This window comes from Oncorhynchus gorbuscha, linkage group LG15 (assembly GCF_021184085.1).
Source record: "Oncorhynchus gorbuscha isolate QuinsamMale2020 ecotype Even-year linkage group LG15, OgorEven_v1.0, whole genome shotgun sequence".
In the NCBI taxonomy this organism is placed as follows: domain Eukaryota; kingdom Metazoa; phylum Chordata; class Actinopteri; order Salmoniformes; family Salmonidae; genus Oncorhynchus; species Oncorhynchus gorbuscha.
This window is the reverse complement of record NC_060187.1, coordinates 28,865,017-28,988,462: the sequence shown is the minus strand read 5'-3', so window position 1 is coordinate 28,988,462 and position 123,446 is coordinate 28,865,017. Positions and strand designations below refer to the sequence as shown.

Below are 123,446 nucleotides of genomic sequence, written 5' to 3'. Positions count from 1 at the left end.
GCGTCATGGAACCGCCCTTTTCTATTAAAACGTATAAAATCCACTCCTGATGAAATTCACACGAGACCACGCAAACCCCGGTGTAAGCTAAAAGTCTGATATTCAATTATTGCGCGCCAACAAGCGTCTGCGTTGCCAAGGGCTAAAATAGAAGTCAGTTCTATTTCTGACGCAGTGTGTGCTGCAAGTCATACCTCGCCCATCTCCTCATTGGTTCTGCCCACATGTGTGACTAAAAGACGAATGAGGTCAGTGGCGGTAATGCACCTAATTTATGAAAGTTGCCAATCGCATTATAAAGTCAAGAGAAGGAAAAGCCTGGAAGGATGAGATGACTAGAAATTATTTGGTTGACCGTTGCCTGATTTTCCTTCACTCTGTGGTCCAACTCATCCCAAACCATTGCAATTGAGTTGAGGTCAGGTGATTGTGTAGGCCAGGTCATCTGATGCAGCACTCCATGACTCTCCTTCTTAGTCAAATAGCCTTTACACAGCCTGGAGGTGTGTTGGGTCATTGTCCTGTTTAAAAAGTAATGATAGTCCCACTAAGCCCAAACCAGATGGGAAGGCGTATCGCTGCAGAATGCTGTGGTAGCCATGCTGGTTAAGTGTGCCTTGAATTCTAAATAAATCACTGACTGTTTCACCAGCAAAGCACCCACACACCACCTCATCCTCCATGCTTCACGGTGGGAACCACACATGCGGAGATCATCTGTTCACCTACTTTGTGTCTCACAAAGACACAGCGGTTAAAACCCAAAATCTCAAATTTGGACTCATCAGACCAAAGGACAGATTTCCACCGGTCTAATGTTCATTGCTCGTGTTTCTTGGCCCAAGCAAGTCTCTTCTTATTATTGGTGTCCTTTAGTAGAAGTTTCTTTGCAGCAATTCTTCCATGAAGGCCTGATTCACAGAGTCAAACAAAGTTTTATTTGTCAAAAGCACCGAAAACAACAGGTACAGTGGAATGCTTACTTACAAGCCCTTAACCAATAATGCAGTTAAGAAAATACCTAAAAAAGTAAGAGATAAAAGTAACAAATAATTAAAGAGCAGCAGTAAAATAACAATAGCGAGGCAATATACAGGGGGTACCGGTGTCGAGGTAATTGAGGTAATATGTACATGTAGGTAGAGTTATTAAAGTGACTATTGTCAACCCCCCCCCTCTGATTAGTAGATGGAAATGAGGTAAAAACTGATTTAAGTTTCCCTGCATTAATGTCCCCGGCCACTAGGAGCGCCACCTCTGGATGAGCGTTTTCCTGTTTGCTTATGGCGGTATTCAGCTCATTGAGTGCGATCTTAGTGCCAGCATCGGTCTGTGATGGTATGGAAGACAGCTACAAAAAATACAGATGAAAACTCTCAAGGTAGATAGTGTGGTCTACAGCTTGTCATGAGATACTCTACCTCAGGCGAGAAAAATCTTGAGACTTCCTTAGATATCGTGTACTAGCTGTTGTTTACAAATATACATAGGCCACCACCCCGTGTCTTACCAGAGGCTGATGTTCTATCCTGCCGATAGTGTGTATAACCCACCAGCTGTATGTTATTAATGTTGTTGTTCAGCCATGACTCTGTGAAACATAAGATATTACAGTTTGTAATGTTCTGTTGGTAGGATATACATGCTTTTAGTTCGTCCCATTTATTTTCCAGCGATTGAACGTTGGCTAACAGTACGGATGGCAAAGGCAGATTAGCCTCTCGTCGCCTGATCCTCACAAGGCACCCCGATCTCGTTTCACAAAATCTATGTTTCTTTCACCTGTGAATGACAGGGATGAGGGCCTGTTCGGGTGTTTGGAGTATATCCTTCCAGTCCAACTCCTTAAAGAAAAATCTTTGTCCAATTCGTGGTGAGTAATCGCTGTTCTGATGTCCAGAAGCTCTGATGTCTAGAAGCTGCTACTGTCATAAGAGACGATAGCAGCAACATTATGTACAAAATAAGTTACAAACAATAAGAAAAATCTAACAAAATAGCACGGTTGGTTAAGAGCCCATAAAACAGCAGCCTTCCTCTCCGGGACCATCATCAATATTCAGTCTCCTCTGAACAGTTGATGTTGAGATGTGTCTGTTACTTGAACTCTGAAGCATTTATTTGGGCTGCAATTTCTGAGGATGGTAACTCTAATGATCTTATACTCTGCAACAGAGGGAACTCTGGGTCTTCCTTTCATGAGAGCCTGTTTAATCATAGCCCTTGATGGTTTTTGCAACTGCACTTGAATAAACTTTAAAAAAGTTCTTGAAATTTTCCTGATTGACTGACCATCTTAAAGTAATGATGGACGGTCATTTCTCTTTGCTTATTTGAGCTGTTCTTCCCATTATACGGACTTAGTCTTTTACCAAAAAGGGCTATCTTCTGTATACCACCCCTACCTTGTCACAACACAACTGATTGGCTCAAACGCATTGAAGTAAAGAAATTCCACAAATGAACTTTTAACAAGGCACAGCAGTTAATTGAAATGCATTCCTGGTGACTACCTCATGAAGCTGGTTGAGAGGACGCAAAGAGTGTGCAAAGCTGTCATCAAGGCAAAGGGTGGCTACTTAGAATAATTTCAAATATAAAATCTATTTTGATTTGTTTAACACTTTTTTGGTTACTACAAGATATCATGTGTTATTTCATAGTTTGAAATGTCTTCACTATTATTCTACAATGAAGGAAATATTAAAAATAAAGAAAAACCCTGGAATGGGTAGGTGTGTCCAAACCTTTGACTGGTACTGTATATTAGAGCAAGCATGCAGAGATGTTCAGTGTGGTGTGTGTGTGTGTGATATTCTTACCTCAGTTATCCCTCTGAAGAGTTGTACCGGTTCCTCTTTCCCTGGACAGAAGGCAAAGGTACACAAAGCCCAGGCCGACTTGTCCTCAAACCCAGCCAGCATCTTAAACTGACCTGGGCCGATGCCCAAAGGCATCTTAAGGCTAAGTTCATCATTAGAACCATAGGATCCTATATAATAAAATAAAAAACATCTTAAGGCTGTTCATCATGAGAACCAGATGATCCTATATAATTTTTAAAAAGCATCTTATGGCTAAGTTCATCATTAGAACCAAACCGTGTCCTTGACAGTTCACACACGCTTACATAATAATTGGTAACTTTACATTTACTGTAAGTAACTGTATTCATTTATACATAACATAGGCTTTGTAGCTTATATGAGTCATTGCTTACCTTCTGGCTTCAGTTTATTCAGGAACCATTGATAAGGTGTACTCACAGTCAATCTTCTTGGACACTAGTTTGTAGGGAAACTTGTCCCCCAGGATCTGAATCCCCTGTTGGTCAGAGAACAGAGCATTATTTTAAATAGCATGGACTTTTAGTCAGACTGCAAAACTTCTGTAACTCAGTTAATGTTATCTTTGTACAACACATATCTCCATCTATTTATTGTCTTTATTTAACTAGGCAAGTCAGTTAAGAACAATTTTTTTTTTTGACAATGACGGCCTATCAAAAGGCCTCTTGCTGGGACGGGGGCTGGGATTTTTAAAATGTAGAAATATAGGACAAAACACACATTACGACAAGAGCCAACACTACATAAAGACAGAACTAAGACAACATAGCAAGGCAGCAACACAACATAGCAAGGCAGCAACACAACATAGTAGAAACACAAAACCTTGTACAAACATTATTAGGCACAAACAACAGCACAAAGGGCAAGAAAGTAGAGACAACAATACATCACGCAAAGCTGTCACAACGGGTGGGTATAATTTGTGGAACGTTCCAACAGGAATCTGTTCCAAAAACTTCGTTAATAACAAGGATGTCAACAAACAACGCATACAAAGTAGCATGATCAACTCACCACGTAGCTTATTCTTAATGTTTGTCCATAGGCTACCAGAGTGAGGACATACATTTTTCGGAATAAACCTGGTGAGTGGAAAAACGTAACAAAATTGCCCACTCCCTACCAGTCCAGTTTGAGTGTTTGTTGCAGCAGAACGGGTGTTGTATGTGGAGGATCAGGGCTGCAGTAGATATCTCAGATAGGGGGGAGTGAGGCCTAAAATGGTTGTATAAATAAGAATCGATCAGTGGGTCTTGCGAGAGGTATACAGAGATGACCAGTTTACAGAGGAGTATAGAATGCAGTGATGTGTCCTATAAGGAGCATTGGTGGCAAATCTGATGGCCGAATGGTAAAGAACATATAGCCGGTCGAAAGCACCAATACCTGCCAATCTATAAATAATGTCTCCGTAATCTAGGTGAACCGTAATCTATTTTATCGGCTAATAACAGCTATCAAACCATTTGATCTGTGCAAGTGTAATCTAAAACCACCACCACATTCCCCGTCAGTCATTTCCATGCATTCACATGGGTTGGCTGCCAAAGTAAAGCCTCTAATAAACAGCACACGCTGCAACGTTTAATGTTCACAATAGAGCTTTTCTACATGGAATGTCGGTTCTTGTGAACCATTCTGCTACCTCTTCTAGTTTATTTGCGTTGCCAGTCACGAAGACCACAGATCTCCCGGTTGGGACAGCCATGTTGATACCTCTTGTTGTCCGGAAGATAATCACCAACGGACCAGAACTCGCCGGGTCGCAAAGGCATCCGATTCCACATCAGACAATGACAGGCTTCTGTCAAGAATCTCAGCTAATCAGCATTAGACTAGGAACTCCGCCTATTCAGAGCTATCCAATCGAAATGTAGTTGTGTACAGCTCGGAATAATGTCCGGGTGAACATACCATGTGGGAAAGATAGGGGCTGAAAATCCAAGCATTTCTAGCTTGATAATACGTTTTTCGACCAATTGACAATCTACCAATTGCTACCGTTACACATGTATAATGTCCTGCATGTTCCTGAATCTTAGCTAGCTTGTTCAAAGCTAATCGAAAGTATTCTAACGTTAGTTTGTTTACAAGTAGCAAGCTAGCTACTGATATAGACCTAGCAAGTGTTAAAGATGAGTCTTCTACCTCGCACTGCCGAGGAGTTCAGTTCTGCAGAGTACTGGGAACGCTTCTTCAAGAAGAGAGGAGAGAAGGCGTTTGAGTGGTATGGAGACTACAACAAACTCTGTGGCGTGCTGCACAAATACATCAAACCGCGGGATAAGGTGAGCAGATACCCTGACATGTAGGAAAATGCCCCCTAAAAATGTTCCGACTCCACAGTCAATTTGTCTTCTGCTGAATTTCTTTCTACTGAAGAGCCATGTACGTCTTGTATTATATGACGCACGGAAGAAATCCTATCCAAATGACAGGGTCCCTTAACAGACTCTTTTATCCAACGCGACTTACAGTCATGCGTATCTTGTCTCGTCTGTCCCAGGTCTTGGTGGTGGGCTGTGGTAACTCTGAGCTGAGTGAGCAGCTGTATGACGTTGGCTACAGACATCTGACCAACATTGACATTAGTGAGACGGTGGTGAATAACATGAACCAGAAGAATGCCAAGCAGCGCCCAGACCTGACCTTCCAGAAGGTGGATGCCACCCAGACGCCCTATGAGGACGGAAGCTACCAGGCTGTACTGGACAAGGGGACACTGGACGCCATGGCCTCCCAGGAGGGGGCTCTAGCTGGGAGGATGCTGGCTGAGGTGTGCTGGTGTGGAGTATCTTGACAGGGATTATAAAATAGTTTAACAAAGCCAGAAGCCCTGCACATAGTAGCACTCCAGGAGTGTTGGCCACCTCTGGTATACATACCAGTTAGTAAAATGTGTTTTAAAGTTTATTCACATGCAATAAACCCTTTATGCCTTGTGTTTGTGTAGGTGGGCCGTGTCCTGGGTATAGGAGGCCGCTACGTCTGTGTGACCCTGGCCCAGGAGAGTGTCATCAAGCTGGCTGTGGATCACTTCATCCAGGTAAAATGCTTAGGTTAGATGCATTGATAGTGATAGATGGTTGCCTTACCTACTTTAATTCAATTCACTCAGGATAAGAGCATTCTCAAAATGATTGAAATGTAGGTGGGCTGGGCTGTGAGACTCCATTGTCTGGGTGACCCAGAGAGCCAGGACGTCTCTTCCTTCGCTCTGCCTGTCTTCGTATTGGTTTGCACAAAGTTCCGCCAGCCAATGCCCATGCCCATCCTGGAGATGTGCCAAGGGGAGGATGGTGACCCCGTGAGGCTTCCCGTGGTGATAGACCTGCTGTCTGTGGTGAGAGAGCGCCAGGCGTACGCCATGCTGAGACAGAGGCTCCGTACAGGTACAGACTCGACCTCTACCCCCTCGTTGACCCTCTGCCACGCCCCCACTGGGCGACCCCGCTACACCCTCACCGTACAGGACTGCCCCCCTGGTGCCAAGGTTCCTCGTGCAAACCACTTTGCCATCTTCATAGGTGAGGGACAGGATTTGTCATCTATCGGCACACCTGGGTGGAAAAACATGGTTATGTTTATCTTTCCTTTCTGTTCTTGGCTGCTTTCTAAACCTTGCTCTTCCTGTCTCAACCCTGACAGTGCCTCAGGGCAGAGAGACTGATTGGCTGTACGGCTTGGCCGAGGGGCGGGGCCAACTAGCGGCTAGCGCTAACTTCAGACGTCTGGTTGTCGTGGCCATGCACAGAGAACAGGAGTATACTGACATGCAGGCTGTCCAATCGGAGCTCTCCCCCATGGTGATGGAACTCGCCCCCCCTGGGATGCCAGCCAATCAGAAAGTAAGGAAGTTGTGATTATTCTATTTTGGGTTGTAGTTTAAAAAACATGTTTCCTAATTTCTCTATGATCTGGCCCCCTTCACCCATTTTTCCTGTCTCCCTCTCCCCATCCCTGTCCCTCCCCCTGTAGGTTCCGTTCCTGTCGGTGGGAGGTGAGCTGGGTTGGAGGGCGGTGGTGAGTCATGGTACCAGTGATCTGAGTGGTCAGTACTCTGTAGAGGATGTGAGAGGAGAGGATGGTCAGCTCTACCGTAGACTGGTCTTCCTGGGTAACGACGGACTGGTCCAGTCAGAGAGCCGCCTCACTAATCCAGCAGCAGGTGAGGACAAACACACACAGTTTTTATTACTTGGTGAGTTCAGTAGCTAACAGTCTCTTTAACTTTAGCAGCAACCTCGTCTCAGAAGAATAAGAAGAGCAGAAGGAAAGCCAAGCCCTCTGCCCCTCCCCCCATGACAACCCCATCCCAGACACCAGGTGGTGCCCTGGAGGTGGACAAAGGCTATCTATGCTGTACCCACCACAGGGTCATGGTGGCTGGCCTCGCCATGCTAGGAGTGGGCACCGACCACAACAAAGGTAGGTGTATTTGCCAGCATTGTCTGCAAGTCAGTCGCCCCGTGCCCACATACCTGCCAAATAGCAGTCTGTGTTTGACAGTTTTTCTCAAATCCACTATTTTTGCCTACAGGAAGTTTGGTCACTTGACACGACAGATCTGATGAATCAGCCAAATGTCTCCTGTCTGTCATGTCTCCTATAACTTCTCTGTAGATGTGTCAGTGCTCCTGGTGGGACTGGGTGGAGGAGGGCTGCCCCAGTTCCTGCGGGACTTTGTACCTGGAGCCAGGGTGGAGGTGGTGGAGCTGGATCCAGCAGTACTGGAGGTGGCTCAGGGATGGTTCGGCTTCACACCTGATGACAGGCTCACTGTCACACTGGGAGATGGACTGGAACACATTAACAACATTGAGAGAGAAGGTGAGAGTTCTGGGAGGGAGGGGGACGAGAGAGGGAGATGAGGAAGAGATACCGGATACACATTTAAGGTGGGAGGGGGAAAGTAAAAGGTTGCTTCAAGAGCACATTTGTAACCTCGAGCATGCACATGATTAACACTATTCTCTTACCTGTCTAGGTGGTCATCAGTATGATGTCATCATGTTTGACGTGGACAGTAAGGACCCCAGTTTGGGGATGAGCTGTCCTCCTCCTGCCTTCGTAGAAACAGCCTTCCTGGAGAGAGTTGGCAATCTGCTGACATCTCGAGGTACAGTAATATTTAAAAATAACTTTCAAGGAGCTAGCCTGCTTTATTTTCCAAATCTAAAATGTTACATTTTTCAAAGCCTGTAGACCTAGGTCTTATCGAGGTGTGTCTTATATCTCACCATATTACACCCTCCCTCCTCTGTCCGTCTCTGTCACCCCTCCCCACCAGGTGTGTTCATGTTGAACCTGGTGTGTCGTGACTCTGCATTGAAGAAGAGTGTGTTGGGTCGTGTGCGGGGTGTGTTCCCGCGTGTGCTCTCCCGGGGCATCGAGGGGGAGGTCAATGAGGTGCTGCTGTGCTCCAGGGGAACGGGGGAGACAGGAGTCCCGCCCAGCCTGCTGAAGGCAGGGAAGACTCTACAGGTAGCACTGGGCATGAACAGCAGTAGAGCAGCAACCTGCATCCCTCAGATAGACATCACTGAGCTGCTAGAGGACCTGAATGTGGCATGAGGGAGAGGGGGATGAGGAGAAGAGGACAATGTGAAAAAGTATCATTTTAATTCTCAAAATGCTACATGCAATGTAGGAAATAAAAATGTTCAGATGTATACTGAACAAAAATATAAATGCTACATGTGATCATTTCAGAGTTGCAGTTCATATTAGAAAATCATTTGATTTAAATAAAATAATTAGGCCCTAACCTATGGATTTCACGACTGGGAATACAGATATGAATCTGTAGAGCGTGGATCAGGAAACCAGTCAGTATCTGGTGTGACCACCATTTGCCTCATGCAGTGTGACACATCTCATTCACATAGAGTTTATCAGGCTGTTGATTGTGGCCAATGGACTGTTGTCCCACTCTTCAATGGATTTGCAAAGTTTCTGGATATTGGCGGGAACTGGAACACGCTGTCGTACACATCGATCCAGATCATCCCAAACATGCTCATTGGGTGACATATCTGGTGAGCATGCAAGCTATGGAAGAAGTGGGACATTTTCATCTTCCAGGAAATGTGTACAGATCCTTACACCATCGGGTCTTGCATTATCGTGCTGACAGTGGATGAGTGGCACGACAATGGGCCTCAGGATCTCGTTGCGGTTTCTCTGTGCATTCAAGTTGCCATCGATAAAATGCAATTGTGTTCGTTGTCTGTAGCTTATGCCTGCCCTTACCATAACCCTACCGCTACCATGGGGCACTCTGTTCACAACGTTGACATCACCAAACCGCTCACCCACACAATGCCATGTCTGCCATCTGCCCAGTACAGTTGGAACTGGGATTCATCTATGAAGAGCACACTTCTCCTCCAACGTGCCGGTGGACATCCAAGGTGAGCATTTGCTCACAGAAGTCTGTTACGATGCTGAACTGCAGTCAGGTCAAGACCCTGGTGAGGATGACGAGTAAACAGATGAACTTCTCAGATATGGTTTCTAACAGTTTGTGCAGAAATTATGTGGTTATGCAAACCCACGATCCCGCAGGCGAAGAAGCCGGTTGTAGAGGTCCTGGTCTGGTGTGGTTACATGTGGTCTGCAGGTGTGAGGCCGGTTGGAAGTACTGCCAAATTCTCTAAAATGATGTTAGAGGTGGCTTATAGTAGAGAAATTAACATTAAATTCTCTGGCAACGTCTCTGGTGGACATTCCTGCAGTCAACATGCCAATTGCACGCTCCCATAACTTGAGACATATGTGGCATTGTATTGTGTGACAACTGCACATTTTAGAGTGGCCATTTTTTGTCTCCAGCACAAGGTGCACCTGTGTAATGATCATGCTGTTTAATCAGTTTTTTTGATATAACACACCTGTCAGGTGGATGGATTATCTTGGCAAAGGAAAAATACTCACTAACAGGGATGAAAACAAATTTGTGCACAATTTTAGATAAATATTTTTTGTGCTATGGAAAAATCCCCTGGTCTTTTATTTCAGCTCATGAAACATGGGACCAACACATAACATGTTGGGTTTATATTTTTGTTCTGTGTACTTGGTCCCAACAGAATAAATAAACGTTTTATTCTCAAACTTTTCTCTGGTGTTTATTGATGATGAACCCTGGAGTGATTTTCTTATGCTTATAGTTAGTTTCAAGATATTTTAGAATATAATTTTTTTTCTGGCAGATTTTCATCTGAAATCTTTTGCATAAAGATCCCCTTACCCACAGCTGATTTGATACAGCACTGCCTCTCACTCACACATACTCTCTCGCTGCCAAAGAATGTAGCCGTGTTATTTACAGTAGATGAATCGTGTGGCATGGTTACAGTCTCCAGACTACATGATCAAGTGAGACAGTTACTGCGAGGTGGGTGTGATTTAAATAGCCCTGGGCTGGAGGCGGGGAATATTACCTGTCTGTCAAGCAAAATCAATATTTTAACTGGCCACCTGTTCTGTTAACAGCCATGAATGGGCGTGCAGACTTTCTGGCAACTCCTGCACAGATTTGTACGCATGCGCAGAGAGAGACCCGTTAACTGTCAAATTGATCAAATTGTCATCGAGTTGTTTCACTTGCTTAACCGTGTCGAATCAGATTCAAAGTCCACCGGAGGAAATGTTACCTATACGATTCTCTCTTTGACTTTTTGGGATCGTCTTTTCCAACAGGAAGTAAATGTTAAACACAGGGTGTAACTTGCGTTTGGGTTAGGCTTGCTCGCACAGGGTGTCCGGACCACTGCGGTGCCAAGTTGGATTTGACAGTACCATTGCTAACGTTAACAGCAAGACAAGAGAGAGAACGGCTTTTTAGACCGACTACCAGGTATCCAGATAACCGCTAGATAAAAAAACTAGAAATAATGTATACATATGCAAACTTACTATTTGTTTTAGTGGCATGCCGATTCAATAAATATCAACCAGGGCCAGCACTCACTTGAAGTTGTTGTTGTTAGCCCTGCGATAGCTACAATAGCTTGCTCACTGGTTGTTGTCAGCTCAGCTATCAAAATATCCCAAATAACATTATTTTTGAATGCTTAAATTTATTCGTGTAAATTTGGCAAATTTGCTTGTCCACAATTATGTCATTCTTCCCAGGTTAACCGAACCAGAAAGTTCGGTCCGGATGGTGTTGTCTGTACAAATTCAGGTGGTTGACAGTCGGACGGGCACTGTCGCCATGGGCAACCGGGGGATGGAGGAGCTGATCCCCTTGGTGAATAGGCTCCAGGATGCCTTCAGCACCATTGGCCAGAGCTGCAACCTAGACCTGCCGCAGATAGCGGTCGTTGGCGGTCAGAGCGCAGGCAAGAGCTCTGTCCTGGAGAACTTTGTGGGCAGGTATGGTAGTCAGACCTAGCTAGTGATCATCAACAATAAGACATCAGCTAATGCACCAGAACCATTCATGTGCAGGAAACCATTCATGATGTTATTCAATGATGGGTTATTCAGATGCTGGCTGTTTTGAGTTTGGTAGAGATTCATGGTTCCCAACAGTTGACCTCTCCAAATGAATGCACACTGCAGACAGACACCCTCTCATATTCAGTGAGCGCTAGCATGGGTTGTTTACTAAACCCTCTGCCAAGGGTAGTTGTGTTTGAAGCAGCTGATCCTTCTCCAGTGTTACAAATTAGTTAAGTTATGTGACAATAGGCATGATGTGTAAACAAGTGTTTTCAGATCATAGCAGATGGAGAGAGGAGACAATAAGAGGTTCTCCTTTTCTTTCTCAGTATGGTTGGCATGAAGTGGGGGCTCAGAGGAGGAAGGGGAGGATCATCCTGCTCAGTGAATTTCATAAAAATAAAAACTTTTTTTAAGTTATCCTTTTTAGATTAAACTATACTAAATATTTTCACATCACAAAATAACTGATTAAAACACTGTTTTGCAATGAAGGTCTGCAGTAGCAGCAACAGCAGTCTCCATCAGTGTAACTGCTAACCTGCTTGTTGTCAGAGCATTTGAGGGCAGTTGGAAATCCCGCTCATTTCTCATGGAGCAGTGATTGTGCACCGCTCCGGTGCTCCATGTCCTTTCCAACGCTCCACTGAAAACCGCTCTGCTCTCAGAGGAAAAAAAACTGGCACTCCAAATTCGCTCCATTCATAAAAATCCCAATTTAACCAACAGCCATCTATTGTTGTGACTACCTGGACCTACCATTTGGTTTTGAAGTATTGAAACCAAAGCATATGGATTTGAATGAAAAGTATTTGAATAAACATGAAAAGGTGAATGTAAGAAGTACACATTTCAAATAGACTACATGTCATATTAAACAGCATATAAACACTCTGAATAGGTCAGGAGCCGGACAGGGAGCCTAAGAAGGAACGAAAATGAATTATTTTGTCTATATTATTTCTATTATTTCAAGGCTATAGCTTATAAAGAAATACATTGTGAAGCATTTGCAAGTGCGACACAATAGACTGGTAGGGACATAAAGCACTCAGCATTCAAATAATACTTACTTGTATTAAATCATTATAGTCTATAAATTGCGCATATAGGCTGTGACTTACTTAGAATTAAATACAAATTAAACGAAAGTGCCTTTTTAATTCATTTTTAGAAACACCAGTTTGGCCAGTCTGTGGATTCAGGCTCGTGCGATGGTGCCTGGAGAGCAGGCCAGCAGCTGAGAATATTCTCTCTACACTTGCAGAGCCACTGGGGATCCTAAACACCCTTTAGGCCACTCTTGCAGAGCCACTGGGGATCCTAAACACCCTTTAAGCCACTCTTGCAGAGCCACTGGGGATCCTAAACACCCTTTAGGCCACTCTTGCAGAGCCACTGGGGATCCTAAACACCCTTTAGGCCACTCTTGCAGAGCCACTGGGGATCCTAAACACCCTTTAGGCCACTCTTGCAGAGCCACTGGGGATCCTAAACACCCTTTAGGCCACTCTTGCAGAGCCACTGGGGATCCTAAACACCCTTTAGGCCACTCTTGCAGAGCCACTGGGGATCCTAAACACCCTTTAAGCCACTCTTGCAGAGCCACTGGGGATCCTAAACACCCTTTAGGCCACTCTCGCCAGGCTGGGCAGAGATGCAGAGTTTTTAAAATATATTTTTTATATAGGCAGGCCTAAAGGTTTCTAGGCAAAATAACCCAATCAAAACGTAAAGCTCCTTGAACGTAGGAATATGCCAGGCCTATTGGGCCAAAATCAACTATGGCCTATTGTATAGATAATAGAACAAAATTAACATTTGTTTAAGAGATCTGATTTAAAATAAAATACTTTGCTACAATGACACACTTTGTTATCTACCCAACTCTTTCCTTACTTTTAGCATGTGCACGTAGTAAGTACACCATCAGGCCTTTCGGGATAAGTGTATTTTCAGGTCCCACAATGATTCTTTAGTGGTGGACACTACATCACAGCACTCCCTCTCTTGCTCTTGGTCCTCATCTTTGTAATTCACCTTGATTTAGCACCTGTGTGTTCTATCAGTTCCTTTCTGAAAAGATTGAGTGAACTCCATGACAGTAGCTAAAGCAAGGGGCTATAGGAGCACACAAGTAGACTACAAAGGCATGCTGGGCCAGGCTTGCCCTGAGCTCATGAAGTGAGCGCTACTAGATCGAAATTGGAGTGGACGAGAAGGCCGCCGCTCCAGCCTTCTGGAATCTCGCTCCGCTCACATACTCTGTTTCCTGTACACTGTACTGCATGATTGTAGTGGGTTTACTAACGCTTTAGTACTAGTCGCCATGTTGACTATGACGTCCGCAAATATGGTTGACAACGATGTAAGCTGTGTGTAGCGGTTTGGCTTTAAGAAATGTTTTTCGCCTGGTCACAGACATATGTGTTGTGCACAGAAGTTTGCAAACGAAGGGAAAATGTGAGAGGAGTAGAGTGCATAGATGCAAGAAGGAATTATACAATGAACAAAGTGATGATGCTGTTTGTATGTGGCTGCAATAAAAGTGAATTGTGTATTCATTCCGCCGATTCTGTTGAAAAACGTTTCTTAAACGTAACGAAATCGGGATAAACCTGCATTTGTCCAATTGAAACTCTTGTTTGCAACTGTTTGGAATAATGATTGTAGCAACCTCATGATGGTTATAGGGAAAATGTGAATATCATGTAGTAGCCTAAACCTATCACTGTTACATTGAACTGGGTGAGTGGAATATGAATGACAGTCATCTAATATCCTGTAATAAAAGCCCATGCTCATCATAAAAAAAGTGTCCTGCCTAATCTTAAATTTTTGGGCTCTAAGCCACCGCATCTCAGTGCTCGAGGTGTCACTACAGACACCCTGGTTCGAATCCAGGCTGTAACACAACTGGCTGTGATTGGGAGTCCCATAGGGCGGCACACAATTGGCCCAGCGTTTTCCGGGTTTTTATTTATTTGATTTTTATTTCACCTTTATTTAACCAGGTAGGCTAGTTGAGAACAAGTTCTCATTTACAACTGCGACCTGGCCAAGATAAAGCATAGCAGTGTGAACAGACAACAAGAGTTACACATGGAGTTAACAATAAACAAGTCAATAACACAGTTGAAAAAAAAGTATATATACAGTGTGTGCAAAAGGCATGAGGATGTAGGCAATAAATAGGCCATAGGAGCGAATAATTACAAATTAGCAGATTAACACTGGAGTGATAAATGATCAGATGATCATGTGCAAGTAGAGATAATGGTGTGCAAAAGAGCAGAAAAGTAAATAAATAAAAACAGTATGGGGATGAGGTAGGTAAATTGGGTGGGCTATTTACAGATGGACTATGTACAGCTGTAGCGATCGGTTAGCTGCTCAGATAGCCGATGTTTAAAGTTGGTGAGGGAAATAAGTCTCCAACTTCAGTGATTTTTGCAATTCGTTCCAGTCACAGGCAGCAGAGAACTGGAAGGAAAGGCGGCCAAATGAGGTGTTGGCTTTAGGGATCATCAGTGAGATACACCTGCTGGAGCGCGTGCTACGGGTAGGTGTTGCCATCGTGACCAGTGAACTGACATAAGCCGGAGCTTTACCTAGCATGGACTTGTAGATGACCCGGAGCCAGTGGGTCTGGCGACGAAAATGTAGCGAGGGCCAGCCGACTAGAGCATACATGGTGCAGTGGTGGGTGGTATAAGGTGCTTTAGTAACAAAACGGATGGCACTGTGATAAACTGCATCTAAGCTATTTTGTAGATGGCATCGCCGAAGTCGAGGATTGTTAGGATAGTCAGTTTTACTAGATTAAGTTTGGCATAGAAAGCCGACTCTAGATTTGATTTTGGATTGGAGATGTTTGATATGAGTCTGGAAGGAGAGTTTACAGTCTAGCCAGACACCTAGGTACTTATAGATGTCCACATATTCTAGGTCGGAACCATCCAGGGTGGTGATGCTAGTCGGGCGTGCAGGTGCAGGCAGCGAGCGGTTGAAAAGCATGCATTTGGTTTTACTAGCGTTTAAGAGCAGTTGGAGGCCACGGAAGGAGTGTTGTATGGCATTGAAGCTCGTTTGGAGGTTAGATAGCACAGTGTCCAAGGAAGGGCCAGAAGTATACAGAATGGTGTCGTCTGCGTAGAGGTGGATCAGGGAATCGCCCGCAGCAAGAGCAACATCATTGATATATACAGAGAAAAGAGTCGGCCGGTGTAGGCCGTTATTATAAATAAGAATTTGTTCTTAACTGACTTGCATTGTTAAATATACAGTAGCAAGAAAAAGTATGTGAACCCTTTGGAATTACCTGGATTTCTGCATAAATTGGTCATCAAATTTGATCTGATCTTCATCTAACAACAGACAAACATAGTGTGCTTAAACTAATAACACAAATTATTGTATTTTTCTTTTCTTTATTGAATACATCATTTAAACATTCACAGTGTAGGTTGGAAAAAGTATGTGAACCCCTATGCAAATTACTTCTCCAAAAGCTAGCTTGGAGATTGGAGATGTTGGTTAGAGCTGCCTTGCCCTATAAAAAACACTCACAAAATGTGAGTTTGCTATTCACAAGAAGCATTGCCTGATGTGAACTATGCCTCGAACAAAAGAGATCTCAGAAGACCTAAGATTAAGAATTGTTGACTTGCATACGGCTGGAAAGGGTTACAAAATAATCTCTAAAAGCCTTGATGTTCATCAGTCCATGGTAAGACAAATAGTCTATAAATGGAGAAAGTTCAGCACTGTTGCTACTCTCCCTAGGAGTGGCCATCCTGCAAAGATGGCTGCAAGTGCACAGCGCAGAATGCTCAATAAGGTTAAGAAGAATCCTAGAGTGCCAGCTAAAGACTTACAGAAATCTCTGAAATATGCTAACATGTCTGTTGACGAGTCTACGATACATTAAACACGAATGCACGGAAGAATCCACCGCTGTCCAAGAAAACATTGCTGCGCATCTGACGTTTGCAAAAGTGCACCTGGGTGTTCCGCAGAGCTACTGGCAAAATATTCTGTAGACAGATGAAACTACAGTTGAGTTGTTTGGAAGGAACACACAACACTATGTGTGGAGAAAAAAGGCACAGCACACCAACATCTCAACCTCATCCCAACTGTAAAGTATGGTGGAGGGAGCATCATGGTTTGGTGTTGCTTTGCTGCCTCAGGGCCTGGACAGCTTGTTATCATCGACGGAACAATGAATTCCCAAGTTTATCAAGACATTTTGCAGGAGAAAGTTAGGCTATCTGTCTGCCAATTGAAGCTCAACAGAAGTTAGGTGATGCAACAGGACAACGACCCAAAACACAGATGTAAATCAACAACAGAATGGATTCAACAGAAGAAAATACACCTTCTGGATTGGCCCAGTCAGAGTCCTGATCTCAACTCGATGGAGATGCTGTGGCATGACCTCAAGAGAGCAGTTTACACCAGACATCCCATGAATATTGCTGAATATTGCTGAAGTTTTGTAAAGAGGAATGGTCCAACATTTCTCCTGACCGTTGTGCAGGTCTGATCCGCAACTACAGAAAATGTTTGGTTGAGGTTATTGCTGCCAAAGGAGGGTCAATCAGTTATTAAATCCAAGGGTTCACATACCTTTCCCACCCTGCACTGTGAATGTTTACACGGTGTGTTCAAAACAGACATAATTGTTTGTGTTTATTCGTTTCAGCAGACTGTGTTTGTCTATTGTTGTGACCTAGATGAAGATCTGATCAAATCTTATGACCAATTTATGCAGAAATTGAGATATTACCGAAGGGTTCACATCATTTTTCTTGCCACTGTATATACACTACTGTTCAAAAGTTTGGGGACACCAGTCTCAACGTCAACAGTGAAGAGGTGACTCCGGAATGCTGGCCTTCTAGGCAGAGTTCCTCTGTCCAGTGTCTGTGTTCTTTTGTCCATCTTAATCTTTTTTTTTATTGGCCAGACCTGAGGTATATGGCTTTTTCTTTGAAACTCTGCCTAGAAGGCCAGCATCCCGGATTCGCCTCTTCACTGTTGATGTTGAGACTGGTGTTTGGCGGGTACCATTTAATGAAGCTGCCAGTTGAGGACTTGTGAGGCGTCTGTTTCTCAAACTAGACACTCTAATGTACTTGTCCTCTTGCTCAGTTGTGCACCAGGGCCTCCCACTCCTCTTTCTTTTCTGGTTAGAGCCATTTGCGCTGTTCTGTCAAGGGAGTAGTACACAGCGTTGTACGAGATCTTCAGTTTCTTGGCAATTTCTCGCATGGAATAGACTGACGAGTTTCAGAAGAATGTTCTTTGTTTCTAGCCATTTTGAGCCTGTAATCGAACCCACAAATGCTGATTTTATTTTTACATTTTTTTTTATTTCACCTTTATTTAACCAGGTAAGCTAGTCGAACAAGTTCTCATTTACAACTGCGACCTGGCCAAGATAAAGCAAAGTAGTGCGACACAAACAACAACACAGAGTTACACATGGAATAAACAAGCGTACAGTCAATAACACAATATAAAATAAAATAAATACAGTGTGTGCAAATGGCGTGAGGAGGTAAGCCAATAAATAGGCCATAGTAGCAAAGTCATTACAATTTAGCAAATGAACACTGGAGTGATAGATGAGCAGATGGTGATGTGCAAATAGAAGTACTGGTGTGCAAAAGAGCAGAAAAGTAAATAAAAACAATATGGGGATGGGGTAGGTAGATTGGGTGGGTTATTTACAGATGGGCTATATACAGCTGCAGCGATCGGTTAGTTGCTCAGATAGCTGATGTTTAAAGTTAGTGAGGGAAATATAAGTCCCCAGCTTCAGCGATTTTTGCAATTCGTTCCAGTCGTTGGCAGCAGAGAACTGGAAGGAAAGGCAGCCAAAGAGGGTGTTGGCTTTGGGGATGACCAGTGAGATATACCTGCTGGAGCGAGTGCTACAGGTGGGTGTTGTTATCGTGACCAGTGAGCTGAGATAAGGCAGAGCTTTACCTAGCATAGACTTATAGATGACCTGGAGCCTGGCGACGAATATGTAGTGAGGGCCAGCTGACTAGAGCATACAGGTCGCAGTGGTGGATGGTATAAGGGGCTTTGGTGACAAAACGGATGGCACTGTGATAGACTGCATCCAGTTTGCTGAGTAGAGTATTGGAAGCTATTTTGTAAATGACATCGCCGACGTCGAGGATCGGTAGGATAGTCAGTTTTACGAGGGTATGTTTGGCGGCGTGAGTGAAGTAGGCTTTGTTGCTCCAGATACGCAACTAGTCTAAAGAAGGCCATTTTTTACTGCTTCTTTATCAGAACAACAGTTTTCAGCTGTAATTGCAAAAGGGTTTTCTAATGATCAATTAGCCTTTTAAAATGATAAACTTGGATTAGCTAACACAATGTGCCATTGGAACACAGGAGTGATGGTTGCTGATAATGGGCCTCTGTACGCCTATGTAGATATTCCATAAAAAGTCAGCCGTTTCCAGCTACAATAGTTATTTACAACATTAACAATGTCTACACTGTATTTCTGATCAATTTGATGTTATTTTAATGGACAAAAGAATGTGTGTTTCTTTCAAAAACAAGGACATTTCTAAGTGACCCCAAACTTTTGAACGGTAGTGTATATATTTCTTTATTTAAACAGCATTAACTGCCAATGTTGGCATTTGAGAGTGAAGTGGTTACTGGATGCCTGATATGGCTGTGTGAGCGTGATGGCTGTGTGACAGTGTCCAGCACTTGGTGGCTTATCTAGCAGGCTCCCTGCTGAGGACTGGGTCTGTTCTGAAGGACTGGAATCAGAGAGAGGTCAGGGGACAGAGTATGCCTTAGAGCACGTGCAGTCAGTCATTGAGCTAACAGAGCTGAACTGAAGAGGGCATTGTGTTCCTTTCTTGCCTCTCTCTGTGTGCTGATGCTTGATGTCTCCTCCTTACTGACTGACATATAAGCAGGACCTCTTTCAGACAGGCATGATGCAGCCTCTACTTCATTTCCTATCAACTGACACTGGAGGAGAGCTGTTGACCTGGTGAGAACTCTCTCTGCAGCCGTACGACACACAGACACACGCCCACAGTAACAGGCTAACAACAACACTGAAGCGTCTCCTTGGCAGAATGTGTCCCCTTTATCAGTGTTTTCTGTCTCTGACTCACTGACTTCATGTCTGAAGGCTGAATCCAGCTGTATCTCCTGCCCTGAGTGTCAGTCCTTCCTCTCTCCAGGGATGTTGTGTTGTCACAGCTGAATTATAAATGGAGGTAGGATTCTGTAAAATAAATACAAAACGGGACAACAGGAAAAAGGTGGCACTCTGAAGTTGGAATGAAAGACAATAAATACGTCATCGTGTTTTCCACCCATTATTGCTTTGTACTTGATACTGTAGCCGGAGTGGGGCTTGTTTTGACATTGAGATGTAGAGCTATTGTATGTAGGGCTATTGTAATACGTTAGAGATGCTTCAGGTTCCAATGTTGTGCTTGATATCATCTTTCTCTTGTCTTTTAAAAGTAAAACAAACCTCCACTAGCTGTGTCCTAGTCATCACACATAAATGAACATGCCCCTGCCTGCACTGGAAAAACCTATACCGGTATGTAAGCCCTCCACAAATAAGTGTTGTAGTAGTAAAGATGGTGAGGTTGAGAGAGCCGGTCTAGTATTTCAGACTCTGATAAAATGTGCTGGCTCGACTTGGCCAAGTGTGCATTGGCTCTGAGCCTCTGACTGCCCTGGCAGTGTGCCTCCGAGTGGAGCTTCCTCTATAGAGCTAATACACAGACACACTGCGTATCTGTTGTTTGGCAGTGAGACAGATGCCTGAGGAGGTCAGTCTTTCATCTCCTGACTCTTCTATTCCTCTATCCCATTTCTCTTCCTCTCCTCTCAGGGACTTCCTCCCCCGGGGTTCTGGCATTGTCACCCGCAGACCCTTGGTCCTCCAGCTCATCTCTGCCAGCACAGGTAGCACACACACACACACACACACACACACACACACACACACACACACACACACACACACACACACACACACACACACACACACACACACACACACACACACACACACACACACACACACACACACACACACACACACACACACACACACACACACACACACACACGTGATGTAGGATACATCACATTACACTTCACTGTCACTCTGTGTATATGTGACTCCCTGTCTGTCTGTCTTCAGGGACAATGACGGAACGCTGTTAATTGTACACAACTAGGAGGCACATCGTACTGCTCTGTTCCCCTAAGCTCCAGGGTTTGTTATCTGTGTAGTGCAGATACAGCAATGATGTCATATATACAAACTAGACTAGATATCTGACGCCTGACGTATGTGTCCGAAGACGATTGGTATAATATATGTATATTTGATGTCTGTGTGAAATGGGCATTGATCTCCTGCATCTCTCTCTCACCCACCCCTCTATCTCTGTAGAGTATGCAGAGTTTCTCCACTGTAAGGGGAAGATGTTTTCAGACTTTCAGGAAGTTCGCCAGGAGATCGAAGCAGAGACAGTGAGACTCACTGGAACCAATAAGGGCGTCTCTCCTGTCCCCATCAGCCTACGAGTTTATTCCCCTCACGGTACACACACCACAGTGTACTACTCTTACACACTCCCCACATGGTAACACACCCTGCATCTCAACCTAAACCGGATGCTTCAATGCATACATATGTGTGTCTGTTTGTCCTCAGTGTTGAACCTGACCCTGGTGGATCTGCCTGGCATTACCAAAGTCCCTGTAGGAGACCAGCCGGCTGATATAGAGTACCAGGTCAGACACATCAGTACAATTCAACTAATATTATAAGACAATTTCTCCCACCCTTCTTCTTCTTTCATAAATACAGTTGTGTTGTATTTGTTCCCCAGGTGAGGGACATGATCATGCAGTTTATCTGTAAAGACAACTGTCTGGTCTTGGCTGTGACTCCAGCTAACATGGACCTGGCCAACTCTGACGCTCTCAAACTGGCCAAGGATGTGGACCCTCAGGGTGAGACCAGAAGGACAGAACATCTCCCCCAGCACATTTTCACATAGTCCAAATCATAGATATAGCATTCTTTCTTCATTCTTTTTTCAATGGTGAAAATATTCAGTACATTGGAAGTGAATATAACATGGGTACCGTTTGACTTTCTTCTTCATTGTTTTCCACCAGGCCTGCGGACCATAGGGGTGATCACTAAGTTGGATCTGATGGACGAGGGAACGGATGCCCGGCACATACTGGAGAACAGGTTACTGCCACTACGCAGAGGTACATGGGCTTTTATTACCATAATGTTCCCCATAATGTTCCAATAATGTTCCCATAACATCACCCGTGACCAGGCTGAGGTAAGTGTTGAAATGGAGGCTTGATGTCCTCCTGCCATGCTGAGCTCACGGGTTGAGTTACAGTATTACAATCAGTGCCAGCCTGCCCTGGGAGTGTGTGTGTGTGTGTGTAGGAGGGGGGGTCAGGGTCTAGGCTGGCTGGATAAAGCTGTGCCAGGTGCAGGGTCATGCTTGATCCTTCAGGTAATACATTATACATGGAGCCTACTGTTAGTACTGCTGTTACAGTTGAGAGATTAGAGTTGAACTGCCTTGAACCTCTCCTGGCCTGCTGAACTCAGATGACCTTCTGAATCCTGCATCCACAGATGTAGTGATGTGTAATGCATGGAGACAGCTTACTCTCTCCTCTCCAGGTTATATCGGGGTGGTGAATCGTAGTCAGAAGGACATTGATGGGAGAAAGGACATTAAGGCAGCTCTGGCTGCAGAGAGGAAGTTCTTCCTGTCTCACCCTGCATACAGGCACATGGCTGACAGCATGGGTACCCCCTACCTACAGAGAGTCCTGAACCAGGTACACAAGAACATACACTGATACGTTTTGACCAGATAACTGTTCAAATCAGCTTTTTCTTTATTGTTTGTGTGTGTGTCTCTAACTCTCTCTACAGCAACTGACCAATCACATCCGAGACTGTCTGCCAGTGTTCCGCAGTTGTCTCCAGAGCCAGCTCCTAGCGCTGGATAAAGAGGCTGAGGAGTACAAACACTACAGAGCTGACGACCCAGCACGCAAGACAAAGGCCCTACTACTGTTAGTACACACACACACACACACACACACACACACACACACACACACACACACACACACACACACACACACACACACACACACACACACACACACACACACACACACACACACACACACACACACACACACACACACACACAACTAACATAATACACAACGCTCTATTGATGTGTGTGCAGGCTGATGCAGCAGTTTGCAGCCGACTTTGAGAAGCGTATTGAGGGCTCAGGAGACCAGGTGGACACGATAGAACTGTCAGGAGGAGCCAAGATCAACCGCATATTCCACGAACGCTTCCCCTTCGAACTGGTCAAGGTCAGCCTTGGGGTGTGTGTGTCTCACCAGCTTTCGCTCAGTGTGTGTCATGTCTTACCTTGGGTGTGTGCGTGTTTGTATCTTCAGATGGAATTTGATGAGAGGGAACTGCGGCGGGAGATCAGCTATGCCATCAAGAACATCCACGGCATCAGGTGTGTGTGTCAGAGGGGATACATGCTTTGTTGGGCTCAATGGTCTCTGTCACCACTCCTATTTCACCACTCCTATTTCTGTCTCTGTGTCTGTCTGGCTCTCTGTATCTAGGACAGGTTTGTTTACTCCAGACCAGGCATTTGAGGCCATAGTGAGGAGACAGATAATCAAGCTGAAGGGCCCCTGTATTAAATGTGTGGACATGGTCATCCAGGAGCTGATCAACACTGTACGCCAATGCACCACCAAGGTAACTACTGCTGTGTGTGTGTGTGTGTGTGTGTGTGTGTGTGTGTGTGTGTGTGTGTGTGTGTGTGTGTGTGTGTGTGTGTGTGTGTGTGTGTGTGTGTGTGTGTGTGTGTGTGTGTGTGTGTGTGTGTGTGTGACAATAACACCATCATATCTCTTATTTCTTGTCTCTAGTTGGGCTCCTATCCAAAATTGCGAGAGGAGACGGAGAGAATCGTTACCACAAACATCCGTGACAGAGAGAGTCTAGCTAAAGAACAGGTCTCTCTCTCACACACACACACACACACACACACACACACACACACACACACACACACACACACACACACACACACACACACACACACACACACACACACACACACACACACACACACACACACACACACACACACACACACACACCCCAACCATAAAATATAGAGACGGTGTGTGTGTGTTCTCTGTACAGGTCCTGCTGCTAATCGATGTACAGGTGGCCTACATCAACACTAACCATGAGGACTTCATTGGCTTCGCTAAGTGAGTTCTCCCTGTCTATGTTTTCTGGTCATCATCATATGTGGGTTGGACATGATGATGATTAAATTAGGAAAAATTGTCTGATGGGAGAGTGACTGTGTGTGTGTGTGTGTGTGTGTGTGTCCCAGTGCGCAGCAGAGGAGCGCTCAGACTAATAAGAAGAGCATTGCAGGAAACCAGGTGAGTTTCACATAGCTTAGTTACTGTATCTCAGGTAATGAATGTCTTAGGTTTTATTCTCTCATGCTAATACGTGTGTTATGAGAAGTTAACAAATGTACATGGCAGCTGATGTGGAGGTTTACTGTATGTAGGAAGAGCAGGTGAACCTGCCTGGGCACACAGTGTCTGCTCTATTCTAACCTCCCTGTTCTCTCCTCTCTCCTGTTACAGGGTGTGCAACCAGTCTCCAGTCTAATAGTATGAGTAGTCCTGTCTCTGTAAGGCTAAACCCTCACTGCTGACTCATGGCTGCCTCCTACTGAGACACTGTTTGTACCTCTCACTGGTTGTCTCCTGTTCACCAACCTCTCTAACCCACAGCTCCACTGCTCTCTTTTCCACCATCTTTCCACAGACTGCACTCTGGCCCTACTCCCTCTGCCTGCTCCTCTCTCTCTCTCTCTGTGTGTGAGCAGCACAAAATGGCGCTGAGTTGTAAACTTGGCTCGGGTTTCTCAGATCCAAGCGCAGCTGTCTGGTCACTCACTAAACACAAACACTAGGGACAGCTACATCAGTTTTTGTGTATGTGTGTCACTGCCTCATCCCCCTTTCTCTCACTTCCTCCTCTCTTTCATCCTCTGTCCAAATCAGTCGGCTTTTAGCCGTCAGCTCTTTTTCTTCCTTCCTGTCCTCTTCACTGCTCTCTCACTCAGTCTCATCACTGAGCTCACAGTTTCTCTCTCCCACAGTTCTTCAACAGTTTTTTTCTCTGGGACTATTTCTTGGTATTATTTTACCATAGCGTACCGTCAATGTCTTTATCATTTCTAATGTTTATTAACCTCATACTCTTTGTGTAGCTTTGTATTGGTCAGAGAAATGTGGTAAAGGACTTGGCAGAAATGACCACTAGTGATGTAATGACTGGGTGAGGGGACATTTGAATTTTCTAACTGATCCTCGGTCTCAACAGCTGATCCTCTGTGCACACATTACTCTCTCAATCTATGTGCATGTATACGGATCTCTGTGTATGCATGTAGCATGCAGTATATCTGCTCTCTCCTACACTGTGACCCATATGTAAGATACATCATCCCACCATGTCCCTCGTTCTCAAGCTAAGCTCCACAGCACCTGCCTCTCTCTCTAAACCTCCCAGCTCAGAGGGATAGTTCACCCAGACCACATATTGACTCTTCTATTTACAACATGCTAACAGGACTCATCACACACATTGTTTTTCCTGAACAATTCTAATGCTGGGCTGTATCTAAGTAGACATACAGTACAATCCCAGATCTTAGCTAGCTGACATACTGTAAGGGCTTCGTAGCCTACTGTCTTTTGTACCCATGAGATGAGATAACTTTGTAATCTGAGTGAACTATCCTTTTAATCCCTCCCAATTTAACCTCTTCTCAGTCCCTCCCCTGACATCACCCCTGACCTCAGATCTCTTCACAGGTCATCCGTAAGGGCTGGCTGACCGTCAACAACATCAGTATCATCAAGGGCGGTGCGAAGGAGTACTGGTTCGTCCTGACCGCTGAGAGCCTGTCCTGGTTCAAGGATGATGAGGTAAGCACAGAGTCACTGATCTGGTCTGATGATGAGACGACTGAAGCTGCTAAAGCTTTACTATTGATGCTTACTAGTAGAGTAGTGATGGGGGGGTCGACACAGTTACATATCGGGATATTATTTTTGACGATATAGCAATATTATTCACTAGTTGGCTGTACTTGTACCAAATGTACCATATTTTTCCTTCATAGGTGGTTTTCCATCTTCTTTTTAAATAGGGAGCCATTTTATTTTTCAACACTAATTTCTATGACTGATCAAAACTAGTTCTCATGGCTCTCTTGTCCCTCTGCAGTAGACATACAGTTCCTTCAGAAAGTATTCACACCCCTTGACTTTTTACACTTTGTTGTGTCAAAGCCTGACTTTAAAATTGATAACATTTAGATTTTGTGTCACTGATAAACACACAATACCCCATAATGTCAAAGTGGAATTATGTTTTAGAAATGTGTCCAAATGATTTCAAAATAAAAACTGAAATGTCTTGTTATTTCAAGCCTAAATAAGTTCAGGAGTAAGAATTTGCTTAACAAGTAACATAATAAGTTGCATGGACTCACTCTGTGTGCAATAATAGTATTTAACATGATTTACCTGATCTCTGTACCCCACACATACAATTATTTGTAAGATCCCTCAGTCGAGCAGTGAATTTCAAACACAAATTCAACCACAAGTTCAGGGAGGTTTTCCAATGTCTCACAAAGAATGAAACCTATTGGCAGATGGATAAAGAAAAAAAACAGACATTGAATAACCCTTTGAGCATGGTGAAGTTATTTATTACACTTTGGATAGTGTATCAATACACCCAGTCACTGCAAAGATACAGACATCCTTCCTAACTCTGTTGCCGGAGAGGAAGGAAACCGTAAAGGGATTTCACCATGAGGAGTTGGAGTTTAATGGCAGTGATAGGAAAAAGCTAAGGATTATTCAACAACATTGTAGTTATTCCACAATAGTAACCTAAATGACAGTGAAAAAAAGGAAACCCGAATAGAATAAAAAATAATCAACAATTAAATGGCTGTATTGCAACAATCAACAACCAACTTGACATAACTTGAAGAATTAAAAAAATAATGTACAATCCAGGTGTGAAAAGTTCATAGAGACTTACCCAGAAAGACTCACAGCTGCAATCGCTGCCAAAGATGATTCTAACATGTATTGATTCAGGGGGTTGAATACTTATATAAATTAGATATTTCTGTATTTAATTTGCCAAAAATTCTAAAAACATGTTTTCACTTTGTCATTGTGGGGTATTGTGTGTAGATGGGTGAGAGAAAAAACAAACATATTTAATCCATTTTGAATTCCAGCTGTAACACAACAATGTGAAATAAGTCAATGTGTTTGAATACTTACTGAAGGAGCTGTGAGTACCGAATCATAATCAAATCACAGCACCGAATCATAATCAAATCACAGCACCGAATCATAATCAAATCACAGTATCGAATCATAATAAAATCACAGTATCGAATCATAATAAAATCACAGCACCGAATCATAATCAAATCACAGTACCGAATCATAATCAAATCACAGTATCGAATCATAATAAAATCACAGTATCGAATCATAATAAAATCACAGCACCGAATCATAATCAAATCACAGCACCGAATCATAATCAAATCACAGTATCGAATCATAATAAAATCACAGTATCGAATCATAATAAAATCACAGTATCGAATCATAATCAAATCACAGCACCGAATCATAATAAAATCACAGTATCGAATCATAATAAAATCACAGTATCGAATCATAATCAAATCACAGCACCGAATCATAATCAAATCACAGTACCAAATCATAATAAAATCACAGTATCGAATCATAATCAAATCACAGTACCGAATCATAATCAAATCACAGTACCGAATCATAATCAAATCACAGTACCGAATCATAATCAAATCACAGTACCGAATCATAATCAAATCACAGCACCGAATCATAATCAAATCACAGTATCGAATCATAATAAAATCACAGTATCGAATCATAATAAAATCACAGTATCGAATCATAATCAAATCACAGCACCGAATCATAATCAAATCACAGTACCGAATCATAATAAAATCACAGTATCGAATCATAATCAAATCATAGTACCGAATCATAATCAAATCACAGCACCGAATCATAATCAAATCACAGCACCGAATCATAATAAAATCACAGTATCGAATCATAATCAAATCACAGTACCGAATCATAATCAAATCACAGTACTGAATCATAATCAAATCACAGTATCGAATCATAATCAAATCACAGCACCGAATCATAATCAAATCACAGTATCGAATCATAATCAAATCACAGCACCGAATCATAATAAAATCACAGTATCGAATCATAATCAAATCACAGTACCGAATCATAATCAAATCACAGTACCGAATCATAATAAAATCACAGTATCGAATCATAATCAAATCACAGCACCGAATCATAATCAAATCACAGTATCGAATCATAATCAAATCACAGTACCGAATCATAATAAAATCACAGTATCGAATCGCAATACATACAGAACCGTGAGAATCGCAATACATACAGAACCGTGAGAATCGCAATACATACAGAACCGTGAGAATCGCAATACATACAGAACCGTGAGAATCGCAATACATACAGAACCGTGAGAATCGCAATACCGTATCTGCACCTAACTATTGTAATAATATCTTATGAGGTTCCTCGCGATTCCCAGCCCTATAGTAGAGGCTGGACAAAATACACACCTGAGCACCCCAGACCAACACACACACATTTATTACACATACATTTCTGTTAGCTACAAAATAACTCCAACTACTACTGTCTTCTGCAGTAGGGGAAGGGGGAGTGTCATACAGGGAATGTAGGAAAGACATGGGCAGCTCGGGTTCCAGTTATCACCATCATCATCAAGCAGGACGTCTGGGGTATACTGGCTAGGATTGGCTCTGGGAGCTGTCCGTCAAGCTGTAGGTGCGATGTGGTTTGTCCGTGGGTCAGCGGGGCTGCCATCTGTCTGCCTGTCTGTGCCTGCTGTACAGGATAGGAAGGTCTGCACAGCAAGTGTAGACAGGCAGACACACCACAACACACTCTCTCAGCCTAGCACAGCACTGCTCGCTCATGAGGTCCACAGACTGTGTTTGTTGGTGTATGTGTGTTAGTGTGCTTTGTGATGGGCTGGCCTGTAACTTAGGTAACTCAAATGAACACATGTAAGTACAGAGCTGGTCCAATACTACTTCAACTAAGCCCCACTCTTCCCCTGCTCCCCCTCTTCCTCCTCTGGGAGTTGAGGCATTTGGAGCAGTTCACTCTGACACAGCTGGAGCTGCCCCAAGCCAAACCAACACACACATCTCCTTAATCATTCATTTATTGTCACTCATCACGTTCCTTTCACAGGGGTATAATGGCAACAATGATCTAAATAACACAGTCTCTTCTAACAGCAGTGTCTCTGACAACACTACTGATAGGAGAACTACTACTAGCCTGGCTGGTACAGGAGGTTCTAGTGCCCCTTTGCTCTGCCTTATATTACACATTACAATATTAGACTTTACTACACAGACTGTACTTCAGTGTAGTTCCAGGTATGCTGGGAAAAGGGTAATAATCTATGGTGAAATAGTAATCATAACTCTTATCTAAAGGGCAACAGGGTTGACTACTGTTGGAGCCCTGTACTCTCTCCATGCACCTACAGTATGTGTGTTTGTCTCAGTGAGGGGGATGTCCACTGTAATAAATGATCCTTACTATCACAGCTACATCAGCATGCTGCCCCAACACCACTGTAGGCCTCAGACACACTCCTCGAGTCAGGCCCAGGCCAAGCTTCTCTCTCGTAAAGTCTCCTCTATTTGAACCCACTTTCTCCACCTCCCCAAAATGTTCTCTTTTTCTTTCCCTATTCCTCTCTCCCTTTTTCCTCTCTTTTTCTTTCCCTATTCCTCTCTCCCTTTTTCCTCTCTTTTTCTTTCCCTATTCCTCTCTCCCTTTTTCCTCTCTTTTTCTTTCCCTATTCCTCTCTCCCTTTTTCCTCTCTTTTTCTTTCCCTATTCCTCTCTCCCTTTTTCCTCTCTTTTTCTTTCTTTCTCTGGCCCTTCTTCTCTGATTCCCTCCATCTGTCCTTCTCTTTCCTGCTCTCTCCCTCCTATTCCCCCTCTTGCTGGGTCTCTCTCCTTTCCCCTTTCCCTCTCTCCCTCCCTCTCTCTGATTGGCAGTCTCTTTGGGCCTGTACACATTCCTGGCTGGCGAACTCAAGGTTTAGTCCAAACACCCGCTTAGCTTCCAACATCTAGCTAGAGAAATCCCACATGGCCGCTTCTTCACTTCAACCCCCCCTCCTCTCTGTTCTCCCCCCTTCCATGTCACCCTTCTCCCCCTCAGACTCCCACTCACAACTCTTCCACACATCCAGATCACCTAGCCAGACCACCAGACTTCAGACACCCTTTCTCTCTCACTCTCCCTTATGATCTCTTACTTTTTCTCCAGCTCATTCAATCATGTCTCACGACAGTGTGGTCACCGTTACTTATTTTCCTTACATAAACACACATGCTGTACCCAGTCACACACAAACACAAACTCCCTCCCATATTTGCTGCTCATACTCTCTCAAGTATAGATACCCTCCATACGTTTAATCTAAACAATGTATACACACTAATCTCCACACACTAAACGGTGTATAATTTCTATATAATATAATAATAATAATATATGCCATTTAGCAGACGCTTTAAACAGACAGACATTCCTCCTTCTCTCTCTCCCTGCCTGACGGGCAGCCTGAGGAAAAACAGTCGACCTGCGCCCATACTCACCTTATACACATTCCCATACAGCACCCATACACTCACCTTATACACATTCCCATACAGCACCCATACACTCACCTTATACACATTCCCATACAGCACCCATACACTCACCTTATACACATTCCCATACAGCACCCATACACTCACCTTATACACATTCCCATACAGCACCCATACACTCACATTACACTGTACATACACATACAGCACCCATACACTCACATTACACTGTACATACACATTCCCATACACTCACATTACACTGTACATACACATTCCCATACACTCACATTACACTGTACATACACATTCCCATACACCCCCCATACACTCACCTTATACACATTCCCATACAGCACCCATACACTCACCTTATACACATTCCCATACAGCACCCATACACTCACCTTATACACATTCCCATACAGCACCCATACACTCACCTTATACACATTCCCATACAGCACCCATACACTCACCTTATACACATTCCCATACAGCACCCATACACTCACCTTATACACATTCCCATACAGCACCCATACACTCACATTACACTGTACATACACATACAGCACCCATACACTCACATTACACTGTACATACACATGCCCATACACTCACATTACACTGTACATACACATTCCCATACACTCACATTACACTGTACATACACATTCCCATACACCCCCCATACACTCACCTTATACACATTCCCATACAGCACCCATACACTCACATTACACTGTACATACACATTCCCATACACTCACATTACACTGTACATACACATTCCCATACAGCACCCATACACTCACATTACACTGTACATACACTCACATTACACTGTATATACACATTCCCATACACTCACATTACACTGTACATACACATTCCCATACACTCACATTACACTGTACATACACATTCCCATACACTCACATTACACTGTACATACACATTCCCATACAGCACCCATACACTCACATTACACTGTACATACACTCACATTACACTGTACATACACATTCCCATACACTCACATTACACTGTACATACACATTCCCATACACTCACATTACATTGTACATACACATTCCCATAGACTCACATTACACTGTACATACACATTCCCATACAGCACCCATACACTCACATTACACTGTACATACACATTCCCATACACTCACATTACACTGTACATACACTCACATTACACTGTACATACACATTCCCATACACTCACATTACACTGTACATACACATTCCCATACACTCACATTACACTGTACATACACATTCCCATATAACAACCATACACTCACATTACACTGTACATACACATTCCCATACACTCACATTACAATGTACATACACATTCCCATACAGCATCCAACCATTATAATCTACAGACTCACCTGCAGCCTTTTACCACAGCACAGTAGGGTGTCTGTCTGTGTCCGGTCTGCTTGTTATATCACACAGTCAGTCTGCAGAAAGACCCAGTTTCAGATAGAGCATTTTTTATATATGATCCACCATGAGCAGCCTGACACACACACACACACACACACACACACACACACACACACACACACACACACACACACACACACACACACACACACACACACACACACACACACACACACACACACACACACACACACACACACACACACACACTATCATACTGACCGCTTACTTACAAATATAACAGGCCTCTAGGCGTTCGAAACACAAACAGAACAACAACGTACTGTAGTAACAGACAGCAGAAGGCAAACCAGCAAAGACCAACTCATACATCTAGTCCCAGTGTGAATGTGCATGTATGTGTGTGTGTGTTTTGAGAGAGAGTGGTGGAAGCCATTCCTTGCCCAGTCTAACCAATGTGCAGACTACTGTACACCAGTAAGACCCTGAACAGGTAGTCTGAACACTGGGAGGACGGAACAGGACTCACTCTCTCCTCTCCCTCTTCTCTCCTTCTATTTCTTTCTCTCCATTCCTTTCTCTTTGCTTTTCATCTCTGAAGTGTTGGAGGAGTAGAAAGATTCTTCATGTCTCCTCTCTCTCCGTTTTATCTTCTCTCATTCCTTTCTTTTATCTTGTTTTTCACCCATCCAAAGGTTTCATTGACAAACTGGTTAAAGGATTCTCAATGTCTCCTCTCCTTTCTCGTCCTGAGTGAAGGGTCACACACACACTGGCTGTCCTCTTCTATTGGTCTGGGTCCTGTTCTGGTCGCGTCCCGGCCCGGTCCAGTGTGTGCCGGGGATGTTAGGGGCTGCGAACGAGTATCCAGCCTCGACGTGGCACATTCACTCTCACCACTGGGGATCTGCCAGTGCACTTAGTGAAGGCATAACGGGGAAAGGGATGGAAGAAGGGAGGGACTGAGGCGCCATATATGGGTTGTTGGGACCCTTGGGAATCAACTTTGGAGTGGTCTGCAGTTTCTCTCTCTCTCTTTCTCAAGCGGTACCAGATGTCTGTCGTCTGTCGGAGCGCCAGCCTCTCTCTCTCTCTATATATTTTTTTCTGCCTTTCTAACAGGAAGTGGGCCCCTCTGTAAAAAATAGAGCGAAATGAAGGAAGAGTTGCAGGGTTCAGGAGAGACCAACACACACACACTAGCGTGTGTGAGACAGACCTACACCTTTCAGTCTTTTTTTTCATCTTTACCTTTCCTGGCCAATGGGGCGCTCCTTTTTAGGCCATATCTTCATCCCTTTCTCCATCTCTCCCTTTCCTCTCTCTTTCTCCATCTTCCCCCTTCTCTCCAAACATCCTCCTTCTCCACTTTTTACTGTAGCGGTTTCCTGAGAATAGCCCCTCTGGAAGGGGGAGTAGAGTGGAGGAGAGGATAAGCGAGAGGGGAAGAGAAGGGTGGATGAGAAGAGAGAGGGGAGCAGGGTGGCGAGAGAAATGTGGAGAAGAGCGAGGGGAGAAGGGTGGAGAAGAGCGAGGGGAGAAGGGTGGAGAAAAGCGAGGGGAGAAGGGGGAGAAGAGCGAGGGGAGAAGGGTGGAGAAGAGCGAGGGGAGAAGGGTGGAGAAGAGCGAGGGGAGAAGGGTGGAGAAGAGCGAGGGGAGAAGGGTGGAGAAGAGCGGGGGGAGAAGGGTGGAGAAGAGCGGGGGAGAAGGGTGGAGAAGAGCGAGGGGAGAAGGGTGGAGAAGAGCGAGGGGAGAAGGGTGGAGAAGAGTGAGGGGAGAAGGGTGGAGAAGAGCGAGGGGAGAAGGGTGGAGAAGAGCGAGGGGAGAAGGGTGGAGAAGAGCGAGGGGAGAAGGGTGGAAAAGAGCGAGGGGAGAAGAGCGAGGGGAGAAGGGTGGAGAAGAGCGAGGGGAGAAGGTGTAGAAGAGCGAGGGGAGAAGGGTGGAGAAGAGCGAGGGGAGAAGGGTGGAGAAGAGCGGGGGGAGAAGGGTGGGGAGAAGGGTGGGGGAGAAGAGCGAGGGGAGAAGGGTGGAGAAGAGCGAGGGGAGAAGGGTGGAGAAGAGCGAGGGGAGAAGGGTGGAGAAGAGGGGAATGGAGAAATGTTGTGTTTTAGAGCTTCACTTTGAGCAATGACTGTCACATGTAGGATGGCTTCTCTCCCTCTCTATCTTGTTCTCTTTCCTCCTCATCTCTCACTCACTTTTCCTTCCCTGTTTTATTCTGTCTTTTTTCTCTCACTCACTCCATTATTTTCCACTATTTAATGTAGAGTAGTCCAGTCCCTTTATGTATCCTAGCTATCTCTGTTTCTCTGCTGTTTCCACCATAGAGAAGAATGTTAACAAACCTTATAAGACACCTCCCTCCATGCTATACTTAAGCAATAAGGCCCGGGGGGTGGGGGGGGGGTGGTATATGGCCAATATACCACGGCTAAGAGCTGTTTTTAAGCACAAAGCAGAGTGCCTGGACCAGTGGTGTAAAAGTACTTTAAAGTACTAAAGTAGTTTTTGAGGGTCTCTTTACTTTACTATTTATGTTTTTGCCAACTTTTACTTCACTACATTCCCAAAGAAAATAATGTAATTTTTACTCCATACATTTTCTCTGACACCCAAAAGTACTCGTTACATTTTGACAGGAAAATGGTCCAATTCACACACTTATCAAGAGAACATCCCTTGTCATCCCTACTGCCTCTGATCTGGCGGATTCACTAAACACAAATGCTTCGTTTGAAAATGTTGTCTGAGTTGGAGTGTGCCCCTGGCTAACCGTCAATAAATAAATAACAAGACAATTGTGCCATCTGGTTTGCTTAATATAAGTCATTTGAAATGATTTATTTTACTTTTGATACTTAAGTATATTTTAGCAATTCCATTTACCTTGATACTTAATACCAAATACTTATTGTATATTTAAAACCAAATATTTTACTGGGTGACATTCAGTTTTACTTGAGTCATTTTCTATGAAGGTATCTTTACTTTTACTCAAGTATGACAAAATGACTTTTCCCACCACTTGCCTGGACACAGCCCGTGGTATATTGGCCATATACTACAAACCCCTGAGGTGCCTTATTGATATTATAAACCGGTTACCAACGTAACTACAGCAGTAAAAATAGATTGATATACCACAGCTGTCAGCCAATGGGGCTCGAACCATCCAGTTTATAATAGAGCATATTTTCTCTGCATGCTGTTTCTGCTTTGACCAGAACAGTAGACCTATCAATGAATGAACCCTTCTTCTATCCTCGCTCCATCACAACTCTCTCTCTCTCCCTCCATCCCTCCGTCTCCCTGCCTCAATCCTTCCCTCGTCTCTCCCCCTCAATCCCTCCCCCTGTCTCTCTCCTTCCATCCCTGCCCAGGAGAAAGAGAAGAAGTACATGTTACCATTGGACAACCTGAAGCTGAGAGACGTGGAGAAGAGCTTCATGTCCAGTAAACATGCCTACGCCATCTTCAACACCGAACAGAGGTGTGTGTGTGTGTGTGTGGTTAAAGTGGTGTTTTATGAGACAAGGTTATGACAGACATATCTGAAAGAGATGGAGGGTGAGGTTCAGGACTTTGACACCCTAACTTTGTGACTTCCTCAATGACAGATAGAAGCAGTGGGTTACTGGACTGAGCAGGCTAGGGCTGAGCTGGGTTGGACCTGGCTGGGTAGGGTGTGTGGACCATAGTATCCCAAGGGCAGGCTCATTAAGCAGCTATTCAATGTCAGAGTTTTGGACCAGAGACGAGGCTGTTCTTGTTAGGAAACTATTTCTCAGATCGCCACAAGAAGGAGGGAAAGAAAAGAGAAAGAGGGCTGGGTGGGGTGAGAGTGGAGGAGAGGGAGCGATCAGCCAGGAATGTGTCAAAGTGTGTCCTACTGCGCCCCCTGTTCCCCCTTCTCTGTCTGTGTGTGCGTGTGTGTGTGTGTGTGCTTTTGTGTCCAGAGTGCTGATGCCGGTGCTCTGTATGTCTGTCTGACATTTATCAGAACCTCAGGAAAGTCCCTGATCTGAAGGCAGGGGGAGAGAGAGTGTGGAAGGGTAAATGGAGAAAGATGCTAAAATTCCTCAAGAGGAGAGAAGAGGAGAAAAACTCCCTGGACACAGCGGAACTGAGCGAGTAAAAAGGAGAGGAAAAAGTGGGATTTGGGAACTGGTTACAATCCAGCCATTGTAACGCATTGCGTGAGTTCATGAGTGGAAGTGAGAGAGCCCCCTTCTGGCCATCTGACCAGCAATATCTCCAGCAGCATCTGGTCTACCATCAAGGGATCAACCAGCCTAGCATACAGACACTTGAGATGTCATGGGATACTGTATGTGGTGAGGCTGCTCTCCATAACACTCAGCCTTCGTTTGGAGACAGACAAATAAACACACACACACCACCAACATCGGCAGCTTAGAAAACATGAGAGAGAAACTAAAGGAAAGGAACAACAGAGTGATCAATAGAACATTTATCAGATGTGTGTGTTTTAACAGATGGGCTTTAGACAGCTCCAGATTCCTGCCACTGTCAGACGCAGCGGCGTCTCCCTGACTGGGGGGGGGGGGAGTAGAACAGGGGAGATGAGAGAGCGAAAGATTCATTGTGTGTGAATAGGTGTGTTCCAGCACTCATAGCATGCCCTGTGTGAGACCTATGTTGTAGTCATGTGTATGCATATGGAATGCAACCTCAAACCTGGAAAGGAAGGTGACTATTTGACTGTATCTGTTATAATTGTTAGAACGTAGAGTACCAGTCAAAAAGATTGGACACACCTACTCATTCAAGGGTTTTTCTTTATTTTTCTCTATAGCAAGTCTCTTCCTCTTATTGGTGTTCTTTAGTAGTGGTTTGTTTGCAGCAATTTGACCATGAAGGCCTGATGCACGCAGTCTCTCCTCAACAGCTGACGTTGATGTGTCTGTTACTTGAACTCTGTGAGGCATTTATTTTGGCTGCAATTTCTGAGGCTGGTAACTGTAATGACCTTATCCTCTGCAGCAGAGGTGACTCTGGGTCTTCCTTTCCTGCGGTGGTCCTCATGAAAGCCAGTTTCGTCATAGCGCTTGATGATTTATGACAGTACATGAAGAAACTTTCAATGTTCGTGAAATTTTCCGCATGTCGCAAAGTAATGATGGACTGTTGTTTCTCGTTGCTTATTCAATCTGTTCTTACCATACTTTAGACTTGGTCTTTTACCAAATAGGGATATCTTCTGTATACCCCCCCTACCTTGTCACAACACAACTGATTGGTTCAAAAGCATTAAGAAGGAAAGAAATTACACAAATTAACTTAACAAGGCACACCTGTTAATTGAAATGCATTCCAGGTGACTACCTCATGAAGCTGGTTGAGAGAATGCCAAGAGTGTGCAAAGCTGTCATCAATGCAAAGGGTGGCTACTTTGAATAATCTCAAATATATAAAATATATTTAGAATTGTTTAACACTTTTTTGGTTACTACATGATTCCATGTGTTATTTCATAGTTTTGATGTCTTCACTACAATTCTACAGTGTAGAAAATAGTAAAAATAAAGAAAAGCTCTTGAATGAGTAGGTGAGTCCAAAATGTGACTGGTACTGTATATAAGAACTATAGGAACCTGGAGCGGGGTATAGGTGTTTTTAAGCTGCTGGCTGGGAAATGTAGTTTGATGACGTAGCTGACCGTATGTAATGTTATTGTAGGAATGTGTATAAGGACTACAGGTTCCTGGAGCTGGCGTGTAGCTCTCAGGAGGAGCAAGACAGCTGGAAGGCTTCTCTGCTGAGGGCCGGAGTCTATCCTGAGAAAGTCACTGTGAGTACCCTCGTCATATCCCCTGACCTCTAAATCTGACCCTTAACCCTTAACCTCTAACCATGATCTATAAAGTAACTGAATATTGTTACCCTGACCCCTAATGTTTCACCCTGACAATATCCTACACCTGCCCTAAATGTCCTCTGCCTGGCTACCCTGCCCCTCCTCTCTCCTATCTCGTTCCCTCTACAAGCTCTCCCCTCCTGTTGTTGGCTGCTCATAGCAGCATTCCTGGGCTGTGATGTCATTGTGTGTGTGTGTGTGTGTGTGTGTGTGTGTGTGTGTGTGTGTGTGTGTGTGTGTGTGTGTGTGTGTGTGTGTGTGTGTGTGTGTGTGTGTGTGTGTGTGTGGACTCAGAGAAATGGCAGATCTGTTTCTAATCAGCACTACTCCCCTTCCCTTGTCTCCTTTCCCCTTCTCTCTTCTCTAACCCCCTCCCACTGTCTCCTTTCCCCTTCTCTAACCCCCTCCCCTCTTTGCCCCTTCTCTCTTCTCTAACCCCCCCTTGTCTCCTTTCCCCTTCCCCCTTCTCTAACCCCTCCCCCTCCTTGCCCCTTCTCTCTTCTCTAACCCCCTCCCCTTGTTTCCTTTCCCCTTCCCTCTCCTCTAACCCCCTCCCCCTGTCTATTTTCCCCTTCCCCCTTCTCTAACCCCCTCCCCTCCTTGCCCCTTCCCTCTTCTCTAACCCCTCCCACTGTCTCCTTTCCCCTTCCCCCTTCTCTAACCCCCCCCTCCTCCTTGCCCCTTCTCTCTTCTTTAACCCCCTCCCCTTGTCTACTTTCCTATTCTCTAACCCCCTCCCCTTGTCTCCTTTCCCCTTCTCTCTTCTCTAACCCCTCCCACTGTCTCCTTTCCCCTTCCCTAACCCCCTCCCCTCCTTGCCCCCTCTCTTCTCTAACCCCCTCCCACTGTCTCCTTTCCCCTTCTCTAACCCCCTCCCTCTTTGCCCCTTTTCTCTTCTCTAACCCCCCTGTCTCCTTTCCCCTTCCCCCTTCCCCCTTCTCTAACCCCCTCCCCTCCTTGCCCCTTCTCTCTTCTCTAACCCCCTCCCCTTGTTTCCTTTCCCCCCTCCCTCTCCTCTAACCCCCTCCCCTGTCTCTTTTCCCCCCCTTCCCCCTTCTCTAACCCCTCCCCTCCTTGCCCCCCTTCCCTTTCCCCTTCTCTAACCCCTCCCACTGTCTCCTTTCCCTTTCCCCCCCATTCTCTAACCCCCTCCCTCCCCTTGCCCCCTCCCATTCTCTCTTCTTTAACCCCCCCCCCTTGTCTACTTTCCTATTCTCTAACCCCCTCCCCTTGTCTCCTTTCCCCTTCTCTAACCCCCTCCCCTTGTCTCCTTTCCCCTTCTCTAACCCCCTCCCCTCCTTGCCCCTTCTCTCTTCTCTAATCCCTCCCCTTGTCTCCTTTCCCCTTCTCTAACCCCCTCCCCTTGTCTCCTTTCCCCTTCTCTAACCCCCCCCCTAACCCCCTCCTTGCCCCTTCTCTCTTCTCTAACCCCCTCCCCTTGTCTCCTTTCCCCTTCCCTAAACTCCTCCCCTTGTCTCCTTTCCCCGTCTCTAACCCCTCCCCTTGTCTCCTTTCCCCCCCCCTCCCATAGTCTTCCCTTCCCCTTCCCCATTCTCTAACCCCCCCTTGTCTCCTTTCCCCTTCTCTAACCCCCTTGTCTCCTTGCTCCTTCTCTTTCTTCTCTAACCCCCTCCCCTGTCTCCTTTCCCCTTCTAACCCCCTCCCCTTGTCTCCTTTCCCCCCTCCCCTTGTCTCCTTTCCCCTTCTCCAACCCCCTCCCCTTGTCTCCTTTCCCCTTCTCTAACCCCTCCCCTTGTCTCCTTTCCCCTTCTCTAACCCCTCCCCTTGTCTCCTTTCCCCTTCTCTAACCCCCTCCCCTTGTCTCCTTTCCCTTCTTCTCTAACCCCCTCCCTCCTTGTCTCCTTTCCCCTTCTCTAACCCCCCCCTTGTCTCCTTTCCCCTTGTCTCCCCCTTTCCCTTTCCCCTTCTCTAACCCCTCCCCTTGTCTCCTTTCCCCTTCTCTAACCCCCTCCCCTTGTCTCCTTTCCCCTTCTCTAACCCCCTCCCCTTGTCTCCTTTCCCCTTCTCTAACCCCCCTCCCCTTGTCTCCTTTCCCCTTCTAACCCCCCCTCCCCTTGTCTCCTTTCCCCTTCTCTCTTCTCTAACCCCTTCCCATTGTCTCCTTTCCCCTTCTCTCTTCTCTAACCCCCTCCCCTTGTCTCCTTTCCCCTTCTCTCTTCTCTAACCCCCTCCCTTGTCTCCTTTCCCCTTCTCTAACCCCCTCCCCTTGTCTCCTTTCCCAGGGTTCTCTAACCCCTTCCCATGACTTGTCTCCTTGCCCCTTCTCTCTTCTCTAACCCCCTCACCTTGTCTCCTTTCCATCATCTCCCCTGTCTTTTCTCTCCTCCCACTCATTTTTGTCCATCAATTCAATTAAAAAAAAAAACTTTATTAGGTTAAGGAACTTTCCATGTTGCCAATGCAATATACTGTACCTTACAGCAGCCATGACAAATTACACCACTAACAGCCACCTCTCTCCCCCACTCTTTTCCCTCCCTCTCGCCATCCCCTTCTCTCCCTCCTCTCTCTCCAACCATCCATCCCTCCCTCTCCCTCTTACCAGGTGGATGGGGAGTGTAGTGGTTCTAGTGATAGTTTCTCTATGGACCCTCAGTTGGAGCGTCAGGTAGAGACCATACGGAACCTGGTGGACTCCTACATGAACATCGTTTACAAAGCCATCAGAGACCTCATGCCCAAGACTATCATGCACCTCATGATCAATAACGTAAGACTGTCTGTCTTTCTGGGGGCGTTCCAGACCATCTTTATTACATCTCATAACACCTGGACAGAACCATATTGTTATCCTAGCAATCTGATCTATAAGACTAGTACACTCTCAGGTTGTACAACATATGACACAACGGTTGTGATACAGATATACAAACATGTTTAGACAACCATGGCTTTGTGTGGTGCCTCCATCCCTCTCTCCTCCCCAGGTGAAGTTGTATATTGGTAGTGATCTCCTGGTGCAGCTCTACTCTCTAGCAGAGAAGTGTGTGTTGATGGATGAGTCTCCAGAACAGGAGCAGAGGAGAGAGGAGGTGCTGAGGACTCACTCTGCCCTGAAAGAGGCTCTGGCCATCATAGGAGACATCTCTACCTCCACCTCCTCTACTCCTCTACCTCCTCCTGTCGACTCCTCCTGGCTGCATGGAGCCCCTGGGACCAGCTGCAGGTAACACACACACGCACGCGTGTACATATGAATGCATGCACACACACGTGCACGCACGCACGCGCACCACCATAACTCTAACCCCATTCTCCTCCAGGTCTCCCAGTCCTACAGCTATAGCTTCTAAGCGTATAGCCGCTGCTCCTAGAGCCTTGCCCTCCACCAGAGGCCCCGCCCCCATGGCCCCACCAGTCCCCTCCCGCGTCGCACCCCATGGACCAATCAGCAATCACGCTGATACCACCCAGTCTCCACCCACTGGACTCATCAGACCCCCCCCTAATGTACCCAGGTAACCATGGTGATAATGTTATTTTATTCATTAGCTATTTGTTGGAATTCTCTGCGCGTGCAGAGCCAAACATTGGGCTGCAGAGGTTATTTGAACTGGATGGGGGTCAGCTGGAAAATGTGTTTCTCATCTCTTTCCCATCAACCCCAGTATACATTCGTTCTCTCTCACAACTTTACTTCTCTTGGCATGGATTTGTTTTACTGCTTTCCATTTTTCCGCATGCAATATCTCTCTCCCCTCTCCTCCACTTCTTCCCTGCACTCATTCCTCCCCTGCTTTTGGCCCGGCTCTTTTTCTTTCTGCCTCATTTCCTCTCCACAGTTATTTTGGGCCTCACCCATCATCCCTCTCAAGCCCCTCCCTAAACTCACTCCATAACTCTCCCTCTCTTTTTCTCTACCTCTATCCCAGGAAAATGACCTTTTCTCCTATTTCACATCACAGGAACACTCTACCAGTACACACACACACACACACACACACACACACACACACACACACACACACACACACACACACACACACACACACACACACACACACACACACACACACACACACACACACCAAAAGATTCCTTTGTCTCCACAGGGATCTTTCCTGGTCAGCACTAGCAGGAATGCTCACTGATTTCTCAACAGGACTTTCCTCCTGAGGGCACACTGTTTGCTTTAGGAGATCTATAGTGTATTATTTTATTTGAATACTAAAATAAAAACTTTGTATGAATTGTAGAGTACTCTAATACTTTAAATACGTACTACATGTGTATGATGTATGTACTGTCGTGTGTGTCCTGTAGTAGGCGTAGAAATGCCTGAAACAAGATCCCCCTACATACTGGTCTTGATGGAAAAAAATGTAATAAAAAAAATGTTGGGAGGTTCTCTTCTGTACTGTTCAACCAATCCAGTAAATGTGAAGGAGGAGTTAAGATGGAGTGTCGCCTTGTTAACGTCCAAAAGCGGCAGTCACGCTGAACATTTGGTTGTTGGGGCACAGGCTAGTTCAGTAATGGTCTCTCTTCTCTGTCCCTTTCCAGGAGGCACCCCCCAGCTGTCCCCACGAAACCATTGCACTGACCCCTCCCCACAACACAACAATGCCTCTTATAGGACAACTACATCATACAGTCTGTCAATCAGATGGATTATATTACTACTTTTTTTGTAATGCCTTTTTTTAACTTCTTCTCCAAATCCCAAATGCACCCATATCCCAGAACCCTGAGGCACTTCTCCTATCCCCTACCTCCCAGACACTTGCAAAGATCTGAAATGATTGGATAGGTGTAATCAATGTGGTGACTATTTATACTAGTCTATTAGAGGGCAAGTTGAATCCATTGCCATATTGATAATTTCTACCCATTCTAAACTCATATCAATCTACCATTTTGCTGGAGACTCTTATCCAGAACTTGTCAATGAGCTGTCTAATCTGTAATAGTGTGCTGGCTCTCCTTCCCCTCTTTCCTTCCCTCCCTCCCCTCTTTCTCCTTCCTTCCGTCCCTCCCCTCTTTCTCCTGCCTTCCGTCCTCCCCTCTTTCTCCTTCCTTCCTTCCGTCCCTCCCCTCTTTCTCCTTCCTTCCTTCCGTCCCTCCCCTCTTTCTCCTTCCTTCCTTCCTTCCTTCCTTCCTTCCTTCCTTCCCTCCTTCTCCTTCCTTCCTTCCGTCCCTCCCCTCTTTCTCCTTCCTTCCGTCCCTCCCCTCTTTCTCCTTCCTTCCTTCCTTCCGTCCCTCCCCTCTTTCTCCTTCCTTCCGTCCCTCCCCTCTTTCTCCTTCCTTCCTTCCGTCCCTCCCCTCTTTCTCCTTCCTTCCTTCCGTCCCTCCCCTCTTTCTCCTTCACTCCCTTCCCTTCCCCTTCACTCCCCTCCCCTCCCTTCTCCTACATATGGTCTACAAATGCTGGAATGTGTGTTACCATGTGTGAGCTTTGTGTAAATACACAAAAACAATACCACTGTTTCTATGGTTTTAAATAAACAGGGTTTTAATTTTCTACAATGTTGTGGACATTTTACTTGAAGATTTGTATTATTTGATAGATCCATAAATATTAACAGATTGGATCATTCCAATCAGCGCGTCAAAGACAGGGACAGACTCCCAGCCGCGCTTCTGTTAGTATAATAAGCCATACAGAAATTATATGTCACCCTTTAATTAGGCAAATAGTGCTTTCTACACGTTGTTACATTGCCTTATGTCTAGGTTGAAGATAATTTCATAGTATTAGTATTTCTTCGACCTAGTTTTATGTGCCTGGTGGTCGTGTTGAATTCGATGTCGTCGGTGCGCGAATGTAGCATCATTAACTTCTATTGTTACGACATTCGTGTGAAAACCAGACAAAACCATTCTGGCCTTGTCTCAGTGGTCTCGTGGGGGGGTGAGAGACACTATCCCCGGCTGAACTCAGTCGAGGATCAAACAACTCACCATGGAGCCACAGGAACGACAACAGCCCGGGACAAAACCGAGAACCAACCGCGTCAGGCCCGGGAAAGGCGATGTGAAGGTAGGCCTACGGCTGACATCAAGTGGATTTAGTACGGTACTCCATACACGTAGTTTAGTGTACCCGACTAATACACCAACAGTACATATTTTTGGTTGTGGCACCAGACAAGCACACCTGATTCTACTTGTCAACTAATCATCAAGCCATTGACTAGTTGAATCAGGTGTTTTTTTGTCCAGGGCTACAACAAATATGTGCTGTTGGGGGTATTCAAGGACCGGAGTTGGGAAACTGCTCTTGTCAACAGGCAGTATCAGGTCTCCTTTCCAATCTCGTCTAACCACAGTCAACAGTAACACTATCCACTGAATAAATTCATCACACATACTCACGTTTTTATGAGTTCATGAAACCTTTGAAAGTTTGCCCTATTCTGAATAATTAATTGTCACTAACCTATATGATGTATAATAAAAACAACTTTTATTATAACAAAGCTGCATTTAAAAAACCTGACAGTACTACAAAAATGTTAATCATTATAGGTTTAATATTTCCTACTTAATTCAACATGTTTGCAATTCAACAAGTTTTCGCTTCTATCATGCTTCAGAGCCCTTGGTTACTAGACACACATGTTTAGACATTTTTTTCATTTTTGTACAATGAATAAATTAACAACAATGTCCTTTCCTAGTGCTGGAATCTGAGCAAAGAACATGATTAGTTCTAGATGAGAAACCCTCCTTGTTCTGCTAAAATAGGAGCAACATATTTCTCTCTGAAGTGTTTTCAGGATGCCAATCATTCTACCAGTCTGGTATTTGAGGATGACAGCATTGGCTAACCCTCCTCGGTGGATTAGGGGGTGTGTGTGGCTTGCCCCACCAGTCCTCTCCCCCTGGTCTTTCCCCATCAGTGTAGAAAGTGAGTCAGGTCCTCTCGTATCTCGGCCTCATCCCAGTATGTTATACTTGTCACTCTGCAGTTTGATCAACTGGGCCCAGCAGAGCACGCTGAAGGTATGAAGGGAGGAGGGAGAGGAGTCCAGGCCCCAAGAGGTGGGGAAGGGAGAGGCCAGGCAGATTGAGAGAGGGGTAGTGGGCTGGGTGTAGGGGAAGGCCACCAGCATCAAGGCTGTCATGGCGTAACCGTGTCTGTATTGATGGACTCTTAACGTCCTGAGGACAGGAGAGAACCCGAAGGTGAAGATGGAGGCACTCTTCACGTCAGACCAACGTGTACACTGGTGGCTGTCTGAATTCCCCCGTGGAGCCAGTGCTTGGTAGAGTCAGTAGCCAAGCAGGGCACAGAGCAGGCCGCTCCACAGCAGGGTGGAGAGCAAAAATATAGGGTTTAGACTTGAGACATGTCCTAATGTGGTAGAGGAGTCTAAAACTAAATCATAACCTATTTCCTATTCTTGTGCACAACTTTTGACTACAACCCTAGATATGTGACTTACACTATATTGTTCTGGTCGTTAGTGCGCTATGTGGAGAATAGGTTGTCATTAGAGCTGTAAGGTGTGTACAGTATCTGCTCCATGTACAACCAGCAAGTGAGGAACAGAGCCACAAAGGAGATGTGCCATCAGTCCTGCCTCCCGCACCACAGCAGCGATATAGGTGGAGACCCTCGTTCCTCCTGAGCTCCTCCATGAAGCGGTGGTCCACGTAGTTATCAGGGAAAGACTGGCGATCCCATAGCACCTTCCTCCTTCCGCCTGGGGCCACTCCCGACCCACTGTCTGCTCCATAATGGACAAACACATAACCTTGTTATGTGTCTGTCGTTCTGCCCCTGAACAAGGCAGTTAACCTCGGCTGTCATTGAAAATAATAATTTATTCTTCACCGACTTGCCTAGTTAAACAAAAGGTAAAAAAATAAAAATAATAAATATAAAAAATAACCATAGGCAAAAGATTAATCCCATAGATCACAACTAGTATATTCCCTATACTGCCCCACCCAGCACCACATCCTTCTCACACACATCATACAGAGACATGGGTAGTCAAACTGGTACTATAGTTTCAGAGCACAACATTATCGCATAAAAATGTATGACAAGCACTGCCAGGTTTGTCTTGAAAGCTGATTGTGGTTGTTAGCTCTATTATTCCTGTAATCATTCAACAACAGAACCATCCTGAAAAGATCCCAGAGACCATGTTACATTTCTGTTATAACTACACATTATTTCAATAAAAAGGGATTTCCAGATTCGACCTGCGAAGGACTGGTGCCTCAAACAAAACTGGGAACTTAGATATTTCTGACTTCAGTGCATTCAAGACAACAGGGAAATCTTTCTAGAGCAGTGTTTCCCAAACTCAGTCCTGGGCCCCGGGCCCCCTGGGTGCATGTTTTTGTCCTAGCACTACACATTCAAATAATCAAAGCTTGATGAGTTATTTGAATCAGTGCTAGGGCAAAAACCAAAATGTGCTCCGGGGGAGGGGGGCAGGACTGAGTTTGGGAAACCCTGATCTACAGCCCCCCAGCAGAAACTTCTCCAGTAGAAATCATCACACTTGTAGGTGATAATAACATCCATATTGTTAACCTTATCAATCACCATTATGAGGCTTGTCTAAGGTCTTCCATCGGGGCTCCTCTGAACCTTTGTTCAACCTTCATTTGATTTACATACTGTACGGTCTTTGACCATGAGCTGGATTGTCACTCGTTGAGCTGTAACAAGAACACCGTCGCTCCTAAAATCTCATCCTTCCACTACCCGGAAGTGAGGTCCTGAAAATGTTAAATATTAAACAAGCTTGAAGGGGTTTCATATTTTGTAGATTCAGTCCAGCAACAAGAGACAAATAAAACAAAAGTTAAAACTCCCGAAAAATCATTAACTGGTTTCATAACTATTGATGTCTGTGTGCAGGTGTCTATGGTGAACATGTGTGGTCCCTCCTCCACCATTCTGGGGAAGATCTACCAGCAGACTGCCCTGTCTATCAACAGGTAATAACACACGTCCTAGAGATGCCTGTATCTGTCCATAGTCAATACCCAGTCCAGAGGAGTAAACCCTGGCCCTACGCTCCCCACCTGATGGGTCTGGCTCCTGTACTAATAACCCAGACCTCTCCTCTGCAGCACCCAGACAAGCAGAGGGACAGAACCAACCACGGTAAGCATAGGATGAGGGGATTAGGGCTAGTTAAATTCATTGTTTGGATTACAGAGTTAGGGACTACAGACAGGCTTTAATGTTAAATCCTATGAGCAGGGGTTAAATTAGGAATTGGAGAACCTTTTGGGTGGGGGTACAGTTAGGAATATGGTTGAGGTTATCCTAAAACTAGATTCATGTCCACATTCCAGTTCAACCCAAACCCTAAATACATCTCTAATCCTAGCCTAATGTTCAACCCAAACCCATCTCTAATCCTAGTCCTATATTCAACCCAAACCCTAAATTACATCTCTAATCCTAGCCTAATGTTCAACCCAAACCCATCTCTAATCCTAGTCCTATATTCAACCCAAACCCTAAATACATCTCTAATCCTAGCCTAATGTTCAACCCAAACCCATCTCTAATCCTAGTCCTATATTCAACCCAAACCCTAAATACATCTCTAATCCTAGCCTAATGTTCAACCCAAACCCATCTCTAATCCTAGTCCTATATTCAACCCAAACCCTAAATACATCTCTAATCCTAGCCTAATGTTCAACCCAAACCATCTCTAATCCTAGTCCTATATTCAACCCAAACCCTAAATACATCTCTAATCCTAGCCTAATGTTCAACCCAAACCAATCTCTAATCCTAGTCCTATATTCAACCCAAACCCTAAATACATCTCTAATCCTAGCCTAATGTTCAACCCAAACCAATCTCTAATCCTAGTCCTATATTCAACCCAAACCCTAAATACATCTCTAATCCTAGCCTAATGTTCAATCCAAACCCTAAATACATCTAATCCTAGCCTCATGTTCAATCCAAACCCTAAATACATCTCTAATCCTAGCCTCATGTTCAATCCAAACCCTAAATACATCTCTAATCCTAGCCTCATGTTCAATCCAAACCCTAAATACATCTAATCCTAGCCTCATGTTCAATCCAAACCCTAAATACATCTAATCCTAGCCTCATGTTCAATCCAAACCCTAAATACATCTAATCCTAGCCTCATGTTCAATCCAAACCCTAAATACATCCAATCCTAGCCTCATGTTCAATCCAAACCCTAAATACATCTAATCCTAGCCTCATGTTCAATCCAAACCCTAAATACATCTAATCCTAGCCTCATGTTCAATCCAAACCCTAAATACAACTCTAATCCTAGCCTCATGTTCAATCCAAACCCTAATCTTGGTTTGTCATACCTTTCTCTTTGGACCCATAAACTGCAGAAGCTTGGCCCCGGCTCAATGTGACAATGTCTATTGACGATCTCTGACCTTAGCTGCAGGCAGGGACCCCTCATAGCTCAGCCAGAGAGAGGCAGGACCGGAGCAGGGTGTGGCTGTGTAGACAGAGACTGAGGGAGCGGTAGGGACACACACTATACTGACACACAGAGTTAAGGAAGATGCGGTTTTATCATATATTTTCCCCGCTCTCCCTCTTGCACTCTGCTCACATCCCCAATCTCAGGTTGCGTCCTCTGTGTATAGCGGAGGTCTCCAGTCCGACGGTGGAACAGTGTCGAGGGATACAACCGCTCTGTCAGCCCCTCAGAACAAAAACAAATACACCAGTCAGCTCATGAAGGTTAGTATTGGCCCAAAACCAAAGAATAGCAGGGTCAGAAAAGTAGGATTGTTTAATTTACATACCAAAAAGCCTTTTCGTTTTGTAAAAGCAAGAGTTGGTTAACATCTGAACAGGTCATGTGTTGTTTTGCAGTGTGTGCTGTTCTACCATAAGATGGTGATGCGGAACTTCTCAACACAGCAGGAATCTGTAGAGAATAAATAAACCTCCACTGATCCTAGATCTGTGCAACCTTTACCTGGAGCAATGTCACAAACGAATACAGACTCCAAACAGTCGAGTGAAAGACAAAATGTTTTATTTAGAAATTCACAGTTTCTAATGGTACTACATCTTTGTAGTTACTGTCGCTCCTGTTCCACAATACTGTGCAGCTCTTTCCCAGAATACTCAGAAAGAGAGAAGCAAAGCAGTTGACAGACAGCATTTAGTGTAGAAAAACAAAAGGCATGAAGGTAGTAATAATAACAAAGTGCACACTGAGACCTGGGGGTCATGAGTACCAATCTCTAGTCAGTGTGTTAAATTAGGGCTTCGCTGAGTCTCTCACAAACACACATCAAGAGAACAAAGAAACACTCTTGCATGCATACACATATCATACACATAATATCATACACATTCAAAAAGGGTAGAAAAACAAAGTCGGTCATGATTCACTGGGTGTGGAACACTTGTAATCAGATAAAACAGTGCGTTCCAAACCCTTTTCCAACATTCCCTTTATTAAGTTCACAAGTTCATTCAGACTCCTCTGAAAACCACTACCTTATTCGAGGTGGGGTAAATGCACAGTAATAAACACATGAATGAATGACAAGCTAGTAAGGATAGCAGGTGGCCAGTTAAAGGTGATGTTCTTGGTAATGGGAACAGAAGTGGTTCAATTAAAACAGATGCACTAAAAGAGAGCTCTTCACACTTTCTGAACCCTGAACTGTGTAGGGGTCAGAGGTCAGTGTGTGGAGTAGGGGACCTGGGTGGTTGGTCTGTAGAGGGAGTGTGGTGTGTGTAGTTTGTAGAATACTGTGGGCCCAGTCTCTTTCTCAGTCAGTCAACAACCAACCCAACATAGCTCAGAGGCCAGCTAACCACTGGCATACTAACCACTGGCATACTAACCACTGGCATACTAACCACTGGCATACTAACCACTGCCATACTAACCACTGCCATACTAACCACTGGCATACTAACCACTGGCATACTAACCACTGGCATACTAACCACTGGCATACTAACCACTGGCATACTAACCACTGGCATACTAACCACTGGCATACTAACCACTGGCATACTAACCACTGCCATACTAACCACTGCCATACTAACCACTGGCATACTAACCACTGCCATACTAACCACTGCCATACTAACCACTGCCATACTAACCACTGCCATACTAACCACTGGCACAGATATATAGTACACAGATGATTTTTCACATCTGCAACTTATTCAAATGGACTTTTGCCATTCCAATCACATCCTAGCACAGACAGACAAATAAATTGACTTCAAACATTTGTTTTAACTTCATCTTCCCATAACAGTAACTTGTGAGGTGAAGCTGGTTCGTATACGACCCCAGCAGTTATTGGGACTGTTACAGCCCTCTGTTCCCTGGTAGGCTTCTAATTAACACCATGGTGTGTGTGCAGGTGTGACAGTGGAGGCAACTCTGCAAACACCAGATGATCAAACCACTTTTACAGAGACAAAAGGTGGATGATACCTTGTTGTCCATATAGCTTTGAAAACCCAAAACAAATATTGGTCACAATAGGTGAACTAGTGTCGGGCAGCCAGTGACAATCATACAGTATGCGACAGTAAAATGCATCTACCTTTGTTTTAATTGCAATCATTATTCTATGTACCATGCGTTTCCCCTGGGCTACATGATAGGGTTGTTTTGAGGCCGGAACATAAATAACTAGATAAATAAAAGTGGCCTCACAGCATCCCCTACAGGACCTCAGGGGATCTGCTCGCAAGACTGACATTACCCTGTGTCACTGATCGAAAGGTCAGTGTTGCATTACACTGTTGATATCAATGGTTAATATTAGGAATTGGGGGAAGGAAAGCAGATCCTAGAGGCAACTTCTACGAACAGCGGGTTTGTTTGTCTTCAGACTAAACTGTTCCTAACAACCACTATAATAACACACAACATTCAGCTCTCAGCATGGCTCATATACAGCTCAATATAAAAACCTAACTGACTGGGTTCTGTTGACCTGTCACAATGTGCAAAAACAACCAGTCTATACAGTACAAGATCCCTTTCCTCTTGGCTGGCTCTCTGTGTGAACACACACACACACACACACACACACACACACACACACACACACACACACACACACACACACACACACACACACACACACACACACACACACACACACACACACACACACACACACACACACACACACACACACACGAAGTCTGACTGGAGAATAGCTAGGTTAACGAGTTCAAGAGGTATAGAGCCTGTTCCTTTGTATCAGAGCTGGATAAACATGGGCTAGAGACAGGAACGCTTGCATGCTCACACACACATTGGTTATGTATCTTCATTCAGCTCTGCTAGTTGCATGGCGTTAGGTTAGACTGCCTGAGAAAGGGAGACAGAGGGCCTGTTGTGTGTGAAAGGTTTAACACCCTGGTCCCATACGAACAACTGCAGTAGTGTTAGCTAGCACTGAACAATGCACAGAAAATAAACAGAATGTGGAAATGGAGGACAGGAGGAAAGAGGGAGAAGAAGCTAATCCTGCTGCACAGTTCTCTCACTGCGACACATTTCATCCTTACAGCTTCATACTGTACTTTCACAAGGAACCGGGTAAGAGCTCCACTCAGCCCCTCTCCTCTGGGCACAGGGCTGGAGTACAAGCCCCTGATGCCCAGGTCTGATGTGCTTGTCCAGTAGAAACAGCTGAATTAATGTCTGTTTCCTAGTAACACTCCCCACCATTAGTCTCGCTCCGAACATAAAAAGAACAATCCTTTCAGTGTTTTTTATATCAGTGAAAGCTTTAGAGTGGACAGAAAGGCACATGACCGTGGAGAGGTCTCTGAATGGCTGTTGCTAGGGTGACTAATATCATGGTGTTTGAGTTCCACTGTGGGCAGGGTGCTCATGGGAGATGTGGTTCAGAGATGTGGCCATTTTGGGGCAAGACCACACCCTTTCACACATCCCTAACCAAGTCTGCTACCAGGGTGTGTGTATATGAGTCAATCTGAAGTGTGCATGTGTGTGTGATCAGACGTGTCCTGTGACTGCCGTGGCTCTTATGGTCCCCACACTGATCTCCTTGTTTCCCTTGATCAGCTGCTGCAGGCTGTGCAGAGCGTTCACAGCAGCGCCTCCTGTCTGTCTGGAGGAGAACTGCAGATCTCCCTGACGAGAGCGCCGACGCTTAACTGACCTCTTAGAGGGAAGAGAGGGGGGGAGGGAGGAGGGAAGGGAGGAGGGGAGAGGGAGGGAGGGAAGGTTGGATGGGAGGAGCACTGCAGCGTGGCCATTACACAGGCCTGGGGGGGAGGAGAGGGGATGGCCTCGGCTGATGTAGGACTCTTCAGAGTGGCTGGAGGAGCAACAGCTGCTACTCTCTGATGGGAAGGGGAGCTCCTTAGAGGACATGTCTTCTAGAGGAGGAGGGGGATTCAGGGAGTGGGGGAGACCATTGCATTTGAGTCCCCCGTTAGCCATCGGAGAAGAGGGGGCTGATAATGCTGCCTTCAGTTTACATCGTTTCTTCTGGAGAGAGAGAGAGAGGATGGAGAGATTGATAGAGTACAGGGCTAACTTTAGAGATGTATAAATATGTTAAGTCATGTTAACCACATCTATACCAGACAGACACACTGCACGGTTACAACCAAACTGGACAGATACCAAGCTCTCAAAGATGGAGAACAGGAGACATTTTGATTCAGTATGAGGTTACAGACAGGACAGGGAAGGGCAGGGACTGTGGGTAGAATGGCATTATAATAATAATGTTTTGTCGTCACACACACTGGATAGGTCCAGTGATGTTTGTGTTGTTTCACAGGGTCAGCCATAATAGCATGCCTGAAGAAAATGATAGTTAAATGCCAAACCTTAGCATCTCTACATGAGTGGCGCAAAGCCATGTTATGTGTCGCAGCTTATTGCCATCTATTGGTGGGTTATAACTTTCAAACCACTGCCCAAGCCTGCCCTGTGCCTGCTCATACATCGTCCCCCTAACAGTGGGCTTCTAGCCTGTGTCAACAGAGAAGTGGTTAACCTAACAAGTTCGTAAATCGCCCATAACCAGAGATCCAGGATCAGCTTAACCCTCCCCAGACCCTACAGTCTTCTTAACCATTAGGATGTGAGGATGCTAAACTGACCTTAGTCTGGGGGCAAGTTCACCCCACTCCACTGATACCATAAGCAAACAAAGATGGCCGCTGGGGCCACCATACAACAGCAGGCGGAGAGGAGACACTGTACCTTTTTCTCTGGTGAGAACCTTAAAGGTTCAACAATGTAAAGGTCGTCAGGGCCTACTGAACAGGGAGAGAACAGGGCCATGTTAATGATGAGATGGCAGGCACACAGGAACACACGTTACAAGCATGACGCCACCTTGCAAGTAGTACTACTGATTTACTATTAAAATAGTATTACACACCCTGACATACTACAGCCCAGAATAAAGGTTATAGCTCCTCTGAAGAGGTTATAGCTAGTAGGTACACTGGGTGACGTAGGGTTCTCTAGTTGTTGTTACTACTTGCAGTGGTGTAACAGGAGCCAGCCAAAAGCATTGTGTTCTATTTATAGTCTCCTTCAGTTTAGCCTCTATATGGACACGCGCTCTGGCCCAGGGACACGCACTCTGGCCCAGGGACACGCACTCTGGCCCAGGGACACGCACTCTGGCCCAGGGACACGCACTCTGGCCCAGGGACACGCACTCTGGCCCAGGGACACGCACTCTGGCCCAGGGACACGGCCCTCTGGCCCAGGGACACGCACTCTGGCCCAGGGACACGCACTCTGGCCCAGGGACACGCACTCTGGCCCAGGGACACGCACTCTGGCCCAGGGACACGCACTCTGGCCCAGGGACACCAGGGACACGCACTCTGGCCCAGGGACACGCACTCTGGCCCAGGGACACGCACTCTGGCCCAGGGACACGCACTCTGGCCCAGGGACACGCACTCTGGCCCAGGGACACGCACTCTGGCCCAGGGACACGCACTCTGGCCCAGGGACACGCACTCTGGCCCAGGGACACGCACTCTGGCCCAGGGACACGCGATAAATAGAGTGGGAAAGAGAGGAAAGAGGAGAATTATGTAACATGGCTGTCTGAATTAAGGTCTTTATTCCTTCATGGTGGGGTGTGGCTCCAGTACCCTTACAGCAGACATACTGTTCAGCAGCATGGACACAGATGGGAGAGCATCTAGTCATGCGGTCGATAATGAAGCTGTCCTCTATACAGGGAGGACATGTAAGGCTTTGAGTCTTTTAGTCCTGCTTCAGCTCCTATGGGTGTGATAGGGCAGCAACACGATGGACAGAACAGCGATGTAGAAGACAGGAAGGGTAGAGGAAAAGGGGGAGGGTGTGTTTATGTGAGAGGCCACATGAGCAGGCCTCTTGTCCTTTTTAGAAAGCTGTAGAGTGACTTGGTGTGTGTACACACTCACCTTCTGAAGTAGGAAAGGTGAAGGACTTGGAGCGTAGGAGAGGACACGATACTCTCCGCTTCAGACTCAAATCATCATAGGAGGAGAAACACCTGGCACATACAGGATATAGGATAGTGCAGTAATGTTAGTAAGGGTTAAACTAAACAACATGGAAGAGATCCAATGTTCCCTATGAAACATTAACTGGACTAAAAGGAACATTATATCAGACCTACAAAAGCAACAACAATACTCTTATAAATAATGTGGGGAGATCAGACAACGGTGTGTGTGTGTGTGTGTTTACCTCTTGGGGCTGGGGTAGTGGTTGACTGCAGTGTGTGTGTGTTTACCTCTTGGGGCTGGGGTAGTGGTTGACTGCAGTGTGTGTGTGTTTACCTCTTGGGGCTGGGGTAGTGGTTGACTGCAGTGTGTGTGTGTTTACCTCTTGGGGCTGGGGTAGTGGTTGACTGCAGTGTGTGTGTGTGTGTGTTTACCTCTTGGGGCTGGGGTAGTGGTTGACTGCAGTGTGTGTGTGTTTACCTCTTGGGGCTGGGGTAGTGGTTGACTGCAGTGTGTGTGTGTTTACCTCTTGGGGCTGGGGTAGTGGTTGACTGCAGTGTGTGTGTGTGTTTTACCTCTTGGGGCTGGGGTAGTGGTTGACTGCAGTGTGTGTGTGTTTACCTCTTGGGGCTGGGGTAGTGGTTGACTGCAGTGTGTGTGTTTACCTCTTGGGGCTGGGGTAGTGGTTGACTGCGTGTGTGTGTGTGTGTGTTTTACCTCTTGGGGCTGGGGTAGTGGTTGACTGCAGTGTGTGTGTGTTTACCTCTTGGGGCTGGGGTAGTGGTTGACTGCGGTGTGTGTGTGTGTGTTTACCTCTTGGGGCTGGGGTAGTGGTTGACTGCAGTGTGTGTGTGTTTACCTCTTGGGGCTGGGGTAGTGGTTGACTGCAGTGTGTGTGTGTTTACCTCTTGGGGCTGGGGTAGTGGTTGACTGCGGTGTGTGTGTGTGTTTACCTCTTGGGGCTGGGGTAGTGGTTGACTGCGGTGTGTGTGTGTGTTTACCTCTTGGGGCTGGGGTAGTGGTTGACTGCAGTGTGTGTGTGTGTTTACCTCTTGGGGCTGGGGTAGTGGTTGACTGCGGTGTGTGTGTGTGTTTACCTCTTGGGGCTGGGGTAGTGGTTGACTGCGGTGTGTGTGTGTTTACCTCTCGGTGCTGGGGTAGTGGTTGACTGCAGTGTGTGTGTGTTTACCTCTTGGGGCTGGGGTAGTGGTTGACTGCGGTGTGTGTGTGTGTTTACCTCTTGGGGCTGGGGTAGTGGTTGACTGCGGTGTGTGTGTGTGTTTACCTCTTGGGGCTGGGGTAGTGGTTGACTGCAGTGTGTGTGTGTGTTTACCTCTTGGGGCTGGGGTAGTGGTTGACTGCAGTGTGTGTGTGTTTACCTCTTGGGGCTGGGGTAGTGGTTGACTGCAGTGTGTGTGTGTTTACCTCTTGGGGCTGGGGTAGTGGTTGACTGCGGTGTGTGTGTGTGTTTACTTCTTGGGGCTGGGGTAGTGGTTGACTGCAGTGTGTGTGTGTTTACCTCTTGGGGCTGGGGTAGTGGTTGACTGCGGTGTGTGTGTGTTTACCTCTTGGGGCTGGGGTAGTGGTTGACTGCAGTGTGTGTGTGTTTACCTCTTGGGGCTGGGGTAGTGGTTGACTGCAGTGTGTGTGTGTTTACCTCTTGGGGCTGGGGTAGTGGTTGACTGCAGTGTGTGTGTGTTTACCTCTTGGGGCTGGGGTAGTGGTTGACTGCAGTGTGTGTGTGTTTACCTCTTGGGGCTGGGGTAGTGATTGACTGCAGTGTGTGTGTGTATTTACCTCTTGGGGCTGGGGTAGTGATTGACTGCGGTGTGTGTGTGTGTTTTCCTCTTGGGGCTGGGGTAGTGATTGACTGCGGTGTGTGTGTTTACCTCTTGGGGCTGGGGTAGTGGTTGACTGCGGTGTGTGTGTTTACCTCTTGGGGCTGGGGTAGTGATTGACTGCGGTGTGTGTGTGTGTGTGTTTACCTCTTGGGGCTGGGGTAGTGGTTGACTGCAGTGTGTGTGTGTGTGTTTTCCTCTTGGGGCTGGGGTAGTGATTGACTGCGGTGTGTGTGTGTGTGTTTACCTCTTGGGGCTGGGGTAGTGGTTGACTGCGGTGTGTGTGTGTGTTTTCCTCTTGGGGCTGGGGTAGTGATTGACTGCGGTGTGTGTGTGTTTACCTCTTGGGGCTGGGGTAGTGATTGACTGCGGTGTGTGTGTGTGTGTTTACCTCTTGGGGCTGGGGTAGTGATTGACTGCGGTGTGTGTGTGTGTGTTTACCTCTTGGGGCTGGGGTAGTGATTGACTGCAGTGTGTGTGTGTGTGTTTACCTCTTGGGGCTGGTTTAGTGGTTGACTGCAGTGTGTGTGTGTGTTTACCTCTTGGGGCTGGGGTAGTGGTTGACTGCAGTGTGTGTGTGTGTGTTTACCTCTTGGGGCTGGGGTAGTGGTTGACTGCAGTGTGTGTGTGTTTACCTCTTGGGGCTGGGGTAGTGGTTGACTGCAGTGTGTGTGTGTTTACCTCTTGGGGCTGGGGTAGTGGTTGACTGCAGTGTGTGTGTGTGTGTGTTTACCTCTTGGGGCTGGGGTAGTGGTTGACTGCAGTGTGTGTGTGTGTGTGTGTGTGTGTGTGTGTGTGTGTGTGTGTTGTGTGTGTGTGTGTGGGGCTGGGGTGTGGTGTGACTGCAGTGTGTGTGTGTGTTTTACCTCTTGGGGCTGGGGTAGTGGTTGACTGCAGTGTGTGTGTGTGTTTACCTCTTGGGGCTGGGGTAGTGGTTGACTGCGGTGTGTGTGTGTTTACCTCTTGGGGCTGGGGTAGTGGTTGACTGCGGTGTGTGTGTGTTGCTGTTTTACCTCTTGGGGCTGGGGTAGTGGTTGACTGCGGTGTGTGTGACTGTGTGTGTGTTGCTGTGTTTACCTCTTGGGGCTGGGGTAGTGGTTGACTGCGGTGTGTGTGACTGTGTGTGTGTTGCTGTGTTTACCTCTTGGGGCTGGGGTAGTGGTTGACTGCGGTGTGCGTGACTGTGTGTTGTGTTTACCTCTTGGGGCTGGGGTAGTGGTTGCCTGCGGTGTGTGTGTGTTTACCTCTTGGGGCTTGGGTAGTGGTTGACTGCGGTGTGTGTGTTGCTGTGTTTACCTCTTGGGGCTGGGGTAGTGGTTGACTGCGGTGTGTGTGTGTTTACCTCTTGGGGCTGGGGTAGTGGTTGACTGCGGTGTGTGTGTGTGTGTTTACCTCTTGGGGCTGGGGTAGTGGTTGACTGCGGTGTGTGTGTGTGTGTTTACCTCTTGGGGCTGGGGTAGTGGTTGACTGCGGTGTGTGTGTGTGTTTTCCTCTTGGGGCTGGGGTAGTGATTGACTGCGGTGTGTGTGTGTTTACCTCTTGGGGCTGGGGTAGTGATTGACTGCGGTGTGTGTGTGTGTGTGTTTACCTCTTGGGGCTGGGGTAGTGATTGACTGCGGTGTGTGTGTGTGTGTTTACCTCTTGGGGCTGGGGTAGTGATTGACTGCAGTGTGTGTGTGTGTGTTTACCTCTTGGAGCTGGTTTAGTGGTTGACTGCAGTGTGTGTGTGTGTTTACCTCTTGGGGCTGGGGTAGTGGTTGACTGCAGTGTGTGTGTGTGTGTTTACCTCTTGGGGCTGGGGTAGTGGTTGACTGCAGTGTGTGTGTGTTTACCTCTTGGGGCTGGGGTAGTGGTTGACTGCAGTGTGTGTGTGTTTACCTCTTGGGGCTGGGGTAGTGGTTGACTGCAGTGTGTGTGTGTGTGTGTTTACCTCTTGGGGCTGGGGTAGTGGTTGACTGCAGTGTGTGTGTGTTGTGTGTCTTGGGGCTGGGTGTAGTGGTTGACTGGGGCTGGGGTGTGGTGACTGTGTGTGTGTTTACCTCTTGGGGCTGGGGTAGTGGTTGACTGCGGTGTGTGTGTTGTGTTTACCTCTTGGGGCTGGGGTAGTGGTTGACTGCGGTGTGTGTGTGTGTTTACCTCTTGGGGCTGGGGTAGTGGTTGACTGCTGTGTGTGTGTGTGTGTTTACCTCTTGGGGCTGGGGTAGTGGTTGACTGCAGTGTGTGTGTGTTTGGTTGACTGTGTGTGACTGTGTTTGTTTACCTCTTGGGGCTGGGGTAGTGGTTGACTGCAGTGTGTGTGTGTTTACCTCTTGGGGCTGGGGTAGTGGTTGACTGCGGTGTGTGTGTGTGTTTACTTCTTGGGGCTGGGGTAGTGGTTGACTGCAGTGTGTGTGTGTTTACCTCTTGGGGCTGGGGTAGTGGTTGACTGCGGTGTGTGTGTGTTTACCTCTTGGGGCTGGGGTAGTGGTTGACTGCAGTGTGTGTGTGTTTACCTCTTGGGGCTGGGGTAGTGGTTGACTGCAGTGTGTGTGTGTTTACCTCTTGGGGCTGGGGTAGTGGTTGACTGCAGTGTGTGTGTGTTTACCTCTTGGGGCTGGGGTAGTGGTTGACTGCAGTGTGTGTGTGTTTACCTCTTGGGGCTGGGGTAGTGATTGACTGCAGGTGTGTGTGTGTATTTACCTCTTGGGGCTGGGGTAGTGATTGACTGCGGTGTGTGTGTGTGTTTTCCTCTTGGGGCTGGGGTAGTGATTGACTGCGGTGTGTGTGTTTACCTCTTGGGGCTGGGGTAGTGGTTGACTGCGGTGTGTGTGTTTACCTCTTGGGGCTGGGGTAGTGATTGACTGCGGTGTGTGTGTGTGTGTGTTTACCTCTTGGGGCTGGGGTAGTGGTTGACTGCAGTGTGTGTGTGTGTGTTTTCCTCTTGGGGCTGGGGTAGTGATTGACTGCGGTGTGTGTGTGTGTGTTTACCTCTTGGGGCTGGGGTAGTGGTTGACTGCGGTGTGTGTGTGTGTTTTCCTCTTGGGGCTGGGGTAGTGATTGACTGCGGTGTGTGTGTGTTTACCTCTTGGGGCTGGGGTAGTGATTGACTGCGGTGTGTGTGTGTGTGTTTACCTCTTGGGGCTGGGGTAGTGATTGACTGCGGTGTGTGTGTGTGTGTTTACCTCTTGGGGCTGGGGTAGTGATTGACTGCAGTGTGTGTGTGTGTGTTTACCTCTTGGGGCTGGTTTAGTGGTTGACTGCAGTGTGTGTGTGTGTTTACCTCTTGGGGCTGGGGTAGTGGTTGACTGCAGTGTGTGTGTGTGTGTTTACCTCTTGGGGCTGGGGTAGTGGTTGACTGCAGTGTGTGTGTGTTTACCTCTTGGGGCTGGGGTAGTGGTTGACTGCAGTGTGTGTGTGTTTACCTCTTGGGGCTGGGGTAGTGGTTGACTGCAGTGTGTGTGTGTGTGTGTTTACCTCTTGGGGCTGGGGTAGTGGTTGACTGCAGTGTGTGTGTGTGTGTGTGTGTGTGTGTGTGTGTGTGTGTGTGTGTGTGTGTGTGTGTGTGTGTGTGTGTGTGTGTGTTTACCTCTTGGGGCTGGGGTAGTGGTTGACTGCAGTGTGTGTGTGTGTTTACCTCTTGGGGCTGGGGTAGTGGTTGACTGCGGTGTGTGTGTGTTTACCTCTTGGGGCTGGGGTAGTGGTTGACTGCGGTGTGTGTGTGTTTACCTCTTGGGGCTGGGGTAGTGGTTGACTGCGGTGTGTGTGACTGTGTGTGTGTTGCTGTGTTTACCTCTTGGGGCTGGGGTAGTGGTTGACTGCGGTGTGTGTGACTGTGTGTGTGTTGCTGTGTTTACCTCTTGGGGCTGGGGTAGTGGTTGACTGCGGTGTGCGTGACTGCGGTGTGTGTGTGTTTACCTCTTGGGGCTGGGGTAGTGGTTGCCTGCGGTGTGTGTGTGTTTACCTCTTGGGGCTTGGGTAGTGGTTGACTGCGGTGTGTGTGTTGCTGTGTTTACCTCTTGGGGCTGGGGTAGTGGTTGACTGCGGTGTGTGTGTGTTTACCTCTTGGGCCTGGGGTAGTGGTTGACTGCGGTGTGTGTGTGTGTGTTTACCTCTTGGGGCTGGGGTAGTGGTTGACTGCGGTGTGTGTGTGTTGTGGGGTTGGTTGACCTCTTGTGGTGTGTGTTTACCTGGGGCTGGGGTAGTGGTTGACTGTGTGTGTGTGTGTTTTCCTCTTGGGGCTGGGGTAGTGATTGACTGCGGTGTGTGTGTGTTTACCTCTTGGGGCTGGGGTAGTGATTGACTGCGGTGTGTGTGTGTGTGTGTTTACCTCTTGGGGCTGGGGTAGTGATTGACTGCGGTGTGTGTGTGTGTGTGTGTTTACCTCTTGGGGCTGGGGTAGTGATTGACTGCAGTGTGTGTGTGTGTGTTTACCTCTTGGAGCTGGTTTAGTGGTTGACTGCAGTGTGTGTGTGTGTTTACCTCTTGGGGCTGGGGTAGTGGTTGACTGCAGTGTGTGTGTGTGTGTTTACCTCTTGGGGCTGGGGTAGTGGTTGACTGCAGTGTGTGTGTGTTTACCTCTTGGGGCTGGGGTAGTGGTTGACTGCAGTGTGTGTGTGTTTACCTCTTGGGGCTGGGGTAGTGGTTGACTGCAGTGTGTGTGTGTGTGTGTTTACCTCTTGGGGCTGGGGTAGTGGTTGACTGCAGTGTGTGTGTGTGTGTGTGTGTGTGTGTGTGTGTGTGTGTTTACCTCTTGGGGCTGGGGTAGTGGTTGACTGCAGTGTGTGTGTGTGTTTACCTCTTGGGGCTGGGGTAGTGGTTGACTGCGGTGTGTGTGTGTTTACCTCTTGGGGCTGGGGTAGTGGTTGACTGCGGTGTGTGTGTGTTTACCTCTTGGGGCTGGGGTAGTGGTTGACTGCGGTGTGTGTGACTGTGTGTGTGTTGCTGTGTTTACCTCTTGGGGCTGGGGTAGTGGTTGACTGCGGTGTGTGTGACTGTGTGTGTGTTGCTGTGTTTACCTCTTGGGGCTGGGGTAGTGGTTGACTGCGGTGTGTGTGACGGTGTGTGTTGCTGTGTTTACCTCTTGGGGCTGGGGTAGTGGTTGACTGCGGTGTGTGTGACTGTGTGTGTGTTGCTGTGTTTACCTCTTGGGGCTGGGGTAGTGGTTGACTGCGGTGTGTGTGTGTTTACCTCTTGGGGCTGGGGTAGTGGTTGCCTGCGGTGTGTGTGTGTTTACCTCTTGGGGCTTGGGTAGTGGTTGACTGCGGTGTGTGTGTTGCTGTGTTTACCTCTTGGGGCTGGGGTAGTGGTTGACTGCGGTGTGTGTGTGTTTACCTCTTGGGGCTGTGGTAGTGGTTGACTGCGGTGTGTGTGTGTGTGTTTACCTCTTGGGGCTGGGGTAGTGGTTGACTGCGGTGTGTGTGTGTTTACCTCTTGGGGCTGGGGTAGTGGTTGACTGCGGTGTGTGTGTGTTTACCTCTTGGGGCTGGGGTAGTGGTTGACTACGGTGTGTGTGTTGCTGTGTTTACCTCTTGGGGCTGGGGTAGTGGTTGACTGCGGTGTGTGTGTTGCTGTGTTTACCTCTTGGGGCTGGGGTAGTGGTTGACTGCGGTGTGTGTGACTGTGTGTTGCTGTGTTTACCTCTTGGGGTAGTGGTTGACTGCGGTGTGTGTGACTGTGTGTGTGTTGCTGTGTTTACCTCTTGGGGCTGGGGTAGTGGTTGACTGCGGTGTGTGTGACTGTGTGTGTGTTGCTGTGTTTACCTCTTGGGACTGGGGTAGTGGTTGACTGCGGTGTGTGTGACGGTGTGTGTTGCTGTGTTTACCTCTTGGGGCTGGGGTAGTGGTTGACTGCGGTGTGTGTGACTGTGTGTGTGTTGCTGTGTTTACCTCTTGGGGCTGGGGTAGTGGTTGACTGCGGTGTGTGTGACGGTGTGTGTTGCTGTGTTTACCTCTTGGGGCTGGGGTAGTGGTTGACTGCGGTGTGTGTGACGGTGTGTGTTGCTGTGTTTACCTCTTGGGGCTGGGGTAGTGGTTGACTGCGGTGTGTGTGACTGTGTGTGTGTTGCTGTGTTTACCTCTTGGGGCTGGGGTAGTGGTTGACTGCGGTGTGTGTGTTGCTGTGTTTACCTCTTGGGGCTGGGGTAGTGGTTGACTGCGGTGTGTGTGACTGTGTGTGTGTTGCTGTGTTTACCTCTTGGGGCTGGGGTAGTGGTTGACTGCGGTGTGTGTGACGGTGTGTGTTGCTGTGTTTACCTCTTGGGGCTGGGGTAGTGGTTGACTGCGGTGTGTGTGTTGCTGTGTTTACCTCTTGGGGCTGGGGTCGTGGTTGACTGCGGTGTGTGTTTACCTCTTGGGGCTGGGGTAGTGGTTGACTGCGGTGTGTGTGACTGTGTGTGTTGCTGTGTTTACCTCTTGGGGTAGTGGTTGACTGCGGTGTGTGTGACTGTGTGTGTGTTGCTGTGTTTACCTCTTGGGGCTGGGGTAGTGGTTGACTGCGGTGTGTGTGTTTACGTGTGTTGCTGTGTTTACCTCTTGGGGCTGGGGTAGTGGTTGACTGCGGTGTGTGTGTTGCTGTGTTTACCTCTTGGGGCTGGGGTCGTGGTTGACTGCGGTGTGTGTTTTACCTCTTGGGGCTGGGGTAGTGGTTGACTGCGGTGTGTGTGACTGTGTGTGTGTTGCTGTGTTTACCTCTTGGGGCTGGGGTAGTGGTTGACTGCGGCGTGTGTGACGGTGTGTGTTGCTGTGTTTACCTCTTGGGGCTGGGGTAGTGGTTGACTGCGGTGTGTGTTTACCTCTTGGGGCTGGGGTAGTGGTTGACTGCGGTGTGTGTGTTTACCTCTTGGGGCTGGGGTCGTGGTTGACTGCTTGGGGCTGGGGTAGTGGTTGACTGTGTGTGTGTTTACCTCTTGGGGCTGGGGTGCGTGGTTGACTGCGGTGTGTGTTTACCTCTTGGGGCTGGGGTCGTGGTTGACTGCGGTGTGTTTACCTCTTGGGGCTGGGGTAGTGGTTGACTGCGGTGTGTGTTTACCTCTTGGGGCTGGGGTAGTGGTTGACTGCGGTGTGTGTTTACCTCTTGGGGCTGGGGTAGTGGTTGACTGCGGTGTGTGTTTACCTCTTGGGGCTGGGGTAGTGGTTGACTGCGGTGTGTGTGACTGTGTGTGTTGCTGTGTTTACCTCTTGGGGTAGTGGTTGACTGCGGTGTGTGTGACTGTGTGTGTGTTGCTGTGTTTACCTCTTGGGGCTGGGGTAGTGGTTGACTGCGGTGTGTGTGTTGCTGTGTTTACCTCTTGGGGCTGGGGTCGTGGTTGACTGCGGTGTGTGTTTACCTCTTGGGGCTGGGGTAGTGGTTGACTGCGGTGTGTGTGACTGTGTGTGTTGCTGTGTTACCTCTTGGGGTAGTGGTTGACTGCGGTGTGTGTGACTGTGTGTGTGTTGCTGTGTTTACCTCTTGGGGCTGGGGTAGTGGTTGACTGCGGCGTGTGTTGCTGTGTTTACCTCTTGGGGCTGGGGTAGTGGTTGACTGCGGTGTGTGTGTTGCTGTGTTTACCTCTTGGGGCTGGGGTAGTGGTTGACTGCGGTGTGTGTTTACCTCTTGGGGCTGGGGTAGTGGTTGACTGCGGTGTGTGTGACTGTGTGTGTTGCTGTGTTTACCTCTTGGGGTAGTGGTTGACTGCGGTGTGTGTGACTGTGTGTGTGTTGCTGTGTTTACCTCTTGGGGCTGGGGTAGTGGTTGACTGCGGTGTGTGTGTTGCTGTGTTTACCTCTTGGGGCTGGGGTCGTGGTTGACTGCGGTGTGTGTTTACCTCTTGGGGCTGGGGTAGTGGTTGACTGCGGTGTGTGTGACTGTGTGTGTTGCTGTGTGTGTGTGTTTACCTCTCGGTGCTGGGGTAGTGGTTGACTGCAGTGAGTGTGTGTTTACCTCTTGGGGCTGGGGTAGTGGTTGACTGCAGTGTGTGTGTGTTTACCTCTTGGGGCTGGGGTAGTGGTTGACTGCGGTGTGTGTGTGTGTTTACCTCTTGGGGCTGGGGTAGTGGTTGACTGCAGTGTGTGTGTGTTTACCTCTTGGGGCTGGGGTAGTGGTTGACTGCAGTGTGTGTGTGTTTACCTCTTGGGGCTGGGGTAGTGGTTGACTGCAGTGTGTGTGTGTTTACCTCTTGGGGCTGGGGTAGTGGTTGACTGCAGTGTGTGTGTGTTTACCTCTTGGGGCTGGGGTAGTGGTTGACTGCAGTGTGTGTGTTTACCTCTTGGGGCTGGGGTAGTGGTTGACTGCGGTGTGTGTGTGTGTGTTTACCTCTCGGTGCTGGGGTAGTGATTGACTGCGGTGTGTGTGTGTTTACCTCTTGGGGCTGGGGTAGTGGTTGACTGCGGTGTGTGTGTGTGTGTTTACCTCTCGGTGCTGGGGTAGTGATTGACTGCGGTGTGTGTGTGTTTACCTCTTGGGGCTGGGGTAGTGGTTGACTGCGGTGTGTGTGTGTTTACCTCTTGGGGCTGGGGTAGTGGTTGACTGCGGTGTGTGTGTGTGTTTACCTCTTGGGGCTGGGGTAGTGGTTGACTGCGGTGTGTGTGTGTGTTTACCTCTTGGGGCTGGGGTAGTGGTTGACTGCGGTGTGTGTGTGTGTTTACCTCTTGGGGCTGGGGTAGTGGTTGACTGCAGTGTGTGTGTGTGTTTACCTCTTGGGGCTGGGGTAGTGGTTGACTGCGGTGTGTGTGTGTTTACCTCTTGGGCTGGGGTAGTGGTTGACTGCAGTGTGTGTGTGTTTACCTCTTGGGGCTGGGGTAGTGGTTGACTGCGGTGTGTGTGTGTGTTTACCTCTTGGGGCTGGGGTAGTGGTTGACTGCGGTGTGTGTGTGTGTTTACCTCTTGGGGCTGGGGTAGTGGTTGACTGCAGTGTGTGTGTGTTTACCTCTTGGGGCTGGGGTAGTGGTTGACTGCAGTGTGTGTGTGTTTACCTCTTGGGGCTGGGGTAGTGGTTGACTGCAGTGTGTGTGTGTTTACCTCTTGGGGCTGGGGTAGTGGTTGACTGCGGTGTGTGTGTGTGTTTACTTCTTGGGGCTGGGGTAGTGGTTGACTGCAGTGTGTGTGTGTTTACCTCTTGGGGCTGGGGTAGTGGTTGACTGCGGTGTGTGTGTGTTTACCTCTTGGGGCTGGGGTAGTGGTTGACTGCAGTGTGTGTGTGTTTACCTCTTGGGGCTGGGGTAGTGGTTGACTGCAGTGTGTGTGTGTTTACCTCTTGGGGCTGGGGTAGTGGTTGACTGCTGCAGTGTGTGTGTGTTTACCTCTTGGGGCTGGGGTAGTGGTTGACTGCAGTGTGTGTGTGTTTACCTCTTGGGGCTGGGGTAGTGATTGACTGCAGTGTGTGTGTGTATTTACCTCTTGGGGCTGGGGTAGTGATTGACTGCGGTGTGTGTGTGTGTTTTCCTCTTGGGGCTGGGGTAGTGATTGACTGCGGTGTGTGTGTGTGTGTGTTTACCTCTTGGGGCTGGGGTAGTGATTGACTGCGGTGTGTGTGTGTGTGTTTACCTCTTGGGGCTGGGGTAGTGATTGACTGCAGTGTGTGTGTGTGTGTTTACCTCTTGGAGCTGGTTTAGTGGTTGACTGCAGTGTGTGTGTGTGTTTACCTCTTGGGGCTGGGGTAGTGGTTGACTGCAGTGTGTGTGTGTGTGTTTACCTCTTGGGGCTGGGGTAGTGGTTGACTGCAGTGTGTGTGTGTTTACCTCTTGGGGCTGGGGTAGTGGTTGACTGCAGTGTGTGTGTGTTTACCTCTTGGGGCTGGGGTAGTGGTTGACTGCAGTGTGTGTGTGTGTGTGTTTACCTCTTGGGGCTGGGGTAGTGGTTGACTGCAGTGTGTGTGTGTGTGTGTGTGTGTGTGTGTGTGTGTGTGTGTGTGTGTGTGTGTGTGTGTGTGTGTGTGTGTGTGTGTGTGTGTGTGTGTTTACCTCTTGGGGCTGGGGTAGTGGTTGACTGCAGTGTGTGTGTGTGTTTACCTCTTGGGGCTGGGGTAGTGGTTGACTGCAGTGTGTGTGTGTTTACCTCTTGGGGCTGGGGTAGTGGTTGACTGCGGTGTGTGTGTGTTTACCTCTTGGGGCTGGGGTAGTGGTTGACTGCGGTGTGTGTGACTGTGTGTGTGTTGCTGTGTTTACCTCTTGGGGCTGGGGTAGTGGTTGACTGCGGTGTGTGTGACTGTGTGTGTGTTGCTGTGTTTACCTCTTGGGGCTGGGGTAGTGGTTGACTGCGGTGTGTGTGACGGTGTGTGTTGCTGTGTTTACCTCTTGGGGCTGGGGTAGTGGTTGACTGCGGTGTGTGTGACTGTGTGTGTGTTGCTGTGTTTACCTCTTGGGGCTGGGGTAGTGGTTGACTGCGGTGTGTGTGTGTTTACCTCTTGGGGCTGGGGTAGTGGTTGCCTGCGGTGTGTGTGTGTTTACCTCTTGGGGCTTGGGTAGTGGTTGACTGCGGTGTGTGTGTTGCTGTGTTTACCTCTTGGGGCTGGGGTAGTGGTTGACTGCGGTGTGTGTGTGTTTACCTCTTGGGGCTGTGGTAGTGGTTGACTGCGGTGTGTGTGTGTGTGTTTACCTCTTGGGGCTGGGGTAGTGGTTGACTGCGGTGTGTGTGTGTTTACCTCTTGGGGCTGGGGTAGTGGTTGACTGCGGTGTGTGTGTGTTTACCTCTTGGGGCTGGGGTAGTGGTTGACTACGGTGTGTGTGTTGCTGTGTTTACCTCTTGGGGCTGGGGTAGTGGTTGACTGCGGTGTGTGTGTGTTGCTGTGTTTACCTCTTGGGGCTGGGGTAGTGGTTGACTGCGGTGTGTGTGACTGTGTGTGTGTTGCTGTGTTTACCTCTTGGGGCTGGGGTAGTGGTTGACTGCGGTGTGTGTGACTGTGTGTGTGTTGCTGTGTTTACCTCTTGGGGCTGGGGTAGTGGTTGACTGCGGTGTGTGTGACTGTGTGTGTGTTGCTGTGTTTACCTCTTGGGGCTGGGGTAGTGGTTGACTGCGGTGTGTGTGACTGTGTGTGTGTTGCTGTGTTTACCTCTTGGGGCTGGGGTAGTGGTTGACTGCGGTGTGTGTGACTGTGTGTGTGTTGCTGTGTTTACCTCTTGGGGCTGGGGTAGTGGTTGACTGCGGTGTGTGTGACGGTGTGTGTTGCTGTGTTTACCTCTTGGGGCTGGGGTAGTGGTTGACTGCGGTGTGTGTGACGGTGTGTGTTGCTGTGTTTACCTCTTGGGGCTGGGGTAGTGGTTGACTGCGGTGTGTGTGTGTGTGTGTTGCTGTGTTTACCTCTTGGGGCTGGGGTAGTGGTTGACTGCGGTGTGTGTGACTGTGTGTGTGTTGCTGTGTTTACCTCTTGGGGCTGGGGTAGTGGTTGACTGCGGTGTGTGTGACTGTGTGTGTGTTGCTGTGTTTACCTCTTGGGGCTGGGGTCGTGGTTGACTGCGGTGTGTGTGTTGCTGTGTTTACCTCTTGGGGCTGGGGTCGTGGTTGACTGCGGTGTGTGTTTACCTCTTGGGGCTGGGGTAGTGGTTGACTGCGGTGTGTGTGACTGTGTGTGTTGCTGTGTTTACCTCTTGGGGTAGTGGTTGACTGCGGTGTGTGTGACTGTGTGTGTGTTGCTGTGTTTACCTCTTGGGGCTGGGGTAGTGGTTGACTGCGGCGTGTGTTGCTGTGTTTACCTCTTGGGGCTGGGGTCGTGGTTGACTGCGGTGTGTGTGTTGCTGTGTTTACCTCTTGGGGCTGGGGTCGTGGTTGACTGCGGTGTGTGTTTACCTCTTGGGGCTGGGGTAGTGGTTGACTGCGGTGTGTGTGACTGTGTGTGTGTTGCTGTGTTTACCTCTTGGGGCTGGGGTAGTGGTTGACTGCGGCGTGTGTGACGGTGTGTGTTGCTGTGTTTACCTCTTGGGGCTGGGGTAGTGGTTGACTGCGGTGTGTGTTTACCTCTTGGGGCTGGGGTCGTGGTTGACTGCGGTGTGTGTTTACCTCTTGGGGCTGGGGTCGTGGTTGACTGCGGTGTGTGTTTACCTCTTGGGGCTGGGGTCGTGGTTGACTGCGGTGTGTGTTTACCTCTTGGGGCTGGGGTCGTGGTTGACTGCGGTGTGTTTACCTCTTGGGGCTGGGGTCGTGGTTGACTGCGGTGTGTGTTTACCTCTTGGGGCTGGGGTAGTGGTTGACTGCGGTGTGTGTTTACCTCTTGGGGCTGGGGTAGTGGTTGACTGCGGTGTGTGTTTACCTCTTGGGGCTGGGGTAGTGGTTGACTGCGGTGTGTGTGACTGTGTGTGTTGCTGTGTTTACCTCTTGGGGTAGTGGTTGACTGCGGTGTGTGTGACTGTGTGTGTGTTGCTGTGTTTACCTCTTGGGGCTGGGGTAGTGGTTGACTGCGGTGTGTGTGTTGCTGTGTTTACCTCTTGGGGCTGGGGTCGTGGTTGACTGCGGTGTGTGTTTACCTCTTGGGGCTGGGGTAGTGGTTGACTGCGGTGTGTGTGACTGTGTGTGTTGCTGTGTTTACCTCTTGGGGTAGTGGTTGACTGCGGTGTGTGTGACTGTGTGTGTGTTGCTGTGTTTACCTCTTGGGGCTGGGGTAGTGGTTGACTGCGGCGTGTGTTGCTGTGTTTACCTCTTGGGGCTGGGGTCGTGGTTGACTGCGGTGTGTGTGTTGCTGTGTTTACCTCTTGGGGCTGGGGTCGTGGTTGACTGCGGTGTGTGTTTACCTCTTGGGGCTGGGGTAGTGGTTGACTGCGGTGTGTGTGACTGTGTGTGTTGCTGTGTTTACCTCTTGGGGTAGTGGTTGACTGCGGTGTGTGTGACTGTGTGTGTGTTGCTGTGTTTACCTCTTGGGGCTGGGGTAGTGGTTGACTGCGGTGTGTGTGTTGCTGTGTTTACCTCTTGGGGCTGGGGTCGTGGTTGACTGCGGTGTGTGTTTACCTCTTGGGGCTGGGGTAGTGGTTGACTGCGGTGTGTGTGACTGTGTGTGTTGCTGTGTTTACCTCTTGGGGTAGTGGTTGACTGCGGTGTGTGTGACTGTGTGTGTGTTGCTGTGTTTACCTCTTGGGGCTGGGGTAGTGGTTGACTGCGGCGTGTGTTGCTGTGTTTACCTCTTGGGGCTGGGGTCGTGGTTGACTGCGGTGTGTGTGTTGCTGTGTTTACCTCTTGGGGCTGGGGTCGTGGTTGACTGCGGTGTGTGTTTACCTCTTGGGGCTGGGGTAGTGGTTGACTGCGGTGTGTGTGACTGTGTGTACCTCTTGGGGTAGTGGTTGACTGCGGCGTGTGTGACGGTGTGTGTTGCTGTGTTTACCTCTTGGGGCTGGGGTCGTGGTTGACTGCGGTGTGTGTTTACCTCTTGGGGCTGGGGTCGTGGTTGACTGCGGTGTGTGTTTACCTCTTGGGGCTGGGGTCGTGGTTGATTGCGGTGTGTTTACCTCTTGGGGCTGGGGTCGTGGTTGACTGCGGTGTGTGTTTACCTCTTGGGGCTGGGGTAGTGGTTGACTGCGGTGTGTGTTTACCTCTTGGGGCTGGGGTAGTGGTTGACTGCGGTGTGTGTTTACCTCTTGGGGCTGGGGTAGTGGTTGACTGCGGTGTGTGTTTACCTCTTGGGGCTGGGGTAGTGGTTGACTGCAGTGTGTGTAACGGTGTGTGTGTTGGCACTCCAGCAGCACTGCAGGCAGAGCACCAGGCCCAGACAGAGACACAGGACTAGAGACACCACCAGGTAACTCTGTCGGTCAGACACCTAGAAAACACAAACACAACATTTAGACATCAGAAGAAACAAACTCCTAACATTCAATCATGACATTTTGCGAGTTCTGATTTAAATAGACCAACATTGAATCTGATATTCAATACGTGTAGTTAGTAAGGGCAGAAAGGCATAATGGTCTTCAGCTGTGTACCTCTCTCTGTAGCTGTGAGACAGTCATGGTGAGGTTGATCATCAGCTTGGTGACGTTCTCCAGCTGGCCCTGTAACATCTGGATAGACTCTGTCTGCCGCTGGTCCTGAGGGATCACACAACCAAAATACAACATTAATACAACCAAGTTGAACCAACCCATCCCAGAACCAACCGACACAACCTACACCAAACAATGACTCCATCACTGAACTACACAATAACAATCATGTAACACAATTGCAACAACCATCCCAGAATAAGCATCCGGCCAACCCAAACAAGAAGCAACTGTCTAACAGACCTGTTCTTCAGCGATGCGGGAGGTGTTCTCCAGTTTGACTATGGTCTTGTTGAATGCTCTCTGCATCTCCTCCATCTGCTTACGATACCTAGAACACACAACAAGCCAATCAGAGCCTGAACAGGACGAGTGATAGAGGAAACTACTAGGTTAAAGACAGACAGACACACACAGCTTACCTCTGGCTGAGTTCCTCCAGGTATCTGCTGCTGAGGGACATGTTCATCTCCAGGGCTTTGATCCTGTTGTTCAACCTCATGAACACACTCTCCTTCTGACTGGAGCCATACACGTTCACTCCTCCGTTCACCCCTCCATTCCCTCCAATGTACTCCCCCGCGTTCTGCAGCTCAGCGTAGAAGTCTGTAGCCGTCCGGTGTAAATGTCCGTTAGCGGTCACCGGGACGCTAAGCAGCAGGTCTTCCACGGATTCTTCCCCATGCAGGTGTTCTGCTGGCTGGGCAGAGGCATCTCCCTGCTCCCCCTGACCCTGGCTGTCTCCACCCTCTGCCCCAGCCCTGGGTGTGTGTGGCTCTGTGTTTGTGTCAGGCTGAGGGGGGACAGGGAGGTCAGTGGGAGGGGGAAGGTCTGCAGGTCTAGAGGCTGTGGGAAGGGGCTGGACTGGTTGCTCCTTCAGGGGAGGGGGGGGGATGTCCAGGGAGGCTGTGTCCAGGGAGGTTGGTAGGTGTAGGGGAGCGGTGGAGCTGGGAGTAGGGGTGCTGGCCTGTTGAGTCTCCGGGACGGGGGCTCCCTGCAGGGCTGGAGGGGGTACAGGGTCTTCTTGGCTGGGGTGCTGGGGAGCTTCGTCCTGGGTAGGGGTGGGTTTGCAGAGGGAGGTTTGAGAGAAGCTGTGGGGGGCAGGGTAAAGGTCCGGCTAGGCTCCAGCAAAATGATAGGGTCCACGGGGGTGTGTCGATGTGAAGGGTATGATTTTGAGAGTCTAAAGGGGGTAGGCCCTCATTTTGGGCTTGGGGGGCAGTCTCAGGCTCAGGAACCGTCTCTGTGTGTGTTGGGGCTTCCTGTGTGTGTGTGGGGGTAGGGACAGGGACCTGTATAGGGGTGTGTGTGTCTTGCTGCCTCTCTCTGGTGAGGTGAGCGTCACACCAGCGCTGTAGCAACTCTGGCAGTGTGGCCACACAAGAAAGAGAAGAGACAGAAGAGAGTGGACAGTACAGCTGGCTCTCCCTCTCCCTCATCCACTGTTCCTCTCTCTCCTCCTGCTCATCATCATCCCCCTCTTCCTCCATCAGAGTCACAGTGGACTGTGGGGGCTCCTCCTCCATCAGAGTCACGATCTGTCCATTCTCCGGGGAGGGGGGAAGCAGGGGAGAGTCAGGGTCCTCCTGGGGACCAGGGTCGTCTGGCTCCACAGTCTCCACACTGAGAGAAGGGGGGGGGGGGGGGGGAGTTAGACTCTTACTGCAAGGTGAATGAGGGCGAGAGTGAGTGAGAGCGAGTGACTCACGCTGGAGGAGGAGTGGTGGGGGTTGGAGTTGTGGTGAGCTGCACATCTTTGTTTCCCTCAGTCTCGTTCTGGGCTTCTGATGATGCGTTGGCTGGAAGAGATGCACAGACACACAGCAGGCTTTAGATAAAGTCATCAACTACCACAGAATCATATCTATGTCAACTACTACATTTAACCCTTCACAGGATAACAAACTATCACTGGACATGGCAGAGATCTCCAACCCCAGTCCAGTGGGGGCCAGTCTGCTCCACTCTACTGTATGTTGCCACTGCCAGCGGGTTAAAATTGGGAACAGAAACAGCTTTGTTTTGGCCAACATCTATGCTTGGTGTAACAACCACAAGAGTGGTCTGAACTAAAGCAGAAACAAGTCAGGCTGGTCCAGTTAGAACTGGTCTCAAACCTCAGCAACCTTATGGGTTGAAAAAAGATAAACCACCATCAGCTGCCTCACTGCAGCCCAGTGAAGGGTGTGTGTCTATAAGGATGAGGCTATTCAAGTTGAAAACAGTGTTTAGATTCCAGTATATTCTGAGGGCAAGATGGTGTCCTGAGGTAGTTGGTTCTGCGTCATGGACCCCCTAGTCCTAATAGACAGAGCTCGCCTCCTGCTGCTGTGTTGTATAACACAGAACTATTGTTCCTCTGATAACCTCCTGCCAAAAGTCAACTCGACATCTGAAGCTCCAGGCAGACACACATACACATGGACACACACCGCAAACCGGAGCTACAGTTGAAGTCGGAAGTTTACATACACCGTAGTCAAATACATTTAACCTCAGTTTTTCACAATCCCTGACATTTAATCCTAGTAAAAATTCCCTGTTTTAGGTCAGTTAGGATCACCACTTTATTTTAAGAATGTGAAATGTCAGAATAATAGTTGAGTGATTTATTTCAGCTTTCATTTCTTTCATCACATTCCCAGTGGGTCAGATGTTTACATACACTCAATTAGTATTTGGTAGCATTGCCTTTAAATTGTTTAACTGGGTCAAACGTTTCAGGTAGCCTTCCACAAGCTTTCCACAGTAAGTTGGGTGGATTTTGGCCCGTTCCTCCTGACAGAGAAGGTGTCATTGAGTCAGGTTTTTAGGCCTCCTTGCTCGCACACGCTTTTTCAGTTCTGCCCACACATTTTCTATGGGATTGAGGTGAGGGCTTTGTGATGGCCACTCCAATACCTTGACTTTGTTGTCCTTAAGCCATTTTGCCACAACTTTGGAAGTATGCTTGGGGTCGTTGTCCATTTTGAAGACCCATTTAACTTCCTTTAACAAGCTTTAACATCCTGACTGATGTTTTGATATGTTGCTTCAATATATCCACATACATTTTACTTCCTCATGATGCCATCTATTTTGTGAAGTGCACCAGTCCCTCCTGCAGTAAAGCACACCCACAACATGATGCTGCCACCGCCGTGCCTTACAGTTGGGATGGTGTTCTTCGGCTTGCAAGCCTCCCCCTCTTCAAACATAATAATGGTCATTATGGCAATAGAGATCTATTTTTGTTTCTTCAGACCAGAGAACATTTCTCCAAAAAGTACCATCTTTGTCCCCATGTGCAGTTGCAAACTGTAGTCTGGCTTTTTTTAATGGCGACTTTGGAGCAGTGGCTTCTTCCTTCTTTCAGCTTATGTCGATATAGGACTCGTTTTACTGTGGATATAAATAATTTTGTACTTGTTTCCGCCGGCATCGTCACAAGGTCCTTTTCTGAGATCGTACTTTGGTACAAATCATTCATGTCTCCTTCCTGAGTGGTCCCATGGTGTTTATACTTGCATACTATTGTTTGTACAGATGAATGTGGTACCTTCAGACGTTTTGAAATAGCTCCCAAGCATGAACCAGACTTGTGGAGGTCTACAATTTGTTTTCTGAGGTCTTGGCTGATTTCTTTTGATTTTCCCATGATGTCAATTAAAGAGGCACTGAGTTTGAAGGTTGGCCTTGAAATACATCCACAAGTACACCTCCAATTGACTCAAATGATGTCAATTAGCCTATCAGAAGCTTCTAAAGCCATGCCATCATTTTATGGAATTTTCCAAACTGTTTCAAGGCACAGTCAACTTAGTGTATGTAAACTTCTGACCCACTGGAATTGTGATACAGTGAATTATAAGTGAAATAATATGTCTGTAAACAATTGTTGGAAAAATTACTTGTGTTATGCACAAAGTAGATGTCCCAATCGACTTGCCAAAACTATAGTTTGTTAACAAGAAATGTGTGGTTGTTTTTGGAGTTTTAATGACTCCAACCTAAGTGTATGTAAATTTCCAACTTCAACTGTATATACACCTTGTATATGGTCCAGTTATTGTTATTTTATTGTGTTCCTCATCTTTACTTTATTTAGCTAATTGTTCTTACTTTTTTTTTAAACTCTGCATTGTTGGTTAAGGACTCGTGAGTAAGCGTATCACAGTAAGGTCTACAACTGTTCTGTTCGGCTCATGTGACAGATATAATTTGATATGACCCAGTTTCGGAACAGCTTAATCTAAGCAAGTTCCCCCCATCTTGCTTAGATTAAGCTGTTCCGAAACTGGGTCATATCAAATTATATCTGTCACATGAGCCGAACAGGCTCAGACTGTCCAGCGGTACAGTGAAGGAGGAAGAGAGGGCATAGACTTAGAAAATAGGAAAAGGGGAGTTGGGCAAGAGAAAAGAGGATGAGACTAGCGTGATTGTCTGGGAAGGAAGCAGAACCAAAACGGACAGTCAGAATGAATAAACGCATTAGATTGGAGCTGACTTGGCATGTACTGTGTGTGGGGCCTCTCTCAACACAAGCAACCCATATGCAAGTACACATCCGAAGTTCTATCACAATTTGTTGGCTTTGGACCAGCATTGCCGACTCACATTTGACTGAACATACAAAGACCTGCTGAGCTCCGAGTAGAATATGAAACTCATTTATTGTGGTGTGGATGAATAAGTTGGTTCTGCTTGATAGTTTCCATTGGCCGTGTGTGTAGTTACTAAACAAGCAGGGTTGAATAACAGGGCTGGTTCGGAAAAGAGAGGGCGAAGGACAGATCCGTACTAGATGGTTGAACTTCTCTTCTGTGAAGTAAATAGAAGGGGGCAATAGCCTGGGTCTGAGACTCACAAAACCATGCTGCTATATTTAAGACCTTTATTATGTATAGAATACCTCTAATGACACAATCCCCTAGGCAGCACAGTGCTTTAGTTAGCGCGAGACAAACATTCCACCACAAGCTTCATAAGCAAACCTCATGCCTCTCGCTCCAAGAAGTGGTGACCACAGCAAGTTATTTACAGTATCTAACACATAGCATTTCCTTTAAAGGAATGTATAGGATGGGGGGAGTGAGAGGAGAAGAGTGGAGTATAGGAGAGGAAAGAGAGGAGGAGAGTAGAGAGAGAAGGAGAGGGAGAGAGAGAAGGAGAGGGGGAGAAAGAAGGGGAGGGGAGAGAAGGGAATGACTGCCTTTTGGTAGGCCGTCATTGTAAATAAGAGTTTGTTCTTAACTGACTTTCCTAGTTAAATACACATTTTAAAAAGGGGGAGAAGAACCCATACCTTCTATCTGTGCTCCTCCCTCAGGCTTGCCTCCCAGAACATTGGCTGCTATGTTGTTGACCATGTTGAGAATGGCATCTGTAGGGAGTACACACACACACACACACACACACAGCATCATGAATGTTATCCTTCACTGGTAGTATAGTAAAATAGGTGAAGGCCCCACAGGAATCTGTAAAACCACAGGCCTTTGGCATTCCCCTCAGCCACACTCTCCATTCCCTTACCCAACCACTTCTCTCCAGCCCCTGCCAGTCTCTGCTTGGCTACAGAAGACCCTGTCAGTCTGCTTGTTCTCTCACTGAGTTGGGGTGGGGGTCGTGTAAGAATGGGCCAGTCTGTTTTCTCAATGTTGAACGTGTGTGTGTGTGTGTGTGTGTGTGTGTGTGTGTGTGTGTGTGTGTGTGTGTGTGTGTGTGTGTGTGTGTGTGTGTGTGTGTGTGTGTGTGTGGGCGTGTGTGTGTGGGAGGGGGGGGGGTCTTAGCCAATCTGATTACAGCCTCATTGCAGTGCCAGTCCCTCCCCCATAGAGGCAGGGAGAAACAGGAGCTCCAGTGAGTTATGTACGTCAGTCGCTAACCCGCTCTGTGTGTGTGTGAATGGTGTGTGTGAGTGGGAATACAGCAACTGATGGAACATTCAGGACTTCATGTATTCAAGGAAAGCAGCTTCTAGTCTCTCCATTCTCCAAGAAACAACCTGTTTGAGAGGCAATTCTAGAGATCAATTATCTGGTGTGATTAGATACAATAGAGAACTGACGCTCAGCCAGGATATCAAGTTACCCATGTTAATGCAATCATGTGCCATGTGAATCTACAGTTCCTTCAGAAATTATTCATATCCCTTGACTTATTCCACATTGTGTTACAGCCTGAATTCAAAATGGATTCTTTCTTACCCATCTACACACAATACCCCATAACGACAAAGTGAATTAATATTTTTTTAAATTTGAGCAGATACGGAAATACCTACATTACGTAAGTATTCACACACCCGAGTCAATAATTTGTGGTGGCGATGACAGCTGCGAGTCTTTGTGGATTAGTCTCGAAGAGCTTTCCACACCTGGACTGTGCAACATTTTATTATTATTTTACATTTTTTTCAAGCTCTGTCATATTGTTTGTTGAGCATTCCCAGTCAACCATTTTCAAGTCTTGCAATAGATTTTCAAGTAGATTTAAGTCAAAACTGTAACTCGGCTGCTCACGAACATTCTCTGTCTTCTTGGTAAGCAACTCCAGTGTAGATGTGGCCTTGTGTTTTAGGTTATTGCCCTGATGAAAGGTGAAGTCATCTCCCAGTGTAGAAAGCAGACTGAACCAGGTTTTCCTCTAGGAATTTGCTTGTGCTTAGCTCCATTCTGTGTTTGAAATTCACTGCTCAACTGAAGGACCTTACAGATTATTGTATGTGTGGGGTAGAGATGAGGTTGTCAATCAAACATCACGTTAAACACTATTACTGCACACAGAGTCCATGCAATTTATTACATGACTTGTTAAACACATTTTTACTCTTGAACTTATTTAGGCTTGAAGGGGTTGAATACTTATTGACTCAATACATTTATTTCAGTTTTGAATTAATCTAGAAAAACATAATTCCACTTTCACATTATGGTGTATTTGTGTATAGGCCAGTGATAAACTAATCTCAGCGTAATCCCTTTTAAATTCAGGCTGTAACAACAAAATGTGGAAAAGGTCAAGGGGTGTGAAAACCTTTAAGGCAGTGTAGGCTCAAAACAATCTGACGTGATTGTGTGTCTGTGTGTACGTACGTACTTGTGGCAGAGCCCAGCAGATTTTTGGACCCCTTGTCCTCAGAGTGGAGGTACCCAGGAGGGTAGTCTGTAGATAAGGGGAAAAAATGAAAGAGTATTTAAATCAAATTAAATGTTATTGGTCACATACACATGGTTGGCAGATGTTATTGCAAGTGTAGTGAAATGCTTGTGCTTCTAGTTCCGACAGTGCAGGAATATCTAACAATATCCAATAACTACCAAATACACACAAATCTAAGTAAAGGAATGGAATAAGAATATATACACATATACATATATGCATGAGCAATGACAGAGCAGCATAGGCAACGCAGCCAACGCAGCCACTGCCAGCTAGCCTACTTCAGCAGTACTGTTTCATTTTAATCATTTTAGTCAATAAGATTCTTGCTACGTAAGCTTAACTTTCTGAACATTCGAGACGTGTAGTCTACTTGTCATTCCAATCTCCTTTGCATTAGCGTAGCCTCTTCTGTAGCCTGTCAACTATGTGTCTGTCTATCCCTGTTCTCTCCTCTCTGCACAGACCATACAAACACTCCACACTGCGTGGCCGCGGCCACCCTAATCTGGTGGTCCCAGCGCGCAAGACCCACGTGGAGTTCCAGGTCTCCGGTAGCCTCTGGAACTGCCGATCTGCAGCCAACAAGGCAGAGTTCATCTCAGCCTATGCCTCCCTCCAGTCCCTCGACTTCTTGGCACTGACAGAAACATGGATCACCACAGATAACACTGCTACTCCCACTGCTCTCTCTTCGTCCGCCCACGTGTTCTCGCACACCCCGAGAGCTTCTGGTCAGCGGGGTGGTGGCACCGGGATCCTCATCTCTCCCAAGTGGTCATTCTCTCTTTCTCCCCTTACCCATCTGTCTATCGCCTCCTTTGAATTCCATGCTGTCACAGTTACCAGCCCTTTCAAGCTTAACATCCTTATCATTTATCGCCCTCCAGGTTCCCTCGGAGAGTTCATCAATGAGCTTGATGCCTTGATAAGCTCCTTTCCTGAGGACGGCTCACCTCTCACAGTTCTGGGCGACTTTAACCTCCCCACGTCTACCTTTGACTCATTCCTCTCTGCCTCCTTTCCACTCCTCTCCTCTTGACCTCATCCTCTCACCTTCCCCCCCTACTCACAAGGCAGGCAATACGCTCGACCTCATCTTTACTAGATGCTGTTCTTCCACTAACCTCATTGCAACTCCCCTCCAGGTCTCCGACCACCACCTTGTATCCTTTTCCCTCTCGCTCTCATCCAACACTTCCCACACTGCCCCTACTCGGATGGTATCGTGCCGTCCCAACCTTCGCTCTCTCTCCCCCGCTACTCTCTCCTCTTCCATCCTATCATCTCTTCCCTCTGCTCAAACCTTCTCCAACCTATCTCCTGATTCTGCCTCCTCAACCCTCCTCTCCTCCCTTTCTGCATCCTTTGACTCTCTATGTCCCCTATCCTCCAGGCCGGCTCGGTCCTCCCCTCCCGCTCCGTGGCTCGACGACTCATTGCGAGCTCACAGAACAGGGCTCCGGGCAGCCGAGCGGAAATGGAGGAAAACTCTCCTCCCTGCGGACCTGGCATCCTTTCACTCCCTCCTCTCTACATTTTCCTCCTCTGTCTCTGCTGCTAAAGCCACTTTCTACCACTCTAAATTCCAAGCATCTGCCTCTAACCCTAGAAAGCTCTTTGCCACCTTCTCCTCCCTCCTGAATCCCCCCCCCCTCCTCCCTCTCTGCAGATGACTTCGTCAACCATTTTGAAAAGAAGGTCGACGACATCCGATCATCGTTTGCTAAGTCAAACGACACCGCTGGTTCTGCTCACACTGCTCTACCCTGTGCTCTGACCCCTTTCTCCCCTCTCTCTCCAGATGAAATCTTGCGTCTTGTGACGGCCGGCCGCCCAACAACCTGCCCGCTTGACCCTATCCCCTCCTCTCTTCTCCAGACCATTTCCGGAGACCTTCTCCCTTACCTCACCTCGCTCATCAACTCATCCCTGACCGCTGGCTACGTCCCTTCAGTCTTCAAGAGAGCGAGAGTTGCACCCCTTCTGAAAAAACCTACACTCGATCCCTCCGATGTCAACAATTACAGACCAGTATCCCTTCTTTCTTTTCTCTCCAAAACTCTTGAACGTGCCGTCCTTGGCCAGCTCTCCCGCTATCTCTCTCTGAATGACCTTCTTGATCCAAATCAGTCAGGTTTCAAGACTAGTCATTCAACTGAGACTGCTCTCCTCTGTATCACGGAGGCGCTCCGCACTGCTAAAGCTAACTCTCTCTCCTCTGCTCTTATCCTTCTAGACCTATCGGCTGCCTTCGATACTGTGAACCATCAGATCCTCCTCTCCGCCCTCTCCGAGTTGGGCATCTCCGGCGCGGCCCACGCTTGGATTGCGTCCTACCGGACAGGTCGCTCCTACCAGGTGGCGTGGCGAGAATCTGTCTCCTCACCACACACCACTGGTGTCCCCCAGGGCTCTGTTCTAGGCCCTCTCCTATTCTCGCTATACACCAAGTCACTTGGCTCTGTCATAACCTCACATGGTCTCTCCTATCATTGCTATGCAGACGACACACAATTAATCTTCTCCTTTCCCCCTTCTGATGACCAGGTGGCGAATCGCATCTCTGCATGTCTGGCAGACATATCAGTGTGGATGACGGATCACCACCTCAAGCTGAACCTCGGCAAGACGGAGCTGCTCTTCCTCCCGGGGAAGGACTGCCCGTTCCATGATCTCGCCATCACGGTTGACAACTCCATTGTGTCCTCCTCCCAGAGCGCTAAGAACCTTGGCGTGATCCCTGTCGTTCTCAACTAACATCAAGGCGGTGGCCCGTTCCTGTAGGTTCATGCTCTACAACATCCGCAGAGTACGACCCTGCCTCACACAGGAAGCGGCGCAGGTCCTAATCCAGGCACTTGTCATCTCCCGTCTGGATTACTGCAACTCGCTGTTGGCTGGGCTCCCTGCCTGTGCCATTAAACCCCTACAACTCATCCAGAACGCCGCAGCCCGTCTGGTGTTCAACCTTCCCAAGTTCTCTCACGTCACCCCGCTCCTCCGCTCTCTCCACTGGCTTCCAGTTGAAGCTCGCATCCGCTACAAGACCATGGTGCTTGCCTATGGAGCTGTGAGGGGAACGGCACCTCAGTACCTCCAGGCTCTGATCAGGCCCTACACCCAAACAAGGGCACTGCGTTCATCCACCTCTGGCCTGCTCGCCTCCCTACCACTGAGGAAGTACAGTTCCCGCTCAGCCCAGTCAAAACTGTTCGCTGCTCTGGCCCCCCAATGGTGGAACAAACTCCCTCACGACGCCAGGACAGCGGAGTCAATCACCACCTTCCGGAGACACCTGAAACCCCACCTCTTTAAGGAATACCTGGGATAGGATAAAGTAATCCTTCTCACCCCCCCCCCTTAAAAGATTTAGATGCACTATTGTAAAGTGGCTGTTCCACTGGATGTCATAAGGTGAATGCACCAATTTGTAAGTCGCTCTGGATAAGAGCGTCTGCTAAATGACTTAAATGTAAATGTAATATGGTATAAAATGCAGTATATACACTACCTTTCAAACGTTTGGGGTCACTTAGTAATGTCCCTGCTTTTGAAAGAAAAGCACATTTTTTGTCCATTAAAATAACATCAAATTAATCAGAAATACAGTCTCCACATCAACAGTGAAGAGGCGACTCCGGGATGCTGGCCTTCTAGGCAGAGTTCCTCTGTCCAGTGTCTACCATCTACTGTATCTTGCCTATGCCGCTCTGTACCATCACTCATTCATATATCTTATGTACATATTCTTTATCCCCTTACACTTGTGTCTATAAGGTAGTAGTTTTGGAATTGTTAGCTAGATTACTTGTTGGTTATTACTGCATTGTCGGAACTAGAAGCACAAGCATTTCGCTACACTCGCACTAACATCTGCTAACCATGTGTATGTGACAAATACAATTTGATTTGATTTGTGTTATTTTGTCCATCTTAATCTTTACTTTTTATTGGCCAGTCTGAGATTTGGCTTTTTCTTTGAAACTCTGCCTAGAAGGCCAGCATCCATGATTCGCCTCTTCACTGTTGACGTTGAGACTGGTGTTTTGCGGGTACTATTTAATGAAGCTGCCAGTTGAGGACTTGTGAGGCGTCTGTTTCTCAAACTAGACACTAATGTACTTGTCCTCTTGCTCAGTTGTGCACCGGGGCCTCCCAATCCTTTATATTCTGGTAGAGCCCGTTTGCGCTGTTCTGTGAAGGGAGTAGTACACAGCGTTGTACAAGATTTTCAGTTTCTTGGCAATTTCTCGCAACAAGAAAAGACTGACAAGTTTCAGAAGAAAGTTATTTGTTTCTGGCCATTTTGAGCCTGTAATCAAACCCACAAATGTTGACGCTCCAGATTATCAACTAGTCTACAGGCCAATGTTATTGCTTCTTCAATCAGAACAACAGTTTTCAGCTGTGCTAACAACTGCAAAAGGGTTTTCTAATGATCAATTAGCCTTTTAAAGGGATCAACTTGGATTAGCTAACACAACGTGCCATTGGAACACAGGGGTGATGGTTGCCGATAATGGGCCTCTGTACGCCTATGTAGATATTCCATTAAAAATCAGCCGTTTCCAGCTACAATAGTCATTTACAACATTAACAAAGTCTACACTATTTCAATGGACAAATTTTTTTTGCGTTTCTTTCAAAAACAAGGACATTTCTAAGTGACCCCAAACTTTTGAACTGTAGTGTACATGGGTGATCCAAGATATATAAACATGATTAAAGTGACTAGTGATCAATGTATTAAAGTAGCCAATGATTTCAAGTCTGTATGTTGGCAGCAGCCTCTCTGTGTTAGTGATTGCTGTCTATCAGTCGATGGCCTTGAGATCGAAGCTGTTTTTCAGTCTCTCGGTCCCTGCTTTGATGCACCTAATCAGGTACTTTATTGAGAACACAATCTCTTTCATAACCGATTATCAAACAGTGTACCATCTCACCATAATCCTCATCAAGGTACTCCAGCCTCTCTGAGGGGTACTGAGAATCTGCAATCTCTTCATATTCCTCCACCATACTGGTACCAAACACCCTGTAAACACACACACTGTTATATAACACACACACACACACACACACACACACACACACACACACACACACACACACACACACACACACACACACACACACACACACACACACACACACACACACACACACACACACACACACACACACACACACACACACACACACACACACACACTAACATCTGGTTACATTTATCATATACAGCTGAAAGAGAGGAATTATGCTTAGGCTAACATGAAATTTGTCAGAAAACTGACAGGTGGGTTGACATGTTGCTGAGAGTACACTGTTCCCTATAGTATTCTCTAACTCAAACACCAGCCCTGAGGGGATGTGGGTTTGAGTGAGAGGTTCAACATCAGGGACGTCTGTACTGTAACTGCACATTCATATATACATCAACCCTTTAACCTTATCGACTGAGAGAATGTACACCTTAACATGTGGTTTATCTACAGAGTAGCAGCAGTTAAGTGGATGTGAACTTCGTTCCAGTTAAAAGGGGACAGAAAGGGTGTTTTTATTTTGTTTTCAGATCTTCAACCAAAACCTAATATTAGATCAAGGGAACCTGAATAAACAAATAACAATACTTATTTAATTAATTTCTTAAACAATGTTAAGCAACACCCAATGCCCTGGTGTGAAAAAGTAATTGCCCCCGTTACACTAACTGGTTGTGCCACCTTTGGCTACATTGACTCCAATTAAACACTTCCTGTAGTTGTTGATCAATCTCTCACGTCGCTGTGGAGGAATTCTGGCCCACTCTTCCATAAAGAGCTGCTGTAACAGCAACATGTGTTTTTTTTAACAATGAACTGCTTGTTTGAAGTTCTGCCACAACATGTCAAATCGGGACTAGGTCTGGACTTTGCCTAGGCCATTCCCATGTAGACTTGATTGTGTGTTTTGGATCATTGTCTTGCTGCATGACATAGCTGTGTTTCAGCTTCAGCTCACAGACGGATGGCCTGACATTCTCCTGTAGAATTCTCTGATACAGAGCAGAATTCATGGTTCCTTCTATTAAGGCAAGTTGTCTAGGTCCTGTTGCAACAAAGCATCGTCAAACATCACACTACCAACACCATGCTTGACTTATCTGTCCATAGTACGTTATGGATCATCCAGAGTCTGGATGATCACCCAGGTGCTTTTTGGACTACATGGGTCCCATTATGCCTGGTGAAAACCAATCACTGCACAGTAAGAGCCTCATACCAACTATCAAACATGGAGGTGGTGGTAAGTGTGATGCTTTGCTGCCTCAGGACCTGGACGACTTGCCTTAGCTTCTTTGGGATAGGGGGCAGCATTTTCACTTTTGGATGAATAGCGTGCCCAGAGTGAACTGCCTCCTACTCAGTCCCAGATGCGAATATATGCATATTATTATTAGCATTGGATAGAAAACACTCTGAAGTTTCTAAAACTGTTTGAATGATGTCTGGGAGTATAACAGAACTCATATGGCAGGCAAAAACCTGAGAAAAATCCAAACAGGAAGTGGGAAATCTGAGGCTTGTAGTTTTTGAACTCACCCCTATCGAATACACAGTGGGATATGGGTTATTTTGTACTTCCCAAGGCTTCCACTAGATGTCAACCGTCTTTAGAATGTTGTTTCAGGCTTCTCATGTGATGTGGGACCGGATGGGAGCTCTTTGAATCAGTGGTCTGCCTACAGCCTCATTCTCAGTCACGCGCTTTCACTTGAGAGGTAGCTGTTGTTTCATTGCTTTTCAACAGACAATGGAATTCTCCAGTTGGAACATTATTGAACATTTATGATAAAATCATCCTAAAGATAGAAACTTGTCAAACTAAGTATAGAATCTTCGACATGTAATATAACTTTTTGAACGTTTCGTCCGAATGGACGATATCACGCATTTGGATTTGTTTACCAAATGCCCTAACAAAAGAAGCTATTGGACATAAATGATGGACATTATCGAACAAAATAAGCATTTACTGTGGAACTGCGATTCCTGGGAGTGCATTCTGATGGAGATCAAAGGTAAGTGAATATTCCGCTAGCGGAACCCCAGTCCGAGACCGGTTAATAGATGGAACCATGAATTCTGCTCTGTATCAGAGAATTCTACAGGAGAATGCAGTTCATGCATGCAACAAGCAGTTCATGCGTGAAAACCCACAAATGTCACTGAGTTAAAGCAGTTCTGCATGCAAGATTGGGCCAAACTCTCTCCAAGCAATGGTAGAGACTGATCAACAACTACAGGAAGCATTTGGTTGCAGTCATTGTAGCTATGTGGTACAACCAGTTAGAGTTTAAGGAGGCAAATCATTTTCCCACAGGGGAATTGGGTGCTGGATAACTGTTAATTAAATAAATAATATACGCATACTTTTTGGGGGGTTATTTGTAACCTCAGGTTCCCTTTATCTAATATTAGGTTTCAGTTGAAGATCTGATCAAAGACATGCAAAAATAGAGAAAATAAGGGGGCAAATACTTTTTCATAGCACTGCATCTGTAAAAAGTGAAATGACAGTCTCTCTACCACTCCTTCCTTCCCTCCCTCTATACATCTCTAACCTGATGAGGCTGAGGGGACAGAAGTGTTCTGATCCAAAGTGGGAGATGAGCTCCACCTGGAGGGAAGGGGAGAGGAAGGGTTAAACCACTGGTAAAACACTCACACCTGGTTAATTAAACCACCCAGCAACACTAACATTCTAGTCATCCAATAACGTCTATACTAAATCAAATCAAAGGTGATGTCGTAGAACTTGCCAAGCTGACAATATGTTTTTATTAATGTGTGTTTTGTTTTAGTTGGTTTTGGTCATGCATTACAGTATCTGTGCACTGCCACCAAAGCTCCCCATTATGGTACATTATAGAACGCATCATTGCATATTTACAACCTCTAAAAGAGAAGAATGCTAACCTTTATGTACTTGATGAACATCTGATGCAAGAGGAAGAGACAGAGAGAGAGAGAGGGGAAAAGGAGAGAAATCAGGAAAAGGCTGATTCATGCCACAAGCAAGTCAAGCAACTGGTCCTTTTTTGGCATTTTCGCAAAATGATTTCCTGACAACATAACAGTGTTGACTGAATGCTGGCTCTACAAGAGACTACAAGGAGAAAGCAATAACGGACAGGGTAAGGTATATGAAGCAAAATAAAGGTACAAATAGCATTAAAAGGGAAATGTATTATACAGTGCATTCGGAAAGTATTCAGACCCCTAGACTTTTCCCACATTTTGTTACATTACAGCCTTATTCTATAATGGATTAAATTGTCGTCGTCCCCCCCAATCTTCCCAAAATACCCCATAATGACAAAAACACGTTTATAGAAATTTGGGAATTTATTAAATTAAAAAACAGGAATTAAATCTTTACACAAGTATTCAGACACTTTACTCAGTACTTTGTTGAAGCACCTTTGGCAGAAATTACAGCCTCTAGTCTTAGGTATGACGCTACAATCTTGGTATACCTGTATTTGGGAGCTCCTCCCATTATTCTCTGTAGATCCTCTCAAGATCTGTCAAGTTGGATAGGGAGCGTTGCTGCACAGATATTTTCAGTTCTCTCCAGAGATGTTAGATTGGGTGCAAGTCTGGGCTTTGGCTGGGCCACTCAAGGACATTCAGAGACTTGTCTCGAAGCCTCTTCTGCATTGTCTTGGCTATGTGCTTAGGGTCGTTGTCCTGTTGGAAGGTGAATCTTCACCCCAGTCTGAGGTCCTGAGCACTCTGGAGCAGGTTTTCATGAAGGATCTCTCTGTACTTTGCACCCTTCATCTTTGCCTCGATCCTGACTAGCCTGCCAGTCCCAACCACTGAAAAACATTCCAACAGCATGATACTGCCACCACCAAACTTCATCATAGTGATGGTGCCAGGTTTCCTCCAGACGTGACACTTGGCATTCAGACCAAAGAGTTTAGTCTTCATTTCATCAGACCAGAGAATCTTGTTTCTGACAGTCTGTAGGTGCCTTTGGGCAAACTCCAAGCGGGCTGTTATGTGGTTTTTAATTTAGAGTGGTTCCGTCTGGCCATACCATAAAGGCCTAAATGGTGGAGTGCTGTAGTGATGGTTGTCCTTCTGGAAGGTTCTCCCATCTCCACAGAGAAACTCTAGAGCTCTGTCAGAGTGACCATCGGGTTCTTAGTCACCTCCCTGACAAAGGCCCCTCTCCCTCGATTACACAGTTTGGCCGGACGGCCAGCTCTTGGAATAGTCTTGGTGGTTCCAAACATCATCCATTTAAGAATGATGGGGGCCACTTAGGGACCTTAGGGTCCTTCGACCTCATGGCTTGGTTTTTGCTCTGACATGTACCGTCAACTGTGGGATCTTATATAGACAGGTGTGTGCCTTTCTAAATCATGTCCAATCAATTGAATTTACTACAGGTGGACTCCAATCAAGTTATAGAAACATCTCAAGGATGATCAATGGAAACAGGATTTCATCTGCGCTCAATTTAGAGTCTGAATAGTTATGTAAATAAGGTATGTTTTTTATTTGTAATAAATTTGCAAACATGTCTAAAAACCTGTTTTCGCTTTGTCATTATGCGGTATAATGTGTAGATTGCTGAGGATTTATTTGTATTTAATCCATTTTAGAATAAGGCTGTAACATAACAAAATGTGGAAAAAGTCAAGGGTTCCGAATAGTTTCAGAATGCACTGTAAGTATTTATAGCAGTTACTTTAGAGGAGTAGGGAAGAGGTAGCCACACACACACACAACCGAGACAAAGACAACCGAGCCACACACACACACACAACCGAGACACAGACAACCGAGACAGAGACACAGACAACCGAGACAGAGACACAGACAACCGAGACAGAGACACAGACAACCGAGACAGAGACACAGACAACCGAGACAGAGACACAGACAACCGAGACAGAGACACAGACAACCTAGACAGAGACACAGACAACCTAGACAGAGACACAGACAACCTAGACACAGACAACCTAGACACAGACACAGACAACCTAGACACAGACACAGACAACCTAGACACAGACACAGACAACCTAGACAGAGACACAGACAACCTAGACACAGACACAGACAACCTAGACAGAGACACAGACAACCTAGACAGAGACACAGACAACCTAGACAGAGACAGAGACAACCTAGACAGAGACAACCTAGACATAGACAACCTAGACATAGACACATCAGAACAAGACAGACACAGACAACCTAGACAGATAGACATCAGAACAAGACAGACACAGACAACCTAGACAGAGACAACCTAGACAGACACATCAGAACAAGACAGACACAGACAACCTAGACATAGACACATCAGAACAAGACAGACACAGACAACCTAGACATAGACACATCAGAACAAGACAGACACAGACAACCTAGACATAGACACATCAGAACAAGACAGACACAGACAACCTAGACATAGACACATCAGAACAAGACAGACACAGACAACCTAGACAGATAGACATCAGAACAAGACAGACACAGACAACCTAGACAGATAGACATCAGAACAAGACAGACACAGACAACCTAGACAGAGACAACCTAGACAGACACATCAGAACAAGACAGACATCAGAACAAGACAGACACAGACAACCTAGACAGACACAGACAACCTAGACAGAGACAGACAACCTAGACACAGACACATCAGAACAAGACATATCAGGTTGATATCAGCTTCAGTTCTTCTTGAAACTAAATCAACTTTGGACCTATTCACACAGTAGTTTGTGAAATTACAATTCATCTTTTGGTAACAGTGGCATATTCATATTAACCCAACACCACAAAAAAATCTCCCCAAAAATGTTATTTTAAACTACACAAAGAATTAAATAAATGCATGCAATAACACTTAAAGCGTTAGATAAGAGAAGATGGCGAGGAGGAGCAGAGTTGAAAGACTACAATATAGTAGGCACTTTCCAATACTTCTTTACTGTATCTGTACTGTATTTATTACACATAGAAGTAGGGAGGAAAGGTAGCTGAAATACATCAACAACCTCAGAATATTTCCTTCCACATTTTCACCCTCACATATATGATGTGAGATTTCAGTAGGGAGCCAGTGTCATGTTGATGACATAGGAAACCTATTGTGAAGTGATGAGACATTTACCTGGGCTTAGAACATAGAATTCAAATGGTGAGTGTGTCTGCAGTTTGTCTGTGTATGGGTGTTTGCAGTGTGTGTGTGTGTGTGTGTGTAGGTGTGACTATGTAAGTATGTACCTTGATGTATTTGGCGTAGAGCTGTTCATCCAATGGGAAGCTCTGGACGGTGCGCTCGTCACGGGCGTGGAACGTTCCCAACTTCAACCACTTGTTGGTGGGATACCTGAGAGAGAGCAAGAGAACAAGAGGGGCGGTCAGAGGGGTGTGTGTGTGTGTCCTGAGAGAAACGGGAAGGGTGTGCATGTACCTGTCGCTGATGGAGACCAGGAAGTCTTTAGGTGTGGAGGAGAAGAGTTCAAAGTTAGCGATGTCCAACTGTTTCACCTGGATGGGCTCACACAGCTCTATCACAAACCTAGAGAGAGAAAAGGGGAAGGGGAATATAGAGGTAGATGAGGAATGGTAATGTGAGATCATTTCCAGCTGCCTGCTCTCCCCTTGACCTCTGCCTGGGCAGATGGTTGGCAGTTGGGGTCACACGTGCTGAGGGGACAATGTGTGCGTGTGCGTTTCTGGAGGAAACGGCAAAGCAGAACACTGAGTAACCCATTGTCACTCTGCAGCTCCACAGAGAGCAGCCAGGACCAGGAGAGAGAGGTGGAAGGGCAAACTGTCCACAAAATTAAACAACGAGAGATGACTAGATTGAAAATCTGACACCTTTATTTATTCTCATGATTGTTTCGAACTGTGTATCCCCTCTTGCACAATCTTAACTGAAGCAAAAATGACAACGTCTCCTGCATCAGCAAGTATAGACACGCCCCTCGAATGTGTGTGTGACTCACCAGATCTTGATGCTGCAGGGGTTCAGCATGTACAGGTCCATATTCTCCATGAGGATAGCAGATGTACTCTGGAAACCAGAGAGGATAGAGAGAACAAAATGGCAAATATGAGACACATAATGAGTCAATGGACGGATTCTTACGGTTCTAAGAACATAAAGACGGGTGTGTTACCTTGGCCTCTGTGTTAGCTGACAGTATCTTAGCACCACACTCCACAGAAGCATAGTTGTTTTTAAAGTTCTTCTGTACCTTCTTCACAGGGGAGCTTCCACTTGAAGAGGTATGGAGGGACAGAGCTGGAGAAGACAGGGTGGTTAAGAGGTGTGTGTGTGGGTTGGTTCTTCTATCCTTGAGGGGACCTAAAATCCCCCAAAAGTCCCCACAAGGATAGTAAAAAAAAAGGAAAATTCTCCCTTGTGGGGAAATTTCCCATGTCAACAAAGGCTATTTTAAGCTTAAGGGTTAAGTTTAGGGTTACTATTAGGGTTAGGGTAAAACCCTATTTATGCTCGATCCGAAAATGTGGTCGGAAACTTCATATGGAGGGTGTGACGCAATTGCCGAGCTTCTGGAGGCATGCAGAGGCCAAATCAAGCTCCATACCGCATTGCTGTGCTCCTCTCAAATGTTTTAACTATGTGGAGGGCTCCGTATAACTCCACATTCACATGATTGGTTGACGGCAGGTGGGGATGGTATATCTTGTATAAACACAAACGCACTTCCTTGACAACAGCTCTGTTCAGCGCAATAAGGATGAAACCCTGACGTCTGTGGAGGCTGCATGGCAGTAAATGCTGTACGGCCTCGTCAGAAGTCAGATTGACCATGCAGAGCCTTTAAGGGGTTAGTGGTTAGAGGTTTAGGAGTTAGGACAGAGAAAATAGGATTTTAGTTCCCCACGAGGATAGAACAAAACGTGTGTGTGTGAGAAAGATGCAGTCCGGGTCCTTAAACACTTCCAAATCCGTAACATAGTGTACAAATGAAAATAAAACAAAAACATATGAAATGGATGACGTAGTACACAATTACCACCGTCATGCCATCTGTTTATAAATGTGTCTGGTCTGTGATGGTGATGCTGAGGACAGGAGATCTACACAAGGTCCAGTTTCTAGCTCAGTGCATAATAACACAATGGGTTAACTGACCCTGCCACGCTGTCTATGATCTAAGAGTGTGAGGGTACTGTACGTAATCTGGAAGTATTTTTATGTGTGTGTGTGTGTTTGTGTGATTGTGTGTGCAGTGCATGTGGCGTGCAGTTTGAGAGTGTGTGTGAACTCATGCATGTCTGTTGGTCTGTGTCCTTCTGCTCCAGTAGACCAGGCCATTCATGACGGTGGAGAAAGAGTGCTGCCTCAGAGGAGGAGGGTGAGAGGTTGACAACACACACACACACACACACACACACACACACACACACACACACACACACACACACACACACACACACACACACACACACGGTCCAGTACCCATACGGCCCTCATTCAGGGAAGAGGGAAGAGATTCAAGAATGAAAGGCAAGAGGGGAGAAACTATGAGGCATAGAGAGAAGGAGGAAGATGGAGGGAAGAGAGAAAGAGATCGAGTGAGTTGAAAGGAGGAAAGAGATTTGTGAGGTCTCTCCACTAGTTTGTCTGAAAAATGACTGTTGCGACCATCATGCCTTCTTCATGGTCACGGAGCTTCTCCTGAACATGATATTAATGATGGGAACGTGTCCCTGTGTGTGTTTCTTACTCTTCTCTTTCTCCACCTCCATGACTTGTTTCTTCCACTCGTCGAAGGTTGGGATGTCCTCCTTACTGGGCACTGAGGGGTCCGTCTCAATAGCGCTGGCATCACTGGCATCCACTGCCTGATCCACTGCCTTGACAGGTATATAGACACACGTCATACAGACACGTCATACAGACACGTCATACAGACACGTCCAGTGAGCTGTAATTTATATATTACACAATCACTTGATAAGACCCCAGAACGGTCGACAAAGCCACCAAATGGCAAAGCCTGTTCATTAACACACAGATACGGGCCAATCCGGTTCAGCTCTGTCTGTCTGCAGCCAATGTAGTTGGTACAGAGCTGTTCTGTTCTCCAATACTGGACAGGGCTTCTATTTCATCACCATCTACAAACAAAGGCTGACCCTCTTCTTCTCTCATTCCCACCCTCTTCCATTCTCTCGCTCACTCACTCCCTCCCTTCCTTCCATCCCTCATCCCAGTAACAGAAAGGCAGAGGGAGCAGAGGGTTAATTTACTGAATGAAGGATTTTGCAGAATTGGCTGCCAAGCTGTGTGTAGCTCCTCCCCCCCAATGCTCACACGTAAACCTCTACACTCCCATTACATTTACAGTCAGTGGCACAACTAACGGTCTACTCTCTGTAACACTGAGGAATAGGTTGTAGGACTCCCTCTCACCTGCTGGTCTTGGTCGGTGTCTTGGTGCCTGTGGGAGGTGTTTCCCCCCCAGGTCCAGCTCTGGTAGACCGTGGTCCTGGTCTGGGTCCTCTGGGCTGACAGATGCTTGGACATCAGCATCAGAACCAGCCTGAATTTGATCCTGCTCTGACTGGCTCTCCACTAGGTCAGCATCACCACTATGGGGGAGAGGGAGAGAAGGCGAGTGGAGGACAGAAGAGCGGGTTAGAGGGGATGAAAGGAGAAACAATCTAGATCCACAGTATTTTATTTCAATAGCATTCCTACCGTGTATAAAGGGGCATTTACATTTTTAAAATTATAATTACGTGAAAAACTCGACAACAAAAAACTATTTCAGCCCAAATGGAATATCAGTTAAATAGCAATGTACATCAGAGGTTGACTAGTGACACCACCTCTTACGATAAATACTTGATTTATACCAAAGAGGAAGTTGTCGTGGACCCATAATTCTGCTATATTAACAGAAATAACATCTCATATACATCATACATACAATACACATTTCTCATTTTAGTCATTTAGCAGTGCATTCATCTTAAGATAGATAGTGGGACAACCACATAGAGTTAGTAAGCTACTTTATTGAAGAAAAATGTACTCTCAGCAAAGTCAGAGCTAGTAAAGGGGAAAAGAGTCAAGTGCAAGTGTTCATTCACTAAAGGCTTTTTGAGGAGAGGGTGCAAGGGGATTATTTAAGGTACTCTTTGAAGAGGTCGTGTGTAGATGTTTTCAGAAGATGGGCAGGGACTCTGCTGTCCTAGCTTCAGGGAGACACTGTTTCCAACATTGGGGTGCCAGGACAGAGAAGAGCTTGTACTGGGTTGAGTGTGAGCTGCCCTCCTGTAGGGGTGGGAGGGCCAAGAGACCAGAGGTGGCAGAACGGAGTGCTCGGGTTGGGGTGTAGGGTTTGAGCAGAGCCTGATGGTAGGGAGGTGCAGTTCCCCTTGCTGCTCCGTAGGTAAGTACCATGGTCTTGTAGTGGATGTGAGCTTCTACTGGAAGCCAGTGGAGTGTGAGGAAGGAGCGGGGTGACATGGGAGGAGCCGGGTGACATGGGAGGAGCCGGGTGACATGGGAGGAGCCGGGTGACATGGGAAGGTAGAACACCAGGCGGGCTGCAGTGTTCTGGATACGTTGCATGGGTTTGATGGCACAAGCCGGGACCCCAGCCAACAGAGTTGCAGTAGTCCAGGCGGGAGATGACAAGTGCATGGATTAGGACCTGCGCGGCTTCCTGTATGAGGAAGGGTTGTACTCTACGGATGTTGTAGAGCATGAACCTGCAGGAGCGGGTCACTGCTTTGATGAGGACACCGTGGAGTTGTCAAAAGTGATGGAGAGATCTTGGAGCAGGCAGCCCTTCCCCGGGAGGAAGAGCAGCTACGTCTTGTCAAGGTGGAGCTTAGGGTGGTGGACCGACATCCAAGCGGAGAGAACTGCCAGGCTTGCAGAGATGCATGTTGCCTTCTGGGTGTCAGAAGGGGGAAGCCGAAAAGTAGGTGAGTGTCATCCGCATAGCAATGATAGGAGAGACAATGTGAGGATATGACAGAGCCGAGGGACTTGGTGTAGAGAGAGAAGAGGAAAGGACCAAGAGACCTGGGGGACACCAGTAGTGAGGAGATTGTGGTGCAGACACAGATCCTCTCCATGTCACCTGGTAGGAGCAACCTGCCAGGTAGGATGCAATTCAAGAGTGTGCAGAGTCTGAGACGCCCAGCCCTGAGGGTGGAGAGGAGGATCTGATAAGAGTCTGAGACGCCCAGCCCTGAGGGTGGAGAGGAGGATCTGATAAGAGTCTGAGATCCCCAGCCCTGAAGGTGGAGAGGAGGATCTGATAGTCTGAGACACCCAGCCCTGAGGGTGGAGAGGAGGATCTGATAGAGTCTGAGATCCCCAGCCCTGAGGGTGGAGAGGAGGATCTGATGGTTCACAGAGTCGAAGGCAGCAGATAGATCTAGGAGGATGAGAACAGAAGAGAGAGAGTCAGCTTTGGCAGTGAGGAGAGCCTCTGTCACAGAGAAGAGCAGTCTCGGTTGAGTGACCCGTCTTGAAGCTGGTTAGGGTCAAGAAGATCATTTTGAGAGAGATCGTGAGAGAGTTGTTCAGAGACAGCACCCTCAAGTGTTTTGGAAAGAGAATCATGAAGTGATACCGGTCTGTAGGATTTGACGTTAAAGTGTGTTTGTTTCATGAGGAGGGAGGGAAGCGACTCGGGCCATTTTGAAGTCAGGGATGAGTTGACGAGGGAAGTGAGGAATGGGAGAAGGTCTCCAGAGATGGTCTGGAGAAGGGGATGGGGTTGAGTAAGAACGTTGTCGGGCGGCCGGACCTCACTAATCACAAGATTTCCTCTGCAGAGAGAGGGGAGAATGTGATCAAGGCGTAGGGGAGTGGGACCAGTGGACTTAATAAGCTGAGTGAATGAGCAGCAAATGTCGTCAACCTTTTCAAAGTGGTTGACAAAGTCATCCGCAGAGAGGGGGAGGGGGATTAAGGAGGGAGGCGAAGGCAGAAGCTTGACATTTAGAGTGATAGAAAGTGGCTTTAGCAGGAGACAGGGGAAGAGAAGGTAGAGAGGAGGGAGTGAAAGGACAATAGGTCCTCTGAAAGTTTTCATTCAGCTGGCCACAGCCCTGTAAGCTCGCAATGAGTTACACAGCCACGGAGCAGGAGGGGAGAGCCAAGCCGGCCGGGGGAAAAGAGGACAATACGAGTCATAAGAAGCAGAAAGGGAGGATAGTAAGGTCAAAGAGGCAGAGTCAGGAGACAGGAGGGAGAAGGAATTATCAGAAGGGAGAGATGATAGGAGAGAAGAGGAGAGAGGAGTGAGAGGGAGAGTAAAGATTGTGACGGCCCATGACCATCTGGGTAGGTGCTGAGTGTTTAAGGTTGGAGGAAATGGAGACCGAAAAGGAAACAAAGTAGTGATCAGAGACCAGGAGAGGTTACAGTGACATTAGAAGGAAAGCAGCCTCTAATAAAGATGAGGTCAAGCGTATTGCCTGCCTTGTGAGTAAGAGGGGACTGGGAAAGTGTGAGGTCAAAACAGGCAAGAAGGGGAATGAAAGAGTTGTAAAGAAGTGAATCAAAGGCAGACGTCAGGAGGTTGAAGTCACCAAGTACGAAGAGTGGTGAGCCATCGTCGGGCAATGAGCTTGTCAAGGTGTCAAACTCATTGAAGAACTCCGTCACGGCACCTGGCAGGTGATAGATGACAATGTTAAGCTTGAGTGGACAAGTGACAGTGACAGCATAGAATTCAAATGAGGAGATGGACAGGTGAGAGAGGGAGAAAATAGCCCTGTGCCACCACCGCGACGACCAGATGCTCTTGGACTATGAGAGAAAACGTAGTCAGATGGAGAGCAGCTGGAGTAGCAGTGTTCTCTGGGGTAATCCATGTATTCGTCTGAGTCTTCGTCAGGGCAGCATAGGCTGAGATGAACTCAGAAGTTCCAAAACGCTGCCGGAGACCAGGAATTCCACATTGTTCTCGCAGGGTACACTAAATGAGTTGGGTTGCGTCTTTAAAGCCTACATGGAGAGGAGCGAACTGAGAGAACACACACATAGTTGCCAAAGCTACAAAAGAGCTAAATTAGATCTGAAAAGTAACTAGGGAAGATATTCAAGTGAGCGAGTGATGTGGACCCTTCCTGCCCCTTAATCCTGGTTGATGTGTCAATAACTATCTTCAAGTTATGAGCAGTCAGCAGTTCACACACACCAAGTGGGCTATTAGGAAGACCGGGAGCACTTAAAGTAGGTGGCCCTAGCTAGCAAAAAGAAAGTACTAGACAAAAACAGATTAAGACAATTATAGTCCTCACTCCTGGAGATATCAGGAGTCACCTAGCTATAGAATGAAGCAGTATTACCTGGCTGGGGCTGGAGCAGGGGTGTGAGAGGTAGAGGTAGGTGTGTGTTGGGGCTCTTCTGTGGCCGGGGCTGGGCTGGGTTCTGCCGGGGCTGGGGGGTCTGTGGAGGCTTGGTCCTGGGCTAGGTCATCGCTGGGCGATGGGGTGGAGGAGGGTGGAGTTGCCTGGTCCTGGAGGGGAGGGAGTTGTGTATCGGGCTCTGGGTGGGTGTGTGTGTGAGGCTGTGTCATTTGTGTGCTTGGCTCAGCAGCAGCAGCGGGGGGTTCAGGATCAGCGTGTGGTTCTGGGGCTGACCAGACCTCTACCACTACAGGCTCCTCCTGATTCACAGTCTGGAAAACACACACATCATTTCAATTCGCTCCGTTGGTGTGTGTGTGTGTGTGTGTGTGTATGTCTGTCACCTGTTCAGTGTTGTGTGTGTTGGGCTCCTCTAATGCAGCCCTCTCTGTCTCCAGTCCCACGTCGTAGGAGGAGTGTGTGTGTGTCCTCGGCGACTCCATCTGGGGAACAGGCGCACGCGCCGTTAGAACATGGCGCACACACAGACACACACGAATAGGAAGTTTTAATTCTACAGACACTATGGTAAACTGAAGTAGGCTAGCCTCTTTCGCCAGAAGACATGACAGAATGATAGAAGAACACCAAGAAACAGGAGAATGAGTGTCTCAGGCTGAGAAACAGTTCTTTGTTAGACTGAGGGACAGAACAAAAGGCTATAAGGGACTGACAGCATGGCTCCGACAGTACAGACAGGCCTGTTTGCCATGTGTACATTGACAGTATGCCAGCATGCAGCAGGCTTGTACTTACATGCCCGGAGGACTAAATATGTGTTGACATAGCAGCCCCCCACCCCTCTCCCTCAGGCCCCCAGTTCAGAGTTGTGTGTGAATATGGGCTGAGACAGTTTAAGAGGGATTAGTTTTTATTTGGCTAATACTGTCAAAACAAAGTCTGAGTGAGGCCTAGTGGGGCCTGGGGGAAAGCTGAGTGAACTGTGGCCTGCCCCTGGTCTGACCTGGCCAGGGCATAGATACATTACCTTTATCATAGTCTCAGGAAGACACTATGGCCGGGCAAGCAGACCTGCTCTCAGCCTAGGGGCCAGAAATAGGGGCTGGGAGGAGGTCTAGTCAACAATCTAATGCACAACAACCACCAATGTTAAGTATTGCATAACTCTTCAGCCAAATACCACCCCCACTCACCTCTAGCCAAAGGTCAGGAACACATACACACAAACACCTCTCCTCCACTTCCCAGGCCAAATCCCAAACTCATTACGGCCTTACCTCCTCTGTCTTTCACCGGAGGTCAAGCATGACCCCACATATAGGACTACACAACCCTCTCCCCCTCCCTTAACATATTCACACTCATGGCTTTGTTGAACTGGTAGGTCAGAGGAAAATAAACGCTTTAGGTGGGTCACCGTGCAAACAATTCGTTAACTCAGGTCTGATCATGATCCGTTCTGGCTGAAACCCCATAGTAAGTAACTGATTCTAGGTGTAGTAGTGGATTATTAGCCTGGTGGTCCAGTCCGTTTGTGCTTTAGACAACTCCTCACCTTGAGGTCCGTCCTGTGCTCTGGGGGGCTGCTGTCTCCACTAGACACACCTGGACCTGACGAGTTGTGCTCTGAACAACACACATGACTTCTGGGGTACCTGGAAGACAGAGACAGGCTCAGTAACACACAATGAACAACACAGCTGGGGTACCAATGCTGTCGTGCATGCATGCAGCACCAGTCAAAAGTTTGGACACTTACATATTCCAGGGTTTTTCATTATTTTTACTATTTTCTACATTATAGAATAATAGTGAAGACATAAGAACTATTAAATAACACAGAAGGAATAGTGTAGTAACCAAATTTTCTAAAGAAAAGTGTAGCCACCCTTGATGACAGCTTTACAACGTCCCCCACCCCCATGCAAACTTTGCCACCGCTGCCTTACAGGAACAGGACTGGGCTTGCTGAACACTGAACCAAACTACTGTAGAACTGCCCTGCCAACGCCATCCCTGCCACCGCTGACTTACAGGAACAGGACTGGGCTTGCTGAACACTGAACCAAACTACTGTGCCCTGCCAGAACTTACAGGAACAGGACTGGGCTTGCTGAACACTGAACAAACGCCATCCCTGATCCTTACAGGAACAGGACTGGGCTTGCTGAACACTGAACCAAACTACTGTAGAACTGCCCTGCCAACGCCATCCCTGACTTACAGGAACAGGACTGGGCTTGCTGAACACTGAACCAAACTACTGTAGAACTGCCCTGCCAACGCCATCCCTGACTTACAGGAACAGGACTGGGCTTGCTGAACACTGAACCAAACTACTGTAGAACTGCCCTGCCAATGCCATTCCTGCCTTACAGGAACAGGACTGGGCTTGCTGAACACTGAACCAAACTACTGTAGAACTGCCCTGCCAATGCCATTCCTGCCTTACAGGAACAGGACTGGGCTTGCTGAACACTGAACCAAACTACTGTAGAACTGCCCTGCCAATGCCATCCCTGACTTACAGGAACAGGACTGGGCTTGCTGAACACTGAACCAAACTACTGTAGAACTGCCCTGCCAATGCCATTCCTGCCTTACAGGAACAGGACTGGGCTTGCTGAACACTGAACCAAACTACTGTAGAACTGCCCTGCCAATGCCATCCCTGCTTACAGGAACAGGACTGGGCTTGCTGAACACTGAACCAAACTACTGGAACTGGGCCATCCCTGACTTACAGGAACAGGACTGGGCTTGCTGAACACTGAACCAAACTACTGTAGAACTGCCCTGCCAATGCCATCCCTGACTGGAACAGGACTTTGCTGACACTGAACAGGACTGGGCTTGCTGAACACTGAACCAAACTACTGTAGAACTGCCCTGCCAATGCCATCCCTGACTTACAGGAACAGGACTGGGCTTGCTGAACACTGAACCAAACTACTGTAGAACTGCCCTGCCAACGCCATCCCTGACTTACAGGAACAGGACTGGGCCTGCTGAACACTGAACCAAACTACTGTAGAACTGCCCTGCCAATGCCATCCCTGCCACCGCTGCCTTATCCCTGCCACCGCTGCCTTACAGGAACAGGACTGGGCTTGCTGAACACTGAACCAAACTACTGTAGAACTGCCCTGCCAATGCCATCCCTGCCTTACAGGAACAGGACTGGGCTTGCTGAACACTGAACCAAACTACTGTAGAACTGCCCTGCCAATGCCATCCCTGCCTTACAGGAACAGGACTGGGCTTGCTGAACACTGAACCAAACTACTGTAGAACTGCCCTGCCAATGCCACCGCTGCCTTACAGGAACAGGACTGGGCTTGCTGAACACTGAACCAAACTACTGTAGAACTGCCCTGCCAATGCCACCGCTGCCTTACAGGAACAGGACTGGGCTTGCTGAACACTGAACCAAACTACTGTAGAACTGCCCTGCCAACGCCATCCCTGACTTACAGGAACAGGACTGGGCTTGCTGAACACTGAACCAAACTACTGTAGAACTGCCCTGCCAACGCCATCCCTGACTTACAGGAACAGGACTGGGCCTGCTGAACACTGAACCAAACTACTGTAGAACTGCCCTGCCAATGCCATCCCTGCCACCGCTGCCTTACAGGAACAGGACTGGGCTTGCTGAACACTGAACCAAACTACTGTAGAACTGCCCTGCCAATGCCATCCCTGACTTACAGGAACAGGACTGGGCTTGCTGAACACTGAACCAAACTACTGTAGAACTGCCCTGCCAATGCCATCCCTGCCTTACAGGAACAGGACTGGGCTTGCTGAACACTGAACCAAACTACTGTAGAACTGCCCTGCCAATGCCACCGCTGCCTTACAGGAACAGGACTGGGCTTGCTGAACACTGAACCAAACTACTGTAGAACTGCCCTGCCAATGCCACCGCTGCCTTACAGGAACAGGACTGGGCTTGCTGAACACTGAACCAAACTACTGTAGAACTGCCCTGCCAACGCCATCCCTGACTTACAGGAACAGGACTGGGCTTGCTGAACACTGAACCAAACTACTGTAGAACTGCCCTGCCAACGCCATCCCTGACTTACAGGAACAGGACTGGGCCTGCTGAACACTGAACCAAACTACTGTAGAACTGCCCTGCCAATGCCATCCCTGCCACCACTGCCTTACAGGAACAGGACTGGGCTTGCTGAACACTGAACCAAACTACTGTAGAACTGCCCTGCCAATGCCATCCCTGACTTACAGGAACAGGACTGGGCTTGCTGAACACTGAACCAAACTACTGTAGAACTGCCCTGCCAATGCCATCCCTGCCTTACAGGAACAGGACTGGGCTTGCTGAACACTGAACCAAACTACTGTAGAACTGCCCTGCCAACGCCATCCCTGCCACCGCTGACTTACAGGAACAGGACTGGGCTTGCTGAAAACTGAACCAAACTACTGTAGAACTGCCCTGCCAACGCCATCCCTGACTTACAGGAACAGGACTGGGCTTGCTGAACACTGAACCAAACTACTGTAGAACTGCCCTGCCAATGCCATCCCTGACTTACAGGAACAGGACTGGGCTTGCTGAACACTGAACCAAACTACTGTAGAACTGCCCTGCCAACGCCATCCCTGACTTACAGGAACAGGACTGGGCTTGCTGAACACTGAACCAAACTACTGTAGAACTGCCCTGCCAACGCCATCCCTGCCTTACAGGAACAGGACTGGGCTTGCTGAACACTGAACCAAACTACTGTAGAACTGCCCTGCCAATGCCATCCCTGCCTTACAGGAACAGGACTGGGCTTGCTGAACACTGAACCAAACTACTGTAGAACTGCCCTGCCAATGCCATCCCTGACTTACAGGAACAGGACTGGGCTTGCTGAACACTGAACCAAACTACTGTAGAACTGCCCTGCCAACGCCATCCCTGACTTACAGGAACAGGACTGGGCTTGCTGAACACTGAACCAAACTACTGTAGAACTGCCCTGCCAACGCCATCCCTGACTTACAGGAACAGGACTGGGCTTGCTGAACACTGAACCAAACTACTGTAGAACTGCCCTGCCAATGCCATCCCTGCCACTGGATTCCTTTTGGTCCTAGTACTAGAGAGAAAGTCTGGAAAGGTCTAATATTGCATAAGAGCACAACATCGAGATAAACAGGTGAACAAAAAGAGAAGTAGAGCAGGGTTTTTGTGTGTTTATCTGGGGTAAAGGCCGAGGTGATGTGGCAGGAAAGGGAGGGAGGGTCCCTGGGGGTGTGTGTGTGTGTGTGTGTGTGTGTTAGGGCTCAATGAGCGTGGGGCCTGCCTGAACATGTCCACAATGTTCAGCTTCACACACACTTTAATTAAATGGTTTTTACACAATGTACTTTTCCCTCGGGCCTGGTCTTTGAAGCCCAGTATGAATCTAAGCAACAGCTAGACGCTGCAATTGTCACCTCACACAGACACCCCTTGCTCTGAAACCTGAGAGCTTCACCTTAACCACTCAGACATCACTGTCAGGCCACACAATCTGGACTATGTTTTAGCCTATTAGTTTGATGGCAGGACTTGAGAGGATCCTGAGAAAGGTGAATGTGTGTTTACCATGGTGAAGTTAAGGACTCTGATCTTCTAGACCAGTGGTTCCCAAATGTTTTATAGTCCCGTACACCTTCAAACATTCAACCTCCAGCTGCGTACCCATCATTGTAAGCCTGCCACACACACAATACATTTAGTATTGTGTGTATAAGTGTTTGTCACAAACCTGCTTGTGGGAAGTGACAAAGAGCTCTTATAGGACCAGGGCACAAATAATAATAATCAATAATGTTGCTCTTTATTTAATCATCGTACATATAAAACCTTATTTGTTCATCGAAAAACTGTGAATAACTCACAGGTTAATGAGAAGAGAGTGCTTGAAACCAGGCACAGCGAGAAGAGGACTGGCCACCACTCATAGCCTGGTTCCTCTAAGTTTCTTCCTAGGGTTTGGCCTTTCTAGTGAGTTTTTCCTAGCCACCGTGCTTCTACACCTGCATTGCTTGCTGTTTGGGGTTTTAGGCTGGGTTTCTGTACAGCACTTTGAGATATCGGCTGATGTACTAAGGGCTATATAAATCAATTTGATTTGACATAACTCTGCAATGCTGGGTTGTATTGGAGAGTCTCAGTCTTAAATCTTTTTCCACACAGTCTGTGCCTGTATTTTGTTTTCATGCTTGTGAGGGCCAAGAATCCACTCTTACATAGGTTTATAGTAGCAAAGGGCCTCAGTGTCTTAACAGCGCGATTTGCCAAGGCAGGATACTCGGAGTGCAGCCCAATCCAGAAATCTGGCAGTGGCTTCTGATTAAATTTTCACAGAACCGCTTGTTGCAATTTCGATGAGGCTCTCTTGTTCAGATATCGGCAAGTGGACTGAAGGCAGGGCATGAAAGGAATCTTTAAATTGGTCTCAATTTTTTTTAAATGGGACAATACTTTGCCCTTTGATAACCAGCGTAAAAGCCTTACATGGTCGCTGTCCATATCATTGCATAATGCAGAAAATACACGAGAGTTCAGGGGCCTTGCTTTTACAAAGTTAACAATTTTCATTGTAGTGTCAAGAACATCTTTCAATCTGTCAGGCATTGTAGTGGAATTCCCACGAGAGAGTAATGTTTGATGTGACTGGATGTTAATTATTTGACTAGGCTACCTGTATTTGACATTGTGTTATTTTGCTGAACACTAGATGGTCTCATTTTATTTTTGGCAGTGAAACGAGGCTACTCAGTCGAGAGAGAAAAAAAACACCCAAATGTATAGCCCCCTTGGAAAATAAAAATGGACTGTTTAAAAATGTGAATAAAAAAATATTTACAAATGTGAATTGCATTTTTAATTGTGCGTACCCCAGTTTGGGACTAGATGCTCTAGGCTAATCAATATAGAGCATAACATAAGTCTGTACATTCTTTAACTTCAAACACGGACAGAGATGTTAGTTGTAGGTCCCAAGAAACAGTCATACAATCGTCTCAAAAAAAAACACAAAAAAAACTGAAGGACCTCGGCATTAATCTGGACCCTGATCTCTCTTTTGACCAACTCAAAAATATTTTCAAGGCCAGCTTTTCCATTTTCGTTAACATTGCAAAAATCGAAAGCTTTTAGACCAAAAACTATGCAGAAAAGCTAATCCATGCTTTTGTCACTTCTAGATTAGACGACTGCAATGCTTTTCTTTCCGGCTACCAGGATAAAGCACTAAATAAGCTTCAGTTAGTGCTAAATATGACAGCTAGAATCTTGGCTAGAACCAGCATTTTTTATCATATTACTCCAGTGCTAGCCACTCTACACTGGATTCCGGTTAAGGCTAGGGCTGATTTCAAGGTTTTACTGCTAACCTACAAAACATTACATGGGCTTGCGCCTACCCATCTCTCTACGATTTGGTCTCGTCGTACATCCGGTCACAAGACACAGGCCTCCTTATTGCCCCTGGAATGTCTAAGCAAACAACTGGAGGGAGGGCTTTCTCCTATAGAGCTCAATTTTTATGGAATGGTCTGCCTATCCATGTGAGAGACTCAGACTCGTTCTCAACCTTTAAGTCTTTACTGAAGACTCATCTTTTCAGTAGGTCCTATGATTGAGTGTAGTCTTGCCCAGGGGTGCGAAGGTGAACGGAAAGGCACTGGAGCGACGAACCGACCTTGCTGTCTGCCTGGCTGGTTTTCCCTCTTAGTCACTGACTTGGGTCACTTGAATGGGTTTAGTCACTGACAGGATTCTTCCTGTCTGGGTTGGCGCCCCCTCGGGTTCGTGCCGTGGGGGAGGAGATCTTCATGGGCTGTACTTAGCCTCGTCTCAGGGTAGTGAGTTGGTGGTTTGCGGATATCCCTATAGTGGTGTGGGGGCTGCGCTTTGGCAAAGTGGGTGGGGCTATAGCCTGCCTGGTTGGCCCTGTCCGGGGGTATCGTCGGACGGGGCCACAGTGCATCTATACTGCAGTAGTTTGTGTCGGGGACCTAGGGCCAGTCTGTTATATCTGATGTAATTATCCTTTCTTATTCGGTGTCCTGTGTGAATTTAAGTATTCTCCCTCAAATTCTCTTTCCCCAAGGACCTGAGCCCTGGGACCATGCCTCGGGACTACCTGGCCTGATGACTCCTTGCTGTCCCCATTCCACCTGGTCATGCTGCTGCTCCAGTTTCAATTGTTCTGCCTGCGGCTATGGAACCCTCACCTGTTCACCGGACATTCTACCGTGTCCTGGACCTGCTGTTTGAGACTCTCTCCCTCCACCACACGTGCTGTCTCTAACTCTGAACGATCGGCATGAAAAGCCAATTGACATTTACTGCTGCGGTGCTGACCTGTTGCACCCTCTACAACCACTGTGATTATTATTTTTATTTGACCCTGCTGTTCATCTATGAATGTATGAACATCTTGGCCATGTACTGTTATAATATCCACCCGGCACAGCCATAAGAGGACTGACCACCCCTCAGAGCCTAGTTTCTTCCAAGGTTCCTGCCTTTCTAAAACCAAATCTAATCTAGCCACTGTGCTTCTACAGCTGCATTGCTTGCCGTTTTGGGTTTTAGGCTGGGTTTCTGTATAGCACTATGTGACATGGGCTGATGTAAAAAGGGATTTATGAATACATTTGATTATCTCACTCTTTATCTTGACTGACACACACCATACATGTCCCTTTCCTCATCCTCCTTATCTAAAGAACACATGACCTAATCATCTAATCATCCAGTGCTGACGGTGTTGCAATGAGGGCCTAATCACAAAGAATCACCACTTTGTACAAACATCCAGCTCTAACCTGACGGCCACACAGTTGAATTCGGAAGTTTACATACACTTGCGGTGGAGTCATTAAAACTCGTTTTTCAACCACTCCACAAGTTTCTTGTTAACAAACTATAGTTTTGGCAAGTCGGTTAGGACATGTACTTTGTGCATGACAAGTAATTTTCCCAACAATTGTATAATTCACTGAATCACAATTCCAGTGGGCCAGAAGTTTCCATACACAAGTTGATTCTGCCTGTAAACGGCTTGGAAATTCCAGAAAATGATGTCATGGCTTTAGAAGCTTCTGATAGGCGAATTGACATAATTTGAGTCAATTGGAGGTGTACCTGTGGATGTATTTCAAGGACCTACCTCCAAACTCAGTGCCTCTCTGCTTGACATCATGGGAAAATCGAAAGAAATCAGCCAAGACTTTAGAAAAACAATTGTAGACCACCACAAGTCTGGTTCATCCTTGGGAGCAATTACCAAACGTCTGAAGGTACCACGTTCATCTGTACAAACAATAGTACGCAAGTATAAACACCATGGGACCACGCAGCGGTCATACCACTCAGGAAGGAGACATATTCTGTCTCTTAGAGATTAACGTACTTTGGTGCGAAAAGCGCAACTCATTCTCAGAACAACAGCAAAGGACCTTGTGAAGATGCTGGAGGAAACCGGTACAAAAGTATCTATATCCACAGTAAAACAAGTCCTATATCAACATAACCTGAAAGCTTAGCAAAGAAGAAGCCACTGCTCCAAAACCAAAATAAAAAAGCCAGAATATGGTTTGCAACTGCACATGGGGACAAAGATCGTACTTTTTGGAGAAATGTCCTCTGGTCTGATAAAACAAAAAGAGAACAGTTTGGCCATAATGACCAGCCTAAACGACGCCAGAACTCAGGCGCTGTATGGGTTTTGACTGGACTGCCGTTCTTAACTTGAGCACCGCATGCGACAAGAAGTTTCCCTCATCCCTCGGGGTAATCGACAAACGTTTTTGTCTGAGTGAGGGAAATGCTGTAAATTAAAAGGACTTGATGTATTTTGGAATATGAGACGTTGAGGATTCTAATAAATACCGCTTTGCTGTTATACAAGCAAGCTAAAACACCAGAGTCCAAATGTGCACTTCACATTTCCATATAATAACTCATGTCACATACAGTGTCAAAGTTTTTATTCACCATTTTTGGTGTAGAGTTACAAGATGACAAACTCTGGGTTATCCTGAACATAATGATCCTGTTCGTCTTTGGTGAAGACAATGTGCCTACGAACACGCACCTGAATGACCTCATGACTCTTTTCTATGTGCACCAAAATTACAAACTGTTTATCTGAATTGCCTTGTGAAAACCTAACACTAAGTTCGTATTTTATTATTTATTTTTTAACTAGTCACATTGGCAAAAGAACAAGCTTTCAAATTAAGCCCACCTGACCCAGATTGCGATTTACAAAATGGGCTGTTTTTGGATTATGTAAACCGTAATTGTGTGATGGAGGGGATCCAGGACTGTGTTCCAAACAAAACTACTAGTGTGCCTGCTGAAACTCCTCAACGGCACAGCTAGGAGAGCTCAAAAAAGCATGTTATAGTGCATTGAAATTACCTTGGAACTGTGGACACTAGAGGTGTGTGTACACCTGTTAGTCCTCTCATTCAAACTTTTGTCTTTTTTTGTCTTATGTTGCACCTACTAGGGTTGCAAAGGGTCAGAAAATTTCCATGGGAAGTTAAGCCCTTGGAACTATGCTTAAATTAATCAAAGGTAGCTTAAAACAGTGAACCTTTGTGGGATACACATGGCAATTCTAGGTCTTCTGGCATATTTTGGTTAAACTGTCCCCAATTTCAATGGAATTGCTTAACTATTTATCTGTACATGGAATTGTATTAGTTGTGTTTTTTTTTTTTTAACTATTTCAACCCCTAATCTTTACATGAAAATGCCACGAGCACTATCTGATGTGTGGAAGGAAAAGCTGTGTACATGTGCAAATACTGTGCCAAATCATATGTGAAGAATGCAACAAAGATGCAGAATTATCTGGCCAATTGCACAGAGTTCACTCAGTGCTCACAACAAGCAACCTCTGACTAAAGTCCCTCTACTTCTATTCAAGGTGAAAATAATGAAATCAGACACCTTATCTATAGCAACAGCTCATGGTCCTCCTGGAATCAGAAGTTTTTGACAGAATGGAAGAACGTAGTCAGAGAAATGCTGATAAATGTCTTGCTCGAGCTGTGTATGCAACTGGTTAACCTCTGAAGCTCACTGGCAATGTGTATTGGAAGAGATTTCAGAATGTCCTTCATCCTCCAACCAGACATGCTTTATCTACTAATTTGCTTGGATGCAGAGTTCAAGTGAAGGTCAAGCAAATCATAGAGAAAGCAGACTGTATTGCAATCATCTCTGATGGGTGCTCAAATGTTTGTGTGCAAGGAATAATTGACTACATCTCCACCAGTCAACCAGTATTTTACAAGAGCACAGACAAGGGTCAGACACACCGGTCTCAACATTGCAGATGAGCTGAAGGCAGTCATCAATGACCTTGGACCACAGAAGGTATTTGCACTGGTTACAGACAATGCTGCGAACATGGAGGCTGCTTGGTCTAAAGTGGAGGAGTCCTACCCTCACATCACACCGTTTTGCCTGTGCTGCTCATGCATTGAATCTGCTCCTCAAGGACATCCTGGCACTGAAAACAATGGATATACTCTACAAGAGAGCCAAGGAAATGGTTAGGCATGTGAAGGGTCATCAAGTTATAGCAGCAATCTACCTCCCCAAGCAAAGTGAGAAGAATAAGAGCACCACATTGAAGCTGCCCAGCAACACCTGTTAGAGTGGTGCCGTCATCATGTTTGACAATCTCCTGGAGGGGAAGGAGTCTCTCCAAGAAATGGCCATATCACAGTCTGCCGATATGGACAGCCCCATCAAGAGGATCCTCCTGGATGATGTATTTTGGGAGAGAGTGCTAAGCAGCCTGAAACGCCTGAAACCTATAGCGGTAGCCATTGCATGGATTGATGGAGACAATGCCATCCTGTCTGATGTTCAGATGTAAGAGAAGAAATCCATAATGCCCTGCCCACTTTACTGTTGCTCCAAGCAGAGGAAACTAGCTCTGAAATCCATCAAAAATCATGAAGACTTCTGCCTGAAGCCCATACACACTGCAGCGTACATGTTGGACCCCAAGCACACTGGCAAAAGCCTCCTGTCTGGTGATGACACAAGGCCTATGGTGTCATCACTACAGTGTCTTGCCACCTCGGACCTGGATGAAGGCAAGGTTCTTGGCAGTCTGGCGAAGTACACTTCCAAGCAAGGGCTTTGGGACAGAGATACAATACAGCAGTCATGCCAACATATCTTATCAGCCATCTGGTGGAAGGGACTTGGTGGATCAGAGGCTCTTTCCCCTGTTGCCTACATCAAGGACAACAACCACCGAGCCACTGCCTGTTCACACTGCTACCATCCACAAGGCGAGGTCAGTACAGGTGCATCATAGCTGGGACCGAGAGACTGAAGAACAGCTTCTATCTCAAGGCCATCAGACTGCTAAACAGCCATCACTAACAGAGAGGGGCTGCTGTCTCCATTGAGACCCAATCACTACCACTTTAATAAATGTATCACTCGTCACTTTAATAATGTTTACATAGTATATACATATGAGTAATGTAAGCTGTGTTCTTTTTCTAGTGCACCTTGCCTATGCCGTTAGGTCATCGCTCATCCATATATATACATATTCTCATTCACCCCTTTAGATTTGTGTGTATTAGGTAGTTGTTGGGAAATTGTTAGATTACTTGTTAGATATTACTGCACTTATGGAACTAGAAGCACAAGCATTTCGCTACACTCACATTAACATCTGCTAACCATGTGTATGTGACCAATAAAATCTGATGACAGATTTTGCCTATTGAATAGAATTCTAGAAAATGCATCCTCTAATTGCAACGTCTGCCTATGTCCACACATATGGTCTCAAGAAAATGTTATATTTTCAATATCCTCAAAACACCAAGTTAGGCCCACTTCATTTCAAAAATAGGCCATCACAGTCAAAGTTTTACTGGTGAGAAACGTCCAAACTACATCTGCATGCCAGTCATTTGATCTCAAACAGTTTCAAGTTAATATGCATTTAGATCTTCAAAAAAAGGTGAGCAAATTAGTGCAGATGGTGTTAAACAAAATACAGGAAGGCCATATAGTTTCAATCCAAGCAAATTCTACCTAGTGGCGCACGCTGTTGAGTTTTGGCAACGAGACATTTTTTGGGGGACTATTAAACTAACCATCCTAAAATCTCATAAGAAATGACTGAAGATAGTGTTTTTAGTGTAACAGCCACGTGTGCTATTATATTTGGTTCAGTTACGTAGAACACTAAATGAATTATTGTGTGATCTTCAAGACATTGCTTCAGCTTTGATCTAACTTTACTAAATGAAGTGGTAGAGCGACTCCGGTGTACTCTGGCAGCATTACACCCCCGGAGTAGCTCTTATAACCACAGGTAGCCTACACTTTTGCCTCTTGCAAAATTTGCTAAAGTTTGTGATGCAGAAACAATGTAACACATGTTTGATGAAAATCTGGGAATATTTGGCCAAGAAAACCTGTGTTCAACAATAGGCCTACGTCTCGTGTTGCACTGAGCAGAATATCAGATCTCAACGACTGGAGAAGTGTTTGTCACCAGTACCACATCCTTATGATATACATTTTCAGAAGCTCAACGTGACTGCAAGAGATAGACATTTAAACCTGACTGAAATACGGGACAAATCTCCCTTTTTCCCCCTAAATTAGTAGAGATTGATATTTGTTGATAAAATGCGGGAAATTATTGTTTAGTTGCGGGACAAAGGGCAAAAATGCAGGACTTTCCCACTCAATCTGCTACAATTGTTTACCCTTGTGTGTGCATGAGTGTGCCAGTGGGTGTTGAAGTCTGATCATCCACTGCAGCATACAGCACTAGTGTGGACACAGCTCTTCTCTAGACAATGTGTGAATCATAGTGTTGAACAAAGTCCAGTTTTACAGGGAGGCTGACTGACTAATGAAGAGGCCAGGTGTGTAGAACTGAGATGAGCCTAACAGCTTCTAGTCTGGTAACATTCCTTCCCTTAAAGGAAGAGAAGCAATAAGAGGGGCAGAAAAGTTACCTCTGCTAGAAGGAGCAGCTTTAGGGGAGGAATGTGACCTAGTTCTGGTCATTATTTAACAAGTGGAGAGGAGGACCCTGCAGACAAGAGAGTGGGAAGGGGGGAATGAGAGGTGTGTGTTGGAAGTTGCCCCTATAGAGACACTGATCTCGGGTCAGTTTTGCATTTTCCCCACTAATGGTTAAGTTTAGGATTGCAGAGATCATCCTATCTAGCGGAAACTACACCCTGGAGCAGGAGCAGGGAAAGAGAGGAACGCGATTGAGACTAGAGAGGGAGAGAAACGCGATTGAGACTAGAGGGGGAGAAACGCGATTGAGACTAGAGGGGGAGAGGAACGCGATTGAGACTAGAGGGGGAGAGGAACGCGATTGAGACTAGAGGGGAACGCGATTGAGACTAGAGAGGAACGCGATTGAGACTAGAGAGGAACGCGATTGAGACTAGAGAGGAACGCGATTGAGACTAGAGAGGAACGCGATTGAGACTAGAGAGGAACGCGATTGAGACTAGAGAGGAACGCGATTGAGACTAGAGAGGAACGCGATTGAGACTAGAGAGGAACGCGATTAAAGAAGACTAGAGAAGGGAGAGGAACGCGATTAAAGAAGACTAGAGAAGGGAGAGGAACGCGATTAAAGAAGACTAGAGAAGGGAGAGGAACGCGATTAATAGAGAGAGACTAGAGGGGGAGGGAGAGGAAAATAGTGTTCCTGTAGTCAGTCAATGTCGGTAAAGAGGGAAGAGCCTCAGGCATTCCACTGACTCAGCACATTGACAGTCCTCCTCCTGCCCTTTTTTCCCTCTCCATCCCTGTCTGTTTTCTACTCTACACAGGGGGCCTAGTCAACAGGTAGACAGGCAAAGCAAACCCTGAATTGATCTGAAACTACAGGACAGATATGTCGAATGCCTCGTGGGATCTGTTCAATTTGTCCAATTCACACAGTTCAGTGTAGATGAAGGAAAGGAGACGGAAGAGAAAGCATCAAGCTACTTCAGAGTATTGGGATGCAATAAGAGGTGATTTGTGATTGGACCCCCCCATTCGGACAAATGACAGACATCGTTTAGAAAGGGTTTGGCATTGTGGTTGAGCGAGAGAGAGCGAGCGAGAGATATGACTACAGGGCATAGCCCATTGTACCAACAGACTGCATTCAAAACACACACAAAGCCTGTGTCCGGTCCACCATAACAATAGAGATCCATTAGAATGTGGAGGGAAGATGAATCTCCCTGCATTAAGGTAACAATCCATGCTTTACCTAACCTTACCCTGACATTCCCACCCAACACCAGTCACATCTCTCTGACCCAGTCCAGTCTGATCAGGACTTTCTCTGAACAAATGACTAGATGTGGTTCTGATAGATCCCACTTTTCCTGAAATAGTCACAATGTCAGAAACCCTACTGCTGCGGTCATTCGATGGCTTTGGCACATGTTCTTCAAACAGAGGACGCCGTGTTGAGATAAATAATTAAGCCTAAGCTACTGAAAAATAGGCCTTTTACAATACTAAAACATGACAGGGGTATTTGATATTTATTAAAGTGATGGAATCTAGACAGGCTACCAGCATATGTCAGACAACAGCAAATTTCTCCTTTCCTTATTTGAATACCTAGGCCTACTTTCATAAAGCCTATGAGATAATGAATTGGCAAGGACAAAATTAAGAGCAGAGACAGCTATGCTATAGTATGAAGATGACATTTAAAGCCATTCAAATAGAAACAAATACACCCAACATGTCCACATCGTATTTATCAACGTTGATTACTCTATAAATGAAGAAAATATTTGCGTCCAATTATACCATGCCAGGTTGGAGGATTGGCACATCGCCCATTTGACAAAACATTAGGCATTACAGGCCTCAGAGACAAAACAACCATGACGATTGATGTTAAAGAATTAAATGAAGTCACATCCAACTCTTTTTTTAAAAGACAGATTTATTTATTTACTTACAAGCAAGCAATGAAACCCCCCCTGTATAAAATAAAGTCCACATATCAAACAATGTTTTTAATGAAGTGCCTATAGGCTACTGCTTCAACACCTACATGTCAAGTGGATTAGCTGCTCCAGCATCAAACGACAGAAAGAGGATGAAATGTTGACAGCTCAACACAGACTAAGTTAACAAAACAATTGCTTATAATCATTAGTAAACATATTGTAGACATACAACCGCTCTTAGGTTAAGTTTATCTACATGAAAATAAAGTTTAAACATTTTTTCCCAAAAATTTACATAATCCTAGTTAAACGATTTAGAAGGTTATTTTATTTTCATGACGGTCTTTATCCATAACCATCGGTTACACCGTCACAGCCCTACCGGTAACTCATTCTGTCTGCCATCACAGCAGGTGCTGCTGACGTTGATGTAAGGCAGTCCCAGTAGCCTGGTGTAGCTCTGTGCAGGCCCTGAATGGCCTACTAGCTGCTACTAAATACCTTCATCTGATAGCTCTTAATTAACAGTGTCAGCTAACTATAGCATGAGATACAGTAGGGATGGACAGCAGGCTTATTTACTCAGCTAAGCTCTTTACTGATACAGACACTCCTATTCTCATTTGACAGGGTCTGCATAGAAAGAGAGAGAAGGGAGCCACCAGCTAGCAGGTAGATGGAGGGAGAGATAGCTAATATAAGATAAGATGGAGAGAGGGACAGGGATAATAGAGCATCCATTAGCTGGCAGTGAGGGAGTTATTTCAGGGTGTGTGGATGGAGAATATCTATCACTGGGGCGGCTGGTAGAACACTCTTTGGGCCGTACTGGGTTGGGTTATGTAGTGGGTTAATTTTTGATGCTGCTGTAGAAGTTTGAATGGAATCTAATGGCTGTGATGGGGTTTAGGTTAGCTAATAGAAAAAGCAGAACAGAAGAATCTTTAGGCCTCCAAAGCACTCCTGACATTGTTAGCTAACATTTCTATGAATACCATTTTAGAGAAATACAGTTACTATAGTTGGAAGTCATACATATTGAATAATATAGTTACTAGTCTGGGGTCTGACATTTGGAACTGCTCTGTTAATATTCATGTGTGTGTGTGTGTGTGTGTGTGTGTGTGTGTGTGTGTGTGTGTGTGTGTGTGTGTGTGTGTGTGTGTGTGTGTGTGTGTGTGTGTGTGTGTGTGTGGCCCTGAAGCTGGAGAGGAGTCTTGTGATGTTGGACCTAGACTTAGATTAGATATGGCCGACTCTGGGTTCAGTGGGTTGTGAGAGGCAGAGTGGTGCATCAGAGGCAGTAGGGAACAATACTACAATGTCGATGGCTTTTCAGTAAACAAACCATATTTTCCACTCCAGCATTGGAGTTCCTTAATGGACAACAAAATAAGATGACAAAGGACCTTCCCTCGGTCATTGCCAAGTCTCCAAAGCCTAGAGATACCAAAAGCCTGGAAACTTGGAGGGGCCAGAAAGAGAAGTGCAAAGTGTCATGAGCTGTCTGTTTCTCCCTGAGCTCAGCCATTTATTAAAGATCAACACAAAACTCTACTACTCCATGTAGCACATCTACTAACCCAACAACAGCCGAAGACAAACAGGATTACCGATTATAGAAGGGAACTAAAGGGCTGACCGAGGGATGGAGAGTGGGGGTGAGAGTCCAAGAGAGACAGAAAAAATTTGAGGTAGAGGCATAAAATCGATATATAAAGATCGAAATGTAGACAGAGAGAGATAGACAGAGAGAGCAAGAGAGGGAGGGAGAGAGCCACATGTGCAGGGTGAGTGCAGGGCAGGCGGTATGCCAGCAGGGCTGCTAAAGTAGGGCAGCCTCGGCCAAGCAGACAAAGTCATTCAGTCAGCGCATAGGGGGGGTCCGAGCTCTTAACGGACCAGGCTCTCTCTCTGTGTGTGTGTGTTGTATGCGTACACTATAGTGTGTGTATACTGTATGGTTGTGTGTTTATTTTTTTAACCAGACTGCTTTGGTGTGCATGTGTGTGTTCTGTGCTATATCCTGTCTGCATGCAGTAACAGAGGACAGCATTACCAAAGCCTGCGGATCGCAAATAATCACCATCACTGGGCTGGAGGCTGAGCAAGAGGGCAGGATGTCAATACCAAAATATGAGGCATCATATATCTTTTGTGTTTTGCCTGTCGGTCCTGCATGGCCAGAGGAGTGCCAGGGGGTCTGAGACATCATGTACAGGCTGTAGCAGCAGAACTGAATACAGTAGCTACTTACTGTGTGCTCTAGCAATACAGAACGGTGGTAGAACTGAATACAGTAGCTACTTACTGTGTGCTCTAGCAATACAGAACGGTGGTAGAACTGAGTACAGTAGCTACTTAGTGTGTGCTCTAGCCATACAGAACGGTGGTAGAACTGAATACAGTAGCTACTTAGTGTGTGCTCTAGCAATACAGAACGGTGGTAGAACTGAGTACAGTAGCTACTTAGTGTGTGCTCTAGCCATACAGAACGGTGGTAGAACTGAGTACAGTAGCTACTTAGTGTGTGCTCTAGCCATACAGAACGGTGGTAGAACTGAATACAGTAGCTACTTAGTGTGTGCTCTAGCCATACAGAACGGTGGTAGAACTGAATACAGTAGCTACTTAGTGTGTGCTCTAGCCATACAGAACGGTGGTAGAACTGAATACAGTAGCTACTTAGTGTGTGCTCTAGCCATACAGAACGGTGGTAGAACTGAGTACAGTAGCTACTTAGTGTGTGCTCTAGCCATACAGAACGGTGGTAGAACTGAATACAGTAGCTACTTAGTGTGTGCTCTAGCCATACAGAACGGTGGTAGAACTGAATACAGTAGCTACTTAGTGTGTGCTCTAGCCATACAGAACGGTGGTAGAACTGAGTACAGTAGCTACTTAGTGTGTGCTCTAGCAATACAGAACGGTGGTAGAACTGAATACAGTAGCTACTTAGTGTGTGCTCTAGCCATACAGAACGGTGGTAGAACTGAGAACAGTAGCTACTTAGTGTGTGCTCTAGCAATACAGAACGGTGGTAGAACTGAATACAGTAGCTACTTAGTGTGTGCTCTAGCAATACAGAACGGTGGTAGAACTGAATACAGTAGCTACTTAGTGTGTGCTCTAGCCATACAGAACGGTGGTAGAACTGAGAACAGTAGCTACTTAGTGTGTGCTCTAGCAATACAGAACGGTGGTAGAACTGAATACAGTAGCTACTTAGTGTGTGCTCTAGCCATACAGAACGGTGGTAGAACTGAGAACAGTAGCTACTTAGTGTGTGCTCTAGCAATACAGAACGGTGGTAGAACTGAATACAGTAGCTACTTAGTGTGTGCTCAGAACGGTAGCCATACAGAGCTACTTAGTGTGGTAGAACTGAATACACAGTAGCTACTTAGTGTGTGCTCTAGCCATACAGAACGGTGGTAGAACTGAGAACAGTAGCTACTTAGTGTGTGCTCTAGCAATACAGAACGGTGGTAGAACTGAATACAGTAGCTACTTAGTGTGTGCTCTAGCCATACAGAACGGTGGTAGAACTGAATACAGTAGCTACTTAGTGTGTGCTCTAGCAATACAGAACGGTGGTAGAGGCACCAATCTCCTTCAAATCAAATTTTATTGGTCACATATAAATGGTTAGCAGATGTTAATGTGAGTGTAGCAAAATGCTTGTGCTTCTTGTTCCAACAGTGCAGGAATATCTCACAAATACTCTAACAGTTCCCAACAACTACCTAATACACAGAAATCTAAAAAGGGGTGAATGAGAATATGTACAAAAAGTACATGGCTGAGCGATGGCCCAGCGGCATTGGCAAGGTGCAATACTAGTGTCCAGTTGATCTCTGTGGTACAAATCCATCCATCAATGACTACAGTTGAACAACAAGAGCTGCTGTGGTGTGTGTGCCTGCATGCACGTGCATGGTATCAAGCATGTTAGGAAACAGTTCTGGGTCTTGAATCATGTCAGAGACAGAGAGGTTAACAACAAAACTCACATTGCAGACTTCTGTTCAGTGACAAAGGAGGAGATCACAGAGCAGTCTCTACAAAAACAGTTCTTTTGTGGTTTAGGGAGAATAAGCCTTTCTGACAACTGTAATTAAAGGCAACCACATTATTGTCCAGTCAACAACATTTATTCTCTACTCCTACAGACTTCTGTATACCTCAAGAGTATAAAACGCAGAGGTACTGCCAACCCTACAGCACAACCCAAGGGAGGGAATGGGAAAAAAACTAGACTCAGGGACAGCCTTGAATGCACAAGAGACAGCCATATCTCTGTCAGACGATGCCATCACATGCTACTGGAGCACAGGCCCGCACACCCTCACCCTGTCATGGCCTACTGGGATAGGTATTGCCAGAGTATCAACATGAGAGGAAACAAACCAGTGACTGCCACAGTCTTATCAACATCAACAGCTCTTATCAGCTCTGATACTATATTGTAAACACCCTAGTGGCAGGAGGGAATTGTTATAAAAAAGGAAAAACCCACTCTCACTGAAATACTCTAAGTTACAGTGGAAGTCAGAAGTGGGGCAGCAGGGTAGCCTAGTGGTTAGAGCGTTGGACTAGTAAAAGGAAGGTTGCAAGTTCAAACCTCCGAGCTGACAAGGTACAAATCTGTCGTTCTGCAGTCAGTTAACCCACTGTTCCTAGGCCGTCATTGAACATAAGAATTTGTTCTTAACTGACTTGCCTAGTAAAATAAAGGTAAAAAAAAAAAACATACACCTTAGCCAAATACATTTAAATCCGTTTTTTCACAATTCCTGACATTTACTCCTAGTAAAAATCCCTGTCTTAGGTCAGTTAGGATCACCACTTTATTTTAAGAATGTGAAATGTCAGAATAGAGAGAATGATTAATTTCAGCCTTTATTTCTTTAAATCACATTCCCAGCAGATCAGAAGTTTACATGCATTCAATCCGTATTTGGTAGCATTGCCTTTAAATTGTTTAACTTGGGTCTAACATTTCGGGGGAGCCTTCCACAAGCTTCCCACAGTAAGTTGGGTGAATTTTGGCCCATTCCTCCTGACAGAGCTGGTGTAACATTCAGGTTTGTAGGCCTCCTTACGCGCCTTTTCAGTTCTGCCTACAAATGTTCTATAGGATTGCGGTCAGGGCTTTGTGATGGCCACTCCAATACCTTGACTTTGTTGTCCTTAAGCCATTTTGCCACAACTTTGGAAGTATGCTTGGGGTCATTGTCCATTTGGAAGACCCATTTGCGACCAAGCTTTAACTTCTTGACTGATGTCTTCAGATGTTGCTTCAATATATCCACATAATTGTCCTTCCTCATGATGCCATCTATTTTGTGAAGTGCACCAGTCCCTCCTGCAGCAAAGCACCCCCACAACATGATGCTGCCAACCCCGTGCTTCACGGTTGGGATGGTGTTCTTCGGCTTGCAAGCCTCCCCCTTTTCCTCCAAACATAACAATGGTCATTATGGCCAAACAGTTCTATTTTTGTTTCATCAGACCAGAGGACATTTCCCCCAAAAGTACAATCTTTGTCCCCACGTGCAGTTGCAAACCGTAGTCTGGCTTTTTTAATGGCAGTTTTGGAGCAGTAGCTTCTTCCTTGCTAAGTGGCCTTTCAGGCCTTTTTTATATAGGACTCGTTTTACTCTGGATATAGATACTTTTGTACCGGTTTCCTCCAGCATCTTCACAAGGTCCTTTGCTGTTGTTCTGAGAATGATTTGCACTCTAGGAGATAGAACGAGTCTTCTTCCTGAGCGGTATGACGGCTGCGTGGTCCCATGGTGTTTATACTTACATACTATTGTTTCAGGCGTTTGGAAATTGCTCCCCAGGATGAACCAGACTTGTGGAGGTCTATAAGTTATTTTCTGAGGTCTTGGCTGATTTCTTTTGATTTTCCCATGTCGTCAAGCAAAGAGGCACTGAGTTTGAAGGTAGGCTTTGAAATACATACACAGGTACACTTCCAATTGACTCAAAGTATGTCAATTAGCCTATCGGAGGCTTCTAAAGCCATGCCTTAATTTTCTAGAATTTTCCAAGCTGTTTCAAGGCACAGTCATCTTGTGCATGTAAACTTTTGATCCACTGGAATTGTGATACCGTGAATTAAGTTAAATAATCTGTAAACAATTTTTGGAAAAATTACTTGTGTCATGCACAAAGTACATGTTCTAACCGACTTGCCATACCAGTTTGTTAACAAGAAATTTGTGGAGTGGTTGAAAAACGAGTTTTAATGACTCCAACCTAAGTGTATGCAAAATTCAACTGTATGTATTAGATTAGGATCGTCAGCGTTCATGTACAGTGGGGCACTTATTTTCCACCATATTTTGTAAATAAATTCATTTATAAAATCCTACAATGTGATTTTCTGGATTCTTTTTCTCATTTTGTCTGTCATAGTTGAAGTGTACCTATGATGAAAATTACAGGTCTCTCATCTTTTTAAGTGGGAGAACTTGCACATTTGGTGGCTGACTAAATACCTTTTTGCCCCACTGCATATGCCTTTTGAACACAGCGCCCCAAGACTTTTTGGTACTACAAACATTTGAGCTGAGCCCGCCAATTCCTCTTTCTAGGAAGGCACTCTTCCCATCAATGAATTAGGGACAAGAGTCTTCCTGACCACATGGCCAGAACAAGACAAAACACTGGGATAAGAGCGTCTGCTAATGACTTAAATGTAATGTAATGTAATGGACCTATTTGAAGGGATTGGGAAAGTATTGAGCTGACAGACAGGCTAGTCAGGTAGGAGGTTTAACTTGGTGTTAAGCCCTTTGTCCTGGCTCAAGACCTCCCTGCCATAGTCACCTATTCTGTAATGAATTGATTGACTTAAATGTTTTTCCTCTATCCCCCATTCTTATCTTGCCAAGTTTCATAGAGAACAATGTGTTCTCAGTCAGACAACTTGCTAGGCACATTGGAACTAATGAAATACACTGAAGCGCAGACTCTGAAAGCCAGGCAAGCTACATCACGCATAAGCTGTACGCACCCAAAATATTTACCTTTTTAGAAACTTATTCACCCCAACAGTTAGTCAGTGAATAGGAGTCAGACAATAGCCCACCAATAACCAAAAGTATGCAGACACCTGCTCGTCGAACATCTCATTCCAAAATGGCCACCTCTTAACCAACCATGCTGCACTACAGCGGGTAGAGCGCAAGGTCCAGTACATCACCAGGGCCAAGCTTCCTGCCATCCAGGACCTCAATATGAGGCGGTGTCAGAGGAAGGCCCTAAAAATTGCCAAAGACTCCATCCACCCTGGTCATAGAGTGTTCTCTCTGCTAGTGCACGGCAAGCAGTAACAGAGTGTCAAGTCTAGGACCAAGAAGCTTCTAAACAGCTTCTACCCCCAAGCCAATTAGACTCCTGAATAGCTAATCAAATGGCTACCCAGACTATTTGCATTGCTGGGAAATAAAAGAACTGAAAACATGTTGGCTCGTTATTTTGGCGGAGGAGCAGCCGACTTGCTCTAGCTAATGCTACATACAGTAGCAATTACTGATGCACCGATATGACATTTTGGGCCTATACCGATATTTTCCTTGCATTTTTTAAACCTACATTTCATTTTAGCGGCCTTAAGCATTCTAGTACAGTTAAATAGTTAACACACTGACGCAGCGGTCTACGGCACTGCATCTCAGTGCAAGAGGCGTCACTACAGTCCCTGGTTCGAATCCAGGCTGTATCACAGCCGGTTGTGATTTTTAGTCCCACAAGGAGGCGCACAATTGGCCCAGCGTCGTCCGGGTTTGGCCGACATTGATAAATATTTCCCTATCACAGAAAAAAACTTTCCATTGATCGTTAGTTCTCGTCCTCTTGACCTCTCGTACTCTTTCTCTGCGTTGTGTATTTATCACACACATATATATCCCCTTTTAAGGACTCACTTCTTCTAGAACACAAATTGTCTCTGTAGGGCCTGGCTACCCATAAAACATATGTTCACTTCAAAAAGCTTGTTGAAGAGTTACATTAACCACACTGGAAAAATTGCTACTCAACTAGCAACTCACTTCTATGCAAAAAGGTTTCACAAAAAGAGAAAGGACCCTAACCTTTTAGTAGAGGACTTAAACCCCTATAATAGAGAACAAAGACAAAGGCCTCCAACCTTTTCATAGAGAACTAAGGAAGTCTGTAGTAGAACAAAGGACTTGAATCCTTATACATATCACTCATTGCATGTCCTGTTTAAACCTGATTTGGTTATTTTAAAATTATATTAGTCTTGACTCACCCAGCAATTCTGCCATCAATGAGCAAATTAAGAGTTGACTCTCCCAAAGTGGGTTGCGCTCAGCCTCTTCTGAATCAACACACAGTTGAGTTGTTGTTCAGACCAATTAATCCGGGTCACAGCACCAAATGTTATCAATTTATGTTATTCTTCAATAACACAAACTCCAAAGCAAATCAGGAGGAGGAAAACAGGTTTATTCAAAGAGGACAAATCATACTGGGAGGTAGATGGCCATTCTCCCCTGTCCTCAGTGATGCTCTACAGTGTTTCTCTCCCCCAGAACAAAGGGAGAGCATGTACTTTTATAACACAGCCCTAGCCTGTGGTTGACTAATTAGAATTCCTTGCAATAAAATTTGTCAAATAACAAGTATCCCATTTCAGAAGACTATATTCCACCCATGTCTCTGAACCCGTTGACCCTATTACAGAAAAAAAAAAATTTCCATTGATGGTTAGTTCGAGTCCTCTTGACCTCTCGTACTTTGTATCTGTTGTGTATTTATCGTCGACATAGTTACAACGTCACATAATAATTGAACGCATACATTTATTTTATGTAGTTATTACACATTGATTACACCATCACTCGTATTTCATACATCACAACGATATGTATGCTATGATGCTGGTAATAATCTGTTTCAGTAGCTATAGTTAGCTAGCTAACTATATTGCTTGGTGTCATCTAAAATATCCCTAATTTAAAAGAGAGTTCTTATTTGATTAATGGTGGTTGGTATGTGAAGCTAGCCACAATAGGAATTAGCCACAGTAGAGGACTTTGCGGTTAGTATTCAAAATAAAAAAAAGTGTCATTGACAGTGATGCAAATTAATACAAATAGCAGAATTATGCCATAATTGAATAGATCATGCTAAAAAGAAGTTGGAATATAGGATAAAAATCAACAAAAGACAATTTGTTAATTTTACAAAAATCTGTTGAAATCCCACTGGATGTATTGTACATTAGAATTGCATTGGGGGTATACTTATTTCACTGTACAGCCTTACCTACGGATTGTGGATCAATGACATGGGGTATCAGTCTACTCGCTGACACCCAGAGAATATTAACGTCGTAGCTCTTATTGCACGACTCTGAAACAACTGATTTGAGCCACATTTATTGTCAACACATGTGTATTCAACACTATTCGTGAGGAAAAACAATACTGCGTGGATGTTTTAGAGTCTGATAATTCTGAGGAGGACGTTGGAAAAAAATATATTGGGTATTGAGTAGACTGACACTCCATTTCATTGATCCCTAAACCGAAGGTAAAGCTTGGAGTTAATGGATTTCACCTTTGAGTTGTCTCGCTGACATTTTTTTACTCTTTAATATGAATGTTCGACTTGTTGACTGCTCGATCCACACAGCAGACATTGTGGGCTAGGTTAGGAATGCTGTGTTGCACGTGTAGCGTGTAATTTGACATTGCGCCATTACGTCATGTACCTACGTTATAAAGGTATTGCACGTCAGCTTTGACATTAGTTTAACAACGGTGTGCAAAAAAAGTTATCGGGCCGATACCAATGTTGGCATTTTTATCTAACAATTGGCCAAATCCAATATGTTTACCGCTATATAGTGCATCCCTAGTAGCAACCAATGAATAAGATACTTGGAGTCGAAAAACGATAACAATATTGTCCAAAAATATAAAAAATATGTAACTATTGATTTTCCTACTCTATAATACTGTACATACAAGAGGCCCCAATAACAATATACATGATTTAGGGCTGTGACGGTAATTGAATAACTGTAATTGAAAATTATGAAGACCGTCATGAAAAAAAATATGAAATGTCAAAACCTTTTAAATAGGCCTATATTCATTTTTTATGTTTAATTAACTTGTAGATAAACTATAGTGTTTACTAATGATTATAAGCAATTGTTTTGCTAATTTTAGTCTGTCAATTAAACATCTTCATCTCCTCTTTCCAACTGTCTGATGCCTGAGCAGCGGTGTAGAATTGATGAGTACTTTCGTTTAAGCAATGCACGTTTTCATGGCTTGCCAGTAAATAAATAGGTTGTCGATAACTGTGTACATCGGCCTGGCCAATTACCATAACCTCAAATTCCAAGACCGTCACAGCCCTACATATGTTTGCAATATGTTTATGTACAGCTTCACCTACATATAGCAAGTCAGAGCAAGAGGCTTGCGGTTGTCTGTTTAAACTCTACATAAACATGTTGTTTCCTGTTACAAGCTGAAAGCTGGTTGGACGGGTTGAGGCTCTTTCTGTATAGTCTCCATATAACGTTAACCTTTAGATATGTAGAGCTATGTAGTTTCAAGACGGTACTTTAGTTGCAATAGAAAAGCAGGGTGGGGAGAAGGTCTTTGTAAATCAACTCTATAACAAATATACAGTACCAGTCAAAAGTTGGGACACTCCTACTCATTCAAGGTTTTTTTCCTTCAATTTAACTACTTTCTACATTGTAGAATAATAGTAATGACATCAAAACTATGAAATAACATAGTAATTTATGGAATAATGTAACCTAAGTGTTAAATCAAAAAATATTTCATATTGAAATTATTCAAAGTAGCCACCCTTTGCCTTGATGACAGCTTTGCACACCTATTGCATTCTCTCAACCAGCTTCACCTGTACTGCTTTTCCAACAGTTTTGAAAGAGCTCCGACATTTGCTGAGCACTTGTTGGCTGATTTTCCTTCACTCTGCGGTCCAACTCATCCCAAACTATCTCAAATTGGGGTGAGGTCGGGAGGCCAGGTCACCTGATGCAGCGCTCCTTCACTCTCATTCATGGTCAAATAGCCCTTACACATCCTGGAGGTGTGTTGGGTCATTGTCCTGTTGAAAAACAAATGATCACTAAGTGCAAACCAGATGGGATGGCGTATTGCTGCAGAATGCTGTGGTAGCCATGCTGGTTAAGTGTGCCTTGGATTCTAAACAAATCACTGACACTGCCACCAGCAAAGCACTCCAACGGTGTGGGAGGGTAGCCTAGTGGTTAGAGCATTGGACTAGCAGCCGAAAGGTTGCAAGATCAAATCCCCGAGCTAACAAGGTACAAATCTGTCGTTCTGCCCCTGAACAGGCAGTTAACCCACTGTTCCTAGGCCTTCATTGAAAAATAATAATTTGTTCTTAACTGACTTGCCTAGTTAAATAAAGGTAAACATAAAAAATTAAAAAATAATAATCATAACACCTCCTCCTCCATGCTTCACGGTGGGAACCACACATGTGGAGATCATCCATTCACCTACTCTGCGTCTCACAAAGACATGACAACTTATCCTCTGCAGCAGAGGTAACTCCTTTCCTGTGGCAGTCCTCATGAGAGCAAAGCTTCATCATATCACTTGATGGTTTTTGCAACTGCACTTGAAGAAACTTTCAAAGTTCTTTAAATGTTCAGGATTGACTGACATGTCTTAAAGTAATGATGTAATCATTTCTCTTTGCTTATTTGAGCTGTTCTTGCCATAATATGGACTTGGTCTTATACCACCCCTACCTTGTCACAACACAACTGATTGGCTAAAACGCATTAAGGAAATAAATGCAACTGGTTACTGCATGAGTCCATATGTGTTATTTCATAGTTTTGATGTCTTCACTATTATTCTACAATGTAGAAAATAGTAAAAATAAAGAAAAACCCTGGAATTAGTAGGTGTGTCCAAACTTTTGACTGGTACTGTACATCTCTACAAGCTAAGGGAAGCAGGATGAGATGACTC

At 46.3% G+C, this 123,446-nt stretch overlaps 3 protein-coding genes and 1 long non-coding RNA gene across 8 annotated transcripts; 2 read left to right on the top strand and 2 right to left on the bottom strand.

The window, feature by feature from the left end:
* Nucleotides 1-2,702: 2,702 nt before the first annotated feature.
* LOC123996866 lies at nucleotides 2,703-5,265 on the bottom strand. 2 transcript variants are annotated; one of them, XR_006832047.1, is made up of 4 exons: nucleotides 4,498-5,265; nucleotides 3,867-4,067; nucleotides 3,221-3,324; nucleotides 2,703-2,992 (listed from the first exon to the last, which is right to left on the bottom strand). It is a non-coding gene; the product is annotated as an uncharacterized LOC123996866 (long non-coding RNA). The 2 variants fall into 2 exon arrangements; XR_006832048.1 differs by having other exon boundaries at nucleotides 3,976-4,067; nucleotides 4,498-4,814.
* Nucleotides 4,705-8,746, top strand: LOC123996865 (eEF1A lysine and N-terminal methyltransferase-like). 2 transcript variants are annotated; one of them, XM_046300648.1, is made up of 10 exons: nucleotides 4,705-5,140; nucleotides 5,359-5,628; nucleotides 5,806-5,898; nucleotides 6,004-6,379; nucleotides 6,501-6,700; nucleotides 6,831-7,020; nucleotides 7,092-7,280; nucleotides 7,476-7,682; nucleotides 7,840-7,971; nucleotides 8,143-8,746. In XM_046300648.1, exons 1-10 carry the CDS (start codon nucleotides 4,988-4,990, stop codon nucleotides 8,424-8,426), a joined length of 2,094 nt encoding a protein of 697 aa, XP_046156604.1. In that variant the 5' UTR covers nucleotides 4,705-4,987; the 3' UTR covers nucleotides 8,427-8,746. The 2 variants fall into 2 exon arrangements, with proteins under 2 accessions (XP_046156604.1, XP_046156603.1); XM_046300647.1 differs by having other exon boundaries at nucleotides 7,089-7,280.
* A 1,664-nt stretch (nucleotides 8,747-10,410) lies between these two features.
* LOC123996864 (dynamin-2-like) lies at nucleotides 10,411-42,686 on the top strand. 3 transcript variants are annotated; one of them, XM_046300644.1, is made up of 23 exons: nucleotides 10,411-10,713; nucleotides 10,992-11,234; nucleotides 20,206-20,279; nucleotides 20,776-20,925; nucleotides 21,040-21,119; nucleotides 21,218-21,341; nucleotides 21,510-21,608; nucleotides 22,045-22,205; nucleotides 22,303-22,445; nucleotides 22,628-22,763; nucleotides 22,851-22,918; nucleotides 23,031-23,169; nucleotides 23,343-23,429; nucleotides 23,623-23,693; nucleotides 23,822-23,873; nucleotides 24,087-24,113; nucleotides 25,326-25,439; nucleotides 35,128-35,237; nucleotides 37,448-37,559; nucleotides 40,192-40,356; nucleotides 40,574-40,812; nucleotides 40,910-41,104; nucleotides 42,150-42,686. In XM_046300644.1, exons 2-23 carry the CDS (start codon nucleotides 11,020-11,022, stop codon nucleotides 42,187-42,189), a joined length of 2,601 nt encoding a protein of 866 aa, XP_046156600.1. In that variant the 5' UTR covers nucleotides 10,411-10,713; nucleotides 10,992-11,019; the 3' UTR covers nucleotides 42,190-42,686. The 3 variants fall into 3 exon arrangements, with proteins under 3 accessions (XP_046156600.1, XP_046156601.1, XP_046156602.1); XM_046300645.1 differs by lacking the exon at nucleotides 24,087-24,113; XM_046300646.1 differs by lacking the exons at nucleotides 37,448-37,559; nucleotides 40,192-40,356; nucleotides 40,574-40,812; nucleotides 40,910-41,104; nucleotides 42,150-42,686 and adding an exon at nucleotides 35,748-36,059.
* Nucleotides 42,687-50,460: 7,774 nt separating this feature from the next.
* Nucleotides 50,461-95,837, bottom strand: LOC123996862 (SUN domain-containing ossification factor-like). The gene is given in 22 exon segments (XM_046300641.1): nucleotides 50,461-52,102; nucleotides 52,829-52,884; nucleotides 54,040-54,131; nucleotides 69,473-69,615; nucleotides 69,779-69,883; nucleotides 70,082-70,169; nucleotides 70,261-70,691; nucleotides 70,693-71,461; nucleotides 71,547-71,637; nucleotides 75,126-75,203; nucleotides 76,922-76,987; nucleotides 81,931-82,022; nucleotides 84,591-84,646; nucleotides 84,946-84,966; nucleotides 88,291-88,396; nucleotides 88,481-88,588; nucleotides 89,022-89,089; nucleotides 89,196-89,320; nucleotides 90,774-90,903; nucleotides 91,463-91,641; nucleotides 95,371-95,702; nucleotides 95,775-95,837. Coding segments are annotated over 20 exon segments (3,237 nt in total). The 5' UTR covers nucleotides 91,577-91,641; nucleotides 95,371-95,702; nucleotides 95,775-95,837; the 3' UTR covers nucleotides 50,461-51,604.
* Between the last annotated feature and the right edge of the window lie 27,609 nt (nucleotides 95,838-123,446).

Coding starts and splice junctions, on each gene's coding strand:
- LOC123996864 (XM_046300644.1), top strand. CDS start 11,020: ATGGTGTTGTCTGTACAAATTCAGGTGGTTGACAGTCGGACGGGCACT. Junction 21,342..21,509: donor CAAGGATGTGGACCCTCAGG/GTGAGACCAGAA, acceptor GTTTTCCACCAG/GCCTGCGGACCATAGGGGTG. Junction 40,357..40,573: donor TGCACCTCATGATCAATAAC/GTAAGACTGTCT, acceptor TCTCCTCCCCAG/GTGAAGTTGTATATTGGTAG.
- LOC123996865 (XM_046300647.1), top strand. CDS start 4,988: ATGAGTCTTCTACCTCGCACTGCCGAGGAGTTCAGTTCTGCAGAGTAC. Junction 5,141..5,358: donor ACATCAAACCGCGGGATAAG/GTGAGCAGATAC, acceptor CGTCTGTCCCAG/GTCTTGGTGGTGGGCTGTGG. Junction 6,380..6,500: donor CCACTTTGCCATCTTCATAG/GTGAGGGACAGG, acceptor CAACCCTGACAG/TGCCTCAGGGCAGAGAGACT.